The 144,179-nt window shown below is 37.9% G+C and overlaps 1 protein-coding gene and 1 non-coding gene across 3 annotated transcripts; both read right to left on the bottom strand.

Annotated features, from left to right (window-relative positions):
- Positions 1-27,772: 27,772 nt before the first annotated feature.
- Positions 27,773-131,711, bottom strand: LOC149024142 (1,4-alpha-glucan-branching enzyme 2-2, chloroplastic/amyloplastic-like). Of its 2 annotated transcripts, none has more exons than XM_089144468.1 (23): positions 131,401-131,711; positions 129,825-129,979; positions 124,685-124,935; positions 118,565-118,663; positions 107,857-107,899; positions 93,934-93,993; positions 85,743-85,823; positions 84,172-84,288; positions 83,921-84,004; positions 79,020-79,141; positions 78,613-78,732; positions 76,621-76,750; positions 76,397-76,507; positions 70,945-71,073; positions 70,597-70,700; positions 68,959-69,103; positions 56,167-56,314; positions 55,922-56,022; positions 31,363-31,440; positions 30,459-30,614; positions 29,298-29,372; positions 29,122-29,219; positions 27,773-29,025 (listed from the first exon to the last, which is right to left on the bottom strand). In XM_089144468.1, exons 1-22 carry the CDS (start codon positions 131,528-131,530, stop codon positions 29,127-29,129), a joined length of 2,532 nt encoding a protein of 843 aa, XP_089000594.1. In that variant the 5' UTR covers positions 131,531-131,711; the 3' UTR covers positions 27,773-29,025; positions 29,122-29,126. The 2 variants fall into 2 exon arrangements, with proteins under 2 accessions (XP_089000594.1, XP_089000595.1); XM_089144469.1 differs by having other exon boundaries at positions 27,773-28,998.
- On the bottom strand, positions 112,657-112,763 carry LOC149024143 (small nucleolar RNA R71). The gene has a single exon (XR_016171925.1). It is a non-coding gene; the product is annotated as a small nucleolar RNA R71 (small nucleolar RNA).
- Positions 131,712-144,179: the final 12,468 nt, after the last annotated feature.

The following is a 144,179-nucleotide window of genomic DNA, read 5'->3' as shown; positions in this document are numbered from 1 at the left end:
CCTTGGGCATCGGAGGGAATAGTATGGGATGTTCTCCGATGGTGCCTATCGACACTTTCCCGAGTTATTAGATGACATACATAGGAGTGTCTAGTTGTTTGGCTAGGTTCATCCTTGTCGTGTCAGACCCGAATCGGAAGGGCATTGAGACCGAACAACCCGTGGTAGTGTATGGTTGGATGGGCGCTCTAGGCCAGTAGCCAATCCGGTAGGGGATATAAACCATGCTACGGATACCTGAAAGGGGCCATTTATTGGTAGAGTTGCATATGGATAGACTTGGGCTCACGGGCGCTCAAGACCGGTAACCAATCCGTGAGAGGACGTGAGAGCTTCCCGTTTACTATATGTGGATGACCAATAGGGTTGATGAGTCCGAAATCTGGGATTTCGCTGACTCTAGTGTGAAGGATACCGGAAAGGATCGCCGGGGGCGAGGAATGGACGTATCTGAATTTGACTTGACCGACTGAGTAGATGACTTGCATTGGGCTAGGCTTTACTGTGACATGCGCTAGTACTTGACCAAATGGTGATGTGAGAGAGCGGTGACCGATTCCCCTTACCATGGTTTTGATGACTTTACCGATCTTCCCCGGGCATTCCCAATATATGGAAATGGGAGAGTGACTGACGACCCAGAGAAGTACGGTGCTATGACTTAAAGCATGTCTACCTTAGAGACCAGCATTCATAGAGTTAGGCTCATATCTGCATTATATGTTCCATATCACATTGCATTATTATATGTTCTGAATGTGTATGATTTCTAATTAGGGAATAACTTCCTTGCTGAGTTCTTCGAACTCATTCCTTTTGTGCAAATGTTTTAGATTACATTCTAGGTACCGAAGATGACGATGGCACCTCCTATGAGGCGGACTATGATTCCACATACTACCCTCCGGGTAGTGGCGTCGGTGAGGATTCATATATTGGAGCCGAGGAGGATTATTATTCGCACCAGGGTTAGCCCCACAGTTGTGCGGGAGCAGCAGCGCTGGGTTTACTTCATCCGTACTGTTGAGGAGACTACTATTAGTATAGAAGAAACCCTAGCATAGTGCCCCATTCCCCTGGTGTATTTGTGGAACCATTGGTCTTGTAACTAACTTATCTTTGAGTTTATCTTTTGACACTTAGACATGTATTTGACGTTATCACACCTCTTTTCCGCTGTTCTGAGAGAGTGGTTATCATACCTTCTCTCACCCTTATGATTATGCTTTAATGTTATTGCCTTCCGCACTCTGATTTATTTAGTCTTATCTTATTCATGATATTTAGTATTAACTATTTTTACCATTGATTATTACTGTTCATGATTGTGTTACCGTGTATGTGGGAGGCATGGACCTCAGATCATTGATCCTTGGACTGTGGATCACATCCCGGGTATTCCAAATGGGGTACCGGCTGGGTGGATGTGATGATTGGTATCGAGCCCAAGATCAAGTGGAACCCCGACCACGAAACGGTGACGGAACATTCCGAGTCACAGATCCGAAAGTGACTCAAGTGCTCCTAGAAGTGAATAATAGATAACCTGGACTAGAAACCAAAATATGGAAACATAACTTGACTCATGAATAAGACACAATAATATAGACAAAACAACTGAACTTCATTGATTTCATAGGGAAATTTTTACAAGTCTGAAAAAAAGAGAAATACATCCATAATGACATAAAAGAAAATTCCTAGTGATGTCTATGTAGTTGAACGACTCCTGCGATCTGTCTGATCCCTCCTAGATCTGAACTCCTCTTCCAGTCGTGCAAACCTCTCACTGAGGGTGCACATGTGTAACTCCATCCTCTGCTGCCGAGCCTCGATCCTCTCAAGAATAGAGTAAATCGACGACTGATGGGAACCACATCTGGAGCCTCAGAAGTCGTGTGTGATGGGCCTCCGACCTCAGTAATTCGTGGAGCGGGAACCTCCTCATGCCTCGGAGCATCATCATGACCCTGATCATCATCCTCACTATGCTCATCATTGTTACCACCGTCATCATCATCGGTACTATCATCCTCTGAGTCGTCATCTCCTGATGCATCATCGATACCATCCTCATCCTCTGATCTGACTGCATCCTGGAGCCCCATCTTCCTGATCAACCATGCACAAATGGGCTCACCTAAATCTCGACCCTGAATCGTAGGTGTATGCTCCAAGTCCACACCAAAGTACTCAAAGATACGAGTCAAGAGTCGACCGAAAGCCAAGTTCCTATCCCCAGGAAACTCGATCCGATCAATCATAACATTTTGCATGATGTATGCTAAATCGATTTGTACTCCAGTATACATACTATAAATGATCAGTGCCTCCATCGCCGACACTTTGCTATGATGCCCTGCCTTCGGAAGGATGTTTCGCCCGACGATGCGAGCGATAACTCTAGCTGAAGGACGCATCGCGGTACCACACCGGGGCATATAACAGTCAATGTCATTCCATAGAGTCATGCACACCTCGTATACCTCATAAGGAAGAAGCACCTCTGTAATATCTGTACCAGCAGGAATCCACCAACGAGAATCTCGTATGATCGGTACATCTAAGATGCGAGCCAGTGTCCTCGTGGTGAAACTGATCTCTCTACCTCCGACCATGGAATCTGTGACAATCCTAGAACCATCCCTCGGATCATCCTCTATACGGTAAGTCAGATTACTATAGAAGTATCTGATAAGATCTGGGTAGACTGGCTGTGCCGTAGTGTATAAGTGAAGCCAATCCATAGCCTCTAATCTCTCTCGGATGCGAAATACCTCTAAATCATCCACATCCACCAATCGTCCCTGCTCGATCGGTATATCATGGAAATAATGCTCGTATAGAAACTCTGCCATAGGAGTAGTGAAATGCTCCTCGTCTATGACCTCAGCCAGGGGAACAAGTCCTCTACCCCTGTCCACTCGTCTCCCTCTTCTAGGCATGGTGTATCTGTTGAAACAAGGAAAGAAACTCATTTGGATTAGTCTTAGTGTATGATTGTTAGATGAAGGGCATTTTCGTAAATTTTCAGAAAATTCGATTTTTGGTGAAACTTTGGTTTGATCATTCTAACATATGCATAAGACCTATACAAGCATGCTAGAATACTTTATTTGGTGAAAATCCATCTTTTTGGCATATTCAAAGTGAAAATTCAGCAAGTAAGAGAGAGAAAAATCCCTCTTTTGGCTTGCATTTGTGATTTTTGAAAATTTGGAATTTGACCGAATGGAGAGTAACCCTAGTAGATCAGTGTTGTAGAAATTTGTTTCATGTCAAAATTCCTTTTGGGTTGAAAATGAGACAAGTGCTTGTAAAGTTGAGTTTTTGTGAAATGAATAGTGTTTTGGTAACCAAAATGAATGCAATCTTGTGTTTGAAACTTAATCTTATTTGAAAAGTTATGAAAACATGTTTCTAATCATTTATATGTATGATTCTAACCATTAGCTGCAAGTATTACTCAGTTTTATTGAAGAACACAACAATGGTGAACGAAGTTTATAAGAAAAGAGAAAAAGAAAGAGAACTTACTTGTGTAGATGATCAAGTGAGATTATCAAGAATGATTGAAGCCTTGAATCAAGTCCTAGCACTCTTGAAAACCCTAGAAAATCGCTTTCTCTAGAGCTAAACTCGAAATGGTTGAGTGAGAAATGAAAATGAAATGAGAAGTGGGCCCTTTAAATCTGATTTTTCGCGCAGAATTTATTTTGGTCGATCATTTTGGTCGATACCATCGACCAAAAGAATCGACCAAAATCCTTCATTTTTCTGCATTGGGTTATTTTGGGAGTTTTTGATTCTTGGACTCATTTCCTTTGGATTTTGATCAATGCTGATTTATTTTACTGTTATATTGATAATTCTAACCATGATTTGGTTATCCTATTCGTTGGCCAAGTTGTCTTTGTCAAAATTGAAATTTTGGTATCCTTATCTTTGATCCTTGCAGAATGGTCTTACTTAGAAATCGTTTCGTCAGATCCGGAAGCAACGGAAATGAAGAAACCCCTCTGGGGGCTCCGATCAGCGAGACACGGGACGATAGCCACACCACGAATGGCATTCCCTGGTGCCCCCGATATCGGAAGCTTTAGAGATATCGCCAGCGTCATGACCAACATGATGCAACAGCAGGCTGTCCAATTTAATCAAATGATGACTGGTTTTGCTACCCTTCGCAATGAGAACCGTGCCGGAATTGGAACTTCTAGAGCCGCAGCCCCTCTTATGGAAAGATTCATCGGGACACCCCACACCCGTTTGATGGAAAGTTTCCTAAAGTTGCAAGTACCTTCCTTTACTGGTGTAACAAAGGACACCCTCTTTCCAAACAAGTGGCTTCGTGAGTTGGAGAAGGCCTTCAGACATTTGCAATGTTCTGATGCTCAGAAAGTGTTGTTTGCCGAGCGAGAAGCTTCACAAGAAGGCGATGCATGGTGGGCTTCCACTAGGCCTATCCTTGAGACCTTGAATGGTGGTGTCGTTACCTGGGAGAAGTTTAAGGAAGCTTTTTGCAAGAACTACTTTCCGGAAGCTGTAAAGGACGCAAAGGAGGCCGAGTTCATGGCCTTAGTACAAGGTACTTTGTCCGTGCTTGAGTATCAGTGAGAAATTTGAAGAACTTTTCTTCTTCGCCCCGAGTCTATTAAGTCTGAAGAAGCCAAGGCGAAAAAGTTTTTCAAGGGTTTGCGACCTTCTATTAAGGCATACCTCACTGTCTTGCCTCTTGAAGGATATGCTCAAGTGGTTCAAAACTCGAAGAAGCTTGAAGAGAATGAAAAGGAAAATGCTCGAGTTCAGAAACCATGGCAGCCTAGATCTTCTGGATTTGTGGACCGCACTGATCGGCGTTTTGCTAGACCTACTCCTTATCCTGCACCCACCTTTCAGCCAAGGCATGTTGGTCAAAATCCTAATTCCCTTCCTGTGAGCTATTATGGTCAGTCCAGTGGAGCCAGACCTCAGGGAGCTACTTATCCTCCTAGGCCTGGGATGGTGAATCCTAGACCAGCTTATCAGAGACCACCCCCTGCTGCAGCTCCTATTGGACCGAAAGATACTACTTGCTTCCTCTGCAAGCAAGCAGGCCATTATGCTCGTTCTTGCCCCAACAAGTCTGTGCAATCTCAAGCTCCTGTAGTGAAGAGTACTCCTGCTGCTACTTCTGCCCCTCCCTCTGGCAAAGTGTTTAGTATATCTGGTACCGAGCAAGACCCCTGCCACGATGTTGTAACAGGTACTCTGTTAGTAGCTTCTCTTCCCGCATTTGTATTATTTGATACGGGTGCATCACATTCATTCATATCATCTACTTTTGCCTTGAGGACTAACTTGACACCTCGATGTTTATCTAGTCATTTGTCTATTTGTACCCCTGTTGGATCTACTGTTAAACTAGATAAAGTGTTAAAGATTGTTCTATTTTGATTTGTGGAAGAAATCTGAAGGCAAACCTTGTATTATTTGACATGAGAGATTTTGATGTAATCTTGGGAATCGACTGGTTGACCTTCTACAATGCCGTGATCTTATGTTCCTCAAAGATATTTCAGTTCCGTGTAGAAGAGAATTCAGTTTTCGAATTTCAAGGAGAGAAGGGAAGATTTAGCAAAAAGACCTTGTCCACTCTAATGCAAGTCCATGCCTTTTTGGGAAATGCTTCGTCTGGAAGTAAGGTCAGAGAGAAGAAGAGACTTGAAGAAGTCAGAGTTGTTAGTGAATTCCCTGATGTTTTTCCGGATGACTTGTCAGGTTTGCCTCCTGATAGGGAAGTTGAGTTTTCTATAGACTTAATTCCTGGAGCGGCTCCTGTATCCAAGGCCCCTTACAGAATGGCACCTACCGAACTCGAAGAGTTGCAAACTCAATTAAATGAACTCTTAGAGAGAGGTTTCGTGCAGCCAAGTGTGTCACCTTGGGGAGCTCCGGTCTTGTTTGTAAAGAAGAAAGATGGTAGTATGCGTCTGTGCATTGACTACCGGGAATTGAACAAGCTGACAATCAAGAACAGATATCCTTTGCCTCGGATTGATGACCTTTTTGATCAGTTGAAGGGTGCTGCTGTCTTTTCAAAGATTGATTTGAGATCGGGATATCACCAGCTGAAGGTGAAGTCAAGTGACATCCTTAAGACAGTGTTCAGAACAAGGTACGGACATTATGAATTTAAAGTGATGCCTTTCGGCTTGACTAATGCCCCCGCCGTGTTCATGGATCTCATGAACCGAGTATTTCACGATGTACTCGATAAATTTGTAATCGTTTTCATTGATGACATCTTGATTTACTCAAAGAATGAGGAAGAGCATGCGGAGCACCTGAACTGCACGTTGCAAAGGTTGAGAGAAAAGAAACTCTATGCTAAATTTAGCAAGTGTGACTTCTGGCTCTCAAGTGTAGTGTTTCTTGGCCATGTTGTTTCAGCCGAGGGTATTCGTGTTGACCCAGAGAAAGTCCAAACTGTTACTGATTGGGAAAGACCGAAGACCGTGACCGAGATAAGAAGTTTTCTTGGATTAGCAGGATACTACCGGAGATTCATTGAAAACTTTTCTAGGTTGGCTGCCCCTATGACTAAGCTAACTAGAAAAGAGGAGAAGTTTGTCTGGACCGATTCTTGTGAGAAGAACTTCGAAGAGCTGAAAGTTAGATTGACAAGCGCGCCGGTTCTAACTATACCTGATAGTTCCGGTGGATGGACGGTCTACACTGATGCTTCTAAAATCTGTTTGGGTTGCTTGTTGATGCAACACGGAAAGGTAGTGGCTTATGCCTCTCGACAACTAAAGGATTATGAGCGGAACTACCCCACTCATGACTTAGAGCTTGCAGCTGTTGTATTTGCTTTGAAAATTTGGAGACACTATCTATACGGTGAGAAGATCGCCATCTTCACGGATCATAAAAGTTTGAAATACTTCTTCACCCATAAGGAGTTGAATATGAGACAGAGAAGATGGTTGGAGTTGGTCTCTGACTATGATTGTGACATCCAGTACCACCCAGGTAAAGCAAATGTAGTGGCGGATGCTCTTAGTAGAAAGAGTCAAAGAAAAGAGTTGGATTTAAATGCTTTGAGTCGGCCTTTGTTGTCCTCGATGGAAAGATTTGGTTTGGAAGTGGTCCCTAAGGGTTCGGATTGTATTCTCTATGCCATGACTGCAAGATCCTCCCTTAGATATAGAATTGTTGCCTTGCAAAGTTCTGATCAGGAGTTGAAAGAGAAGATTGATAAGATTGCCTCGAATTCAGAAATGGACCCTGCTTTTAGTACATCTACGGATGGTACATTATTGTTTAGAGGTAGACTCTGTGTGCCCGCTGTTGATGAAATCAAGAAAGAAATATTGAAAGAAACACACCAGTCCATCTTTACAGTACACCCTAGAAGTACCAAAATGTACAAGGACTTAAGGGAACATTTTTGGTGGATTGGTTTGAAAGCAGATGTCGAAGACTTTGTTTCCAGGTGTGGAACTTGCCAATGTGTGAAAGCTGTTCGCCAACCCCCATCTGGATTACTTCAGCCCCTTCCTATTCCTAGTTGGAAGTGGGAAGATATCTCAATGGACTTTGTGACTAGCTTGCCGCGGACGAGTAAGGGAAATGACACTGTGTGGGTGATTGTTGATAGGTTGACTAAATCAGCCCATTTCATTCCTATGAAGATCACCTACTCTTTGGATAAGCTAGCTAGACTTTATGTGGACAATGTAGTTCGTCTACACGGAGTACCAGTGAGTACCGTTTCTGACCATGATCCTAGGTTCACCTCAAGGTTTTGGAATGGATTGCAGAAAGCCTTGGGAACCCAATTGAATCTGAGTACAGCTCATCACCCACAGTCTGATGGACAATCTGAGCGGACAATTCACATTCTTGAAGACATGCTTAGGTCCTGTGTGGTTGACATGGGTGGAAATTGGGATGAACACCTAGCCTTAGTCGAGTTTGCCTATAACAACAGTTATCAAGCAACAATAGGCATGGCTCCGTTTAAGGCTTTGTATGGTAACACTTGTAGAACGCCCTTGTATTGGACTGAAACTGGTGAAAGAAAAGTCTTAGGTCCAGAGATGATTGAAGCTACCAGTGATATGGTTGACATGATTCGGGAAAGGATTAAGTCTGCTCAATCTAGACAGAAGTCGTATGCCGACAAGAGAAGAACCGACTTAGAATTTCCAATTGGAGAGAAAGTCTTCCTTAAAGTATCACCTATGAAAGGGGTGACAAGATTCAATGTGAAAGGAAAGCTTAGTCCCCGCTTCATTGGACCTTTTGAGATTCTGGAAAGGGTTGGACCGGTAGCATACCGCTTGGCCTTGCCTCCGTCACTTGCTGGAGTTCACAATGTGTTCCATGTTTCAATGCTTCGGAAATACCTAGAAAACCCGGAACACATACTACAGCAAACACGCGAAGGACTTAGTGCCGATCTTTCTTATGATGAAGGACCAGCCGAGATCCTAGATAGAAAGGACAAGCAGTTGCGGAATCGCACCATCCCTCTGGTGAAGATCCGATGGAAAAACCATACCCCTTAAGAAGCTTCATGGGAGAAAGAAGAAGACATGAAGGAGAAGTCTCCTCATCTTTTTGGAAGCACAGGTACGCTTTCAATTTCGAGGACGAAATTCTTTTAAGGGGGGAGAATGTAATATCCAGCCCTATTCCAACCTTGACCCTGACCTGGATACACTGTTGTATTCAGGTCCGAGGACCTGAAGCGGTGGAAGAAGAGATTTATGGACCATTCTGATTGATGATCTTGATTCGGAGACCGAACCCATGGACATTGACAATGATACCCCTTGCTTAAATGCATTGTCAGTGTTTAGGGAAAATCTGCGCATCGGAGAAGATTAATATGGTTGATGTACCAAATGACCTCCTGTGCACAATCCGAAGGTATTCCCCGAAACTAGACTTCTTGATTGAATTGTGGAAGAAAACCTCACTCAATTTGACCTTGTATAGCCTTTCAAATCCCTACTTGAAGTTGCTGTTCTAAACCTGAGTTTTCTGCTGAAATCATTTTGGTCGATACCATCGACCAAAAGCATCGACCAAAATGTCCCAGTCTGCCAAGTTAATGATTCCATGGAATATTCCTTTTCTATTTAATATGACCTCAAGCCTTGAGCCTTTTGCAATCATTTTTCTCACCTGGGAACGTGGGGAGAGCTTCCCAAAGCAGCTCCTTGGTTAGTGTGAAGGGTATCTCATCAAAGACACTTAGTTTATCATTGATTCTTGCCTTCATCTTCTACACTAAGGTAAGACTCTTCATTCCACTCTCTACCCTACAATTTTCTACTCCTTTCTATTGTCATCTTGCTGATGGGACATTTGGAATGGTGCTGCAACCTTGCAACCACCACTCCAAGTGCCTACTCATGCTCAATCCATGATTCCCTTAGCCATTCATTGATGCTAATGCTTATATCTCATGCCTAGCATATGTATTCCATGCTTTACCTATTAACATCATACCATTTGATATCAAACTGAGCTATAAAGTGTATTATGTTCATGTTTAACATTGCCATATGATTCCAATCGAATTTCTATTAGTTCCTCTAGCTATTGCATGCTATTCCTCATCAATGCAATCAATTCCAACTCATGCCATGATGTTTATCACTTGAACTTGATAGCTCAAATTGGGGCTTTTTAATTAGACCATTGGATTGGGTTAATTCCTTGATTTATAGTGTCCTACTACTGTTGTTAAGTATGCCTCCAAGTTCCAGATTGATCCGAACACCGGAAGACTCATTTCGGACCAAAATCCCCAAAATCCACTATTCTGCCCGAGGACTATTTTGGTCGATCATTTTGGTCGATACCATCGACCAAAACCATCGACCAAAGTTGTTGCTGACAGCAACCTTGGTCAGTTTTGACTCGAATGACACCCGATCTTTCCGACTTCTTTTCTAACTTATTATTGATGTTTGTTTAGGGCCTTAACACTTCTATTGGACTATTCTTGGTATTCTCAATTCATCATCAACTCATCCAAGGTAAGGATGGTTATATCCATAAACATATAAGTCATCAAATATTGAACTATGCTTTATTCAAAGAATGAAGTCCCTAAATTTCTTTCAATCATTATGATACTGATACATATGTGTTGGAACAGTAATATTTAAATCTTTATACATTTGTTGTGTTACTCTATCATTTTGATTTGCTTATGTTTATAATGATTCGTTTCAATATCATGATTCGAGTACTATTATGAATATGCATTGGATGCATGAGAAATGATGAGATTTGATGTGTGATTGCTTACGTATGACTTGGGATTGGAGGGTGTCCTACTAACACTTCTGTCCTTGGGCATCGGAGGGAATAGTATGGGATGTTCTCCGATGGTGCCTATCGACACTTTCCCGAGTTATTAGATGACATACATAGGAGTGTCTAGTTGTTTGGCTAGGTTCATCCTTGTCGTGTCAGACCCGAATCGGAAGGGCATTGAGACCGAACAACCCGTGGTAGTGTATGGTTGGATGGGCTCTCTAGGCCGGTAGCCAATCCGGTAGGGGACATAAACCATGCTACGTATACCTGAAAAGGGCCATTTATTGGTAGAGTTGCATATGGATAGACTTGGGCTCACGGGCGCTCAAGACCGGTAACCAATCCGTGAGAGGACGTGAGAGCTTTCCGTTTACTATATGTGGATGACCAATAGGGTTGATGAGTCCGAAATCCGGGATTTCGCTGACTCTAGTGTGAAGGATACCGGAAAGGATCGCCGGGGGAGAGGAATGGACGTATTTGAATCTGACTTGACCGACTGAGTAGATGACTTGCATTGGGCTAGGCTTTACTGTGACATGCGCCAGTACTTGACCAAATGGTGATGTGAGAGAGCGGTGACCGATTCCCCTTACCATGGTTTTGATGACTTTACCGATCTTCCCCGGGCATTCCCAAGATATGGAAATGGGAGAGTGACTGACGACCCAGAGAAGTACGATGCTATGACTTAAAGCATGTCTACCTTAGAGACCAGCATTCATAGAGTTAGGCTCATATCTGCATCATATGCTCCATATCACATTGCATTATTATATGTTCTGAATGTGTATGATTTCTAATTATGGAATAACTTCCTTGCTGAGTTCTTCGAACTCATTCCTTTTGTGCAAATGTTTTAGATTACATTCAAGGTACCGAAGATTACGATGGCACCTCCTATGAGGCGGACTATGATTCCACATACTACCCTCCGGGTAGTGGCGTCGGTGAGGATTCGTATATTGGAGCCGAGGAGGATTATTATTCGCACCAGGGTTAGCCCCATAGTTGTGCGGGAGCGGCAGCGCTGGGTTTAGTTCATCCGTACTGTTGAGGAGACTACTATTAGTATAGAAGAAACCCTAGCATAGTGCCCCATTCCCCTGGTGTATTTGTGGAACCATTGGTCTTGTAACTAACTTATCTTTGAGTTTATCTTTTGACACTTAGACATGTATTTGACGTTATCACACCTCTTTTCCGCTGTTCTGAGAGAGTGGTTATCATACCTTCTCTCACCCTTATGATTATGCTTTAATGTTATTGCCTTCCGCACTCTGATTTATTTAGTCTTATCTTATTCAAGACATTTAGTATTAACTGTTTTTACCATTGATTATTACTGTTCATGATTGTGTTACCGTGTATGTGGGAGGCATGGACCTCAGATCATTGATCCTTGGACTGTGGATCACATCCCGGGTATTCCAAATGGGGTACCGGCTGAGTGGATGTGACAGTCTCACTCTTCATCAGTGAGCAGATTCTAACTTAACACTGGTAATGTACTCAAGGAAGGAGCAGCATCATCAATGTCCATAAACTGGAGTTCCGACATTACTTCATCAACTAGTAGGGCCCATAAGTCCCTCCTACCACCACTTCGGGTCTTCGGACCTACAAATAAAACAATGACCGGGTCGGGTCAAGGTTAGGTAAAAGCTGGATTTTACATCAGCACTAAGTCCTTCAGGTGCTTGCTGTAGAATGTGTTCCAGATTCTCTATATATTTCCGGAGCATCGAAACATGAAACACATTATGCACAGCAGCGATTGACAGAGGTAATGCCAATTGATACGCAACAAGTCCAACCTTCTCCAAAATCTCAAAAGGTCCAATGAAACGGGGGATAAGTTTTCCTTTAACATTCATCACACCCTTCATTGGTGAAACCTTCAAGAAAACTTTCTCTCTAACTTGAAATTCCAAATCGGTCCTTCTCTTATCAGCATAAGATTTCTGCCTAGACTGGGCAGACTTAATCCTTTCTCTTATCATATCAACCATTGCGCTCGTAGCTTCAATCATCTCAGGACCTAAGACTTTTCTTTCACCAGTCTCAGTCCAGTACAATGGTGTCCTGCAAGTACTACCATACAAAGCCTTAAATGGAGCCATGCTTATTGTTGCTTGATAACAGTTGTTATAGGCAATCTCAACCAAAGCTAAGTGTTCATCCCAATTTCCACCAATATCCACCACACAAGATCTGAGCATATCTTCTAAAGTCTGAACTGTCCGCTCAGATTGTCCATCAGACTGTGGATGATGAGCTGTACTCAAATTCAATTGGGTTCCCAAGGCCTTCTGCAAACTGTTCCAAAACCTTGAGGTGAACCTAGGATCACGATCAGAAACAATACTCATTGGCACACCATGCAGACGAACCACATTATCCACATAAAGCCTAGCTAGCTTATCTAGAGTATGAGTGATCTTCATAGGAACGAAATGGGCTGATTTGGTCAACCTATCAACAATCACCCACACAGTGTCATTGCCTTTACTTGTCCGAGGCAAGCTAGTCACGAAGTCCATAGAGATATCTTCCCACTTCCAATCCAGCCATCAAGTCTTTTACTGAAATGGCCCAAAGATGACTTCTTGCCTTACTTCGGGTTGCTGGACCTACAAACAATAGGGTTTCCGTGTCAGGGTTAGGACTGGGTTTCACACAGATACTTCCATTCCTCGACCCAGGCGATCCTTTCCGGTATCCTTTCCACTAAAGTCCTAATAGTCCCGGATTACGGACTTATCAACCTTATTGGTTATCCACATATGGTAAACGGGAAGCTCTCATGTCCCCTCACGGATCATTTCACCGGTCTTGAGCGCCCATAAGCCCAAGTCTAGCCATATGCAACCCTCCAATAAATGGCCCCCACAATGTGATTCCCGTCCTCTCACGGGTTGGTTATCGGTCTTGAGCGCCCGTGAATCCCCATTGCTGCCACGGGTTGTTCGGTCTCAATACCCTTCCGATTTGGGTCTGATATAACGTGGATATCCTAGCCAAACACTGTTAGACAGCCCTAGGTATGACAATCAATAATTCGGGAAAGCGTCGATGGACAACCCCAGAAACATCCCATACTATTTCTGATAATGTCCAAGGACAGAAGTGTCAAAAGGACACCTCTCATTCCCAAATCATACCTAATCAGATACAATCTCAGATCAGTCATGACATACATAGTCAACAGCTCATCATATACCAAAGAGAATATAAAGTCATGATCTAATCATTAACAACATGATAATAACCAATTCATGTAAGTATGAATAATGAAAAGATAATTTAAACAAGTGCTACTGTTCTCACATAAGTATATCAGAAGTAAAAGTATACAAACAGTAGTTAAACTCATAGTTTCATAAAGATAGAAACCAGAGAGTATGTGATCTATGTAGTTAAGGAGATAACTGTCCTTACCTTCTAACTCGTAAAGGAACTTAGAGAATCAAGTAAGACCTTGACTAAACCTGAGAAAAGAGTCTTAAACAAGTGTATACAATAAGTTAGGAAATATACATAGAAGGAAAAATCACAATTCAATCAAAACAGACTAAGAATGGGGTTGCTGTACCCATTGGTCGACTGATTGGTCTACTGCCCCAATCAACCAATGAGTCGACCAACAGAGACAATAGCCTTCAAGAATCAAAATTTTTAGAATATGAATCCGAATTTGGTGGTTCAAAAGGGTACAAAATAAGGGGGAAACTCTAATGGAAGCATCTAAGTCTATAGAGGACATCAAACCATTAGTCAATTCAAGTTTCCAGGTTACAACTTAGGAACCAAAAGGTTAACCTAATTAGGTTAAACATAGATCATGAAGGGAAAATAGTGTGGATCAAGGATAATGAACTAGAGGATGATAGGTTATGATTCTAGTGAAGAAAACACATTGATTGGATGTTAATAGGGTCAATAACATATATCCAAGAAATTAGGGTTTCACCCTATTTGGCTCCCATGAAAAAGGTTGAGATCACAGGAGGGAGGGAATTAATGATAGGCCAATTATAACAAGAAGAATTATAGAATATTAAATTTAGATCAACCTAAATATTACCCATGAGGTTTCCCTCACATGGGAGGTTACCAAAGGTTCTCCTAATGACCACACAAGGTTAGGGTTTCAAGGATTAGGGTTTCCATGATTCAACTGGCTAGGGTTAAGATCATGATGATGATCATAGATCTCAAAGAATCGAATGAGATCATGGAATAGATGGTTGCAAGGGTACAGCATCTTCTTCCTGATCTCAACCATGAACAGAATAAAGAAAAGAAAAATCAGAGATAGAGAGGAAAGAGATCATAAACATACCTTTGATGCAGGAGGATGAAGATCACTTGAGTTCTTGCGAGATATCAACCAAAGATGCAAGGGAATTGATTAGAAAGGGGTTCTAACTCCTTCCAGAGGCTTAGGAGGCAGATGAGGTGAAGTATTCCCGAGACTAAACTTAAATAGAGTAGCCAGGACCTAATTTTCAAAAACAGAATCAATTGGTCGATTGATTGGTCGACTAGTCCAGTCGACTAATGAGTCGACCAATTAGAACAACAACTTCAAAATAGGGAATTGAAGGCTCAGATCAAGTCCAAACATCAAGGGTTTTGCACACACCTAAAGTGACATACCTAGTAGGTAGAAATGCCTTCGAACCAATTCAGAGAGCACTCCAAGTCCATCAACTAATCCAATCTTCATCAGGGTGTAGTTTCCATAAATGGAACACTGACATCCACACTCAAGGATTCCAATCCAGCCATCAAGTCTTCAACAGAAATGGCCCAAAGATGACTTCTTGCCTTACTTCGGGTTGCTGGACGTACAAACAACAGGGTTTTCGGGTCAGGGTTAGGGCTGGGTTTCACCCTAACCCTTATAAACTCTTCTTGAAACCCTAATTTTTCCCTTCTTGATTCACTTTCTTAACATGATTGGATCTAATTTTCATGATGGATTTGTGAATGACTTCTGATTATCTTCTAGAATTAGATCTAATCTCCTTTAGTCTTCCCATGGATTCATAGTATATTTTTCATCGAATTCTAGAGTTTTCACCAAATTGGGGAAACAATGATTTTGAATTGGAAGGTAGTGTTTTTAATCATTGTTAATGCCTAATCTATACTTCTTTAGTGTTAGAATAATATTCTAAAGGTTTCCTCCAAGTTTTGTAGAGTTTCGAATCTTGTAGATTGAGTTTCGGATCAAAATCCACTGTTTTGCTTCGTACTGACTCAGTTGGTCGACTGGATCAGTAGACCAACCAATCGACCAAGCAAGTTAGTAGCTATGTTTTTTGCTCAGTTTGATTCGTTTGATCTCCAATCTTTTAGGCCTCTTTCCTAATGTTGTATCTATGATTGTTAGGGCTTATTTGCTAGGTTTGGAATCTCTCTCTTTGATCTTTGGATAACCATCAACGCTATTTAAGGTAAGGACAGTTATCTACATAATGACATAGATTGCGTGTATGTTAGTTTCTGATTTCGGAAACTCTTAGATTCACTACTGATATTGTACTTTTTATTTATGATGTACTGTTGTAAGTACAGTAGCACTTTACTTATGTTTTCTCTTTCATTATTCAAGTATATTTATGCATGCTTATTCATGTATTTTTTATTTAATGAATGGATCATGCTTTTACATATTCTTTCATATGATGATATGTCAGTTATGTATGATGTGACTAATCTGAGAATGTGTTTGAATAGGTATGATTTGGGATTGGGAAGTGTCCTTTTGACATTTCTGTCCTTGGACATTAGTGGGAATAGTATGGGATATTTCCAATGGTGCCCCTTGACGCTTTCCCGAGTTATTGGTTGTCATACCTAGGGCTGTCTAGCAGTGTTTGGCTAGGATGTCCCTGTTATATCAGACCTGATTCAGAAGGGTATTGAGACTGAACGACCTGTGGTAGCAATGGGGATTCATGGGCGCTCAAGACTGGTAACCAACCTGTGATAGGACGGGAATCACATTGTGGGGGCCATTTATTGGAGGGTTGCATATGGTTAGACTTGGGCTCATGGGCACTTAAGACCGGTAACCAACCCGTGAGGGGACATGAAAGCTTCCCGTTTACCATATGTGGATAACCAATAGGGTTGATGAGTCCGTAGTCAAGGACTATTAGGACTCTAGTGTGAAGGATACCGGAAAGGATTGCTAGGGGCGAGGAATGGACGTATCTGGATTTGAGTTTATATGACTAAGTAGATGACATGCATTGGGCTAGGCTTAACCTTGACATGCGCTAGTACTTAGACCAATGGTGATGTGAGAGAGCGGTGACCTATACCCTCAGCCATGGATTGTCCTTAGGGATGAACGACCCACTACCAACCGGCGTTGTGTGATGAGACCCTCCTAAAGAAGTATGGTGCTATGACTTAAAGCATGTTTGCCTATAGAGACTAGCATACATAGAGTTAGATTCATACATTCATTGTCCGTTTCAAATCGCATTGCATCAAGATATGTTCTGAAATCATGTTATTTATGTTGTTGTGATTTAACTTGCCTTACTGAGTTCATTCGAACTCACTCCTTTTTGTGCAACCTCTTGTGTTAGATTACTCTACAGGTACTGATTACTATGAAGGCCAATATGAAGAAACACCGGTTGAAGAAGCGTACTACACACAAGGTGCTGGCTACAATGAAGATCACATTGATGATCCCACGAGCAATCATGTTGCGTACTACAATTAGACCTAATGTGGAGTGGGAACGTCTGAGTTGGATTGATGAAGTCCATTATTATGAAGACGTTATCTATAGAGTAGAAGACTCTTAGTCTAGTTGTTTTCCATTTTCTTACTTTCTTTAAGAACAGTTGTATTTATGTTTAGACTTACGTGCTACATCCCGCTGTAATTGTGGAGCGAGATTCCGCCTCACTCTACTCCTTTTTGATGTTTACATCTGGTATCATTTTTCCTCACTCTAGTTATACTGTCATTCTTTTCCTCATTTGGATCTCTTATTTATAATATTATACTTTGATTATATCCATTCATGATTATGTTATTGCTTATGTGGGAGGATGATTTCCTCAATACTTGATCTTTGGGGCTGTGGATCACACACTCGGGTATGCCAGATAGGGTACCGGCTGGGTGGATGTGACAGTAAGTACTTCAAGTGCAATAGTACCTCATTCATGTATTTCTTTATTACTTGAATCATGTATGATTACTTATCCTTGTCATTTACATATGCAATTGATCATGTTTATATGTATCTTTCTATATTTTATGAGATATTGGTTGTGTATGTTGTGACTGAATTGGGAATGTGATTGATTAGGTATGATTTTGGATTGGGGAGTGTCCTTTTGACATTTCTATCCTTGGACATTAGTGGGGATAGTATGGGATATTTCCGATGGTGCCCTTTGACGCTTTCCCGAATTATTGTATGTCATACCTAGGGCTTGTCTAGCAATGTTTGGCTAGGATGTCCCCGTTATATCAGACCTGATTCGGAAGGGTATTGAGACCAAGTAACCCGTGGTAGCAATGGGGATTCATGGGCGCTTGAGACCGGTGAGTTATATCCATGAGAGGACATGATTCACATTGTGGGGACCATTCATTGGTGGGGTTGCAAATAGTAGACTTGGGCTCATGGGCGCTCGAGACCAATGAGTTATATCTGTGAGGGGACATGAGAGCTTCTCGTATATTATTTTTGGATGACCAATAGGGTTGATGAGTCCGTAGTCCAGGATTATGCTGACTCTAGTGAGAAGGATACCAGAAAGGATCGCTCGAGGTGAGGAATGGACGTATTTGACTCTAACTTGATATAACTAAGTAGATGACTTGCATTAGGCTAGGCTTTACCTTGACATGCACCAATACTTAGACCAAACGGTGATGTGAGAGAGCGGTGACCTAAACCCCAGCCATGGATTGTTCGAGAGGGATGCAAGACCCATTACCAACCGAAGATGAGTGATTTGAGACCTTCCCAAAGAAGTATGGTGCTATGATTTAAAGCATGTCTGCCTATAGAGACCAGCATACATAAAGTTAGATTCATACATGCATTGTCTATTTCATATCATTTTGCATCATGCTATGTTTGGCTATCATGTTATTTATGTTGTTATGGAATAACTTGCCTTGCTAAGTTCTTTTGAACTCACTCCTTTTTGTACAAATATCTTTGTTAGATTATTCTGTAGGTACTGAAGAATATGAAATCCAGTACTATGAGACACAAACCGATGAAGCACACTTTGCTTAAGGTGCTAGCAGTTATGAAGATTAAATTGAAGATCCCTCAAGCGATTATGCTGCGTACCAAGATTAGCCCTACTCTGGAGTGGAAGCAACCTTGCTTAGTTTCTTTTGTTTATGTTTATGAAGACATTCTTTATAAGACTGAAGAGACTTTAGTTTAGTTTGATCTTTTCTTTTCTTTCATTCTTTTGAGGATCAGTTGTAATCTTTCCTTTTTAGATTTTGAACTACATTTCCGCTGTATTATGTGGAGTGATTTTCCGCGCACTCTACATTTTGATTATTATATATTGGTATCATTATTTCCGCACTCTGATTATTGTCATTCTCTATTCTTATCTTGATCTCTTGTTTATATTATTATTGCGAGACTCGGCCCTAACCTTAACCCATAAACTCTATTGTTTGTAGGTCTGAAGACCCGAAGTAGAAGTGGAAGTCAACTATGGGCCATATCAGTAGAAGACATGGTGTTCGACTCTGAACCCATGGAGATTGATGATGATGCCCCATACTTGAAGACCTTGATGGATTTAGAAAAGAGACTACACCTTGATGAAAAGAAGTTTGGTTGATGACCTTAGAGCTTGGTTTGACATGATTTGAAGGCATTCCATGCTAGGTGAGTTATAGTTTATGTTGTGAGAAACCCCTTTGATTTTGATAAGAGATAGGCCTTCATTTCCCTGTTTCAGGCTTTGCTGACAGCCTAGGTCGACTGGGCCAATCGACCTAGCCAATTGACCCACAAAGACAGAATCTATGCAAGATCCTCTGTTTAGGTTTATGTTGCTATATTTATATAGGACTTCATATTTTTAGTTTCCCTTGCTTCCAAAACACCTAGAGAACGAAGTGAACTCCTCTCAAAGCCTCCTTTAGTGTGGAAGAGGATCAACTCTTGCAATTCTCAAGTTTCCTCTCTTGTTCATCACTCAAAGGTTAGTATTCACTCTTGTATGTTATTGATCTACTCTTACTATGATCCATTCTCTGTACTGAGATTATGAAGAAGATGCCGCATCCTTGCAAACTTCTCTTCTACAATCTCCATTCATTCATTCATGCTATGATCTTCATATTCAATCCTAATCATAATTCTTATGTTTTCTTCATGAAACTATGATCATACTCTTGTTATGATTTCTCTAGCATTATAGATACATCTTCATGATTATTCATATCCATGAATACTATGTTAATCTACTAGAATGAGATCTCATCATCTGTAGTTCTTCTCTTAGATTCATAGCTTGTTTTCATTGAAAACTATGATTTTTATCAAATTAGAAAGTATGATTCTAAATAAGTAAGTGTTGGTTTTAATTGTGGTTTGATGTCTAATCTATGCTAGTTAGTCTTAGATTACTGTGTTAGAGATTCCCTCCTAATTTCGTAGCATTCCGAATCTTGTAGAATAGGTTTCGGATAAAAAATCAGATTTTGGATGCGAATTGTTCACTGGGTCGACTGCTTGGGTCGACTGGACCAATCAACCTAGCCAGTCTTCCCAGCATGACAGCATGGGATTTCTTGGTCCATTTCAATCCGTTTGATGTCTATTCTTTTAGGACTGCTTCCTATTGATTTTGTAATGCTTGTTTAGCATTTGTTTGCTAACTTTGGATTCATTCTCTTGTCCATTCGGAATATCTTTGAATCTATTTAAGGTAAGGACATTTGTTTCCATATTAATATAGATTGAGTGAAGTTTCTAAATTGGGAAACACCTAGATTTTCTACTGATATTGTAGTTTCTGATTATGATATGACTGCTTTAAGTACAGTAGGATCTTACTTATACATTTCCTTTATGTACTTGATCATGTATGGACTCTTACTCATGTATGTTGCTTATTCAATTGATCTTGTCTTTATGTATTCTTTCATATGATAAGATATTAGTTGTGTATGCTATGACTGAATTGGGAATGTGATTGATTAGGTATGATTTGGGATTAGGGAATGTCCTCTTGACATTTCTATCCTTGGCCATCAGTGGGAATAGTATGAGATATTTCCGATGGTGCCCTTTGACGCCTTCCTGGATTATTGGTTGTCATACCTAGGACTTGTCTAGTAGTGTTGGCTAGGATTCCCTGTTGTATCAGACCCGATTCGAAAGGGTATTGAGACCGAGTAACCCATGGTAGCAATGGGGATTTATGGGCGCTCAAGACCGGTGAGTCATATCCGTGAGAGGACATAAATCACATTGTGGATACTTGTGAGAGGCCATTTATTGGTAGGGTCGCATTTAGTAGACTTGGGCTCATGGGAGTTCAAGACTGGAAGCCAACCCGTGAGAGGACATGAGAGCTTCCCGTCTATTATTTATGGATGACCAATAGGGTTAATGAGTCTATAGTCCGAGTTGGTTGTAGCCATAGGATACACTGACTCTAGTGTGAAGGATACTGGAAAGGATCGCCCGGGGCGAGGAATGGACGTATCTAGATCTGAGTTGATATAACCAAGTAGATGATTGCATTTGGCTAGGCTTTACCTTGACATGCACCAATACTTAGACCAATGGTGATGTGAGAGAGCGGTGACCAAAACCACAGCCATGGAATGTCCAAGAAAGATGCAGGACCCAATTTCCACCGAAGAACCCAAGATACTGAGATAGTTGAGGGTGAGTGATTTCAGACCTACCCAAAGAAGTATGGTGCTATGACTTAAAGCATGTGTGCCTATAGAGACCAGCATACATAGAGTTAGACTCATTCACGCATTGTCTGTCTCATATCATTTTGCATCATGCTATGTTTCTGCCTTCATGTTATATGTTGCTATGGAATAACTTGCCTTGCTGAGTTCTCTTGAACTCACCCCTTTCGTGCAAATATCTTTTGTTAGATTATTCTACAGGTGTTGATGACTATGACGGCCAGTATGAGGAAGCATAAGCTGAAGAGGCGTACTTCACGCAAGGTGTTGGTAGTTATGAAGATCTCGGTGATGATCCCTCGTGTGATCATGGTACGTACCATGATTAGCCCAACCGTGGAGTGGAAGCGGCCGTGCTTAATCTCTAAAGTTTATGTTTATGAAGACATTCTTTATAAAGTAGAATGAACTGTAGCTTAGTATGATTATTTCTCTCTTTCCTTTCTTTCGGAATTGGTTGTAATTTTCTTTTTGACATTCGAACTACATTTCTGTTGTATCCGTGGAGTAAGATTCTGCCTTACTCTACATTTTGGTTATATATATATATTGGTATCATTTCCGCACTCTAATGTTATTTCGTTACATTGCTTTGATCTTCTAAATAATATTAACAACCTTGATTTAGTCTTGTTCTTGATTATATTATTGTGAATGTGGGAGGTTGATTTCCTCGATACTGATCTTTGGGGTTGTGGATCACACACTCGGGTATGCTAGATAGGGTACCGGCAGGGGTGGATGTGACAATTACACATTGATTATATCTTGTTCATGATTATGTTATTGTGCATGTAAGAGGATGATTTTCTCGATACTTGTTCTTTGGGGCTGTGGATCACACACTCGGGTATGCCAGGTAGGGTACCGGCTGAGGGGATGTGACAAAAATGGAGAATAAGAAAATAAGAATATACATATAGAAAGAGAGAAGAAAGAGGATATACCTGGTAAAAGGCCGTGACTGGCCAACCCATCATCGGTTCAGAAATCGCTCACATTAATTTGATCCCTAGTGGGAAGTAAATTTCAGGTATGTTGGTCATATTCCCTAAGGGAAGGTCGTTGATTCAAGGTGTCACACCCCACCCAGCCGGATCTGGTAATACCCGAATACCCGTGGGGGTGATACATCGCAAGATCTAGGTTCAATGACAAATCCATACAAAACATGATATAGCATAATTAAATGGACAAGAATAAATCAAGTTCAAGTAATAAATTACCAAATCTGAAATAATGATTACAATCATCCATTATTTCAAATCAAAACTAAACATCAGAGTCCTAGAAGAGAAAGAATATTTAAAGTTGCAGCGAAAAATCATTTAAGGAAGCTCTAAGGAAAAGAAACTCTATAAGAGCAGTCTTGGCATGAACATGAAGCGTCATGAGCTTCCACTTCTTCTCCGACAACGCCCTCTTGGTAGCCATTCATCAAAGGATCCTCAGCGTAGGAGGGGTCCTCATAACCTGTAGAGTAGTCTAAAGAAACAAACAAAATAAAGGAATGAGTTCATAGAACTTAGTGAGGTAACTAACATTCATGTCAATACATTCATCCATACTCTATATCATAATTCATAAAACAATCATTTATTTAATAATATAAACAACAAATGCATGGTGATGATATGAGGTTCCTAACTCTATAATGTAGTCTCTAAAGTAGACACGCATTAAGTCACACACCAGTCTTCTTTGGGATGTCTCATCATTCTTCCCTCACGGCAATCAAGCACATCTGTTGGGTTCTCCGCGGCAATTGGGTCAAGTCACATCAATCCGTGGCTGGGGTATAAGTCACCACTCTCTCACATCACCATTGGAATAAGATCTGGCGCATGTCAAGGATTACTCTAAGCCCAATGCAAAGTCATACGGTCTCATACTACATATGGTCCGGATACTTCCCGTATGGCACCAACCAACTCAGTTTAGTATCTTTTCCCACCTAGATTCAACAAATCCTATGGCACCAACCAACTTGGACTACATTGACCCCTAACCCTATGGTCATCCACATATAATGGACAGGATGCTCTCCATGTCCTCTCACGGGTCATTTCACCGGTCTTGAGCGCCCATGAGCCCTTGTCTATTATATGCAACCCTACCATCTCATGATGACAGTGGGTCTGCTTGATGCTTACAGGAACCAGCCATTGACATCACGGGTTAACCGGTTTTAATACCCCTACCGGAAGGATAGTAGTACTCATGAGGCTACCTAGCCAAACACTGCTAGACATGCCCTAAGTATGTCAACAGTAATCAGGGAAAGCGCCAAGGGCACCATAGGAATGCATCCCATACTGCCTCCTCTGGTATCCTATGGCAGAAATGCCAAAAGGGCATTCCCCATTCCCCAATGTAACCTAGACAATCACATAAAATCACTAGGGCAATGGGCAAACCCACGACCCTAGTAGAAAATACTAGGTAAATATATTAATATTGTTCTTCATCTTTCATCTCATACAATATCACACCATATTCATATCAATAACATAGGATTCAACAGCAAAGAGAAATAGTCAAGCAATAAATCTTACATTCCATTCGTGCAAAGTCATACACATGCATATCATGGTAAATATAAATTTACAACAATTTATATCAATAAAGAAATTAAAATAGCAACAATTAATTATGTATAACATGGTTAGTTATTCCTCACCTTTTACTTTGCTCCTTTCTCCAAAGTCCAAGAATTCACTCCCACAAGTTTGGTGAGTAAAGACACATAAATGCCTTTCCTAATAATTTTGCGAAGATTCGGATCATAAAAACTTTCGGAAGGATGAGAACCGCTCTTTTTCTTGGTTCCTCCTCTTCCCGCAGCCTCCAACTCGTTCTAGCCTCCAAAAATGTGTTTACGGATGAGATAAAACATAAATAGGGTTTAAAAATCCGAAATTCCATTTTTGCCCCTAAACAAAAATGGGGTGGGGGGTTGGTTCACCCAAATGACCCAATCTTCCGACCCATGGTTGGACCCCCAAACAGACTCCGATTTCAGTGATTTTTGGCTCATTGGAAAGGTCTTTTGACGAGCTTCAATTTGATAACTTATTCACATCAATCGGATTCTCCGACATCAATCTATGGTCATTCAAATATCACCCTATTTACATCATTGTGATTAATCTTCTCTCTTCATATAAACTTTAGGAGAGTTGTTGAGTCATCACGAGGGTCATCCACCAACACTGGGTCCATTTTCAAACCTTAGGGCTCGACTTGAATGGTCCACGGTTGTCGCCGATTCGAGGCTTGAGTTTTTGGTCTTGAAACCACGGGTTAAAGGGTAGAAATCTGGGGGATTTCACACAAGGGGATACAGATTTAGGAGTATGCAAACACCATCGAGAGCGATAGTTCGGAAAATGAATGGCACAGAAGAAGTACTTCTGCCTCCAACCTTTATTGTCATGCGGAATGGATGAGTCAACAAAGATAAAGTAGTCACGCAACTCAATGCTAATGTTGGTTCTCCTTGAAAAATGGAGATAACCGCGCTTGCTTCCAACTTTCAATGTGTGGTAATTCTTGAAAAGAAAAAGAGGGATTGCGTCCCATTTTTTGGACAAAAGAAAAAAAAAATAGTAAACAAGTCTCCAACTATTCAGAGTTAGTTGGTATGGATAAATTCAATAGTAGTCAAGAAGAGATTGGACTAAAGGAATCAGAGGGATTATGAACCCATCTTCAAGGTGATCAAGGTAAACAACAATAACTCCAACAGTCAAGTAAGCATGACCAGAAGGTTCTGGAGTCCAAGCTTTAACCTCAGGGGGAAAGCAACAATCTCGCAGGTAAGAGGACAGTTTGGACTTCTTGATTTTAGAAGGGTACCATTCTGACCCAACAGTTTTTGGGTTCTTTCTTTCGATTTCAACATCTACAGGTTGGTAGGGAACTATCACCTCATCGTGAGCATAGGGGACAGGTTCCCAATATAATGGAGTTTGATCAGAAGAAGGATTGGCTAATATCTTTTTTGAGTCAACCTTTGCGGAAGTCTCTACCCCAGCCGAAGGACTGGGACCAGAAGGATAGGTAGGGTGATCCATGGAAAAGAAGAAAAAAAAAAGATGAAGGTTTGAGTATTATTCAGCAGAATTGTAGAGCGAGTTGCAGACAACTGAGGAAAGAAAAAGGAAGTCGAAGGAAAGATGGAGAAGAAAAGAGGTGACGAAGGATGAGTAAATATAGGAAGTGGGGTGACGTGATTGGAAGCTTTTAAAATTTGGAGGGAAGATATACGATGATTCAAATCAACGGCCATGACTAATCCGAATCGACATCTAAGGTTGATCACTTGATTTTGAAACAATACAACTAAGCACATGGAAGAAGTGGGTAAGTTGAGGAAAAGGCGTTGGAATCGTGCGTTGGAGGATAAATAACATCTGTGAGAAACTAAAAACTTGCATTTATGAAGGAATGGAAAAAGCTGATAAGTGGAGATTTCCATAAGATATTCGAGATGGTTTGGGGGCTGAGCACAGTCTTTGAAATGATTATAGTGGTTAAACATTTTCTCAAGACGAGAAAAGTTCATTTTCGATGGAATTCAAGCCGTAAGCCATAACTCTGGTTTTGGAAATCCAAACCAAAATTATGGTTTTATGGTTTCGGAAATTATTTCTAGTAGTTTTAGAAACTCAAATGTCGACGAATCCGAACTTCACAATGTGGAGGGCAAATTGAGAAACGACATTCAAAAGTAAATACTTAAACAGTAGCAGTTAGCTTCAAAGCAAATATAAAAGAAGAACGGCTCTAATTGAATCTAGTATTCATTGATGAACTCCAGCTCAGGTTGAACTTGACGATACCCGATGAACTCCCAAGATCAGATGATGAGCTCAGGATTTTGGTGAGCTCTATGATTCAATAGAATGAACTTATAATCTTCGATGAACTCAATTGATCGAAGGATGAGCTCGAGAGTTTCTGATGAGCTCTACAGGTTGGCAGATGAGCTTAAAATTCTAATGATTCATAAGTAGAAAGTTCATATTCTTCAGTCATTGATAAACAATTTGTTGGACAATACTCAATGCAGTTACCGCAAAATATACAGATTCCGAAATCAATACTATAATTAAACAATCAGTCGAATATTTGTTTCCAATCTCCAATTTACAATGGGTAGATCTATAGGGCATACAAGAACATATACTTCACAAGCAATCCATTTATCAAATTCAAAATTGATTCGACCATGGAAATGTTCTGATGTGATCAATTTTTCACAAGGATATTGAATAGTTATAGGTAAACGGTTCGCATGGGATAAGGTAATCATGAAACTTTGACCTATGTACCTTGTAGCTCGTACTATTTGTTGACCATAATTCATGAACGCAGTTACCATAGGGAGCATATCGTGAATATCTATGAATAAAATTCAAATAATTTTATGTTTCTTTCTCTTGTTTGAGAGAAGGTATGAATCTAGAATTCTAGTATTCCTTTACAGCGAAAAAAGTTGAGAAGAAGTTGTCAATAATAGATTACCTAGAGAAATAGGTAAAAGAAATTTCCACCCAAGATTTAATAGTTGGTCCATTCTCATCCTAGGTAAAGTCCATCTTGTCGTGATAGGAATGAATAGGAACAAATAAGCTTTAGCTAATGTAATAAAGATATCCATAGCCGTTCCAAAGTCCCCCTTTGCCTTATTTATTTCTAAAAGCTCAGGAATGAATATATATGGAATAGAAAGATTTAAACCCCCCAAATGAAGAACTATTACAAATAAGGAAGAAACAAGTAGATTTAGATAAGAAGCAACATAAAATAAAACAAATTTGATACCTGAATATTCGGTTTGATAACCTGCTACTAATTCTTCCTCGACTTATGGCAAATCAAAGGGTAATTTGCTAGGGAGGAAATAAAAAAAAAAACAACAAATCCTATGTGTTTCCGCCACAAATTCCACCCCCAAAACCATTTGGATTGTGTCTCAATTATATCAACTGTACTTGAACTGTTAGATAATTATAGTCGATGACAATAGGACGGTTCCCATTGCTATTATAGAACTGTACATGAGACTTCAGCTTCATACGGCTCCTCGAAGGCTACAAATAAATCTAAGGATCACTTCAGCATTATCTCAATATTTTAGTATGGTAAATAAAATAAAGATAGATCGGAGAATCCTGAATTTGACTAATAGAATTCTGTCTGCTATAATAAAAAAGTGCTTCCGAATTGATCTTATATTTCATTTTCAAATTCCAATTTTTCTTTGTTTAGTTATAACTTAATCCTTCAATAAAATTTTACCAAAAAAAAAAAAAAATCCTTCAATAAAATACTCGTTCTATTAATATCAATAGAAATTTCGACCCATATTTTCGATTACGAAAAAGAAATCGATTTTAGATTTGTTCATGAATCATAATAAGAATTCTATCTCTATTACTATGGATATGGATAGAATATGGGAAAAAAGGAAAAATAGGTATCTTTTTTTCTATTGCATGCAATTGCATTGCATTTCTTTTATTCCTATTCTTCTTTCTCAGAAAAGGGGACTCTAAAAAAAAATAAAAAATTACTTCGTTTTTTATAGTCATTTCTTTAATCAGTGAATAGGAGGATCCTCTGAATTGGAATCATGGGAAAGTATTTCTTGATCGTTTCTACCAACTTAAAGCCCCATCGGAATTCCTTTTATGTAGTCCCAACTTACACTACCTCTATTACTAATCCTTTCACACAGTACCCAAATGAAGGCTTAAATAGCAATACAAGTTACCTCTTAAAATGCCTAGATCCAAAGACGCAGTGCAACCAAACTTTGATGCTCAGAAGCTCTCTTTTAGGGCCTGTTTGGTTACATGAGTCTAGAGATTTCAAATATCTAGAGATTTCAAATCTATAGATTTCAAATCTGTGGAGTTATAATTTATAAAATTAGATGTTTGGTTGTGGAATGAAATTTGTGGATTCATCCTAAAAAAATTTTTGATCGACGTGATTTTTGTGAATGTACAAATGTATAGCTTTTTTGAAATCTCTGGATTTCACCCCTTACCCATAAATCTATAGATTCACGTTTTTAGTGTAAAAAGGTGAATCTCTAGATTTCATGAATCTATAGATTTTTAAGTTTCCCATCCCTTCGATCTCCACAGTTTTCCCAGAAGTGTCTTTTAAACCCAGCGATCCCCTTTTTAAGAAAAGGGCTTCAACAATCCAGGCCTTCTTTGTGCAGTTTTTCCGTATAGGCAGAAGGCATTCCAAAATGAAAAGCTGATGAAAATACTGGGGTTGGCAGCATTGCATATCTCATATCCCATATTCATTTTCCCTGGTGGGACCAAGGCCTGAAGAACTCGACAAGATGCAGAATGCCAAAAAGCAGCGCAAGAACAAATATTTGATTGAAAAAAAGCCTTTATACAAGTTCAATCTGTGGCATATGTATCAAAAGACAATGGGTGAACCTTATTCCACATGTTATCGTTCATTTCCTGCCATGATTCCATATACCACCAGACACCGGGACCATTGAACAGCTTTTCTTTATATTCTGCGGACTGACACCAAAGATTTACAGAATTCGAATAAGAATGCCTATAACTTCCCCGGTGAAACACCATAATTCCAGATGCTACTCCATTTACAGTGGCTACTCCCTCCTTTCCCTTCACTCCTTCAAGTATGGTGAATCATAGAACTTATGAACTGAGGAACAAAACCAGATACAGCAACCTTCAATTGCACATCCAACGTTAGTTCACTATGTTCCAAAAGAATAAAGCAAGAGTGTTTCACATTATTATATAATAAGGAACTAGTATATCAAACCTCTATTATGCATAATCCTCCATCAGTGCATAGACAACTGCTGTTCTACATGGGGCATACACCAAAAATGAGGAGGGCCTGTTATCATACCACCCATCCTGCAAAAGTAAACCAGCAGAATTAAGATACTGTTCTTGCAGGAATTATTAAAGGGGACCCAGAATTTGATTCCTTACAGAGGTAAAATATTCTGCTTTGTGATCAATTCTCCCAAAGCCACCAAATAATTTATCATCTGAATCCAATATCGCCTGGAAGAAATTGTATAAACACAAAGGAGTCCACATGGATTACTGATTGGAAAGCGTAACGAGGAGAAAAAAAATTAATGCTCTCAACCAGAGGAAGTAACTTCTACTAAGCACAGAAGTTGTCAATTGAGAAAAGGTACATCTTGAAATGATATCTACTGATTGGAAAGCACAAGAAGGAGAAAAACATTAACACTCACGACTATGAGTAACAACCAGGGGAAGTAATTTCTACAAAGCAAAGTTATTGTCAATTGAAAGTGTATCTTGAAATAATGTCGACAGCAACAACGATAATAACAACAGCAATGCAACCCTACATTTAGAGATTCATGATATAAAATGAAGTACTCTATTGGCAAGATGTTTATTTTACTTAATTCTATTCTATTCCCCATCTTTTGTCGAAAAACTTCCACCATGCATTGTTTTTGAATATTTGGTTTCCTTATTCTTTTTTGTTAGTCAATACCTCAGTACATAGAATTTAAATCTTGAAAGAAGTTCTCCAAAAAAATCCATCCTGGTACTTAATAGTTTCTTCTTGCATCAATTGTCAATCCAACTTTTCAGTCATTTAGATTCATTGGTGATTTGTATGATTATTGACAATTGGAACCGTCTCACTTTTCCTGTCAAACAAATCAAAATTGTTGAAAATTTTTCTAAAGCTTAAAGAGAGTGGATTCAGCATTCAACACGACTGACTCTGTCTGCCCCCAAACAAACTTATTGTCATAGGTGATTTTTCTAAAAATTTTCTTGGCGCATAATGAGGATGGAAAATTAAATGAACAGGATAAGAATTCAAATGTACTTTCAGCATTCAACATGACTGACTCTGTCCGCCCCCAAACAAAATTCTCTGTCTGCTTATTTTTCTGCACTCAAAACGTCTAATTATTTCTTTCAAATTACTCTTAGATCCAAATCGTTGAAGGGAATAGTAATGGAAACAAAGAATTGAATCCATAGGGATACTCATTTGATGGTAATAAGGGGACATCAATAAATCAAAACAGCAGAACAGGCATATTCAGGAATCTAATAGAACAGAAAAGAAAGTTAATAGGTAAACAGCAGTACCTTATACTTTCCAGGCTTTAGGCAGCCGATTCGATAGTCTGAATAACTATTATTCCAGTGAAAATTGAAAACAAATACTAAATCCCCTCGCTCAAAAACAATCATCCTATCTCCTTCATCTTTTCGTGATATGTACTGGTGGACTGAAGTCATGAACTGAAACAAGTGGTACGTAGGAATAAAAAATTATACATACGAATATACCGGAGCACAATTTTTATAAAAATATTACAGAAGACTAAGAAATTACAGCAGAAGTGGAAATAATTTCCAAATTTCATATCTTGATTAGGATGTACGTTCAATATTTTATAACCTGTCACAATCTATAGTCCAATGGGAGTCTAATGAGAAGGGTAAATAGTGTCTGAATTAGTGAAGTATCTTTATAGCCAGGAAAACTCCCATGTGGAAGCCAAAAAACGACTCTGGTTTTAATCATGCCAATTTGAGCTAATCTTCTGGACAGTGCACTTTCAATACAGTTGAAGTATCTCTCTTTTCCAGGTGCTTTATAACTGAAAGTTTTAACATTCTGATAACAGCTACTATCTGGAAGACAAGTTAAATGTAGATGATCCAGGTGTATTATGTATATTAGAGTTCAAATAGAATTCTCTAGGCAATGGTAGATCCTTGTCTTTCTCAAATACCTACCTAAAAGTAATTTTATAAAAGAATAGAAGGGTGCTCTTAAAACTGGTAGCCACATAGGTCTGTCTGGTTACAAAGCTTGGTAATAAACAACTGGCCAGATGCTAATTTTCACATCACAAGACATGGGTTCAAGTCTGTCTTCCCTTTTCTAAAACCAACAACTAACTTGTATCCCCAAAACTGCCTGTACATATAAAAAGGGGTGGGGATTGCAAAATTTTTACAAGTTACCAGACAAAATACATACAGTATATTTCTCTTCTACATGTTGCATTGCTTGATCAAACTCTTGCAATCCATGATATCTTAGATATCCTGCATCCCCCTGCAGTGTATTTAAATAAAAATGATAAGAACAAAGAACCAATAATATGAAACTCATTTATTTAAAAACTGAATGTAAAGAAAAAGACTGCCATATTCTGTACAAAATAAAAAATTTTGTCGAGAGAACAAGATGATCTTAACATACTCACTTCCATGGCACCAACACGAAACAAAGGAAGACCGATGTGTCTGCAAGTGTCATATTCCAGGTAAAATGCCTATCTCATGCATGTTTTGAAGATCACATGTATATATCCCCCATAACTTGGCTCTAGATCCCTATATTTCTAAATTCCAAGTATTAATTGATGTGTTCCGCTAACCAGCTAGGAACAGATTAAGGGAACTAATCCGAAGGACAGAACAGTAGAGGAATAGAACTATAAAAGACCAGAAGCTACAAGGGCTTAAACCAACAGAGATAAAAAAAATTGGATCATTTCAGAAAACTGGTCAAAGGTAGCTTGTTTCATACCCAAACTATTTCCAAAATCCAAGCACACTCAAGTGTTGGTTCAATAATAGTAAGGTGGACAGAAAATAGAAACTTAGATGGAAACTAAAATAGCAAGTCAGATAAACTTAGATAGCTTCTAAATGATCCGGTGGGAGACAGAATAGAATCATCAACAACCTCTTCATTTCTATGACATGAACCTGAGGAGAGAAGAAAGGAATGGACTCAAAGAAGCTGGTGTCTTTAGAGAGAAGTTGCCTTTGGAAAGGATGATATCATTTATACCCTTTGGTGCTCAGGGTCAAGCTTTTTATTGAGGTGATTTATTAACATGAAAATAGCAGATACATCCAAACACTTGGGGAGGGAGAGAAAAACCTGAAGCTTTGGGTGGAGGGGCTGCTAGAAGGAATTTGAAGCCAAGGAAGGGGTAGGTATCCAATTGATGAGGATTGCAGAAACAAGGAAGGCATCAGACCAAAAAGTCTGATGGACATGCAAATCAAAAAGAAAACCCCAAGAGAACTCTAACAAGCGACAGTTCTTTCGAGTTTCGACTAGCCACCCCATCTTGTTTAGAGGTGTCTACTCAAGTAACTTGACGAATGATCCCATGATCAATCAAATCTGTCAAGTCTCCCATACATGTACTCAACCCCCTAGTCAGAACAAACAATTTAAATACGAGTACTAAATTGAGTACAAAAGTTTTTGAAAGATCCAAGTGGACCAGAAATAGTCATCTGCAGAAGGAACGAAGTAGTTCTTGTGAGTTTGAGAGTATTGCTTAGAGAAAGATGATTCATTCATAGGCCCCAAGAGGAATTTACAGTTTACAATCTGCGCAAGTCCTACTCTAAGTAGGAAAAGCAATACAAAAAACAATTAGGAATGCAAAAACTTGAACTAGACTGACTAGGAAACTGATATACACAAAATAGGAAACTAGTCTAACAAAAAACCATTCCAACAAGGAGTCTTACAAGCAATAGGAGAGGGAATCGTCCCTCTTGAGTAGAGGGGCTAAACTCCAAAATAGCCCTTAAACAACATTCCCCCTCAAGTTTGGGCATAAATGTCACACATGTCCATCTTGGTCAAAATAGGATAAAACATACGTCATGGCATGGTGCAAATATCGGTTGAAACCTAAGTTTCAACCTAGGAAAAAACTGAAATTTCCAGGTTTTGACCAAAATTTCGGTTGAAACCTAGTACTTTTTTTTTGAAATTTTGACCCTAGGTTTCAGGCCTTGTATGACCTCCATTTCATCTGATTTCTTGTATCCTACCTATTTAAAGCATTATAAACACAATTGAACTATTATTTTGCAAAAAAAAACTAAAAAATTATCATTCAAGTATACTAACAAATGACTGGTACCGACAAGTAAAAAAATTATATGCATACAGGCATTAGAATCAGTAGCATACATGAATTGTTTGATAGAAAATGGTTACACATACAACAAGTCAACAAAATACAATGACTAACTAGATCAAGTGATGGTATCTCACATATATTAAGTTGAAGCCATATATCATGTATACATCTTTTGAATTCGAAATACATAATTTAAAAATAATTTTTAAAATCAGCAAAAAATAAGTTTAACAACACAAGCTTAAAAGGTGTTAGGAGCCAAAAGAGGAGAAAAAGAGGTGTTTGAAGGCAAAGAAGTTGTGAAAAGTAGGTGAAAATGGGATAGAAATCAACAAAAATCAAGGAAAAATAAGTTGGAGTGTTGAAACGTGTGAAGTTTCGGTCGAAACTGTGAAATTTCGGGTCGAAACGTATGATTTCGACAAAGGTGTCGTTTTGATTTCCAAAAATGCAGTGAGTTCGGTTGAAATTTATTCCACACTTCTAGGTTACCCTTTGGTGAAGGCATATGCTACCATGGTACAAAATCTCATTCTCAACAAGATTAAAAAAAAAGAGATTTTGCTCAAGATCTGGTATCTTTTCCCCGCCAACTTGAGTGAACACAAGGGCCCATCTCGAGGGGTTTTAAGGGTTAGGTTGGGCTTAAATTAGGTATTTAGCCTATTTTAGGCCTTCTAAACACACTAGTGGCCTTAGAATTGTGAGAAGATAACCCTAAGTAAGAGTTTTAACTCGACCCTAAGTTTGAAACTTAAATGCTGCAGGAATGAACATGCAAGGTTATATACAACATGAAATATAGAACCACTAGGCATATAAATGAAAAGCAAGTGATAAGATACATCAAATAACTTAAATATCAATAGAAGTCCACCTATATGAGTACGATACAACATCATATTCTCGAGTCTCAAGAGTACATTAATACAACCATCATAAGTTCAATATAAATCATAAGTTCATAATAGAAGTGCCGGGTATGGCTTATGCTTCACATTCTAATGTCGACAACCTTCCTTCGACGCACAAGCGGTCCTACTTCTAGGCCTCTTATATGATTTTGGGCTTCGGAATTTCCTTTGCAATTTGGGCCTGGGCCCACGAATTGCGAATTGTTGTTGTGGCCTTGTTTGAAGAACCTCAAATGGTCTTATTTGATCTTCCTCTCTTGATGTACATGTGCTAAACCTTGTTGCAAGTCAAGAGCCGGCATCAATCCGACAAGAAAAAGGAAAAAAATGGAGTTTTTGGAATGTCTCAGCGAGAGAGAGGCATGTTAAGATCTTGAGCTGTCTCACTCAGAGAGATGGCATTTAAAGTGGTTGAGTGGAGCGAGATCTTGGTCGATATTTACTACAAAGGAGATCTCGCATGAGATTTCGACTTGCTATCTCAAAATATTGAGATCTTGAGTAAAATCTCACGAGATCTCAAACTATGTATGCTACTTGATCTATAGACTTCACGAATGACATACAGATAATGCCACTATACAACTTCTCTTATATAGAATGTCTATCAATCTCCTGATGCTTTATCTTATCATGTTGCACTGGGTTATGAGCAACGTTTATATCTGATTTGTTGTTACAGTAGAGCATCATTGGAAGGGGCACTTACACAACTAGATCATGTAGTAGACTACGTAACCATAATAACTCACAAACCCCTTACACCGAAGCTTAAAACTTTGCTTCAGAACCAGACTTTCCAACAACATCTTCCTTCTTACTTCACCAAGTAATTAGATTCCTGCCCAAAAAAGTACAAGATGGGTGAACCTCCTAGTTTGCACCATGTAGGCTTTAACAAAGAATTATCATGAGGGGATAGGAGGACACCTTTGTTTGTAGCTGATTTTAGATAAAGAAGAACATGGAAAATGGCAAACAGAAGATTGGAATGCTGATCATGCATGAATTGACTTACAATACTAACTGCAACAACAATGTCAAGTTGCATATGAGATAGGTCGATTAGCTTTCCTACCAGTCACTGATAACAATCTTTATCAATAGTTTCCCTCCCTTATCCTCGAGTCACGTATCTAAAATATGCTTTTAGCTAAATGAGGAACTTCAATCCCTAGAAAGTACCTTAGTTTTCCTAGAACCTTATTTCATACTCACGACTCAGGAACTCTTTTCAATTTTAGTATTTCTTCACCACCATTGTTTGCCACAACTATATCATCAACATAGACAATTAGAATGTTAACCTAGGGACCTATTCTTTCAAGAAAGAGTTTGTGATCAACATTACTCTGCTTATATCCAACTAACACCGTCGCCTGATGGAATCTACAAAACCACACCTGTGGAGACTGCATTAACCTATATAGTGCATGTCGTAGTTTGCAAACTTTTCCTTTGGTCTTGTCATTAGAGAAACCAAAAGGAATTTCCATGTAGACTTCTTCTAGTTCTCCATGAAAAAGGCAATCTTCACATATACATGCAAGTAATACTCTGCCAGTATTAAGCTTTGCAACAGGTGCAAATATCTGTTACAGGTTTGGGCGAATCCTTTAGCAACTGGTTTGGCCTTATATCGATATATAGATCCATCACTGTTCTGCTTCACAACAAACGCACACCTACAACCAATAGGCCTTTTTCCCAGAGGAAGAATGGCATGGACCAACATCCCATTTTTGTCAACTGCTTTCATTTCTTCCAACATTGTTGACTTCTTTTTAGGATCTGCATATCCCTCCAGTCACTTCTGTGGGATAGGTATAGAAGAAAGGGAAGACACAAAACTATGATAAGAAGGTGAAAGAGACTTAAGCGAGACAATATGGGATAAGCGCATTTTCAAACACTACCTTTCGAAGGGCTATAGGTTGTTCAAGAGAAAGATCCATCTGCCAGACTATTTCTTTTCCAAATATACTGAAGGAATTGAGTGGAAGAACCATTCATATAATCTGTCGCCCCTGAGTTGATAATGTAAAGGTCACGGTTACTGGAAGTAGCTGAGGTAGTAGTAGTGGCAGTGGTGGTGGTGGGGGTGGGGGGCAGCTTATAGTAACTGATAAAGAGCTTACAGTTCTTTGTCGGAGAGCATGGAGACTGTGTCAGTAACAGGATCACCTTTAGTTGGTTGGCCTGAATCGTTTGCCGATTCTTTCCATGACCAGCCTTTCTTTTGTCTACCATAGTTTACCACAGTGGTCACATTTGATAATTCTTTAGGTGCTTTTGTACTACTTCCAGTTTGAGTCTAGAGGGCTCACTTGTAAGTATGGAGGAAGGGAGCATTGCAGCATGGCGACAATCTTTGGTGCATACAAAGGCATTGATTCCAATATGGTGGGAAAGGGATCTTGGCGGAGAATCTCAAGCCGAATAAGATCACATTTAACTTCAACTCCAGCTAGGAAATCATACACTCAAGTCTCATAAAGGTCCTTGCGGTAGGCTGCAATGTCTTCAGCATTATTTGGCTAAAAGGTATCGTAGTGATCAATCTTTTGCCACAATGCACTAAGAGTACTGTAATATTGAGAGTGTCATCTCCATTTGTTTTGTCATGTGAACTTGCTTGTAGAGTTCATAGACTCGAGCCCTGTTTCCAACTTTACCATAGGTTTTCTGAGCCGCATTCAATACTAGCAATGGTGTCCAACAGTAGAATAGTTTGGTGTAATTCTGGTTTAATAGATCTGGTTAGAAAAGCTATCAACAGAGAGTCATGTGCAAGCCATCGATCCTACAGTGATCCAGGGTGTCTTGGTTTTACAGTAATTACTAGTAATATGTCCTAGAAGCCTTCTGCCAGTGCTAATAAGGTAGGAAAATGTTGACGACATTAGGTAGTTTTAACCCATCTAGGATTGTAAGAGGGAAACTAAGAGGTAAATAGTCATTCTTGTTAGGACTGTCAGCTGTAGAAGTTACAGGTTCTTTTGTTGTTGTAGATTCGGATGTAGCCACCTTCCAACTTTTTAAGGTTTCAGACCAATGGTATCTGGGTAAAAAGTAAGGCACATTTGCGTGGGTAACAACTATGCCCCCCCCCCCCCCAAAAAAAAAAAAAAAAAAGAGAAGAAAAATCATAAACTCTAAGAATCCGAACTGATTACCAATGGCAGTCCTAAAGACAACCCTAAAAGCAATTGCTAAGGTAAAGGGAAAAATAACAATCGAAAATTCTGAACTGCTACTAATTACAGCCCTAAAAAAGAGATTGCAATAGGAGTAACGGCTAGATAAATAGAAGAAAGAAGTATCTCAGATCTGCCCTAGATTTAGGTCTCAATGATAATAATTTTTAGAAAATTTTAGGTATAAGCACTGTCCAGACCTGATGAAATTTTGGTTTCCTAGAAAACTGAGACGAAGTGTATGGTGAGAAAGAGAGAGGAAGAGGGGAAAAAAAAAGAAAAGGAAAGCAAAGAAAGATTTCAACCATTTCAACCAAACTAGTTGAAACATGGTTTCAACTGCAACAGTCCAACCACAGCCCTGTTTCGAGTGAGATCTGCACAGTTCGTAGATCTTGTCTCAATACTGTCAGCCCAGTTTTGTCCATCTTGCCAAGAAATCTCATTTTTTTAATTCAAACTGTCTTTCCCCGTCAAATCCCTGCACTCCTTCGTCAACAGCCTCTATTTGCTGGATCATTGGGGATTAAACATCATTTGAAGCTAGGAATGTGTATTCTTCCCTAATTTTCTATTTCTTTAGAATTGATGTATCAAAACAGTTTTTTTTCTTCTTCTTTTTCTTCCTTCAAATCAATATATGTCCAGATAGAAGCATGATCTACCGTGTGTTGTTAAATTTTTTTTTTTTGAGAAGTCCTAGTATTTTTGTTTCTGGTTTTAAAAATTAATTTCCATATAATATATTTAAAAAAATAGTATTTATACATGATAGATGACATTGAATCTAAGGTATGTGAGCCTGCCACTCAATCTTCATTGTGATGGTGTCGAATTTATTTTTTGTTGTTAATTTTTTATTTAAATTATTTGAAAATTATTAAATAATTCTTGTATTTATCTAGAAATTGATAAAAGAATACCAACTATTTATTGTTTTATACTTAACAATACTGGAATACTAGTAAAAGTATGTATGTAATTATCATGCTGTTAAACATTCAATTTGATTGTATGAAACATTTTAAAGTACTTTTATTACAATTTACAATTCTTTGTATTTGTTGGAACCGACACACATGTCTCTCAATTAGAAGGGTATGAGTACTTGTAATTAATTTTTTTTTATACAAAATACCTCTTCCATTGTGTTAATTATACTTTTAAATAGGGTTTATGTAAAAAACCCAATTAAAAAAACCACCAAAATAGGGCTGAAAACAAGGATCGAAATTCTAGCCATATCTCAGATTCAAGGCTGGTGAAACTGACCTCAAAACTAAGAATCCAAACTTTGGGTACAAGAGGAGAGCAGGTTCCGAGCAGAACTAAATAGGGTTTTATTTCATATTTTAAGTCATGAAAAAGGAATGAACGGGGGTGGTAGTGATCTCAAGCTCTCTATTTATAATTAAGTGGAAAGTACACTATTACAAGGAATAGAATTTTACATGAATACAAACTCTAATTTAACTCCTATACAAACTCTAATTGAACTCCTAATAGAATCTAATATTCCCCCTCAAGTTGAGGCATAGATATTAGTCATGCCCAACTTGCCTACAATAGGAAGGAAATTTCTTTCTTTTAAACCGTTAGTGAAAACATCTGCTACTTGGTCTCCAGATCTTACAAAAGGTATGCAGATAAGCCCTTGTTCCAACTTTCCTTTGACAAAAAACCTGTCAATTTCAATGTGCTTAGTTCGATCATGTTGCACCGGATTATTAGCAATACTAATAGCAGCCCTGTTGTCACAATATAACATCATAGGGTTTGGAGCTTGGACTCCAATATCTTGCAGCAAGCCTTTCAACCATAGTAGCTCACAAACTCCACGAACCATAGCTCTATATTCAGCTTCGGTACTAGATAAAGGTACCACATTCTGTTTCTTCTCTAAGTAACTAGATTACCTCCAACAAAGGTACAGTAACCTGAAATTGACTTCCTGTCTAGAGATCCAGCCCAGTCTGCATCAGTGTATGCTTTTACTTTTAGATTATCAGTGGGTGACAAAAGTATTCCTTTTCCAGGAGTTCCCTTCAAATACTGTAGTATGCTGATAACAGCCTTCATATGAGCTAAATATGGATCATGCATGAATTGGCTCACTATACCTACAACATAAGCGATGTCTGGCCTGGTGTGGGACAAGTAAATAAGCTTCCCTACCAGCCTTTGGTATCTTCCTTTGTCCACTGGTTCCCCCTCTTTTTCTTTAACTTTAGCTCCAGCTTCAATAGGGGTATCAACTGCTTTACACCCCAACATTCCCACTTCTGATAATAGATCTAAGACATACTTTCTTTGGGAATGGAATATACATTTCTTTAATCGAGCCACCTCAATCCCTAAGAAATATTGTAACTTCCCTAGATCTTTAATTTCAAACTCTCTGCCAAGAAAGTCCTTCAACTTTTGAATTTCTTCACCATCATTCCCTGTGATGACAATATCGTCTACATAGACAATAAGAAGTGTGATGTTAGTACCTGACTTCTGAGAAATAGTGTATGATCAGCATTGCTTTGCTTGTACCCAATAGAAGTCATTCACTGTTTTAACTTATAAATTGACCTCTTCAACCGACAAACATTCCCTGCAGTATTGTCATCGGAGAAACCATGTGGGATTTCCATATAGACCTCTTCTGCTAACTTCTCATGTAAGAAGGCATTCTTTACGTCTAGTTGGTGCAAGTTCCAGTCTTTGTTCACAGCTACAGACAACAAGGATTCGACAGTGTTTAGTTTCACAACAGGGGCAAAGGTCTCCTGATAATCAATCCTATAGGTCTGGGTAAACTCCTTTGCAACTAGTCTCGCTTTCAACTTATTGACTGATCCATCCAAATTTTGTTTAACCACAAATACCTATTTGCAGCCCACTGGTTTTTTTCCTGGAGGAAGTGTAACCAACTCCTAAGTGTCATTTTTCTTCATTGCCTGCATTTCCTCTACCATAGCTGCCTTCCATCTCTTATCAACATAGGCTTCCGGCCAACTTTTAGGAACAGATACAGATGATAGAGAGGATATAAAAGCACGGTAGGAGTTAGACAAAGAGTTACAAGAAACATATTTAGCTATGGGATGTTGAGTACAAGACCTGACCCCTTTTCTAACAGAAATAGGAAGATCGGAAGAAGATACCTTATCTGGAGCAGGAGACTGAAGTGGTAACGTATCACCTTTCTCCACTTGCTTTAGCCGGTTGTATTTCTTCCTTTGATAAGTCTGTACCTCCTTATTCTGGTCAATCTGGTTTTAAAAGACCCCAACAATGTGTCTCATAGGAGTGGTCTCCCCCTGGCTAGGTTCTTCACATGGTTCAGAAATCAAAGGGGGAGGATTAGAGTCCTCAGGTATACTGGCCGAAGTCTCCCCCTGGTCAGGATACTCTTCTGGGACTCTTAAGTTGTGTTGGTGTGTGATAGGAAGATCTAGAGTCAGAAAGAACACCTCTCCTCTAGGACTCTCCCATGCAGAGGTGTATAGTAAGGGCAAAACTCATGAAAATTACATCCATGGATACAATGGTTTTCCTGGAAGGAGTATGATAACATTTGTACCCTTTCTGAGTAGCAAAATACCCCAAAAATATGCAGCGTAGGCCGTGGGGAGCCAGCTTACTCTGGTGGGCTGTGATTCTGGCATAACACATGCATCCAAAAACCTTCGGGGGAATAACAAAAGAAGAGGCTCCCTGAAGAGTCTCATTAGGACATTTAAAACCAAGTATCCTACTGGGCATCCTATTCATAAGGTAAGAAGCAGTGAGTATAGCATCACTCCAGTAATGGTCAGGTACTTTCATAGCAATCGTAATAGAACGGGCTATCTCTAAGAGATGCCGATTCTTCCTTTCGGCAACCCCATTTTGGGCAGCCGTATCAACGCAACTGGTCTGATGTATTATGCTAGAGTCAGAGAGATATCTTTGAAATTCACCATCAATATACTCTGTGCTATTGTCACTGCGAAGGATCTTCACAATGGCATTGAACTGAGTGTTAATCATATTATGAAAATCACGAAAACATTGGAAAACCTCATTTTTTTGTTTTAAAAGATAAATCCATGTAAAACGAGAGTGACAATCAATAAAAGTAACAAAGTACCTATGGCTAATAATAGACACATGTCGGTAGGGACCCCACACATCAGTATGAATTAGCATAAAAGGAATAGGTTTTCTATTATAAAGAGAAGGTAAATTAGTAGAACGAGTCTGCTTCACAAAAATGCAAGCTTCACAAAAAAAATTATCCTCATTACAAGAAGAAACCAAATCAGGAAATATTTTCTTAAGAGTTTCTAGAGGGGGTGACCTAGCCTACGGTGCCACTGGTAAAGGTCTAATATTACCCAATAGATCGGATTAGAAGATGTAGTCAAAGCAGACGCAGATTCTCCAATCAGCTTGAGCAAATAAAGTCCATTGTCTAGTTTACCATGTCAAATCTCCTTCCCGTGACCAGATCCTGGAAGACATAGTAAGATAGGAAAAAAGTCACTTTACAATTCAAGTCATGTGTAAGACTACTGATAGAGAGCAAGTTAGTAAAGAAAAAGGGAACATGTAAAACTTTAGACAAAGAAAGTGATGGAGAATGCTGAATGGTTCCTTTTCTAGCAATGGAAGAATAAGAGTCATCAGCAATTCAAACTTTATCATTTCCAGAAGTTGGAGAATATTGTAAGAAAGAGGTGGATAAACCTGTCATATGATATGTGGCTCCTGTATCAATGATCCAAGGAGTAGAAACTGAAGAAGCTTGAAAGCCTATAAAAGTTTTACCTGAAGTAGCAAGGTAGGAGTTGGTATGGGTAGTAGAGGAAGCAGTGGTCGAGGTTGTACCGGCAATAGAAGACTGCAGAATACGTCACAGAGTAGCGAACTCCTCCTGTGAAAAACCAACGTCTGCAGAGGGTGTGGTGGAAATTGTCTCAGAAAGATTAGCCTTTGGATTTCCCTTTCTTTGTGCTCGTTTTTGCTCAACATCAGTAGGCTTCCCATGCAATTTCCAATAATTTGCCTTGGTATGATATGGTTTGTGACAGTGCTCACACTTGACAATCTCCTAGCCGGATCAGATTTAGTGTGAACACACTGTAAAGCTGATTTCTCCATAATAGGAGTATGAAGCATGGCTAATCAACGACTTTCCTCACACTGAACAAGAGCATAAGACTGTTCTAGTGTAGGAAAGGGAGAACGACTTAAGACTTGCACTTTGATCTGATCGTACTTGTGAAACCCAGCCCTAACCTTGACCCGGAAACCCTGTTGTTTGTAGGTCCGACGACCCGAAGTAAAGCAAGAAGTCAGCTATGGGCCATCCCAGTGGAAGACTTGGTGACTGGCTTTGAATCCATGAGTGTTGATGTCAGTGTTCCATTTATGGAAACTGCATCTTGATGAAAATCGGATTAGTTAATGGACTTGGAGTGCTCTCTATCATGGTTCGAAGGCATTTCTACCTACTAGGTAAGTCACTTGGTGTGTGTGCAAAACCCCTTGATGTTTGGATTTGATCTGAGCCTTCATTTCCCTGTTTTGGTCTTGTTGTTCTGATTGGACGACTCATTGGTCGACTGGACCAGTCGACCAATCCAATCGACCAATGGGTTCTGTTTTTGCTAATTAGGTTTTGCTTGCTCTATTTAAGTTCAATCTGGAGTCTACTTCGTATTTGCTGCCTCCAAACTCTTTAGAACGTACCAGAGACCTCTGCAAGACATCTTCCTTGCATCCTTGGTTGATCCCTCGCAAGAACTCAAGTAATCTTCTTCCTCTTGCATCAAAAGGTATGTCTACACTCTCTTTTTCTTCTCTATCTCTGATTTTCTTTCCTTTTTGGGTTGAGACAGTAGAGAAGATGCTGCATTCTTTGTTGCAAACATCTCTTTACTTATCTCTCATGATTTCCTAAGGATTAATGGCTAAAGCAATGATCTTAATCATGATCATTGCAAGCTTTTGAAGGAAACATGGTCTATATCATGATCTTGTCTTCGTTCATCTTTTGATTTAAATTCTGATCTTCTTAGATATATTTTATTGTTCATATTAGTAGTCAATCGCTGTGTTTTCTTTACAAGATCTATAACCTATCAATCTCTAGTTATTTCTCCTCGATCATACCATGTTCTTTCTTCTAAAACCATGATTGATTTAATAATGGTAACTTTTGTTTCCTAATTTGTAACTTGAAAACTTGATTCGATTAGTGTTTTGAAGTCCTCTATATACTAGGATACTACCATTGTAGTTTACCCCTTGTTTAGTACCCTTTTGAACCACCAAATTCGGTTCTTTATTCTCAAAATTCTGATTTTTGAAGGCCACTGTCTCGGTTGGTCGACTAAGGCAGTAGACCAAGTCAATTGACCAATGAGTATAGCAACTCCATATTTGGTCTGTTTTGGATGTTTTGATATCTTTCCTTCTAGGTATCTTTCCTAATATGTTGTATACACTTGTTTAGGACCTTCTTCTTAAGTTTTGTCAAGATCTTACTTGATTCCTTAAGATTCCTTTGCGTGTTATAAAAGGTAAGGATGGTTACTTCCTTAACTACATAAATTGCATATCTTAGTTTCTATATTTGAATCTTGTTAGTTTATTTCTTTAATTAGATTCTTACAATATTATACTACTGTTGTACTATCTTGATTTCAGTAGCATTACTTGTTTATGATTCATGTATGATTTACTTATTAATTATACGCAAGATATACGTTATTATTGATTTCTTTCCATATATGAAGTTACTATATATGTGATGTTATGGATTCATGTTTGTGTATGATTAAGTATGGTTTGGAAAGGAGAGGTGTCCTTTTGACACTTCTGTCCTTGGACTACTACGGGAATATTATGGGATGTTTCCGGAGATGCCCTTTGGACACCTTCCTAAACTGTTGGATGACATATTTAGGACTGTCTAGTAGTGTTTGGCTAGGATGTCCCGTTATGTCAGACCCTAATCGGAGGGGTATTGAGACCGAACGACCCGTGGTAGCAATGGGAATTCATGGGCGCTCAAGACCGGTAACCAATCCGTGAGAGGACAGGAATCACATTGTGGGGGACCATTTATCGGTAGGGTTGCATATGGTTAGACTTGGGCTCACGGGCGCTCGAGATCGGTAACCAACCCTTGAGGGGACGTGAGAGCTTCCCGTTTACCATATGTGAATGACATATAGGGTTGATGAGTCCATAGTCAGGGACTATGAGGACTCTAATGTGAAGGATACCGGAAAGGATCGCCAAGGGCGAGGAATGGACGTATCTGAATCTGACTTGATGTAACTGAGTAGGAGACTTGCATTTGGCTAGGCTTTGACCCTGACATTCGCCGGTACTTAGACCAATGGTGATGTGAGAGAGTGGTGTCCAATACCCCCAGCCATGGAATGTCCCGAGGGATGCCGGACCCACTACCAAAAGGCGTTGTGTGATTAGACCTTCCTAAAGAAGTACGGTGCTATGACTTAAAGCATGTCTACCAATAGAGACCAGCATACATAGAGTTAGAATCATATTGCATCATGTGTTTCATATCATATAGCATTTTACTTTGCTTTGAAATCCTACCATTTATGTTGTTATGGATTAACTGCCTTACTGAGTTTCTTTAAAACTCATTCCTTTTGTGCAATGTTTTGTTAGACTACTCTACAGGTTCTAAGTATCATGACTGCTCGTATGAAGAAGCGCAAGGAGAAGAGGCATATCTCTAGGAAGGTGATTGCGGTTACGACAATTACACTGAAGATTCCGCAGGAGGTTATGCTGCGTACGATGCTTAGTCCGACCATAGAGTGGAAGCGCCCTTGCGCCATTTTTGAGATTTATACTTATAGCGATGTCGTCTATAAGATTGAGAACAATTTAGTTACTTATTGTACCTGCTATTGGGATTAGTTTTCATTCCTTTTCCTTTTCTTTTAGTACTACTTTTCCGCTGGTTGTAGAGTGGGATTCCGCCTCACTTTACTTTATTAATATGACATTCTGATTATCTTTCGTACTCTGATTATATATGATTTACTCTTTCCTTATTTGGATCTTTTGTTTATCTTTTGCACATTAATTATTACTGTTCATGATTATGTTATTGTCTATGTGGGAGGCTGATTACCTCGATACTTGGTCTTCGGGGCTGTGGATCACACACTCGGGTATGCCAGGTAGGGTACCGGCTGGGTGGATGTGACAGTACTCCACATTCAAACCTGCTAAGAAGTCATATACCCAAATCTTATCAATGTGCTTCCTATAAGTAGTCACATCATCTGGGTCAGTGGGATGATAATCCCCATAATGATCTAACTCCTGCCAAAGAGATCGCAACTCAGAATAATATTGGGCCACAGTCAGTTCCTTTTGGGTAGTCTCATGAAGCTTCTTTCGTAGCTTATAAACCTCTACATCATTCCCCAACTGTCCATAGGTTTCAGTAGTAGCCTTCCAGATTTGGATGCAGTATCAAGTAATAGATATCCACGGTCAATATTTGGAATCATGGAATTCAAAAGAAATGACATAATAAGAGAGTAATTCGAAATCCATTTATCCTGTGAAACGCCTGTGGTAGTAGGTTTGATAGTGGTGCCCGTAATGTGTCCAACAAGTCCTCTTCTGGCAATAGTCAGGTAAGCAGATCGGGACCAAATCAAATAATTTGTCCCATCAAAGCTTACCGAAAGAGGATGAAGAGTGGGGTAATGTTCGGAGCCAGTGGGAGTAGGAGTAACCATCAATAGTTGTCATATTGACAAAATTATCTGTAGTTCTTCAGTCTTCACCCTTTCGAAGTAACAGAAATGTCGCAGAATGCAATAGCCGAACAACTTAAACAAACCTCTCTTCTTCTTTTTTCTTTTTTCTCCTCTCTCTAACAGAATAGTAGATTATAAAAAAGAAAAAAATAATAATATGGTTTGACCAAATATGCAATGGTCTAGTTTGGTCTAAATTTGGAGAGAACAACAATATGGTCTAAATTTGGTTTGGTAATTTGGAAAAAACCAAAATATTGTTCGGCCAAAGAGAACCAAAATATGGTCTAAAATTTGGTTTGGTAATTTGGAAAAAACCAAAATCTGGTTCAACCAAAGATGAATTGGTTTTAATGGGATTTTAGGAATGTTACTGCATCGTCGAGTTTTAGGGGGTTAGGTTACCTGGCTTCGATGGCGATGGTGGGTGAAGTAGACTTGGTCGATGACTGATGGCTGAAGACGATGATGGCAGCAATGGCGGCTATGGCTGAAGGCGGCGATGGCTGAAGGCAGCGATGGATGAAGGCAGCGATGGCTGAAGGCAGCGATGGAGGAAGGCAGCAATGGCTGAAGGCAGTGATGGATGAAGGCAGCGATGGAGGAAGGCAGCAATGGCTGAAGGCAGTGATGGATGAAGGCAGCGATGGCTGAAGGTAGCGATGGCTGAAGGCAGTGATGGCGATGGTGAAATAGAGAAGGAAAAAAACTTCTCGGCCTGAAGTTTGATCTTGTGTTTACGCTCTGATCGTCGTCCCTCTTTTACTCTCTTCAACAGTCGCTATCGGTTACTGTCAATGTAGATGAAGGCAGGAGAAGGACTGGAAGCAGATTTGGAAGATGATGGCTTATGTATGGTTCGATGATGAAAATAAAAAGCGATGGCTGCTTGGAGAAACGTCTCGGTAATGGAGGTAGGTTTCCTCACCGAGATTTTTTTTTCCTCTTTTCTTCCCTAATCGAACTTAGGCTTTGATGCCATGTTGTGAAACACAACGTTTGGCAGAATGGCTTATGGATCCATGATCTCAGGCCCTCTATTTATAATTAAGTGGAAAGTACACTATTACAAGGAATAGAATTTTACATGAATACAAACTCTAATTTAACTCCTAATAGAATCCAACAGTACTCGGTAGTTTGGTCCATTGACTTCCCTTGCTGCTGTCCCCAACGTTAGGGTAAGAAAGGAGGTTGCAGCTAGGGTTTTTCAGCAAACTAAAAAACTGCAGTTTTACTTGAATTTTTCTGCAATGAAAAAGCTTTAATCTGCATGAGAAGATCCACCTGATTTGCGAAAAAAATTAGAACCAGCAGCAATGTTTGAAGAGGCTTGTCTAAGAAGGAGATGTAAGACCAATCCCGTGACTGGCTTTATAAAGAGAGGAAGCATTACAAAGGGTCTTATAGAAAGATAGATCGACTGAAAAGCCTTGGGCTCTGATACCATGCCGTAAATTTAAGAGTTAATTGCTCAAAGAAAGATGATTCATTCCATTAGTGTTACAAAAATAGAAACTAAGTTACAAAAAAAGGGACAGTCTTAGACTGTTGGTTGAGTTCTACTAGGAGTTCAACTCCGTTAGTGTTTTTGTTCATGTAATTTTCTATTTTTTGTTACCCAAGTAAGGGTATTTATGTAATAGTGTTCTTTCCACTTTTTTATAAATAAAGGACTTGAGATCAAAGAATGAAAATTTCGGTAGATGGCGAAATCTCACCGAAATTTTGCCCAAAAATCCGCAGATTTCGACCCCCCATTTGGGGGTATCTTTGGTCATTTTAGGTTGAAACTTGGTGTCTACCCTAATTTGATGCCAATATTTGGTAAATTTGAATTATGTCCTATAAATTCTTCCATTTAAATTCTCCTTCCTAGCCATATTTAACAATTTCCTTCTGAGGCCTAAATCATTCGGACATAATTGAAAAGATTACCCGTTGACCTTGAAAATTCCATTATAGAATCCCTTCATAATTTAAATTATTTCCATAAATTCTTTTATGTATATACTCTTCCCTAACCACATTTAGCACGCTGACTTTTGAGGCCTAAATCACTGGAATATAATTGGTAAGATTGCTCATTAATCTTGAAGATTTTGCTATAAAATGTCTCCTAATTTGAATTATTTCCAGAAATTATTCTATGTAGATTCTCCACCCTAATCACATTTGGCATATTGCCTTTTGAATCTTGAATCATTGGGACAGAATAGGTAAGATTATCCATTGACCCTAAAGATTCCGCTATAGAATCGCAAGAGAAATCGCCTAAAAATCGGCAAAATATCAATATTTTGGCAATATATAGTCGATTTGGCGATATGTTGCAGAATATCGCCGAAATTGATATTCTGCAATTTCGAAAAATCGGAGGCCGTTCAGTTCGCCTTTCACCAAAATTTGGCAATTTTTTATTTTGCCGAATTTTGCCGAAAGGTTGTACATTGCTTGAGATCATACTGATCTATTAAAGCCATTTTACCAAAATCGTGTTTCTCAACATGGCATCAGAGCCTAAGTTCGACTAGGGAAGAGAAAGAAGAAAAAGAAAAAGGAGAAAAGAGAAATCTCTATCTCTCTCGCTGACGAAGACCTACCTCCACAGCTGCTGCAACTGCTTTGTCAATGAAACCGAAACTTCCCGCTGCAACCCAACATCATCGCTTAGTCCTAGATCCCATCACAGAAACCTTCCGCCTTCTTCTTCTGATTTCTGAAACGATAGCTCCTTACATCTCCATTGCAAAAACCTTCCGCCGCCTTCTTCTGTTTTTCTTCTTCTTTTGATTTTTGTAACCATCTTTTGATTTCGTCACGATAGCTTCATACATTGTTTTCTTCTTCTGATTTCTGAAATGATGGATCCTTAAAAAACCTATTCAACCCTTGAACCAAAATCATGGACCAAACCAGACTAGGGGTCTAATTGTAAATTCGTATATATTAAGGGGTCTCTTTTGAAAATTCACAGTTTTACAAGGGCCTATATGAAACTATCCATATTTACATGGACTTATATGCAATTATTCAGCTTTATAGGGGCTTATTTGTAATTATTCATATTTATAAGGACCTATATGCAATTAGCCATATTTCCAGGGGTATATTTGTGATTATCCATATTTATAGGGACTTCCATGCAATAATCCATAATTTCAGGGGTCTACTTGCAATTGTCTATATTTCCATGGGTTTATATGTAATTATACATATTTTTAGGGGTCTATCTGCAATTTTGCATATAAACAAGGTCTTTTTTAAAGGAAAAAAAGAAAGGAAATTTAATAGTGTTACTTACACTATGGACCCTATAACTCTCTAGATTTGTTTGGGTGGTTCGGCTATTCCATTCTGCGATTTTTCAATTGTTTTGAAAGAGTGAGGACTGAAGAACTCTAGACATATTTTTGGCATGGCAACCACCGATGGCCCTATTGCCTCCATTGCCTCCGAACATTACCCCACTCTTCATCGTCTTTCGGTAAGATTTGATGGAACAAATTATTTGATCTGGTCTCAATTTGCCTACTTAACTATTACCGGAAGATGACTTGTTAGACACTACGAATGCCACTATCAAACCTACCACCATAGGTGTTTCACAGGATAAATGGATCTCAAATGACTCTCTTATTATGTCATTCCTTTTGAATTCCATGAATCTAAATATTGCCTCTGGATACCTATTACTTGATACTGCAGCCCAAATCTGCAAGGCAACTACTGAAACATATGGACAGCTGGGGAATGATGTACACGTTTATGAGCTACGGAAGAAGCTTTATGAGACTACCCAAAAGGAATTGATTGTGGCCCAATATTATGCTGAGTTGCGATCTCTTTGGCAGGAATTGGATCATTATGGGAATTATCACCCCACTAATCCGAATGATGTGGCTACTTATAGGAAGCATGTTGAAGATTCATGTATAGTATTATCAGATCAAAGTACAAGTATTAAGTCATTCTCCCTTTCCTACACTAAAACAGTCTTATGCCCTTGTTCAATGTGAGGAAAGCCGTCGACTAGCCATGCTTTATGCTCTTATTGTGGAGAAATCAACCTTCAGTCTGTTAGCATTAAATCTGATTCGATTAAAGAGATTGTCAAGTGTGAGCACTATCACAAACCATATCATACTAAGACCAATTGTTGAAGGTCAATGAGAAACCTGCTGATTTTGAGCAAAAAATAGCACAAAGAAGGGGAAAACCGAAGGCTAATCTTTTTTAGATGGTTTCCACAACACCCTCTGTAGACGTTGGTTTTTCATAGGAGAAGTCAACTGCTCTGTGACGTATTCTGCAATCTTCTACTGCCGGTACAACTTCTACTATTGCTTCCTCCACTACCCATACCAACTCGAACTTTGCTACTTCAGGTAAAACTTTTACAGGCTTCCATGTTTGTTCAGTTTTTGCTCCTTGGATCATTGATACAAGAGTCAAAGATCATATGATAGGTTCATCCTCCTTTTTCTTACAATATTCTCCAACTTCCGGAAAAGATAAAGTTCGAATTGCTGATGGCTCCTATTCTTCCAAAAAATTGCTGGAAAAGGGACCATTAACATTCTTCATCACTTTCTTTGTCTAAAGTTTTACACATTCCCTTTTTCTCTACTAACTAGTTCTCTATCAGTAGTCTTACAAATGACTTGAATTGTAAAATGACTTTTTTCCCATTTTATTGTGTCTTCCAAGACCTGGTAACGGGGAAGGAGATTGGAGGTGGTAAACTAGACAATAGACTTTATCTGTTGGAGCCAATTGGAGGATCTACTTATACTTTGATTGCATCTTCTAATCAGGTCCATTCAGCAGTACAAACCTTCATCAATGGCATCGTAAGTTAGGTCACCCCCCCTCTAGGAACTCTTAAGATAATATTTCCTGATTTAGTTTCTTTTTGTAAAAAGGATGAAATTTTTTGTGAAGCTTGCATATTTGCGAAGCAGACTCGTTCTTACTTACCTTCTCTTCATTATAAAAAATCTATTATGTTTGTACTAATTTATACTGATGTGTGGGGGGCCCTTGCCGACGTGTGTTTATTACTGGCCATCGGTACTTTGTTACTTTCATTGATTGTCACTCTCGTTCTACATGTAAATCTTTTAAAACAAAAAAAAATGAGTTTTTTCGATGTTTTCATGATTTTTATAATATGATTAAAACTCAGTTCAATGTCACTGTGAAGATCCTTCGTAGTGACAATGGCATAAAGTATATTGATGGTGAATTTCAGAGATATATCTCTGACTCTAGCATCATACATCAGACTAGTTGTGTTGATACAACTATCCAAAATGGGGTTGCCGAAAGGAAGAATCGGCATCTTTTAAAGATAGCCCATTCACATATGATTGCTATGAATGTCCCCGACCAATACTGGAGGTGATGCTATACTCACTACATCTTACCTTATAAATAGGATGCCCAGTAGAATACTTGGTTTTAAATGTCCTAATAAGCTTCTTCAAGGAGCCTTTTCTTTGTTATTCCCCCAAAGGTTTTTAGATGTGTGTGTTATGCCTGAATTATAGCCCACCAAAGTAAGCTGGCTCCCCGCGGCCTACGCTACATATTTCTGGGGTATTCTGCTACTCATAAAGGGTACAAATGTTATTATCCTCCTTCCAACAAACAATTGTCTCCATGGATGTAATTTTTAATGAGTCTTACCCTTACCATACACCTCTTTAAGGGGAGAGTCCTAAAGAAGAGGTGTTCTTTCCAACTCTATACCTTCTTACACACCACCACAACACAACTTAGGAGTTGAAGAAGTGTTTCCTGACCATAGGGAGACTTCAGCCATTATACCTGAGGACTCTAATTCTCCCCCTCCGTTTTTTGAACCATGTGAAGAACCTGGTCAGGGGAGACCACTCCTGTGAGGCACACTATTGAGGTCTTCTAAACAAGATTGACCAGAAAAAGGAGGTGCAGACTTATCATAGGAAGAATTACAACAGGCCAAAGCAGGTGGAGAAAGGTGACACGTTACCACTTCAGTCTCCTGCTCTAGAATCAGATTCTACTGTTCCCCTTGAGGTATCTTCTTCTGATCTTCCTATTGTTGTTTAAAAATGAGTCAGATCTTGTACTCAACATCCCATAGTTAAATATGTTTCTTATAACTCTTTGTCTGACTCTTACCGTGCTTTTATATCCTCTCTATCATCCATATCTGTTCCTAAAAGTTGGCAGGAAGCCTATGTTGATAAGAGATGGAAGGCAGCTATGGTAGAGGAAATGCAGGCAATGAAGAAAAATGATACTTGGGAGCTGGTTACACTTCCTCCAGGAAAAAACCCGTGGGCTATGGGTGTTTATGGTTAAAAAAAAAATGGATGGATCAGTCAATAGGTTGAAGGCTATATTAGTTGCAAAGGGGTTTACCCAGACCTATGAGATTGATTATCAGGAGACTTTTTCCCTAGTTGCAAAACTAAACACTGTCGAGTTTTGTTGTCTTGCAGCTGTGACCAAAGACTAGAACTTGTACCAACTAGACGTAAAGAATGCCTTTTTACATGGGGAGTTAGAGGAAGAAGTCTTTATGGAAATCCCACATGGTTTCTCCAATGACAATACAGAATTTATAGGTTAAAATAGTCTCCTAAATGCTAGTTTGGACGCCTCCTAAAGGCAATGACTTCTATTGGTTACAAGCAAAGGAATGCTGATCATACACTATTTTTCAAGAAGTCAGGTACTAATATCACAGTTCTCATTGTTCATGTGGACAATATTGTCATCACAAGGAATGATGGTGAGGAAATTCAACGGTTGAAGGATTTTCTTTGCAGAGAGTTTGAGATTAAAGATCTAGGGAAGTTACAGTACTTCTTAGGGATTGAGGTGGCTTGATCAAAGAAGGGTATATTCCTTTCCTAAAGAAAGTATGTCCTAAATTGATTATTAAAAGTGAGAATGTTGGGGTGTAAAGTAGTTGATACCCCTATTGAAGCATTAGCTAAACTTGAGGAAAAAGAGGGAGAACCAGTGGACAGAGGAAGATGCCAAAGGCTGGTAAGGAAGCTTATTTACTTGTCCCACACCAAGCCAGACATCACTTATGCCGTGGGGATAGTGAACCAGTTCATATATGATCCATATTTAGCACATATGAAGGTTGTTACTAGAATACTGTAGTGTTTAGAAGGAACTCTTGGAGAAGAATACTTTTGTCACCCACTGATAATCTAAAAGTAGAACATATACTGATGCAGACTGGGCTGGATCTCCTGACATGAAGTTAATTTCAGATTATTGTACCTTTGTTGGAGGTAATCTAGTTACTTGGAGAAGTAAGAAACAGAATGTGGTAGCTTTATCCAGTATCGAAGTTGAATATAGAGCTATGGTTCATGGAGTTTGTGAACTACTATGGTTCGTGGAGTTTGTGAGCTACTATGGTTGAAAGGCTTGCTAGAAGATATAGGAGTCTAAGTTCCAAACCTAATGATATTATATTGTGACAACAAGGTTGCCATTAGTATTGCCTATAATCCTGTGCAACATGATCGAACTAAGCACATTGAAATTGACAAGTTTTTTGTCAAAGGAAAGTTGGAACAAGGCTCATCTACATGCCTTTTGTGAGGTGTGGAGACCAAGTGGAAGATATTTTCACTAAGGGTTTGAAGGTAGGAGATTTCCTTCCTATTGTAGGCAAATTAGGCATGACTAATATCTATGCCTCAACTTGAGGGGGAGTGTTAGTTGAGTTCTACTAGGAGTTCAACTCCATTAGAGTTTTTGTTCATGTGATCTTCTATTTCTTGTTACCCAAGTAAGGGTATTTATGTAATAGTGTTCTTTCCACTTTATTATAAATAAAGTGCTTTAAATTACACTAATCTATTCAAGCCATTCAACCAAAACCGTGTTTCTCAACATAGACTTCCTAGAAAATTTATCTAGAAAAGGAAAGAACTAGAAAATAGAAATCTGAAAATAGAAAATCACTAAATAGGAAACTTCAGAACTAGCACATCAAGCAACCACTGATTCTGACTTGCACACCAAGGATTCTTCTCTAAGAACAGAAACTCAATTAATTGAGCACCAAGGCTGCTCAATTCTCAACAAAACTTAAACTAGTCCTACATAAAATAGGAAACAAAACTAATCAAAGACCACTTCAACAAGAAGTCCTACGTAGGAGAGGAATCACCCATCTCAATACCTAATGCTAAAGCTAGACTCGAGAGGGGCTAAATTCCCAAAATAGCCCTAAAACAACAGTAATGATATCCTAATAAAGAAATAAAAGAAGCAAGTGCCCAGACATCTAGATGAAAAATATGAGAAGGAACAAAAGATGGAAGGATTAGCGTTTAGCAAGACACATGACGCACACTGAAGAACAAGAGAAGGAGAAAATTGAGTAAACAAATGTGGTAATTGGTCCCTCATCATAGCAGAAGATGAATGCTACAAGCATTGATGCCAATGTATCATGGAATCAACATTAATACCATCACTCCTACCAGAATCATACAACTAAGCAAGACATGAAATAGATGTCCAAGGTTCAAGTACATAGAGCCTTTTCTCCTCAAATCTACTGCCAATTAACCTCATTCATCTCCAAACCCTAACAAAAGGCAGTAGGAAAGAAAAAGGTGATACAATAATTCAAAGACTTGGTCAGATGATTAACAGATAATAGGTAGTCAAGGGCATAGAGAACAAAATCAACTGAAGTAGGGGGCTTTGACACTATCCTTACGAACAACGGAAAAAACGAGCCATCAGCAATCCTAACCTTATCCCTACCCAAGCACATCACAACATCGAGACATACTAATCTTGTGATTTGTGGCACCAGAGTCGACGACCCAAGGAGCACTTGTTTGTGCAGAGGAAGATGCTTGCAGTCCTGCGATTAAGAAGCAGTGAACCATCTTAGGTTTGTCGCTGATTGATCACCAGAGCTGCCGGCTACATGAAGACTTCAAAACAGAATAGGCAATAACATAGGAACTGTATTCTTTTTACATGATAGATTAGATAATCAACAAAGGACAAAACTAACAAGAGCATCCAGAAAGAGAGGAAAAGAGGGAGGGCAAATCAACAATAAGAGACTGCTTGAGAAAGAGAAGAAAAAGGGTTTTCGGGGGGGGGGGGGGCTAAGGAAGGAAACCGAAATGCTTCTAGAGAATGAAATATTTTTTAGGAGAACTTGAGATCACTGGAATATCACACCACAAGCCTGCCCCCAATCTTAGGACTAATAGAATACCAACTTTGTTGGTGAGCTTTCAGCATGCCAGCTCAAGTCCTGAAATTTCTCTCAAACTAGATAGAATAAACTGTAGCACAAAAAGCAAGTTTGAAGATCTATTTGCTATTAAGAAAACAGGGAAGAAACGAAAGTTAGAAACTATTAGATAGACATAAATATAAACTAAGAGAATGTTAGAAATTGCAAACTAAAATAAGAGCAACTCCTAAAGAATATCTGTACAGAATCCATTGTCTTATCTTCGCAGCAGGGCACATACATGTCTTCTAGAAACCAAAACAAAAAACACAAATGGCAAACCAGAACCAGAGGACAGTTTAGGGCCGGCTCTGGCCTGTTTTCTTCTTGAACTGAACATGCATTAATATATAAAACTGAAGCATGTAAACAAATCTCAAGATGGCAACTTATGCATAAGAATACACATTGATCTTAGTCCTATAAATCATGATTTTGACACTTACAAGATCAAATCGACGCCGACATTTATCAAAGCTATTATTATTTCCAGGGATCACTCTCCCATCAGGCAGATGTTGATCTCCCCTTGGAAAATCTATCCACTCTGTAAAAGGGAATTGAGGGGAAGAAAAAAGAAAAAGAAAAATTACTCAAATAATCCAAGAAGACAAATCATTACATTCAATTAACTGAAGCTTTTCAAGAGAAGAAATGAATAGTTGTGTTTATCCACTCGACACATTCTTACCTGGATGCCCAAATTCGTTTCCCATGAAATTCAAATACCCTTCTCCACCTAAGCCCATGGTGATTAGCCTGATCATTTTGTGTAGTGCTATTCCACGATCTATCACTGGAGTCGATGGTTTATCCAGAGCCATGAAATCATACATGTCCTATATATGAAAGCAATAAAGAATGATACGTATGTATTAGAAAAACAAAGTATAAGGTTTATATAACTGTGCATGTTATCTGCATTTTTCCATCTACAGCATAGTGGCCTTAAATACATTAAATTACCTTCCTTTAATATTTTAGTATCCTAGTTCAAGAATTTGATCTTAGATACAAACTTTGTGGTTCATAAATACCAAAATACAGAGTTGGACTCAGATCCTGCCGAACTGGGGTACTGTTTCTTTGTTGAGATCAAAGCTAGATTTGTGTGGGAAGCATAATAGTAAAATTCTGAGGTATAAGAAAAGTTGTCCAAGAACTCAAGATATTACCGAGATTGCAGAGATATGATTAAGGTATTGATACGGAGAAATTATGATCAAACCGGGTTCATACCTGGTTCGACCCTCGACCCCGGTCGAGGCAGAGGGAACCAACTCGCTCCCGAGCGAACCTGATCCAGAAGATGGCTTGCTGAAGAAGAAAACTGATTCAGCTACAAGCACACCCTAATCCTACTTATGGATTAGGGTAATTACCCTAATGATGGCAGACTCGAATTGACGGCTGCGACTAATCATTATCGAAGGGATAATCATCGCATAACCTAAAGAGTTATCTCAAGAGTCCTCTACTAGTCCAAACTAATAGAAGTCTGTTGCTCAACGGACCTATCTGTTAAGATCCAACGACTACCCGAAGAAGGCTCAAGTGCATCCAACGAAGGAGATTCGAAGGTACACTCTATATAAACCTCACTACCATACAAGGTGAGGGGGATAAAAAACACACAATCTGAGACTCAGGTTCAGATACATACTGATAGACTTAAACTATCAGCGGCTTACGATCTAGATCACCTTTCCCAGTTCTTCATTCCTTAGCTCTGTGCTTCTAGCAGAGCCGTTTGTGATTAAGTTCATCAATTGACTTAGCCTTCGGAGGTGGACTCCCGACCCCCGCGGTCGGGCCACATCTGACGCTTTCGTTTTGCAACTCATCACGAGGAGATCTAAGGGCTGAGCAGATTTTGAACGCATCATTTGGCGCTATCTGTGGGAACGACTTGAAAAGCCATGGTGAATAGATCAGCAGTCGCTGCACAGTGCAATTCCGGTGTTCAGATCCCAAGAGCGAATAATCCAGATATTCCCCAGGGAAGCCAAAATCCTATCGAGGTAGATGATGGTCAGAGAGGACGTAATCCTCCTGATACATTCCAAGATCAATTGGATCAGGTAAAGATTCAACTTTTGGAGGTGAGCCAGGCACTCCGCCTGCTCACCAGACGAGTGGTTTTACCACAAGAACCTGATCAACGCGATTCAGGGAGACGTGCGTTACCACGTGATCAAAGATTGGCTGAAGACCGGAATATCGGTCAGAATTTTCGTGAAGGAGACCGAGGAACTAGGAGGATTGATGATCAACCTAGGCGAGACGATCGGTTCGACAGACCGCAAGAGAGTACAACTGATTCAAATACAAGGTTGGATACAGGGGTAAGAACTCACTCACCAACTGTCAGAAGAACCGTTCGCGATGATCGAGCAGTTCGCGACGAGCGGAATGTTCGGGAAGGACGGGCTGTTCGTGATGATCGGATAGCACGGGATGATCGTGTTAATCGAGGTCATGATCATATTGCTGAAGATCACCCGACCCAGATTGGTCAGGAATTGGCCAACATCAATGAGAAATTAGGGCAGTTGGAAAAGGATCATCTTCTTCCCGAGCCTCATATTGAGGGTCAGCTGGAAAAGGATCATCTTCTTCCCGAGCCTCATATTGAGGGTCAGCTGGAAAAGGATCATCTTCTTCCCGAGCCCAGTCCGGGAGATCCATGCCTAATTTCCCGAAGACCTCTTTATGGCACACCTCACTGAAGGGAGCAGTATCGAAATTAGGGATTGATGCGAGAATTCGCTCCCAAACGTCGTTCTGCCCCAAGCGATAAGCTTGAATGTTGTAGGCACCTAGCAGCTCGGAGAAAGGTACGCAGTTCAGGTATTTCCGAACACACTCCTTCCGAAGCTCTGGCTTGATATGATCGGGCTTGCTAGGGACCGCCCACTTCAGATATTCTTCGTTCTTCCTACATTGAAATTCAAGCCTGTCACCGAACAACGTGGCAGCTTCTTTTTGCTTCCTGGCCTCGCGCTCGGCAGCAGTGGCACGAGCCTTCGAAGCATCGAGGGCATCCTTGAGGGAGATCACTTCTTCCTCATGCTTTCTCTGCAGCTCCTCAGCAGCTGCAGTCAGCCGATCTATCTGGCCTTGGCCAAATTCTCTTCACAGGTTTGCAACAAAGAGCTGTTGCGGCCAACACGGCTCAATGCTTCCATGTGTTGATAGAAGCTCAACACAACATTCCTGGGAGGGCGGAAAATATCAGAAGAAGTCATAAGAAATTATGAAAAAATAAGTAAGCAAGAAGACCAAGACCTTGTGGATTGACTAACAAGGGCAACGTCATCTAGGTTTTCAAATTCCTGGCGATCAGAAGGAACAAGACTGAGGGAGCTCCACTCTGCAGCTTTCTCAGGGTCTCGAGTCACCTTGTCGGTCAACTTCAGGGTCCACTGGGGGGTGAAGACCTCCTCACAATCCGTTGAAGCTCTGGATTTTTTATGGGAGGAAGCATCAATTGTATCATGCCTCCTTTTGGTTCGGGCGGAGGAGGAGACATTGGACCTCTCCACCATTGGCTTCTTCCCTTTACCCGAAGCATCAGCCACGGGCCTGATATTCCTGATACCCCTATAAGAGGGGTCGGGAGAGGGAGCAGAAGCCTCTTAATCTACGGTCAAGGCTCTGGGTGATCGTTGCTCGGCTATCGCAACGGCCCTAGCGGCCTTCACTCGCAGGTTCTCGGGGTTCATTCTTAGAGGCACTGCGAAGAAGAACAAGGGTCAAAATTAAAGACATATCACTTCAAGAAATTAAAGGATGATGGTTAGAAGCTCACAATGAGCCAAGCCCCAGTACTGAAGAATGGAGTTATAATCCACCTCAAGTCCATGTATTTCTTGATACCATGGAATGGATTTGATCTTCCTGACGGCCGCCTCGTCTTCTTTGGATAAGGGAGAGCCTCAGTTATTCTCGGAAGAAGTACACCGCCTCCAGGCGGTTGGGAAGTTAAGATCCGATGGAGGCGCTCGACAAAAAAAGTATCATTTGCACCATCTTTTGTGGTTAGAAGGTCAAGTTCCTTTGGCAAGGATGCTGCCCCTCCAATCAAGTTCAGCCTTATTGCGTTTGGACAGAAAAACCCATCCGGGAGGATGAGAGATAGAAAGAACATGAAAATGTACAAAGAGAGAAAGAGATGGCGTAATGCCAAGTTCAAAACACAAACCCAAGAAGCCGACAATGAGATGCCAGCTATTGGGAAGGAGCATTCCGGGACAAATGTCCCAATGATTCAGAACTGCGGAGAACAAAGGATTAAAAAAGGGAAAGCGAACCTCGCTTTCCAGTGCATCTATGTACAGAGATAATTCACTCGAAAGGGTTGAATCAACCCTCTCATCAGAAAGGGAAGCCCTAACCTGATAAAAGGAAGGAAAATCAAAATCTTGGATGGCTGAAAGAAGGGTTTCCTCATTATAAATGGAGGGAACAGAGCCAGGTCCACCATTGGACCTGGAAGTTTGAGGCTGCCTAGAAGACTCAACAATTTAGAAGATCCAGACTCGAGGAAGGCAGGAGGAGTTTCGGTTTTTCTCTCTAAACCTTTTTGAGAAACTTCAGCAAACTTGCGCCAGAGGACAGTTAGGGTTTTGTTATCACTATCCGACTGTTCGGAAGCAGGAGAAGCAAAAGCCTCACTACTATTACCAACACTGGGTACCAGAGAAGCCCCATTGTCCGCCATTACTTGTTTCAGTAAACTACAAAAAGAAAAAGACCAGTAAACTTACCGATTCGGTGGAGGCGAAGCTTGAGAGCAAGAAGGCACGAAGCGGACAACAAAGGTTCAAATTCAGACGGGAAGAATGAAACCTACGAAGACAACGAATCGCTTTTAAAACACCCGCACGAGTGTTCGGGAATCTGAACGATCGAGATTGATTCAAAATCAACGATCGAGATTGAAAGACGTTTTGAAAGTTTGAACTCACGAATCCGAACCTCTTGGATTACGTGAGCCACGACAGATCGACTGTAAGGTGACACGTGGCCTTACCCTCACAACGCTCGAGGAAAAGTGACCACCGCATTAAATGTGATATGACACTTAATGGAACACGCAAAGTCTATCGCCTGATGAAGAACCCAGTTAAAAACCAAGCCCTCGGGATCGACCGGACGCTTGGTCTGGGGGGCTCGTGATACAGAGAAATTATGATCAAACCGGGTTCATACTGTTCGACCCTCGACCCCGGTCGAGGCAGAGGAACCGACTCGCTCCCGAGCGAACCGGATCCAGAAGATGGCTTGCTGAAGAAGAAAACTGATTCAGCTACAAGCACGCCCTAATCCTACTTATGGATTAGGGTAATTACCCTAATGATGGCAGACTCAAATTGACGGCTGCGGCTAATCATTATCGAAGGGATAATCATCGCATAACCTAAAGAGTTATCTCAGGAGTCCTCTACTAGTCCAAACTAGTAGAAGTCTGTTGCTCAACGGATCTATCTGTTAAGATCCAACGACTACCCGAAGAAGGCTCAAGTGCATCCAACGAAGGAGATTCGAAGGTACACTCTATATAAACCTCACTACCATACGAGGTGAGGGGGATAAAAAACACACAATCTGAGACTCAGGTTCAGATACATACTGATAGACTTAAACTATCAGCGGCTTACGATCTAGATCACCTTTCCCAGTTCTTCATTCCTTAGCTCTGTGCTTCTAGCAGAGCCGTTTGTGATTAAGTTCATCAACTGACTTAGCCTTCGGAGGTGGACTCCCGACCCCCGCAGTCGGGCCACATCTGACGTTTCGTTTTGCAAGTCATCACGAGGAGATCTAAGGGCTGAGCAGATTTTGAACGCATCAGGTATAAACTAGTATGCAATGTCATCTCAGCCAGCTAGAAAACAAGAGACTATCAAGATCTTGGTGAGTTCTCATCCTATGTGCTATAACTGGTCCATGTCAAATATATAGAATAGTGCACAAGTTCCGTAAAATTCAATACGAAATAGTATCTATAATATGCACTCAATTTATGCATTGATGAATATGTAGGAAAATAACAGGTTATGATTTCAGAAGAACAGAATCAATATTTTTATGATTTCAATGATGTTACAGCCAAGAGTTTTATGTAATAACAGTACTTTAGGAACTACTTCATTGTTTAGTTATCATATATTAACATCTCTTTTGTTTGCCTTGTCCTTCCTAGGAAAGTGTATGTAGTTCCTTTCATTTTATTGCTGAAATAATATAGATATGGTAAACTCGCAACATACAACACCCTACAACCATCCCTCTTCTCTCAAACATACAACTTTCTATTATCATCTCTCCTCTTGTTCTCTTCTTTAACCTCCAACTTTCATCTCTTTTCTTCTCTCGCAATCTGTAAAAATCCATTCCTTGAACCCATCAGCAAAACCGGTCTAATGTAAACTACATTCATTCCAGGTACCAGTTCCATGCCAGCATCAGGTCTAGTAATGCACCATCATCCTTGACAATGCAGATTGGCTTGACTTCCCGCTTGTATGGGAACCCAGGTCTGCAGTTATGCACCATCATCCTTGACGATGCAGATAGGCCTGACTCCCACTTGTACGGGAACCTGGAGACTCATTTGGAGTGGCAGTGGTGGAGTTTGCTAGGCATGGAATGCTTTCCAACCTATGTATTAGATGCCAAGATGGTCAAGGTTTGAATCCTTGCAATGCCTCACTACCACCACTGCATCCTCTACCACCGCTGCTCTCACATCACCACCACCACCGTTGCCCTTCCTCTATCATAGCAACCTAATCGCAGTTATCCGTTATCGCCATCAATTGTCTTCTTCATTCTTCTCAACTCTTAAAACAATGAGTTATTATGAACCATTATACCTCCGCCTTCCTCTCTTTTTTTTTTTTCTCGTTCTTCATCTAAGACTAGAAGCTCCTGAGAAGACTAGACTTTAGCTAGTCAATGTCACTCCGGTGATTGGATATAAGAAGTGCATGTTCTCTTTACCCTTTAATCGAACCATACTCAGTCTTTTTCCTCCCACCCTGCGATTCGATTTGCCCAAAAATAGAAAAAACAAATATTGATGTTTGAGGGGTTAGTCTAAATTTGCATTCTTTCAGGAATTTATTGGTAAATTTGCATATTTTCAGGGACTTATGTATAAATTTACATATTTTCAGGGACCTATTTGTAAAGTAGCATAGTTTTAGGGACTTAAGTGTAAATCTACATATTTTCAGGGACCTATTTGTACATTTACATAGTTTTAGGACTTAATTGAAAATTCAAAATTTTCAGGGGCTTACTTGTAATTTCTCATATTTTCAAGAAAAAGGAAAAAAAGAAAAAAATGGTATTCCTTGTAAGCACTTTTTGAATCCTATCATTTGTTTGGGTGGTTTGGCTATTGCATTCTGCGATGTTTCAGTTACTCTGAAAGGGTGAAGACTGAAGAAATGCAAACAATGTTTTCAACAAGGCAACTACTGATGGTACTACTGCTCCAACTGGATCCGAACATTACCCCACTCTTCATCCTCTATCGGTAAGTTTTGATGGAACAAATTATTTGATCTGGTCTCAATATGCTTACCTGACTATTACCGGAAGAGGACTAGTTGGACACATTACGACCACACTATCAAACCGACTACCATAGGTGTTCCAAAGGATAAATGGATCTCAAATGACTCTCTTATTACGTCATTCCATTTTAATTCCATGAATCCAAATATTGCCCGGGCATACCTATTACTTGATATTGCAGGCCAAATCTAGACTACTACTAAAACTTATGGACAGTTGGGGAATGATGCACAAGTTTATGAGCTACGAAAGAAGCTTTATAAGACTACCCAAAAGGAACTAACTATGGCCAATATTATGCTGACTTCTGATCTCTTTGGCAGGAGTTGGATCATTATGGGGATTATGAACCCAGAGAATGAGATGATGTGACTACTTATAGGAAGCACGTTGATAAGATTTGGGTATACTTCTTGGCAGGTTTGAATGTGGAATACGATCAGATCAGAGTGCAAGTATTAAGTCGTTCTCCCTTTCCGACACTAGAACAGTCTTATGCCCTTGTTCAGTGTGAGGAAAGCCGTCGATTAGCCATGCTTCATGCTCCTATTGTGGAGAAATCAGCCTTACAGTCTGTTAGCACTAAATCTAATTCGGTTATGAAGATTGCCAAGTGTGAGCACTATCACAAACCACATCATACCAAGGCTAATTGTTGGAAGCTCCATGGGAAACTTGCTGATTTTGAGCAAAAAATAGCACAAAGAAGGGGAAAATCGAAGGCTAATCTTTCTGAGACAGTTTCCACAACACCCTTTGTAGACATTGGTTTTTCATAGGAGGAGTTAGCTACTCTGCGATGTATTTTGCAATCATCTACTGCCGGCACAACCTATACTACTGCTTCCTCCACTATCCATACCAACTCCTACCATGCTACTTCAGGTAAAACTTCTATTGGCTACCATATTTCTTTAGTTTCTGCACCTTGGATCATTGATACAGGAGCCACAAATCATATGACAGGTTCCTCCTTTTTCTTACATTATGTTTCAACCGAAAAAGATAAAGTTCGCATTGCTGATGGCTCTTATTCTTCCATTGCTGGAAAAGGGACCATTCAGCATTCTCCATCACATTCTTTGTCTAAAGTTTTACACGGTCCCTCTTTCTCTACTATGTTGCTCTCTATCCGTAGTCTTACACATGACTTGAATTGTAAAGTGATTTTTTCCCCATCTTACTGTGTCATCCAGAATTTGGTAACGGGGAAGGAGAATGGAGGTGGTAAATTAGATAATAAACTTTATCTGTTGAAGCCAATTGGAGGATCTACTTCTACTCTGATTGCATCTCCTAATTAGGTTCATTTGGTAATATCAAACCTTCAGCAATGGCACCGTAGGCTAGTTCACCCCCCTTTAAGAACTCTTAAGATAGTATTTCTTGATTTAGTTTCTTCTTGTAAAATGGATGAATTTTTTTGTGAAGCCTGCATTTTTGTGAAACAAACTTGTTCTACTTATTTACCTTCTCTTCATAATAGAAAATATATTCATTTTTTAACTAATTTATACTAATGTGTGGGCCCTTGCCGACGTTTGTCTATTACTGGCCATAGGTACTTTGTTACTTTTATTGATTGTCACTCTTGTTCTACATGAATTTATCTTTTAAAACAAAAAAAAAATGAGGTTTTTCAATTTTTTCATGGTTTTCATAATATGATTAAAACTCAGTTCAATGCCACTGTGAAGATCCTTCGCAATGACAATGGCACAAAGTATATTGATGGTGAATTTCAGAGATATATCTTTGACTTTGGCATAATAAACCAAACCAGTTGTGTTGATACAGTTGCCCGAAATTAGGTTGCTGAAAGGAAGAATCGGCATCTTTTAGAGATAGCTCGCTCACTTATGATTGCTATGAATGTCCCTGAACAATATTTGAGTGATGCTATACTTACTGTCCTTTACCTTATGAATAGGATGCCTAGTAAGATACTTGATGTTAAATGTCTTAATGAGCTTATCTAAGGAATTCCTTCTTTTGTCATTCTCCCAAAGGTTTTTGGATGTGTATGTTATGCCAGAATCACAACCCATCAAAGTAAGCTAGCTCCCCGAGGCCTACGCTGCATTTTTCTAGGGTATTCTGCTCTTCAGAAAGGGTACAAATGTTATCATCCTCTTTCCAAGAAAACCATTGTCTATATGGATGTACTTTTTAATGAGTCTTGCTCTTACTATATAGCCTCCCAGGGGAAGAGTCTTAGAGGAGAGGTGTTTTTTCCAACTCTAGACCTTTCTATCACCCCACCACAACACAACTTAGGAGTTCAGGAAGTGTTTCCTGACCAGGTGGAAACTTCAGCCAGTATACATGAGGACTCTAATTCTCCCCCTTTGTTTTCTGAATCATTGAAGAAGCTGGTCAAGGGGAGACCACTCCTGTGAGGCACACCATTGAGGTCTTTCAAAACAAGATTGACTAGAATAAGGAGGTGCTGACTTATTAGAGGAAGAATTATGACCGGCTAAAGCAGGTGGAGAAAGGTGACACGTTACCACTTCAGTCTCCTACTCTAGAATTAGATTCTACTGTTCCCCTTGAGGTATCTTCTTCTGATCTTCCTATTGCTGTTAGAAAAAGAGCCAGATCTTGTACTCAACATCCCATAGCTAAATATGTTTCTTATGACTCTTTGTCTGACTCTTACTGTGCTTTTATATCTTCTCTATCATCTATATTTATTCCTAAAAGTTGGCAGGAAGCCTATGCTAATAAGAAATGGAAGGCAGCTATGATAGAGGAAATGCAAGCAATGAAGAAAAATGATACTTGGGAGCTGGTTACACTTCCTCCAATGGACAAATGAAGATACCAAGGGCTGGTAGTGAAGCTTATTTACTTGTCCCACACCAGGCCAGACATCTTTTATGCCATGGGGATAGTGAGTCAATTCATGCATGATCCATATTTAGCTCATATGAAGGTTATTATCAAAATGCTGCAGTATTTGAAGGAAACTCTTGAAAAAGGAAGAATTTTGTCACCCACTAATAATCTAAGTAGAAACATACACTGGTGCAGACTGAGCTAGATCTCCAGACAGGAAGCCAATTTCAAGTTACTGTACTTTTGTTGGAGGTAATCTAGTTACTTGGAGAAGTAAGAAACAAAATGTGGTAGCTTTATCTAGTACCGAACTGAATATAGAGCTATGGTTCGTGGAGTTTGTGAGCTATTATGGTTGAAAGGCTTGCTTCAAGATATTGGAGTCCAAGTTCCAAGCCCTATGATGTTATACTGTGACAACAAGGCTGCTATCAGTATTGTTAATAATCTTGTGCAACATAATCAAACTAAGCACATTGAAATTGATAGGTTTTTAATCAAAGGAAAGCTGGAACAAGGGCTTATCCGCATGCCTTTTGTGAGGTCTGGAGACCAAATGGCAGATGTTTTCACTGAGGGTTTGAAAGAGGAGATTTACTTCCTATTGTATGCAAGTTGGGCATGACTAATATCTATGCCTCAACTTGAGGGGGAGTGTTGGATGAGTTCTACTAAGGTTCAACTCTATTAGAGTTTTTGTTCATGTAAATTTCTATTTCTTGTTACCCAAGTAAGGGTATTTATGTAATAGTGTTATTTCTACTTTACTATAAATAGAGGGCTTGAGATCACACTGATCTAATTAAGTCATTCTACCATAATCGGCTTTCTCAACAAGTTGGGAAACATGTATAAAAAATATTAAGTTCTACTTGAGTCTATTTGGAAATCCTTGCTAAAATTGAAGGTCTTATGACTTTCGCATGTGAGATCCACACACCCCTAAAAGTCAGAACCTGCATATTAGGATGATAACCTATTTTAGGAGTGTGAATGGTTCAGTTTAGGGCTGTTTTGGTTTGGACTTAATAGTTTCAGCCAAAAAAAAAAAAAAACCAAGCCCAAACACAGCCCATTAGAAAAATAATGGTTTCAGTTTCAGTTTCGGTTTGTGTTGGCTAACAATTTGGTTTTGGGTTGGGGCGCTTTTGAGACCATTACCAACCCCTTATCAAACCATTATAGCCCATTTCGAATTAAAATTCATATAGGTCTTAAATCTTACCTCTAGGGCTTAAGGTCCAAACAAAGACTTTTTTATGAGAACAAAAATTACATTAATAGAAGTGGGAAATACATCCTAGATCTATCTGTCATATAAGTTGTATTGGCATATCTCACTCAATTAAAGATTGGGTTACTTGTGCAGGGAGTGTCTTTACTTGCGGCCAGCCTTATATTGTTGATTAGCCATCTAAAACACTAGGAGCACATGTGAATTGCAGAGATGGAATTGGGAAATCATGTTTTATCTTCTAATCATGTTTACTTTTTTAATTAGTTTAGTTAGCAAATACGATAATGGATAACAAGCTTGAGTAGATAAACCCTATGGCATACATAGGAATAAACTGTTCGGTTTTTTATCCCTCAGCCCACAGCCAGCCCCGTTAAGCTTCGGTTTGGATTGGTTTGGGCTATAACTAGCCAGTTCCGTTCATTCTTAACAGTTTGGTCTACAAATTGACACCCCTATCCTATCTAATATTGCATGGGCCAAGAAAAATAAATTTCAACCCTATACATATGGAATCCAAAATCAAATTAACTATTCAGTCACAATTAGGAAAAACCCAAGTCCTAAGCAAGGAAGAAGAGAGGAAGGTCTAGGGAAGGGAATTCACCTGCATGCACCATGACTTCTCAGAATCACTCAAGTCTCCATGCCTCTGATGCTAATTCTTCTCTCATCAGCTCCTACCATGAGCTATTTATCAATTTTACCAACTGAAAATCCTAGACTATTATGACCCATCAATTAGGATCTAGCTATCTATATCCCAAAAATTTTGAAGCTATTGAATCATTTGGATTCACGAAACCAGGGATTTCTGGGTTCTGTTTGAATATAGCCTGAGATGACCTATACATGTAGGTTCCCTCCCAAAAACCTTCTTTCTAAAAGTTCAGTAAATCCACCAGTTGCAGTGGACGGGGTGGTGGAACCAAATGGAGGGTTCCCTGTACTCTTTTACCCTGTTTCCAAATATGGCTGTGTTATGGCCTTGATGTACCCCTAATACCCATGCATTAGATAAATAATATAGCAATGAAGCTTGGAAGTTTATAACCACATTTTTTGGTCACCAATCAAGGTTAAAGACAGCCAAAGGTTGAAGGTAGGTCTTGAATCTTGAGGCAAGAGACTTGGTTGGGACTACAAGTTTAGTTGAGTGGTCTAGTTTAATTTTTAGGTTTCATATTTTGAAATGATTCTTTTATGCTGCACTTACCAGTTACCATTACAAGCTTAGTTTATCAAGATCTCAAACACTCTTTCACTGGTTTTAGAACTAAACCTTAAGTTGATACGTGTGAACTGAAAGCTTGCAATGAAGTTATTTTTAAAATTTGGCAACAAAAATATTCTTGAGGGCCTTATGTGCAGGCAAGCTCTACTTTTAAATGTCTTGAATTTGAGATTTTATGAGGTCCTTCAAGTAAGGTTTCTGACATAGGAATGGTTCAGGACAAAACTTTAATCTAGTTTCTATCATGAAAGAGGAGATATAGCTAATTACAAGCAGCTTGATAAGGTTTACAGTTTAAATGAGTTGTGTATGGCAATAAATTCCATTTGTTAACGACTGATGTTTTTGTATCAGTTCTAGTTGCCCAATACTTTGTTGTTCAGCCAGTCTTTGCCTTGTTCACTATTGCTCCTATGCTGCCCTATCTATTCAGTCATTTCATTGTTTTTTGATGTTCCTATTTGCCTAAACTCATCTTCTTCTCCCGTAAATTCACAGAGCATAAAGATGAGAATACAAAAAATTAAATAAATAAATAAAGAAAACATATCCAAATAATTAACAGTTGTGACTAAAATAACCTTGTCCATTAACCAGAACGCTATTGTTTTGTCACCAACTAAAGCTTGATCATGACTTTCAGCATAAGCAATGCATTTTTCTGACCATCTTCTGTTAATAAGTGTGAAAACAATGTCACCCATTTTCCAATCCTCATCCCTTTTCCTGTGCCAGTAACAAGATGACTAGAAATAAATATGTAAAATAGGTAAAACTCCACCAATGCTACAAATCCATAGTAACTGAACTTGCAAAAGAATGCAACTTGTAAGGCCTCCTAAACTATGGCTTAAATCAATACGCCACCTTCTAAAGAGAAAAATGCATCCAAAAGAATAAGCTACTAGTGGCAATTGCCAATGAAAATATTTTCTTGAGAAAACTAATCATCACCCATTTCATTATTTGTATGAGAAAACTCTACTGACAAAAAAAAAAAGAGAAATCTGGGGAGAAAACTAATCATCACCCATTTCATTATTTGTATGAGAAAACTCTACTGACAAAAAGAAAGAGAAATCTGGGGCAGAAACTTCATCAAATAGTCAAGAAAGCTACTTATTAGCACATTTCAAAATCTTGCCAAATTTCAGCCAGAGAAGGCCAAAACGAGATGCTATTTTGAAATGGAAAAAAATGCAACATTTTGGAATTTCAGTATTTGGTCATCCTATTTTGAAATTTCAAAAATTTCAGTCTAAGATACACTGTTTCGTCAGTATTTTGGTTATTTTTGCATTTTCGACAGGCCAAGCAAAGAACTCCTAGACAAAAGTACAATGTTTAGGCAAAATTTCAATACATAACAAAATACAATGCTTTGGCAAAATTTCACCATCTTCCACAGGTACTATGTACACTTTTCTGTGATCTAATTCACCAAAAGGTACCTATGGTTGCTGCATTTGAATTTTATCACTTTTGCTAGGACATGCAAGTCTAAGAAACTGAAGGAACTACAAGAGCTATGGGCAGCTAAAATATTATAGGAGAAGTGGTGACAAAAGATATGCATGGCTTCCGCCTTGTTTTCAGTATGACCTTGAATAGAACTTATTGGAAGGCAAGGTTCCATGTAATGACCTCATTTAGTTGGGATAAGGCTAAGTTTTCTTTGTTGTTTGTTATGCATGTCTAGGGAATCCATTCATTGGATTTGAATTCCAACTTTTGATAAACTATTCTGTATCACCATGAACGACACTTGTTAGGGAGACATGTTGATCAGATGTGTGGATTTTGACATTTAGTTTCATTTTAATCTGGTCTGTTCTTGCCCAATATTCAGTTCTACTAACTGATACTGGTATTTATTGACCAAGAGAATGTTACCCTTTTTTTCTGTCTATGTTTCATGTCATGAGACCTTGTTGTATACTAAGCAAACAATAAATATATGCATTTCAAAACACTTTTCCGACTCATCTGTAAATGATTTTAGACAAATTTCTGATCCTGTTCTGCATTTTCAAGTCCAAATTTTTTGTATGTCCCAAAGTGTAAATTGTGAGACTCCATAGGAACTGCCCTTTCATTCAAGTCATCAGTTGAAAATTTTACCGATGTGGTTGATGCACACAAAAAATATCAATTATATCCTTTGAAAGGAAATCTTTAGAAACAAGAATCAAGATTGCAGTTGAGAGTTTAGGACTTACTGAAGAACTTCAATCCATTTATCAGCAATGGCCATATGCAGTCGGTAATCAAATCCTACACCACCATCTTGGACAGGAATACAAACTGTTGGCATTCCACTAACCTATAAACATAAATAACGGACGAGCTTAAGAAAACAAATTAGAGTAGAAAATGAATTTACAAGATAAAACAAAAAATAGAGAGGGAAGCCTCATCCCTTTAGGTATAAGTGAATACTTCCAAATAACCCAGGACAAAAGAAAAGGATAAGAAAGAGTAATAAAATAAGATATCTAAACTTGGAATTACTAATGTTAAATAATATATAGTAGAGCTTCAGCATAATTGAAAAGGAATCCACTTACATCTTCACCGACAGTGACAGCTTCAGGAAATAGCCCATGAATTAGATCATTTACCAGCATCAAATAAACCATAGCATCTACATCAGTGGCAAGCCCAAAATATTCATTATAATTTCCAGTAAATGCTACCTGCCACCAAGAATAAAACATAGTAAGGAAAGCATGAAGAACAAGTACAATGGGAAAAAGAAAATTGTACCAAACCATGAAACAGTATATGTAAGACAAAAGATGGGGAGTAACAGGAAGGGGAAAAGAAGCAGGGAACCCAGAACCAACCCTCACTAGCATGCCATGTATCAATGTAAATACCACTGAAAAACTAAGACTTCAGCAAGAAAATCAGAATCTAAGCAAATCTGCCTAGCCACATTTTGACTTCTTAAAATGTTGAACCAAACCAGATTTTCAATCTAATCTGGAATATCTAATCTGGATTAGGTGTAGCTAGATCCAGCTAAATTCAGTTCATCTTATGGGCTGCTGCTAAGGATTGCAACTTCAGTAGCAATTATTTGATATCTTTAGATGTGTCATCCAAACGCATGCCTTTTTGTTGGGATGCTTTTAAGCTAGTCTCACAACACTTAATCCATTGCTGCACTTTTACTTTTGAAGTGTGGTTCTCTCTATAACAAACCCATTTTTTCTGATTTTATCTCTGGTTACCTCACGGTAAATTGATTTGGCACAAGAGACAACGTGCCATGTACCATATAAAGAGTGTTAGAAAACAAGCATTAAATAATCAAAACAGCAGCTGAACTTGAACAAAGAAAAGAGAGAATAAGAAGAAGAGAAGAGAGATGAAGAACTAGTAGAAGAGGCTCGTGATTCTTGCTTAAGAGTCTAGAATCACAGAGCCCTTTTATTTATAGCTTCTAATGAATCTAATACAACTTGAGAGACAAGTAATTGTCCTCTAGAAAAAGGAAACAAAAAATTACAACTTTAGTAACTTCCTAGCTCCTAAAATAGAAAATTCTGAAAATAGAAACTATGCTTTCTAAAAACTCCCAAAACTTATGTAGCAAGACTCCAACATTAGAAATAGAAAGTAGAGTAGCATCATTAGCATATACTGTTCACGTGAACAGTAACACAGATTTTACTGTTCACGTGAACAGTATCGTGAACAGTAAAAACAGATTTTTTACTGTTCACGTGAATAGTGTCGTGAACTGTAAATAGCCCAAGTGTATATACTTCAACACTCCCCTTCAAGCTGGAGTGTACACAAAGAAAACTTCAGCTTGCACAATAAGAATAAACTTGAAAAGTAGCACCAATCTTGAATCGTGTAGCAATGGCAGATGTTGATAAACACTGAGAAAACTTCACTTAGGAGATAATCAACACCAACTTAAAAAAAAATAACTTTAATTCTTCGTGTCAATAGAACCATCCAATATTGAGAACAATCGATGATGTTGAAGACGAACGAAGTCCATAAGTATAGCAGGATCAAAGACACTATCAATATAATGCCGGTAGTAAGGAGAATTATCCACACTAAATCTTCAAAATTGTAACTCCAAAGTTCATATAAATGCTTCACAAGAACGCAAGTAGTAGGTAGGCAAAATGTATTATCCACATATTGCCGGTAGTAGGGAGAAATATCCACGCTAAATCTTCAAAATTGCAACTCCAATGTCCATATAAATGCTTCACAAGAAGGCAAGTAACAGGTAAAGTATGGGTAGGTAAAAGACAATATGGATTACTGTGGACCAAGTTGGTAAGGAAGTATGGGATACTACGGACCAAATAGGTAGGTAAAGGACAGTATGAGTTACTGTGAACCAAGTAGGTAAGGTAAAAGACAATATTGGTTACTACGAACCAAGTAGGTAAGGTAAAAGACAGTATGGGTTACTGCGGACCAATTAAGTAAGGTAAAAGACAGTATGGGTTACTGCGGACCAAGTAGGTAAGGTAGTATGGGTTACTATGGACCAAGTAGGTAGGTAAAATACAGTATGGGTTACTGCGGATCAAGTAGGTAAGGTAAAAGATAATATGGGTTACTGCGGACCAAGTAGGTGAGTTAAAAGACAGTATAGGTTACTGCGGACCAAGTAGGTAAGGTAGTATGGGTTACTACGGACCAAGTAGTTAGGCAAAGAACAATATACGTAAAGATAGGTAATGATATTGTTGTAGAATGCCATAAGTTGAGAACAATGATCTTCACAAATAATATCCATCAGCACATCTTAAGTAGATATAGAATAAGGTACCATTCTCCCCCTCACGTGTAGCATTCCACGTGGACAATTAATGATGACCAATGACAAGCATCTTAAAGTATGAACACAAAAGAAACCCAAGAAGGAAAAGTAGCAACCACAGAGCAGTGTATTATTCACCAATAAAGTTGATCAAGCAGCAGAAAATCGTCTCACGGGACAAAGTCTTGTGCACCAAGCATAGTTGTCAAGGCGTCGCCTAGGCGTCGCTTAATCGTCGCCTCGGCGTCTGGGCTCCTTCGGAGCGCCTCAAATTGGCGTCACCTTATTTTTAGGCAATAAGGCGTCCGCTTTTTTTCTTTCTTTTTTAAATCACGAGAGATGCCTAATCGAAGGCATATATTGAAATGCTTATTAGATTCCGATTGTAAAGTATCTATTGTTTGAACCTATATGCATATGTATAATGACGCTACATGTGATCAAATGTTAAAATAAAAACAAACAAAATTGAAAGAGAATAAGTTCTTAACTCAAGTCTCACACTCTCAATCTCACTCTAATCCCTAATCTCTTTCTCTCTTCTTCTCTTCCATTCCCGCAGCGACACTCCGGCAAGCAGTGGCCAGTGACAAGCAACTTCTTCTCTTCCTTTCTTCTTGCGACTTTTTATTTAGGACCTATTATGTGTGGTTTGTAGTATGTTGGATGACTTGAGGTAGTCTGATATTAGTTTTTTTATTATATAAGATATGATAGATTTAGAGTGAATGAGATGTACACTAAAAACTTCACTTAAAACGCCTCAACCGCCTCAAAAGCGCCTCGTCGACTCATCGCCTCAATTAGCCTAAACCGCTTTGCATCGCCTCGTCGCCGTGACAACTATGGCACCAAGGGGAATTATGGACCACCGCTAACCCTTAGGCAGGAGCAAATTAGATCAGGAAAGAAAATATATTGAACCAACTTGGAATCTCAAAATTGCAGTAGTCGTTGTAGCAATCCACTCGGAAGAAGTGCAATAACAATTTGCTGCAGAGCAGATAATATCAGATCTCGGACCATAGCAGCAAACTTCAGCTAGATTTGAAACTCTAACAGATCTCGATATGAAGGAAAAATAGTCCTCTAGGTCTTTGTGGAAGTATTAGATAAAAAGAAGGCTAAACTTGATTCTAAAATAAACAACGGAAGAAGTAGTAAAGCAAGAAGGTAGCAGCAGAATTTTTCAGAAGAGAGAAATTCAATGAAACAGGGGTACTAGTATACGACTTGCAACTAAACTTATAGCACAAACAATGGAAGACAATACTTAGGTCTTGCAATCCGAATTATGGGCATATCTTTGCAAGAATCAATAGGAATCCCAAGACATCAGTATAGTGCAAATTGAACTTCAGATTTGCACACAAAAAAAGGGTAGTAGCAGCCTCAGTTGAATCAAATAGGTAGACATATCCCCAGAAAGCTTAGGGCCTTTTTGTAGTATTAATACATAAATACTTGGTGCTTCAAAAGTTAAAGAAGAAGGACAGCCATGCACAATTACTGCAGCGAAGGTTGGGGCTGCCCTAGATAAGAAAAAGGAAAAAAACTAGGCAGCCAAGAGAGAGAAAACAGTCCCTAAGTTGATTAAACTTGCTCTGATGCCATGTTAGAAAACAAGCATTAAATAATCAAAACAGCAGCTAAACTTGAACAAAGAAAAGAGAGAATAAGAAGAAGAGAGAGATGAAGAACTAGTAGAAGAGGCTTGTGATTCTTGCTTAAGAGTCTAGAATCACAAAGCCCTTTTATTTATAGCTTCTAATGAATCTAATACAACTTGAGAGACAAGTAATTGTCCTCTAGAAAAAGGAAACAAAAAATTACAACTTTAGTAACTTCCTAGCTCCTGAAATAGAAAATTCTGAAAATAGAAACTACTACCAAAATAGAAACTATGCTTTCTAAAAACTCCCAAAACTTATGTAGCAAGACTCCAACATTAGAAATAGAAAGTAGAGTAGCATCATTAGCATATACTGTTCACGTGAACAGTAACACAGATTTTACTGTTCACGTGAACAGTATCGTGAACAGTAAAAACAAATTTTTTACTGTTCGCGTGAATAGTGTCGTGAACAGTAAATAGCCCAAGTGTATATACTTCAACAAAGAGCATCTATGAAAGTAAAACTCAACACCCACAACAGCACACCCATCCCACTCATAGTTATCAAGGTGGCAAGGCATTGTCCGAAGTGCCTTGGCTACTGTGCAACTGCAAGGTGTTCTATTGTTCTTTAGTACACCCATTTTATTTGGCATAAATAGCATACTAAAAATTATATAGTTCTATTTATGAACAAACGGAATTATAGAATCATACCAGTTCAAGATATTCATCAGAAAAATAAATAAGAACCTATGTTTATTATGCTCCTTAGCAATAAAGCATCTAAGTAGGTTAATCTGTAACAGTTTACAGGTCAAATGATTATAATTTTCAAGACTTCAGTATTTAGATAGGACACAAAATCTGCTTTCCAAGATATTTAAGATTGCTTCAGTCTGCAATTTATATTGAAGGGATAATATTCCGTTCAAACCTTATTTGTCAGTACAAATAGCATAGAAAAGCTCCGAATTGAATCTTGGCTTTGGTCTTCTATTTCGGTGGATATACTCCATCTAAGGACTCCCTCACTCATCATTCATCTCTTCTCAAGGTAAAACTCATCTAAAGAACTACATTTTTTATACTTCTTAAAGTTTTTTAATCATACTTTTTCACTACACTGGAAGAGTGAGATTAGCTCAAACCACGTAAATACAAAAATTCAAGCCTCGCATGACTAGCCTCTCTCACTATGATCTGCCCATGTCTACCAAAATTTGAGATGATGATTCAGACTTTTGATCTCATCAATGCATTTCTAATAAAAAAATAAAACATGACCTGATAAAAGTGTAGTCAAGTATACAAAACAATAATAATGATCCAAAGTTACTAAGCTGATAACAATATGAATCAGAATGCGTGGGGCAGGGATAACATTTGGAAGGAATTTCATAACAGAACATTCGTACCCATCACCAAGAAAAATAAATGACAATGCCCAGATTAGTGGGAGAAAGAGGGGGAGGGGGAAGGGCATTCACGCAACGGGCCAACAGCACTAGCATTTGATGTCAAGAGATATCCATAAATGTGTGACAGTCCTCCACACAACCAAAAGCCACCGGCTTAGCGAAAGAAGTTAATTTCCTTTTACCTGCAGTCCATGATGAGTGTACATCATAGAGGTCACACCATCAAATCTGAAACCGTCAAATTTGTATTCTTCTAACCACCATCTTGCATTTGAAAGAAGATACCTCAGCACCTGAACATGATATGGGACAAACAATTTAGTCTATTACATTGATACACATCAAAACTAGAAGAAGCAACATTTGTCAAAAAAAATTATGGTGAGAAAAGCACAAGACTACATACTTCCCAGTGACCATAGTTGAAAAGACGAGAATCCCACATCCAATGGTAACCTCGTGCGCCAGAGTGGAAGTAATGACTATCGGTCCCATCAAACATGTTTAAGCCATCCAGCACATTGTTTGATGCATGGCTGAATAAAATGCATATTTTGAAGTCATAAACAGTAGGTAAACAATTCACAATGAATGCTAACTAGATGGGTCTGTGATTTTGCCATTTTTTTCAATATATAAACCAAGCTGGATGGGGGATCCAGATGAAGGAAACAAGAAGCAGAGAAACCAGGTATTATATAGGAAAATCAGTCCTGTACATAAAACAATAGGTCATTGGCCAATAGAGTTGCCATGGCAACTAGGGGACTCAACAGTGTCAAGACTCATAGGGGTGCCAAGGCAAGGGTACTCTACGCGGAAGTATATAACTATATGTATGATGGCAATAATAAATTTACATAACTAGAGCAACTTACATGTAGAACACCCAGGTTTGCAATTAATTACATCTACTACCCCAGGAAAAAATCAATTACAAATGCACCCTTAAAAGTGAACACCATTAAGTCTGAATTTAAAAGACCACAATACCACTACTTACCCATCTTAATATTAGTTAAAATGAGCTAACTACCCTTATTAACCAACCTACTTATTGTCTGAAATGACCTAATTACCCTTACTAACACTTTATGAAGGGTAAGCTTGGTATTCTAAATATTTGTTTGGTGATGACATCATCACTTAACCCAAATCCTTAACAGTAGGGGTGTGTTTGCAATTGATTTTTTACAGGGATAGTAGATATTGATTGCAAATCCAGGGGGTCGATACATAATTTTCTCATATAATTATCTTAATACAACATAGAAAAAGAAGATTATCATGGAAAATATAATTTTCCAGACAAGAAATTTTGATGGACCAAAAGCCAGTTTTGTGTTGGAAGTATGATTAAGGTTTCCTAATTGGAGTAGACTCCTCTTTTAATTATGCTTCTATTCTATTTGCTTTGTATTTCCTTATCCTACTCAGAGTAGGATTTACTCAGATTGTAACTATAAATACCCCATTGGGGCCTATGAATGAAAATAACCTTCTGAGCAATTATTTCTTCAAATTCTAACATTTTGCTTTATAGAAAAATATAGTTTTCCAACCACCTAAATTACATTGTCATGAAAACTCTGGTCTCACTAAAATGGCCTTCCAAAGGAAAATGCAATACCATGCTATAAACTGATAATTGCTTAAATTATCTCCCAATCGTTCAACATCAGGACATTAAGCTTTGTATAATACGGGGAAGAATTCCACATCTGGCTCTAATTCTCAATAGGAAATTGTTGAGATAAAATAGGAACTCTTATTTTAAGTAAAATAGGAATCCCTAGGCTATTGAAGGACTTCGAGTCGTTGATTACAGTTATTTTTCATTTTTTTTTTCTTTCAGGTATAGATAAAGCTGTTGGGACTAGAGACTTTGCAAGTTCTGTGAAGCTCCAAGACAGATCAAGCATTCTGTTTCATGTTTCAATTTACAGTATCTATCCCTGATAAGATTTTTGGCCTTTCTTTGTTTCTTCTTCTAAGGTTTCCTCCAGAGTTTCTTCATCATTTAAGGAAGAACATTCTGGGCAATCACCTATTCCGAACCATTTGTAACCTGGTCAACTCTTCCAAGTTCTACAAAACATTCTGTTGGTGCTTAGGATAGGAATATCATCTATGATGGAAGTCTAAGTTTGCTGCAGTCTCCCCTGTGTCTTACATTTGTTCTGGTGCTCGTGGATAAGACAGGTGTTTTATATTAGTAGACTGTCAACAGTATTCATTCCCTCTCCAATCAATAAAACTTGTAATATAACAGGAAGAACAAGCACCGTTTCTTTTCCATTTTCACTTTTTTTTTGGGGCGGTTTGGGGGCAGGGAGGACAATGCTTGATAAGTAAGCTAGAAGGAAAATACATTTTATAGCCATGAAATCTGATTCACCTGTGAACAATGTCCATAAGAACAAGCAGACCAAGCTCATGAGCTTTGTCTATCAAAGACTTGAGATCATCTGGAGTTCCAAAACGGCTACTAGGGGCAAAAAAGTTGGTGACGTGGTACCTACAGCACATATAGCATATAAGAATCTACAGACAAGGAAAATTGCCAGTCATTCAGGCACTAGATAAAAGTTAGTAAGCAGCCACCACTTGGTCAAAAAATACAACCAGAAAGAAGTAAACCCACAGAATACAAAGGTATGTGAAATACAAAATGAGGCCAGAAAAGAGTGTGAACCTTGATTACATGCTGGGGTGGGATTTTTTTTGTATATTTTATTTGGGGGAGATGGGGTTGGAGAGGGTGGAATTATATCCCCAAACACAAAGCATATTAAGAAACAATACCCAAAGCTAGCATAATATGAATGCTCTTGAATGGCCATAATCTGAACCGCATTGTATCCAAGCCTTTTAATGCGAGGAAGTACATCATCTCTAAAATTGGCATATGTGTTGATCATAGGCTCCTGCGTATCAAAATTGATGGTAGTGAAGAGTGAAGAGAAGACAAGGATATTATGAAGAGAAAGTAAAAAAAACAAGACTAAAATGATACATACAAGGATATTACGAAAAGAAAGTAAAACAAGATTAAAATGATACATCCAAGGATATTACAAAAAGAAAGTAACATAAGACTAAAATGATACATCTTGGTTAGAAGTTAAAACCACAAAGAATCTTCCTGAGAATGCAAAATGGGCTGTCTTTAATCATAAAACAGGTGTCTGTTCATTGAATGAGGTAATAGTATGCAGAAAGGTTGACAAGAACAAAATATTTTTCTATTTACATTTTTCTCCACCTGCATCACATTAACCTAATCACTACAAGTTATTTACCATTCACTTATTGGATGATAGAAGTCAGGTTACAAAGGGATCTTTCTGGTAAGTAGATTATAAAGGCATCTTTGCCATTTCCTATCTCCATTTAGCTCAACATTGTGGGGGAAATTGAGAAGAGGTTCAACATTGAAGAATGGGTATGCTGTACTTACAGAAATAAATTGAAAATACGCATGTTCATCATTACATATGAAACTACAACAACAACAAATAAACCTTATCCCAACTAAATGAGGTCAGCTACATTTATTCTTGCACTCTGTTCAGTTCTATTTGAGGTCATACTTGATAACAGGTCTGTGGTATGCATGCCTATCCTCCCTAAGTCTCCAAGGGTCTTTTAGGCCTGCCCTGGGTATTTGAGTTCCTTCAATTTGAACCAAATCATTCCAGACTGAAGCATCCAAAGGTTTCCATTAAACATCGCCATGCCACCTCACTTTCTCATACATAACCATTAATTGGAGCTACTACCAAATTAGCTCTACCATTGATCATTCATAAGTTTATTGTTCCTAATTTTGCCAACAATCCCATTTTAATATCCTCATCTCAACTACATTTCATTTATAAACACTATGCTTCTTAAGTGCCCAACATTCTGCAGCACATATCACAGCCACTTATATAGGTGTCCTATAAAATTTTCCTTTTAGTTTTAAAAGAATTCATATATCACACAACATTCTAGACTCACCCCTCCACTTCACTAATCGTACTAATTGTATATGAACCAGCATCTATGTCACCTTTTTTATTTATTATTGAAGCCAAATTCCATAATAATCAGTTAATCACTTTATCATTTCTTGTCAATTTCACCACCTCATTATTCATCATAATGTAACTAGAGTTGTACACCATACATTGCCCTACCTTTTGATTCCAAGGTTCATCTCATTAACTCTAACTTGGAGCAGATCTCCTCTATTTTGTCATTCACTAAAAAAATACCATTAACAACACATACACTGTATGAACGAGGAACCTGATCCAGAATATCTCTAGCACAATTACCAAGGAGGCAAGGTGGGCACATAACCACTATCTGACGCTCTTTTAACACACTAATGTGAGGGTGTACACCATAGGAATAGAGGGGCTAATGGGGATCAAAACCAAACAGCCATGAGGGGACAGAATCAGTTAAAGGGACAAGTGGCGAGGACTGATTGGCGAGCAGCCACTCAAATGCTGGCATTCCACAGGCCAATGTGGAAAGTTGTTAGTTAGGAATGTGTATGGGGGTTATTTTATGGGGAGGGAGGGAGTGAGATGGGCGAAGAATTTTGTGAGGGAAAGGGAACGAGCTGTGCTCATAGGGTAAGGGGAAGCCGTTGGGCATTCAAGTTTTTGTAATGGCAGCAGTGAAGGTGAGGGTGTCTGATGTAGTTCACGTCTGGTCCTTTGTTGTTAATGCTAGTAGGAGTCCAATTCCATTTAACTCATGTTATTCCTGCCATTCTTATTCAATGAAGTTCATATTATTTTTTGTTGATGTTAATCCAAAAAGAACCCATTTCAGTTGTTCCTTGTAATTCCCCATTACCCACAGTTGATTGCTTCCACTGTATTTGAACAAACAAGTCGAAGAGGAATGATTTGCAACCGAAAGAATTGAGATCTTATCAATGTGCTAACAGAGCTGTTCTCCTCCCAGAGAATGGTCAGGAGTAGAATGAAGAGAAGAACAAGAGAACTTGAGGCTATCATGGAGGAGCTTCAGGGCCAGCTGGCCAGATGTTTGTGCTCAATTCAAAGCGAGGGTCCTTAGCACAATATATGAAGAAAGAGGAGCAAAGTAACCAAGAATTCAGGAATGAGCTTAGGGCCTACATGATGAGAAAAAACAGTGGAAGTAGAGCCCCAACCCCTAGAGTTCACCATCGGGCGAGCCCCAGAGACCCTACAGCCAATATTTGGAATAATGTAACCAAGGTTCAAAATGTCGGCCAAAAATTGCATGTCGGTGGCTGGCAACACCACCGGCAGGGTGACATTTTGGCGACATTTCGGCAACTTTTGGCGGTGGAACCTCCATAAAATCATCTCCTCCATTTTCTATTCTGCAGAGAGATTTTGCAGAGGTCAGATCTGACAAGCAACCGACATAAAGAAACGATTTTGAAAGATACTGCAAAGATCAGATCGAGCTTCAAAGGACTCCATTTTCTGTTTTGCAGAGAGGTTTTGCAGAGTTGCAGCAGTGAGGGTTGTGACCTGTGAGGCGTTTCTATTGTCGAAGTTGGAGAGGGTGAAGGAGAAAGCTTCGAACCATGGCTCTCTTCCTCTCTTCGGGCATCCAACAGCACCTGCTGTGGTAGAACTTATCACCGGCAGCTTTTGATTTTTGCCGATATTTTTCCGGTTCGGCGATTTTCCAACAACTTTTCAGCAATTTCCAGTTGACTTTTGGAGGGTGTTTGTGTCATTATCCACCCCTAATTCGAGAAAATTAGTGATCTATTGACTCCAAGTACTTTGGATAATCTTTATCTACTTTTATTTTGTTGTTTGGAGTCCTAGTAGTCAAGTTATTCAAGAATCTTAGTCCAAGCGGGAGTCCTAGTTGGAAATTACTTTCCCTCTAGATAATTATTATTTTATTTGTTGATTTTTGTCGTCCTTAAGAGACCCACCTTTTTTTGGTTGTTGGTGAGTTAGTAAGTTGTTATTAGTTGGTAGTTGTTAAGGGATTTCCTATCCAAATTGGATTACCAATTTGAGTCCAAGTTTCATAGACAAGCAGTTTGAATCAAAGTGTCTTTCCTTCTCTATAATTGGCTATAAATGAGTCACCCATCATGTAAAGACTAGACTGGATTAATAAAGCAAAGCACTGAAGGAAACTGTTGTGGGTTCCAAGGAGGATCCCCATGGCTGAGAGCAATCAAAATTCATCCCTCTTCTTCTATCTCCTGCAGCATCTTGTGAGAAATTTTACAGCAGTTCAAGAGTGTTCCAGCCACTCCCAATAGCAAGTGAACCCTAGCCCCCTATCCCTACCCTGCGCAACCCTCCCCCACGCCTCTTCTCCTTTTAGGCAGCAGCCGCTCCGCTCCTCCCTTGCAGCCGCAACCCCCCTTCCAGGGCCTCCCCATCTCCCTTCCTTCTTTCTTGCCCTTTCTTGCTCTTGCGCAGCATTAGAGAAGAAAGAAAAGGAGAAGGCAAGAGAAAGGTCAAGATTCTCAAAGAATTTCAAGAACCCATCCGATACCTAACTGAAAGTCCTGAAGGGTTGGCAATAGTCTTCAATTGTGTCTTCTTCAGTAGTTGCAACAGATCTCAAGCTCCAGGAAAGGTCAATCAACAAGAGAAGAAGAAAATAAAGTGTTAAAGAGTATATTAAGTGTGGAGAAGAAGGTGTTTTAGATCTCTCAGCAAGGTTCTTCAACTCTTGGTGTATGGATCTCACGGAAGACCCTATTCCCCCTTATTACTGAAACATGGACAACAGAATAGTACTGGCAAAGCAATGCAAATTCATTAACTTCATAAAATTGTTGGTGAGGCTCTTACAGAAACCAACTTTGCTAATAAACAAAAACTGGTTCTCTCAACACTAAAATAGAAACTAAGCCTATATCGAAAGTAAAAACTAAATAATTCCTAACCACCCCCACATAATCATTCTAAAAAAAGAATCTTCACATGACCTGATCTTAGGTCCCAACAGATATTCTAGTATATCATTCACACAGGTAAAATAAGTGTCTTAACAATGTCCACGTCAAAAGTGTTTTGGCCTCCATGTCTTCATGTTTTATCCTATATCATTTCATAAGTATACTGTAAAACTTAGAGCCTTCCAACTTACCTTTTGCAATCCCATGCCTCTTCCTATCCCTCTTTGTATTAGTTGAGTTTGTTTTATTAATTATTCTCCTTTCTCCACTTGGTAATTCTCTCCTTTTGTCTATTCTATTTTTATTTCTTTTCATTTGTAAATAAAAAATAAAAAATAAAAAAGAGAGAGAGAAAAGAATCCGTTGGCACTTAATGACAAGTTAAGATCATCATTTTACTACTATCATACTGCATAAGTTCCAATAAGTCCAGAAGGTAGTGAAGTGAGTAAACAAAGAAAGATGATTAATTTACAAGGAATATGGAAGGTGGACCTCCAAGTCTAGATCCCTTCAGAAGATTTGGAACTTATCTTTGAAGTTAAATTCAAGATCCTGGGTCTCCAGGATGCAATGTTGAGTCCCCCACAGGAGATTTATTCTATACCTTTGGGCCTTACTATCTATTTTCTAACCCAAGCCTCTCCTTCTTTGTGAAGGCTAAGCTTTGCATTTTTGTATATTGATTATTCTCTTCTTTGGTAATAATTTTTTATTCACCTATAAAAAGTTTAAAAGGAAAAAGAAATGTTCAATGAGGAAAAAGACTCACCATGCTGCTCATTCCAACATGTGACTCATATATCCGAAGTGATTTAGGTCTCTTCGGTTGGGAATGCTTAAAGACATACTTTTCCTGTCAAAATCTGAAAGTAAGCCTCAATATGAAAATAAGGAAACAGAAGACAAGAGGGAAAGACCAGCAAATAAAAGGGGGTCACTTATAAAATAATTTAACATAACATTTCAGATGATTTCCATTTTTCCTGAAGAGTGATGGAAGTACAGAGTACAAGAATATACCTCTTCTGGAGGATCATAATATATGCCATTGTACGGAATTTCACCTGGTGCTTGTACAGAGAACTTAATCCAAGCAGGAATTGAGTCTTTGATTCCAGAAGGTGTATCCATACGAATCTACCATCATAAAGATTACAAAAGGATTAATGCAGGAAGCAAAATCTGTTGAAATCCCAGTTGTCAGTAACTAGCATGATGCTAAGATTGGATGGGCTCGAATATACAGATATAGACATTTTTTAAATCAAGGACATGTCCTAAACAAGATTCCACAGATACCTTCACAGGAGCATGACAAATGCATCAAGGGGCCAGAAGTTCTAACATTACATAATTCCTAAGAATTACATGTTTTCTGGCAGATATATGCAAAAGGAAGCAAGGAATTTCATAGCGATATGGTGCATGATACAAGGTCATTAAATCAGACAATATACAAACAGCAGTAGGAAGAGACAATAGTTGTGCGGGGGGGGGGGGGGGAATGAAAAAACCAACAGGAAAAAAAAAGATCCCACCCTCTTTAAACTTAAATATAAGTATAATCTCATAAATAATTACTAACATACCCTGCACACAAGTAATTCGCGGAAATATCTCTCCTGAACATCTCAACAGTGTTACACATCCACCAACGGTAATTCAGTCCGCCGCTTAAATTCAAATTCATTAGGATCAGTTATATATTGTCAGGATGCAGGCATTACAAAAGTGATGGTTAATCATGGCCTTAGTTACAAAAATCCAGCTCCTGTCCACCACTATTCTGGAATACAAAGACCAATGAGTAGCAGCAATTTCAGCATTTCTAATTATTGAGCAACAACCCCCACTGGATAAGTATGCACACACAGACGATAAATACTGAAAAGATGTAGACAGAGTAATTACGGTACACATGGCTAAAGCACTGAAGCTACCTGGGTGTACTAGAAACTGATAATCGGCTTAAATAATGCTATTACATAAGAAAATGTGCTCAGTTTGCCCATGGAAACAAAATTATGATACAGTAACAGTTATTAGGGTGCCTAGGTGACAAGGTTTTGGATGGCGGCTTAGAGACCCAGGAACCCTAATAGATATCTTTATCATATACCTATTGTTTCTAATATAACAATGATATCAGTACATAACTAAGCTTACAGCATTACAGTAACAACAAAACAGATTGAGTTTATGTAATAATTTGCAACTGAATCAAGCAACTGCTCTATGTTTGAAGCAACAATATTTAGAGGTGGGGGGGTCGAAATAGGTAAACAAGATCAGTAAATAGTGAAGTTCTATCAGGGTTAAACTGACTTTTCTTCTTCTACTAAATTTATGTAACTATCAAACGATGAGAACTTTTAAGTGATTACCATAAGTCAGATGCATCATGCATGCATACCACCAATCAAGTTTACTAAGTGATAAAACTGGCTACTAAACAATTTATATATAGATTATAGAACAATTAAAAAGAATGAATTCAATGATCAATAAAGAACAGATATTAAAGATCTAAAATTTAGAAAGGATATACACAAACCAGAAGCCAATTCTTTTAGACATCGGTAAACCATTACCTTTACTCTAGAGCCATGAGGAATTGGTGGTGAACCATCCGCATTATTTGGCAAAAAGATCTCCCAGACTCCAAATTCATTCTGAAAACAGGTTACAATTGGACATCATGCTGTGAAAACCAGTGATTATCATTCTATTGAATTATAATTGGCCGTCTAATAGACGAAGCTCCACAACTCAACATGAATAAAAAGACAACAAGTTGAAGATGTAAGAGAGTACTGCAAACATTTGCTGAAAATGTTATTAGCTAATTGGACAAAGATCATGAAAAGGTGCCGTGCAATCTCTGCAACGTAAGGTGTGAGATCAGATATACAGATCATCACTAACCTTTGAATATGATGGTTCATTGCAATAAACAGAGTACGTCACTGTTAAAACCACCCACACAGTCATGGATAATAATATCAATGTTTAACTCAGATGATATGCTGCACCATTTCATTTATTAGTGTCAAATTTAACTCTCACTTTGTATGCATAAATACTAATAACTGAAACCATGCTAAATTGCTGTGATGCAAATTTCTTCCAGGAGTTTCATAGGGCCTAGGGTTGTTTCCCCAAACCCTAGGACCCTATTTCGACAAGGGTTATTTTGGTAATTTTGCCAATTTCGTGGTGTCCTGAGTCTAGATCTACTTTTTTTTTCCCCATTCAGATTAGTATTTTGTGAGTTATTGCAGAGTCCTTGTCTAGGTGTGATTCCTAAGTTGGGATCCCCTAGTTTGTATCTACTTTTTACTAGGACTCCAAATCTACTCTTAGAATCCTAATTGGGTCTCTCTATAGAGTCCTTGTCTATGTGCAGTGGCGGAGCCACGTTGGGACCGGAGGGGGCCATGGCCCCCCCCCCGGATTTTTTGAAATTGGAAATATGCTTGTTTTTTTTTTTTATTTCTCTATCTTTAAATGTGAAATACCACTATTTGGCCCCCTCTAAAAATTAAAAATAAAAATTTAACATAAAGATGATGGGTACAAATGTCATTCATAATCTCTATCTAATGATAAATCCCTAGTTTTAAGCAATAAAAGGTTAAATTCTACTTAAAAACTAACTCACGATCCATGAATTTCTCCTTATATATTCTCTCCTATTTTCATTTCTATTTATTCTCTCATGGATTTCCTCTTTTACTTCTATTTTTTATCTTTTTTTTCTTCACACGTCTCACAAAATATTGAAGTAGTTAGCAAACTTTGGAATTTTCCTAAATCTTCTCCGCATCTGGTATTCACTCTCTCTTTCTCAAATTTTTCATTTCTCTCTCTTACACTCACGAATTTTCTATTAATTTACCTAATTTTTAATGTAGACTCTACATTATAATATAATAAGATATTCTGGGATGGAACCTATAATGGGTCCCACATTGGCCCACATATATTCGGCCCCCCTCCATGTTCAATCCTGGCTCCGCCCCTGTCTATGAGAGGCTGATAGTCAGGTCAGAGTCCTAATTAGATTAGAAAGTCAGTTTGAATTCAATCAGGTTCCTAGTTTGTTTTTTATTTTGTTTCCAAAGACTCCTTACTCTGTAATTGACAAGTTGAATCAAATAACAAATTGAGAGTTTGGAGACAGTTAAAGTCGTGGCTTTTAGGAGGGCTACACCAGTTTGAGAGCTCATCTTCTTCAGTTTCAACAATCTTCTACAGGTGCTATGGCCAATATTCATCTCTAAGCAAATGATCATCAAACCTGGCCCCTTTCGGACCTTCTTCGCCCTGTCCTAACCTACCCACAATTCTCCCCCACCCTTCCCCTCTATTGTAGACCTTCCCCAATCCCTACCCAACCCTGCGGCTCCCTTAGAATCCCTCACCTTCCAATCCCAGTTCATTCCCTACCCTCCCCTAACCTTAACCCCTAGATACAGCCCTTCCCCCTTCCCCTTTTCTTCTTCTCTAACCTGCAGCAGCTTAGGAAACCCAAAAAACCTAAAATCAGAATTATCCTGAAGCCTAGAACACCTGTATCTCCTAAACCCTAACTCCAGCTCCCTCATCCTTTAAATTAGCTTCCCCCTCCATTACTCACACTTGACCCCAACCCCAGCCCATTCCAAGAATCCTAACCCCCCCTATAGGACTCTTCAAACCAATCCCAAACCAACTAGGACTGACCTAAACATATTAGAACTAACCCAAATTTATAAATCTCCAACACCAGCCCTCTCCCTAGCCCATTCAAATTTAAACCCAAAACTTCACTTCCTAGTTCTGGAAATCCATTAAAGCAGCAGCCGACCTTAGCAACATTCATCCCAACTCCTGAAACTTCCACCTAAACTCACTACCAGCCCTGAAACCTAAGTTACAGCATCGTTACAAGCTTCAAAATCCAAATCCCTTCACATCCGAGCCTGGCTGAAACTTCCAATACCTAACCCTAACCTTTGCCATCCCTAATTCCTCCAAGAAATCTCCTGTTACAAGCATATATAGCCTCAAAAACTGCTGGTTCCCTGAGAGAGGATCCCAGAGTGAGCCTAAATCTCGGGCAACATATCTACAAGTTAAACCCTAGAATTTGGTTCACATCATGCTGATTAGCAGTTGTCCCACCTTCAATACTGGCATAATTTCTTACACACAAGCCTTTATAGTCGTTTGCAGATGATGTCCACCTCTTTTTACTTTAGCTTTTAATGATATGTAGTAAACCTTTGTGCTGATACCACCCACAAAGGCTAATTCAAGGCTTAATTAGTTAAGTTTCTTTTCTAATAGATAACTGAAAATTATTGTGGAATATACAAGAAAAGATTAAATAAAGCTCCGTCTTCTATTGGGTCCCTGAACAGAAGAAGTAAGGATAAAGATGTCAAGTAATAAAAGGTGCACCAATGCAATTATAGAATATTCAGATAACGTTAATTGTTTAGAAAAAGAAAATTAGCACCATCCACTCTCATAGATTGGTGGATCTTGAATTTCAACAGATGTAAAGAGGTGCTAATAAAGTCACTGGGTGAGTAGGCAAAGCAGGAGGTGATGCGACCCAGACAAAATTCATGAAATAAGGAGCACATTGAGCATATCAGCCTATCTGTACTGGGCTCAGCGGTCATTGATCGGGAGGATCAAGCCCATACTAACTGATACTTTTCAGAGATCAGCTGATGTACTGCCAGATCAGCCGAGCCATAATAGGAACACCAGACATGGTTTTCTTTACCATCCCCTGAATCCGTTATTCAAGGCTTTGTTCAGTGGATCAGATCCAATTGTGAGGCAGACTGTTTTTGTTGTTATTGAGCTAGATCACTGAGTTGTTATCCACATGGAGAGGACATATTGATAAGTGCATGTGGAATGAAACGTACTGCATTAATGTTATGGATCATGGCATCATTGTGAGGATGCATATGCATTTGGTTCCGAGCATGCACTGAGTACTAGCGTACTACAAGGCTTAGGTTTTGGATAACCCTACAAGTGCCAAAGCACCCGCCCTGTAGTAAGATGCTGAGTTCTACTAAAAACAGGAAGCCCGTTGTTTGTATGTAGTGATTAAGGGCGATGGAGCAGGATTCTACAGAGTATACCGAGTATTTATGATTGGTGGATTCCAAAGGCAACCAGGGTATACATCTCCAGGTCTCTTACGCATGAGAAGGTTAAAATGGTTAGCGTTTCCAGGCGCTCCTGCATGTGGGACACTAGGATCTATCCAGTCTGTTAGGAGTAGCACTACAACAGTTGAGACCTAGAGATGATTTTCTAGGTTTTATTTTCTAGTAACTGGAAGCATGGATTGCATAGACCATATATCATTGTTTAACTGCTTGCTTGCAAGGTTATTCCTTATCAGTGATTTATCCTTGCACTTTAGAGAGGATTTAAAGGTTGCAACTCACTTGCAGCTCTGCTCACAATGCTTGTGTTGAAAAGTTAATCCCTCAGGGAATGTTTCTTTTGATATTCTGCTGCAGCCTGCAGGTGTACTCCAGTTTGGAGAAGTAAGCTTGGTTGGTTCAAGAGATTGCAACATGATTCCCATGTGTATGCGATGATTACGGCATTGGATCTTGAAGATATTATGTCTTTACTTATTTAGAGACACTTTGAACATTACTTATTTTATTTGATTTGATACCATGTAAATTAGCACTCTGATAATTAGCATTGAGAACCTTAATCATTTATTTAATAAAATTTAATTTCTTCCCCACTTCTAAAGATAAATGGATTCTCTTTGTGCCATTGATATTGAGATCTACGATCTGGCCTTTAAACTATGTGATCTTGGATACTGTGGTGTACAGGTGTAGCATACCAGCCACTCCTTGAATGAAGTGGTACGGGTGGGGTGTGAGACCTCCCTGATGGAATAGAGCTGTTGTGTTGGTTCAATGGATTTCAGAACATTATCCTCCTAAGATTCACCAAGCAGCATGGTGGCTTAAGGATTAAGGTTTGAAGGGAATTTTACAAATTAGCAGGATGCTTGATCATATCTTCTCTTCTTTCTCCTCTTCCATATCACATACCTATCAGGTCAGTTTCTGAATTTTCTTCATTCTGCACATGCTAATTTCACTCTTTTCGTTGATTCTGCTTTGCTCTGTCAAACATAGTTGTCACGTCATCTAGGTGATCCAAAACGTGGAAGGGAACTAGAAGCAAGGCAACCAAGGCTGGCACAACTATGCTTTGAATGTGATATGACGAATTATTGTTCATCCCTTAAAGTTTGGAAGCTAACTATGTCCATTTTCTCAGTAAAACATCATACTGTTGAAAGAAACGATTGTAGTAGAATGGCTTATTGATTCATGATCTCAAGCCCTCTATTTATAATTAAGTGGAAAGTAGACTATTACAAGGAATAGACGTTTACATGAATGCAAACTCTAATTTAACTCCTATACAAACTCTTATTAGACTCCTAATAGAATCCAACACTCCCCCTCAAGTTGAGGCATGGATATCACACATGCCCAACTTGACCAAAAAAGTATAAAACATCTGTCCAGGTAAACATTTGCAATTTGATCTTCAAACTTATAGATTACGTCTGCCTCATAGACTTCCATTTGTTTTGTCCTCATCTTTACTACAACTTTATGTTCCAAGGAAGAACGCCCAAGAAAAAAGGTAGAATCTTCAAATGTTGAGAAGACTAAATTTCTGTGCAAATCTGAGGGAAAATATATTTTTGGGGTAACAATTGCTAGGGTAAAACAGCCAAAGTGAAACTTTTGATTTGTAGCAATGTTAGATCTTTAAAGGGAAAGTTTGCCAAGGGACAATCTTCAAAGGTAGGGGAAAATTTGTCAAGATAAGTGACAATCTCCAAAGGTAATAGAGATCAAGTTCTGCAAAGGTCAAATGACAAATCTTTTGCAAGGTTAGATCTCCGAAGGGAAGATGTCAAGTTAAGGGGCAATTCTCTAGAGTTAACAAAGATCAAATTCTACATAAGGAAGTCTACATGAAAGGCATTGAATTGTAAACATCTTCAATCTCCCCCTCACGTGTAGCTTTACACGTGGGAAAACAATAACAAAGGAAATCCCAATGGGGATACTTGGAAAGGAAGAAATTGTAATGGTACGATAAAACTATCAGGAAAACAAATCTAGAGAAAGTGACAAAATTTGAAAGGGGGTTGACCGAGCCTACGGTGCCACTGATGAAGGTCTAATATTACCTAATGGACCGGATTAGAAGATGTAGTCAAAGCAGAAGTAGATCCTCCAATCGGCTCGAGCAAATAAAGTCCATTTACCACATCCAATCTCCTTCCCCAGATCCTAAAGTAGCTAGGTAGGAGTTGGTAGGGGTAGTAGAGGAAGCATTGGTCGAGGCTGTACCGGCAGTAGAAGACTGCAGAATACATCGCAGAATAGCGAACTCCTCCTGTGAAAAACCAACATCTGCAGAGGGTGTGGTGGAAACTGTCTCAGAAAGATTAGCCTTTTGGTTTTCCCTGTCTTTGTGCTCCTTTTTGCTCAAAATCAGCAGGCTTCCCATGCAGTTTCCAACAATTTTCCTTGGTATGATATGGTTTGTGACAGTGCTCACACTTGACAATCTCCTTAGCCGGATCAGATTTAGTGCGAACAGACTATAAAGCTGATTTTTCTATAATAGGAGTATGAAGCATGACTAATCGACAACTTTCCTCACACTAAACAAGAGCATAAGACTGTTCTAGTGTAGGAAAGGGAGAACGACTTAAGACTTGCACTCTGATCTGATCGTATTCCACGTTCAAACCTGCCAAGAAGTCATATACTCAGATCTTATCAATGTACTTCTTATACTCGAGTCATTTGATATCCATTTATCCTGTAAAACACCTGCGGTAGTGGGTTTGATAGTGGTGCCCGTAATGTATCCAACTAGTCCTCTTCCAGCAATAGTCAGGTAAGCAGATCGAGACCAAATCAAGTAATTTGTGCCGTCAAATCTTACCGAAAGAGAATGAAAAGTGGAAAAATATTCGGATCCAGTGGGAGCAGTAGTATCATCAATAGTTGTCATGTTGACAAAATTATCTGCAGTTCTTCAGTCTTCACCCTTTCGAAGTAACTGAAACGTTGCAGAATGCAATAGCCGAACAACCCAAACAAGTCTAAGTAATGACAAGTCTAGGTAATGATATGATATGAGCCAATTCTGTTTTTTTTTTTTTTTTCCTTCTGATTCCTGATTCCGATTCTGATTCGATTATGGAAAATCGCAAACAGGTCCCTAAAGACATGAAATCACAAACATGTCCCTAAAGATATGAAAATTTACAAACAAGCCCTTGGAAATTTATAAAATTACAACTAAACCCCTAAAATTATGGGAATTTGCATGTAGGTCCCTGGGAAAAAGTAAATTTACCAAAGAAGTTCCTCAACCATCGTATTCTGTTTCTTCCTTTTTTTCTTTTTTTTCTTGGGCAAATAGAATGGTAGCTAAGGGAGAAAAGAAACTAGGTATGATTCGATACAAGTTGGGGCTTGATTCGATACAAGTTAGGACTTGACTCAAGGTTCGAAAGAAAGAATCTGATGAAAAAATTTGACGGAGACGAAGAGTTCCAGAAGAGAAAAAAACCAGAAAAAAACTCACTGTGATTACGATCGATATTCTGCGATTTGGGTGTGATTAGACGATCGATATGCTGCGATTCAGACAAGCGATGGGCCAGAACTGGTTGTATTCTGCGGTGCAGAACAGCCCCTGAAAAATCTCAGATGAAGAATCGATCCTCAATCGCAGGCTTAAGAAGACTAATCGAAGAACCTCAATAGCAGAACCCCGATCGAAGAACCTCAATCGCAGGTTTCAGATGAGGAATCAGAGAGAAAAAAAGTTGCAGGAGCAGCGGAAGCTGTTGCAGTTGCAGAAACAGCGGAAGTTGCTGATTTCTTCTTCTCTTCTTCTTTCCTCTGTTTTCTGTTTCAGTTGGCGACCAAGACTGTTGCAAATTCCTGCGACTGTTGTAGAAAAATTCTGCGCAGAAAATTCTGCAACAATTGGAGAAAATCTGAGATGGGTTTTGCAGAGAAAAAAAGGTCCTAATCGAGGCTGGATTTCGATGGATTTTGACACTCTGGATTTCGAGGCAGCTAGAAAGAAAGGGCGATGGATTGCTTTTTTTTTCTTCTTTTTCTCTCACTTCCCTAATCGTATTTAGGCTCTGATGCCATGTTGAAAGAAACGATTGTAGTAGAATGGCTTATTGATCCATGATCTGAAGCCCTCTATTTATAATTAAGTGGAAAGTAGACTATTACAAGGAATAGAAGTTTACATGAATGCAAACTCTAATTTAACTCCTATACAAACTCTTATTAGACTCCTAATAGAATCCAACACATACTGAAACCAAAAACAAGAAAAGGCTGACAAAATCACAGAGATCTCGGCCATCTTAATTTGTCGAGACAAGTTTTTGAACCTTGGATTCAATACGTATGATGACACCGTCAAATGAATAACATGAGAAGCTGAGTGCAGTCAGAATATTAAGGAGGAAAGAGAGAACAAACAAGTCTGGCTTAATATGGAGAAAAGTTCAAGACACCATACAGCCAGGCAAATCTTTAAAATAAAAGTACAATATGGAAAAGCCAGCAAACAAGTTTAACAATTCTTAAAACCACAGAAAATTTGTGCTACAAAGGATTATGAAATTCTTAGCCTGTCAAGAAATAAAACTACGCATGCTTTACATACCCGGGTCATAACATCTGCATTTGGATTCCAATTATTAAAGTCTCCTATCAATGCTGCCCACTGATAAACAGATAAAGCAGAAAAATAAGTAATACACAACAGTAGAGCAGTTTTGAGATACAATGATCAAAAAATTAAAATGAAGCATCCAAAATAAGTTACCTATGATAAAATAAAGGGGGGGGGGGGGAGTTAATGATTTTGCATGCAAACAATTGCAGAAAGTAATAGTCCTTATATAAAATAACATGCATTGGAGGTACCTGTTAGTATCAAGTCGAATCTGTACACTCCCCCAACCCCCCCCCCCCCAAAAAAAATTTGTTTTGGATAATAAAATCTCAATTACAAAACCCCCAGGGGAGAGGGGAAAAAGAGAGCAGGAGGGGAAAAAGCAAGCAAACTCCAAGGGCAAGATGAGGTAACAAAAAGGAAGCATCTAAACATCAAAAAACAACAAGCATAAGCATGTTCCTTGGGGAATCTACAAAAGATTTAGGGGAAGCAGAGAGAGCTTAAGACTAACATCATTAAGGATGGCCTTCTAACAGATTGGGAGAATGGGATTCTGAAGTCCATCTTCTAGGATTCCACTCCAGCCAAGCATGAGAGATGGAGCCCAAAAAGCAGGAGGCTAGACAGTGCGTTCATGATCAAAGGGAAGGGAATGTCTACTATGGGGTCAAATGGAAGTTAAAATTTTATACCAAATGGAGCAGCTAAAGGTACAGGGACAATTCATGTCAGGAACACCTTTCTTACAAAGGGGTGGAAGAAAGTTAAACCAGGATATGATGGTGAACAAGAAAGCTTTGGGAAGGACCCAAAGGTTCAATGTTCTCCAAGCAATCGAGTGGTGATGGATGGGACTTTTGAACCATAATTCAAAGGATGAAAGCGGTGCATAGTTTGATAAAATGCCAAGCAGACAAACTAGGCAAGGCTCCAAGATGGGAAAGAAGCCAAACCACTTTAAACATGTAGAATGAAGGAGGTCCAAAGTCAAAAACAAGAGAGGACCAGGGGAAGGGAAGGAAGGGAACTGAGAACCCAGAGAGATGAAGGTGGAAAAAGGGGCAAACTTGGGGATACCAAATGAGTAAATGGCACAGGCCCCAAACAGGTTGACACTTGACAAGAATGGCTAGAGGGTGCCAGGAACCAAGCTAGTAGAAGATATCATTTCCACCAATAACCACAGAAGAGGTGATAGAGGTGGCAAGGGGATGGAGAAGCATGAGTTTCCTCCAAAACCAAAGGGAATTGTCGGTAAGGGACTGTCCAAATAGAGACTGATTTAAGGAGTAAAGAGAAGATCCAGTTGACTCAGAAAGGCATAGGGTCCTGTCTGAAAGAAAATTTCCAGATTAGCCTGAGGCGGCAAGCAATATTGCAATTACAAATTCTACTGATTCCCAGGCTTCCTACGGAATCAGTTTACAAACAAAGTTCCAACTGGTAGATGGAGAAGCTTCTTGGCTTCTTGCCTAGTTGCCCTTTCCAAAGAAACCTACAAAAAAGGGATTCCAGATTTTGACACTGGACTTTGGGAAAAGCACATATTTCCCCAGTAAATGAAGACTAAGGAATGGATTTGATCAGCACATTCTTTCGGCATAGGAAAGGAGTTTGCTGTTTAAACAATTGGAACATTTTGCAGATAACCTCATAGGGGTAAAACAGCAACCAGTCAACCTAGCAGGAACAAGAATAAGCCAAGATCTTTCCCTGGGTGCCTAAGCAAGGCAGACAAGCACCACAATCCTCTGAAAATAGAACCAAACCTGCTTATGGCCTTATTTGAAGGGGTTAGGGGGGCCTATTTGAAACATGGTTTTAGTAGGACTGATATGGATGGGAAAAGGACTGACTTGATTTTCAGTTGCAGTGGAAGACTCCTAAAAATAAGGGGCTAGTTCAGTAAAAAAAGGAGTCTAAGATCAATGGCATTCTAGGGTTCCGGGTGGGTGACATTTTAAGGGATTTGAAGGGAATATGTAGGGTTGAGTTCCCCTAACAGAGGCCCTAAACCGGTCACCTATACCATAAAATCTGCAGTTTCAGGTTTCCAGGTTTAGCAAGATTAGTGGCCTTATCCCCCCCCCCCTTCCAGGGATTGTGGTCTGGAATGGCATAGAACTTCAACCTAAGTTAACAGACCATGGGGAATGGATGTCAATAACCTTCAGCAACTTTCTTGAGGGAAAACTACACTTTCAAAATGAATCACGGGTTTAATGATAGATTTGTTTCAAATCTAAAAATAAGAAAGAAAATACAAGGGGAGAAGAAAGATCCAAGACATGGAAAGGTTCCTGCCTCAGTGACCACAAGGACTCACCTGCTTGGCCAACTGGTTGATTCACTGCCCAGCATGTCGATGGTCTGGGACCTTAGATAATGGAGTCCAACTCTAAGGCATTGATCTTCTCCCAGAGAAGATATCACGTGCAGCCAGTCAGCTCTTAAAATGAACTTTATTTTATTAATTCTCTAACTTATTTTACATCTCACCATGTGTCATTCTATAATGGTTGTAGAAGCCTAAATTTTAGAAGCAATCAAGAAAAAGAGTCCTAAACCGACTCTGACTAATGTAACTACCCCTAGTTGACTTAGGGAACTGACCCCCACGGCCCCAACAACTCCTAATTACTTTAGAACTCCTGTTACAGTTGCTGCAGTTTCAGAACACCAAAACCTCAAGAAGAACAGAAGAGAAGAGTGGAAGAAAAAGAGACTGAAGAAGAGGGGAGAGAGGTTGCACACAATTCACTTCCCCTCATACAGCATTTTATTAATAGCAAAGTAAATAATCCCAGTCTAGGATTTATTTCCTAAACTGAGTTGCACAGAAAATAGAAGCTAGATATAACTTGACAGGAAATAGAAACCAAGGCTAAAATAGAAAAACTAAGACTACGCTAGGTTCTCTTGTCAACCAACCTACACCAAAAAAAAAAAAAATCCTAATCTAATAAGTGGAAGCTAAAGAAATAAAATAAAATCTTCGCAGAATAAAATCAATCTTATACAATCTAGGGTGGACCCCACACAGTGTGTTTACCACTGAAATCGTAAATCACACATATCTTAACAATTCTTAAAACAAACCTTTACCCTAAAAACACTAGCTCTCATGAGTGGAGGCTCTGATATCCCTAATCATAACTTTTAGATAGAATAACTGTAATACCATAACTTAAATTGAACCTGAAATAAAAACAACTAAACCAACAGGTTGAATCAACCAGATTAAAGCACAAGGCTTAAAATAAGACTATGGGAATTTTCTAAGAAAAGAAAGGCTTTGTTGTCCTAAGAAATATCTCCTATCAATTGGGGAACTAGCCCAATCTGCATTAGAAATTCCCTCAACTCTCTTGTTGCCATGATTTGTCTAGAGGAGCCCACTGCCAGGAGCTCTCTTAAGATACCTCAATATGTGTATAACTGCATCTCAATGAGTGGTTCAAGGACTAGACAAAAACTGACTCACAACATTGACTACAAAGGCAATATCAGGTCAAGTCACAACCAAATAGTTCAGTTTTCCAACTGACCTTTGATACTTCTCTAGATCATCAAGAGCTTCTCCATCTTCAAGCATAAGTTTTACACTTGGATCCATTTCAAATAGTATATCAACCACATATTTATGTTGGGATAAAACGATTTCTTTCCTGAACTGAGCCAATTCTATCGCTGTGAAATACTTAGGCCTTCCCAAGTCTTCAATGCATCAATACCAGCTAAATCATCTCCATTAATGATAATGCTTTCCACATATGTAACCAGAAATATCCTTGCACTAGACTAATAGAAGAACACTGAGTGATCACTCTTATATCAAGTCAAACCAGAATCAGCACAATTGAAGTAAACTGACCAAACCATGCATGCAGAGACTCTTTCAGGCTTTCAACCCATACAGTGACTTTTGAGGCAACACACCAAACCATACTCCCTCTTAGCAACAACCCTGAAGGTTGCTCCATACAGACTTTCTTATGGATATCCCAATTGAGGAAAACATTCTTTACATCTAGCTGAAATAGAGGCCAATGATAGGTAACTGCTAAGGAAATAAAAATCTGAATAGAAGTGCGCATCCCCACAGGAAAGAAGGTATCCAGATAGCTCACACCATATACTTGTGCATATCACTTTGGGACAAGTCTAGCATTCAATCTAGCAAGACTATCATCAGGATTTAATTTCACTAAAAATCCCAGTGACATCCAACAGCAGCTTTACTAGGAGGCAAGGAAACAAGTTCCAATCTGCTTTGCATTTCAACCACATCCGATGTAATATGTAAAATAGCATTAAACTCCTCGCACATTTTTGGGGTTAAAGGTCCGGCTTTCCTATCAATGCTATAAAACTCCTATGGTACCTCATAAACGCGGGAAAGATTGTTCTCTCCAAAGTACAAAATATTTAGGTAATTCGGTAACTCTTTTGCTGTGTCAATGTGTGTTACTAAGTCAAGAATATTTCTTTCCGTAGAGTTCAGCATCTATCCTAAGATTTGGGCATCTATAGTTTTCAATGTACCATTCCTAGTTGACACAATGAAATGGTGTTGCTTCTTACAACCCTGATATCTTTTTCCACTGGTGGAAATTGAAATTCCCTTCAAGATTTTATTCATTAATACCTTCAAGATTTTATTTAGAAATACAGTGAGATGTGGACGTCATAATTTCAGTTATAGTAGTTTTACCTTCAAGTTTAGGTTCAAATGTAGACATAGCAACCTCATCCTTCTTCAATCTAGGCAAGTAATAGGACACTCCAATCAGAAACAAGTAGGCAGCAATAAAGGACAAAGGGTAGTACTCAACAAAACTTCAATTCCAACAACCGAAAGTGCTCAGTCAAATACACATCAAATCTGAAACACTACGGCAGCAACCAGAATGTCTCCAGAAATGATTTTGTTGATAAACACAGAATTGGTACAATGGCTTATCGATCCATGATCTCAAGCCCTCTATTTATAATTAAGTGGAAAGTACACTATTACAAGGAATAGAATTTTACATGAATACAAACTCTAATTTAACTCATATACAAACTCTAATTGAACTCCTAATAGAATCCAACACTCCCCCTCAAGTTGAGGCATAGATATTAGTCATCCCCAACTTGCCTACAATAGGAAGGAAATCTCTTTCTTTCAAACCCTTAGTGAAAACATCTGCTACTTGGTCTCCAGATCTTACAAAAGGCATGCAGATAAGCCCTTGTTCCAACTTTCCTTTGACAAAAAACCTGTCAATTTCAATGTGCTTAGTTCGATCATGTTACACCGGATTATTAGCAATACTAATAGTAGCCTTGTTGTCACAATATAACATCATAGGGTTTGGAACTTGGACTCCAATATCTTGCAGCAAGCCTTTCAACCATAGTAGCTCACAAACTCCATGAACCATAGCTCTATATTCAGCTTCGATACTAAATAAAGCTACCACATTCTGTTTCTTACTTCTCCAAGTAACTAGATTACCTCCAACAAAGGTACAGTAACCTGAAATTGACTTCCTGTCTGGAGATCCAGCCCAGTTTGCATCAGTGTATGCTTCTACTTTTAGATTATCAATGGGTGACAAAAGTATTCCTTTTCCAGGAGTTCCCTTCAAATACTGTAGTATTCTGATAACAACCTTCATATGAGCTAAATATGGATCATGCATGAATTGGCTCACTATACCTACAGCATAAGCGATGTCTGGCTTGGTGTGGGACCAATAAATAAACTTCCCTACCAGCCTTTGGTATCTTTCTTTGTCCACTAGTTCCCCCTCCTTTTCTTTAAGTTTAGCTCCAGCTTCAATAGGGGTATCTACTGCTTTACACCCCAACATTCCCACTTCTGATAATAGATCTAGGACATACTTTCTTTTGGATAGGAATATACATTTCTTTGATCAAGCCACCTCAATCCCTAAGAAATATTGTAACTTCCCTAGATCTATAATTTCAAACTCTTTGCCAAGAAAGTCCTTCAACTTTTGAATTTCTTCACCATCATTCCCTGCGATGATAATATCGTCTACATAGACAATGAGAAGTGTGATGTTAGTACCTGACTTCTTGACAAATAGTGTATGATCAGCATTGCGTTGCTTGTACCCAATAGAAGTCATTGCCTTCAGGAGGCGTCCAAACCAGCATCTAGGAGACTGTTTTAACCCATAAATTGACCTCTTCAACCGACAAACTTTCCCTGCAGTATTGTCATCAGAGAAACCATGTGGGATTTCTATATAGACCTCTTCTGCTAACTCCTCATGTAAGAAGGCATTCTTTACGTCTAGTTGGTGTAAGTTCCAGTCTTTGTTCACAGCTACAGACAACAGAACTCTGACAGTGTTTAGTTTCGCAACAGGGGCAAAAGCCTCCTGATAATCAATCCCATAGGTCTGGGAAAACCCCTTTGCAACTAGTCTAGCTTTCAACTTGTTGACTGATCCATCCATATTTTGTTTAACCACAAATACCCATTTGCAGCCCATTGGTTTTTTTCTTGGAGGAAGTGTAACCAACTCTTAAGTGTCATTTTTCTTCATTGCTTGCATTTCCTCTACCATGGCTACCTTCCATCTCTTATCAGCATAGGCTTCCTGCCAACTTTTAGGAACAGATACATATGATAGAGAGGATATAAAAGCACGGTAGGAGTCAGACAAAGAGTTATAAGAAACATATTTAGCTATGGGATGTTGAGTACAAGATCTGACCCCTTTTCTAACAAAAACAGGAAGATCAGAAAAAGATACCTTAAGGAGAACAGTAGAATCTGATTCTGGAACAGGAGACTGAAGTGGTAACGTATCACCTTTCTCCACTTGCTTTAGCCGGTTGTATTTCTTCCTTTGATAAGTCTGTACCTCCTTATTCTGGTCAATCTGGTTTTAAAAGACCCCAACAGTGTGTGTCTCAAGAGTGGTCTCCCCCTGGCTAAGTTCTTCACATGGTTCAGAAATCGAAGGGGGAGGATTAGAGTCCTCAGGTATACTGGCCGAAGTCTCCCCCTAGTCAGGAAACTCTTCTGAGACTCTTAAGTTGTGTTGGTGTGTGATAGGAAGATCTAGAGTCGGAAAGAACACCTCTCCTCTAGGACTCTCCCCTGGAGAGGTGTATAGTAAGGGCAAAACTCATGAAAAATTACATCCATGGATACAATGGTTTTCCTGGAAGGAGTATGATAACATTTATACCCTTTCTGAGTAGCAAAATACCCCAAAAATATGCAACGTAGGCCGCAGGGAGCCAGCTTACTCTGGTGGGCTGTGATTCTGGCATAACACACGCATCCAAAAACCTTTGGGGGAATAACAAAAGAAGAGGCTCCCTGAAGAATCTCATTAGGACATTTAAAACCAAGTATCCTACTGGGCATCCTATTCATAAGGTAAGAAGCAATGAGTATAGCATCACTCCAGTAATGGTCAGGTACATTCATAGCAATCATAATGGAACGGGCTATCTCTAAGAGATGCCGATTCTTCCTTTCGGCAACCCCGTTTTGGGCAGCCGTATCAACGCAACTGGTCTGATGGAGAATGCTGAATGGTCCCTTTTCCAACAATGGAAGAATAGGAGCCATCAGCAATTCGAACTTTATCCTTTCCAGAAGTTGGAGAATATTGTAAGAAAGAGGTGGATAAACCTGTCATATGATCTGTGGCTCCTGTATCAATGATCCAAGGAGTAGAAACTGAAGAAGCTTGAAAGCCTATAAAAGTTTTACCTGAAGTAGCAAGGTAGGAGTTGGTATGGGTAGTGGAGGAAGCATTGGTCGAGGCTGTACCGGCAGTAGAAGACTATAGAATACGTCGCAGAGTAGCGAACTCCTCCTGTGAAAAACCAACGTCCGCAGAGGGTGTGGTGGAAACTGTCTCAAAAAGATTAGCCTTTGGTTTTCCCTTTCTTTGTGCTTGTTTTTGCTCAAAATCAGCAGGCTTCCCATGCAGTTTCCAACAATTTGCCTTGGTATGATATGGTTTGTGACAGTGCTCACACTTGACAATCTCCTTAGCTGGATCAGATTTAGTGCGAACAGACTGTAAAGCTGATTTCTCCATAATAGGAGTATGAAGCATAGCTAATCGACGACTTTCCTCACACTGAACAAGAACATAAGACTGTTCTAGTGTAGGAAAGGGAGAACAACTTAAGACTTGCACTCTGATCTGATCGTACTCCACATTCAAACTTGCTAAGAAGTCATATACCCGAATCTTATCAATGTGCTTCCTATAAGTAGTCACATCATCTGGGTTAGTGGGATGATAATCCCTATAATGATCCAACTCCTGCCAAAGAGATCGCAACTCAGCATAATATTGGGCCACAGGCAGTTCCTTTTGGGTAGTCTCATGAAGCTTCTTTCGTAGCTCATAAACATGTGCATCATTCCCCAACTGTCCATAGGTTTCAGTAGTAGCCTTCTAGATTTGGGCTGCAGTATCAAGTAATAGATATCCACGGGAAATATTTGGAATCATGGAATTCAAAAGAAATGACATAATAAGAGAGTCATTCGAAATCCATTTATCCTGTGGAACGCCTGTAATAGTAGGTTTGATAGTGGTGCCCATAATGTGTCCAACAAGTCATCTTCCGGCAATAGTCAGGTAAGCAGATCGGGACCAAATCAAATAATTTGTCCCATTAAAGCTTACCGAAAGAGGATGAAGAGTGGAGTAATGTTCGGAGCCAGTGGGAGCAGGAGTACCATCAATAGTTGTCATGTTGACAAAATTATCTGCAGTTCTTCAGTCTTCACCCTTTCGAAGTAACAGAAATGTCGCAGAATGCAATAGCCGAACAACTCAAACAAATCTACTCTTTTTTCTTTTTTCTTTTTTTTAATCAAAACAGTAGAAAAGGGGGGGGGAAACAATGGAACCAAACATATGGTTCGGCCAAAGAGCAATGAGTCTGGTTGGGTCTGGTCTAAATGTAAAGAGAACCAAATATAGTTTGGTTTGGTCCAAATATGGTTTGGTTTGGTTTAAATATAAAGACTTTTAGGCAAAGGCTGTAAATATTTGGTTTGGTTTGGTTTAAAGACAAAGGGTGTAAAGAGAACCAGAAGGGTTTAAGGGTTGAAGGTCGTGTTTCAGACGAAGGGTACCTAGCTTCGTGGCGATGGCGATGGCGATGTTCTTCTTCTTCTTTCCCTTTTTTCTGTTCTTGGTTGAATCCAACTCACAGATTGCAGCGGTACTGAAGAGAGAAGGCGCTGGAAGAAGTGTCAATGGTCGATGGCTGAAGACGCAGGTGATGGGCAGAAGAAGAGTCGATGAATTGCAGCGATTCTGTTCGTCTTACTCTTCTAAGCACGAGAAGCAGCAGAAAGCACAAGAAGCAGCAGGAAGCACTCTTCTAATTACAAGAACAGGAAGCAGCGGAGCAGCACAAGCATGCGATTCTGTTTGGCTTTTCTTGAAGTAGCAGAAAACAGCGGTGACAAACAGCAACAGGCAGCGGTAAGTGGTTCTCGTCCTCTCTCTCCTTTCCATCTGGTTTTGTTGTTCTTTCAGTGGCAGAAAAATTGAAGAACGATAGATCTATGATGGATTAGGAAAGACAAAAAAAATATAAGAAGATCCTAATCAAACTTAGACTCTGATGCCATGTTGATAAACACATAATTGGTAGAATGGCTTATCGATCCATGATCTCAAGCCCTCTATTTATAATTAAGTGGAAAGTACACTATTACAAGGAATAGAATTTTACATGAATACAAACTCTAATTTAACTCATATACAAACTCTAATTGAACTCCTAATAGAATCCAACAGATTTTTCATAAAAGAGCTAGGTCTGAAACACTACTGCAGCAACAAATAATTGTCGAAAATAGGATCCTGAACTAACCTCAACATAGAATAAATCTTCACAGCAGCAGTTGTTGACCAAAAATAGACCCTCATGGCAGCAGTTCTTAACATACAATAAACACTCACAGCACTAAACTAACTCCTCGAAAAAAAAATTGATCAGACCTAGAATGTTATTGATACCCAGAGAGCAGAATAGCAGCCGCAGAAAAAAGATAAACCTTTTTCTCAGTCAAATGATAAGTTGATTTCATGCATGTTATTTTAGATGATTAATTTGCTATATCTCCATATGTTATAATTGTTTTATATCAATTTACCTAATATTATATGAAAATGAATATGTTGCACCCTTTCCTTTAATTTCTATAATTTTGGTGATTTTATATATTTCCTAGAAAATCCTAATTAAGATTTATTACTTTTGTTTGTAGGAAATTATCAATCAAATTTGCAGGGGTATAATTGGAAAATTCTGTGAAGAGAATCCTTATGGAACCAAGCTGGATTTTATTCCACTCCAGATAGGAAAGTCTTGTTCATCAAGTTGTAGCGCACTCTAAAAGCTTCCTCAAGTCAAAAACATGGAGAGAAGGATTCCTTGCATGCTTCAAGATTTTATTTCCTATTTGGGACTGGATTAAAGAAGGAAAAAGAGGAAAATGAATCCTATTCAGAGAAAGAAGAGGGAAAAATCTTGTTTTTGAGTGTCTCTGTCTAGTTTCGATCAAGCCCTTCATCGGATGGTCATCCGGTGTCCGATCAAGTTTATTTTTGGAGGAGAGCTTTATGACTTCTTGATCTTCAAATCCAACGGTGAAATTGTTCATTTGAGCTCTCTAAGTAAGTCCGATTCATACAACAAAACCCTCCTTGGATGAGTCAGATTAGGAAACTAGAATGGTATTAAATAGAGACTAGCCTATAAATAGGGAAAGGGACTCTAGGAAAAACGTTTTTTGGGGAGCTTTGGAGAAGAGTGGAGGACGAATTTTGAAGATTTTCTACTTCTTCTTCCTCTAGATTGATGTTTCCCTTAACTTCTTCTTCTTCTTCTTCGTCTTCTTCTTCTTCTTCTTCTTCTAGATTGATGTTTCCCTTAACGCATAACAGGTTAGATGGTTTATTCGACATTATTAGTGATTTTATGTTTCATGCAATGCATTGAATTGATCCTCTAAGCGTAACTGGTAGGGGGGATTTAATGTGTTAGGGACCCTCAAGCGTAACAAGTGGGGTGATCTAATTTAGTAATCCTGTCAGATAAGGTAAAGAGTAAATTGATTGTATGAAGGGGAGGGATTGATAATTTATGACATGTTTGATGAAATTGAAACTCTAGTATTTTTTTTTTTTCTTCCACTTGATTTGTTAATTAAATTGCTTCAATTAGAAATAGGTTGATTTACATCTCATTAAGTAAATAAAAATCAGTATTGATTGGCTAAATAACTATAAGAGAAGTGAATATTAGTATGTAATTTGGGTTTCAAATTGGTTTTCGAGGGAACGGTCTCTACTCATTCTATATTACTCGGTTTGATTCCGTGCACTTGCAGATTTTGTCGAACAGTCAACCAAATCAAGGACAATCCAATAATACCAGTGAAGGATTGCAAACACAGTCTCCAACAACTAAGTCTGAAAAATTAGGGCTGTTTCAACAAAACAAAGCAGTCTAGGTCTGATCTGAATAGGGAATCATAAACCAAACTTCAAACAGCACAAATTCAGGGCAAAATTTCTTCAGAAGTAGCTCTTGAACTAAGTAAACATTCCCACAATTCACTAACCTTCAATGGAAATTTAAGAGACCAGGTTCCTTTCATTGTAATGTGAACCAGTTTCATATCCAAACTTCATAAATTGGGTGCTATCCCCAACTACCAAAAGCTCTGTAGAAGACCTTCAAACCAAATTGCAGAAGACACCAGCAGTTTGTAATGTGGAAACAGAACAGGCTGTGGTACAAAGGTTTGTAGATCCCTTGGTACGTCAGCTCTCATACCATGTAATGGAAACCCAATTTTAGGGTTAGGGTTTCTAGGTTGATTTCCCTAAATTTAAGGGTTTGCCCAAAATCTTCCAACAGATAGGTCTAAAAGATCATAGGATCTTTGTGAATCTCTAAAGAAGTTGTGGGAAGCTCTTAGGATTGATACGTGTTGTTCTGATCTAGATGGGGATTGTAAGGAAAAGGAGATAAAATTGGGTACCTATGGGTTGATACGGAAAGTTAGGGTTTTAACAACTCCCCATGGGATGATCTTGATTCTTGAGAGATGAGATTGATCCTAGGGTTGGTAGGCAAAAGGGAAGGGATAATTTGGTTTAATTTTGGTAGGATTTAGCAAAGATTTTAGGGATACAGGAAACCATTTAGGATGAAAAATTGATGGGTTCTTGGATGGATCTTGGGAAATCTTTTTGGATGAAAAACCTTTTCTTTTCTTTTCTTTTCTTTTCTTTTCTTTTCTTTTCTTTTCTTTTCTTTCTTTTCTTTTCTTTTCTTTCTTTTTGTCTTTCTTTTTCTTTCTTTTTGTCTTTATTTTTCTTTCTTGACTTTTTCTTTCTTGTTTCAGATCTCCCACAAGTCAGAGAAAGGTTGGGAGGATAGCCAAATAGGGGAGAGAGGGGAAAAGGGACGCCGCAAGGAAAGGGGGCTGGTGAGGAAGGGTACAGGTAAGTTGAACGGGACAGGGGAGAGGTTCTAGAGTATCAGGCAGGGGTGGGGGAGGGTGCTGCCAAGGGTATGACAGCAAGGGGAGGGGGTTTCTGGGTTGCACAAGCAGGGGAAGGGGCAAGGAGGGTTGTGTGATGGGTTTGAGAGGTGAGGGAGGGGACTGGGGTTGCTGTGATTGAAAGGGAAGGGGTGGCGAGGTGATGTTACTTACTTGTGTGCAGAAATTAGGAGGAGATTGCTGGACTTTGCTGGAAACACGGGACAGAATTGATGAAGATAACAGAGCTCTTGGTAACCACAAGGTCCCTCTCAAAAGGACCCGACCGCACCTTCTTGGCTGCATTTCTTCAATAATTTTATTAATCTAGACTTAAGGTTACAATGAAAAGACTAGGCTACATATAGCCTACACTAAAAGACTTTGATCTACTTGGAAATCCTTTATAATTTAGGATCTCCCTCACATTTAATTTCAGCCACATAATTAAAAGACTTCAACTTAAACTGAACAACTAATAAAATCTTCTAGAAAATATATTCCCTAAGACACTAAGACTCAAACATAAAGAGAAGGATCTCTTCATGAAATAAAAGACTTGTAAGAATCCTACTCCAAAGAAAGAATCCTAAGGACTCAAGAACTCAACTCAGAAATCAAACCAAGACTTCTAAACAAAAAATGACAATGAAATTAAGAAAAAAATTCTGAAAACTAATTCCAGCAGATAATTAGGGCTGAAATTGACAAAATACCCCTCTTGGAATGAGAACCACAGCCTCTAATTTTGGATATTCAAGGTCATGTGAGACTAAATGCCCCTATTACAGAATTCTTAACATAGTTTTGTATCAAAATCCTACCTCAAACCTTCTTGCTTACTGCTGCTGACATGATGTCTCCCCATTTATCCCATAAAGGAGTCCCTCCTGGACTAATCCTTCCCAACAATGAGAACCACAGAACTAATTTTGGATATTGAAGGTCATGTATCTTGCCATGACAACTAGTTAGAGTTGGTGGCGACAGCCCAATATGTCAGACTTTTAATAGGCCTTTGCAAGCTTGGGCCACCACCCAGGGTGCTGACTTACTGTTTTGGTCAGTGGTATCTATGGGTTCATCTCATTTTCTATTTATAGGTCCTGGCTCCCCTGCAAAGGCAGGATCATGGAATTTTTTTAGTTGCAAATTGACCATTGACCATTGACCATCCATGCAGTAGTATGAGCCTCCTGCACTGGGAAGTGGGAATGCCCTTTTCAAAATTTGTTCTTCCACCACTCTCTCCTTCCTTCGGTAAAAAATTATTTATTCACTGGAAAAAATAAAAGAAGCAATTAAAGGATCTCATTCTGACAATCAAGAAAACAAACCTTAGCTGCAGGTGCCCACTCCCTATAAGTTACTCCGGTGGCACTGAAAAGAACAAGAAGAGATGGAATAAGAACATGAAATTCAAAATGTGACAAAAATTGGAAACAATAAAGATCACAAATGAAATACAATTCAACTGCACAATAAATGCCACTATAGTAGTGTCATAAAGTAGTAATAGTTCCACCAATAGGAGCAGTAAAAATGGTCAATCCAAGATAATTTGAATATATGGTACAGTAAGCAAGTTGATCTTGCATGAAGACCAAAAAAGTGGTGGCAAAGATGGAACTGGATACATTAAAATTGTTCCTCAATCAGAACCTCTAATTTATGTGTGGCATAGACCATAGTTATCAATGCGACACCAAGGCATCCTGACTTTTTCTGGAGGACTGAGCAGTTGGTAGCTTTATTTCAAGGCACATTGCATTGTTTAAATTGTGGCCAAGTTCATTTACCTATAAACCCCCCCCCCCACCCTCAGGCACCAAAAATAGAACAATGAAACAAAATTTTCAATAAATCTTAATATGATAAAACATTACTAAAACCAAAAATACATTAAAATAGTCATCTGTTTTGACGTCAAAAGATATGCTTTTGTCCAAAGTGGTAACCGAACGTTACTCCTTTTATGTAAATAAGACTTCAGTGATCTTGGATTTGTTGGAAAGCTAAAGCTATTTTGGTGATCAACCTATACAAAAAAGTCTTCGAAAAAAATAAAATAATTTGACAAATCAAATTCCTAGGAGATGAACATATTGATACACCATATTGATGTGATAGTATGATAAACGTAGCTTGTTTCTCATCCAGGTATTTCTGCACTGGTAGTGTGAAGTGAGAAGTATGATGAGTCACACAACAATGCACCACTGCACAAATTCATCCAAAAAAACTTTTGCTTTTATTGAATAAATATCTTAAATTGGTATGATTCTTTAATATATATTTACCATATAATCATTGATATACTATTTGTGCCAAATAAAAGGTTATATTAAGAAAAGAAAACAAGCATGCTTAGTTTGCCATGCTCATGCTATCTAATTAATGGAAAGTCTGCTTTGGAATCGTTCGCCCTACACCCACCCCCCAAGTATATGCTTCAACAGGAATCAAACAAGGGTAGATTGATACAATAGAAACTTATGGTAAAAGAATCAATTAAAAGAGATCCCCTAATTTCAATTAAAAATTCGTTGGGTCCTTTAGGGACCGTCTCTAAAATTGCGAATTTTATTCATCTTATTACTATTTAATAACTCATAATCATATTTTGGTAAATAAAATATTTGCTATTTGACAATTTAAAACATACTTTCCAAGTATTTAAATATTATTTAATGGATGAAAATGAAAAAAATTATAATCCCGATCCATGCATTAACATCATTTTGAATTCATTCAATTTGAATTGGTATTTTCTCCATCACGATTATTGTGAAGAAACATCCACAATAATTAGCTTGGGACGATTTATTTGTGAGAATTGATGTCTATCCAAAAAAGGACCACATTCAAAATCCGGCCAAGTTCTAATTGTTCATGTTGACTCTTTAGTAATAAGATCGGGTAAGTCCTATTTGGCAGCCCTATCACCAAGGTGCTTAGGACCACTAAATCATACCAAAAAAAAAAAAAAGGACCACTAAACACAATGGTTGCCTCACCAAATCATAACAATGACTACGTTGACAGATTCTTCACTTAGGTACCATCGACGCAATAGATACATTATGGGTCTTTGTGGAGGAGGTGTGGTTATTGTCACTAACACAATAACACATGGGGTGACACAACCCAATCTCCATTTGGCTTCAGAATAACATTTTCGAAGGCATGCCAGGGCAAAAATAATGGAGACTTTGAAACGCCAGATTCCATGAGTTACATATTATTGATGCAAGTGACGCTTCTACTAAGCTCAATAGTTAATAAGACAATTTTGCAATCTCAATCACAAAGAAAGGAGTTGGCAAAGAATCACAATTTTGCTGAATAAGTTGATTGAAGAATATGTGCTTGATGCAGTTCAATGGAACTGCTTCAATTAAACAAATTCTTAAAGAGGCATCTGCATGAAACATGGATAGTCATTGATGAACACATTTATGTGGGAAATCTTAGGGCATAAAGCATGCATTCTACACACTTATGGGCCAACTCCAAGAATATCTTAGAAGTAAAGAAGCCAATTTTGATCTATGCCTGAGATTAGTTAGGATTTTTAATTTACTTTATTGTAATTTAAAAATGTATGGGGCCCCCACAAGTTGTCAAAGATTAGGATTTTCCATAAATTTCTAGAAGATTTTATTTATTTCCCTAATTATTTTTCTCTCTCCCCACTTTCTATTTCTTTCACTTTATTATTTTTTTACTTCCTTAATTAACCCACATTACTTTTCTAAATTTTTTTTCTCTTTCCTTCCTCTCCAATTTCTTCTCCACATCTAACTCAAAATAAAGTTTTTTTTTTTTCTTTCCGGCAAGTGGAAGTGGACTTCGTGCCTGAGCATCCGTAAGGAGTGTCTTCGTCTGATACTGCTTCTGATCATAGACCACAGTAAGCTAGTAGCAACTTGGCCTTAGAAACCTTCATTCCGAAAACGTTTTCTTCCACTCATTCTCTCTCTCTCTCTCTCTCTCTCTCTCTCTCTCTCTCTCTCTCTCTCTCTCTCTCTCTCTCTCTCTCTCTCTCTCTCTCTCTCTCTCTCTCTCTCTCTCTCTTCTTTAGATTTTCCAACAAAATTAGGTTTTTCTTTTTCTTTTTTTTTTTCATTTCCTTATTTGTAAGTCATTCACCATCTCCTATAAATTTACACTCTCCTCTTAGACTTAGGAAACTTCTTTTCTTTTTCATTTATTTAGGCCTTTAACCTTCTTTCTCTTTAGCTTGTTTAGGTTTTCTCTACTCTTTGATTGCTTTGAAGGGTTCTAGTTTCTAGATTGAATGTTTAAGGTCAATTTTTCTATGTAATGCAATGAATATTCAAGTTATTTAGTTTACTATATGCAAGTGTATTTTCTTTCTTTTGATCAATGCAATTTCAATTTCGAGCTCAAGCTTCAAGTTTCAAGTTTCAAGTTTCAAGTTTCAATTTTCAATTTTCAAGAGGATTTGTTTTTCTCTGGGTCTAACAATTGCAGATTTGGATCATTCCAGATCTAGTTGTTAGGGTTGGTTGAGATTCAAATCGATCATTCAAGGTTTTTTTATTGTTTAAGATTCGAGGATGCAAGTAAGTAGCCTTCGTCAGTAATCTCTCTCCCCCCCCCTTCATTCCTGCTTCTGTCTACCCCTCCATATTCTTAACTTTTCAATATTTATTTATTGTTTTCCTTTCCCCTGGGTCCTTAATCAAAGATGCCTACAGTCGTGCCTCTCTTCGGTTAAGGTTTCATTTTTCCATTTATTGCTTTGTTATTTAATCTATTATTTATTTTCTGCATTTTCTTTTTCTTTAATATCCATCCCTCCGATCAGTGGACTGTAAGCTACGGCAAAGGGTCCACGGTGAAAGTCATCCTAGTTATACTCCCCTTCCCTCGATCCAGAGCTGACACTCAGATCACTTCCCTTTTATTTGATTATATATTTATTGTTTGCATATTTTATTCCTACTTTTTATTTATGCATTTTTATTTATTTATTAAATGATGAATGGTTAGGTTATGTCTATTTAATTTTTATCCTCAATTTGATCGCATTAGATTTATGTGTTAGGACCGCTTATTTTGATATACTAATTTAGTTTAATTAATTAGTTAAAATTTTTGAATTCTTGCACTCTCACGTTACCATTAAGAGGTTAAATTCTAAAGTGGTATATCTCCTTGAGATTGACCCGTTAGCTACACGATACCGTACGTTTGTCATTACTTTTACTTCACAAACAAGTTTTTGGCGCTGTTGCTGGGGAGGTATAGTCCATTTTATTTTTCTCATTTTTAGGTAAATCGAAGTGTTTTTTTTTATAATAAAAAATTCAAATATATTACTCTTTAACTAGAGTATACACAAAAATGTATAGTAGTCCCTAGGATTTGATTGTAGATGGCTCCGAAGACTATATAAATTCCCTTGCTGTCAAACCTATACAACGCTAAGCTATAAGTCAACCTTACGGCTTTGGAATCATTGTTTCAATCTTTATGGTGGGAAAATTCACTACTTACTACTTCCCCTTTTGTTTTTGTTTTTATTGTATTCTGTTTTTTTCTTCTTTAGTTACTTTATTTTTATTTTTTTAAAATTCATTCTTTCATAAAAGCCCTTAATTGCATTAGGTGGTTTGTGCATGCGTGTCTGGACTCGTGATTCCACCAATCAACTTGTCTGAGTATCTACCTTGACCATGAGAGACATACTTCCACCTAAAAGTTTTAAAGATAGATTTTATCCAACCTGATCTGCACAACCCTAATGTATACATTTACCTAACGTGAGGGGTAATAATTTTGAACTTAAACCTCATTATTTTGTCTATGTTACCACATATTCGATCAAGGTTGTCACTGTGAAGCTATAGTCAAGGTGCACGGGGTCCCCAATTTAATGGGTTACCTGATCAAGATGAGTATTTGTTCCTTAAGGAGTTTGAGGAGGTTTGTGTCCTTATGAAAGTGCAACAACTCACTGGTGATGCCATAAGACTACGGTTTATAACATTTGTATTAAAGGACCAAGCCAAAAAGTGGCTTATAGCTTACCTCTGGATAGCATTACCACATGGGAACAATTCACTATCCTATTTTTTAAGAAATTCTTTCCTTTTTCAAAGACGAATAAAATAAGAAATGACATTCTTCAACTTCGTCAAAAACCTAATGAGTCCTTTGGTAAGGTAATGGAGAGGTTCCAAAGCCTACTCTAAGAATGCCCTCACCATGGTTTAGAATTATGGCATTTATGCCAAATAATTTATGAGGGTATTGATTATCAAACTAAGTAATTTTTGAATCTATGTGTCCCACAAGATTTACATCGTTCACTGATGATTCCAAAGCTTGGGAATTTTTTTTAGACTTAGCAGATAGAACTAGAGAATGGGAGTCAACCCAAAAATCTAAAAGGACTAGTAGGGGATATTTTGTTGATAGCCAAGTTCATAAGGATGCACAAATAGATAGTCTTTTGAAAAAGTTGGAGACTTTAGTAGTAAAAGTTATACCACCACTACAAAGTCAATCACATTTTATTGACAAATCTATTGCTATGTGTGATTGGTGTTAGTATCATACACATGTAATTGAAGAATGCCCTAACTATTCTGGAGGCCAACATGAAAATGTCAATGTGATGTTTCCAAACCTATACAGTAACACGTACAATCCTTGGTGGAAAAATATCCTAACTTTTCATGGTCTCACAATGGATTAAGTAATTATTCCACACAAAATCAATTTGGTGCCCCTTAAAAATAAAGTGCACAATTTTCTCATAATCAAAATGTCCAGTTCCCTCAAGCCCCAAATTTTTAAAATACAAATTTAGCTAGGTCTATCAATCCACCTATTGTTACTTGTATGCCTCTCATTACACAAAATCAATCATCACCTAGTTTTAACAGAGGTAATAATCTGGAGTTTTCTCGTCTCTCTACATTAAAGAAGAATATGGAAGTACTTTCTAGTTTCTAACATCTTCATAACTTTTATACATAATATGGAAAAACAAATTTTCACTCTTGCAAGTGTTTTGTCTGAGAGAGAAAAATGTAAAATGCCTAGCCAACCTAAGTTAAATCATAGGATTTAGATTCAACAAAGACCATCAAATTTACCAAATCAAGTAATCAAGTTGAATCCTCCCCTTCTTCTTTAGCGTCAATTAATTTTGTGTATGCATTGAGAAGTGGGAAACGGAATTTAATAGGTGAGTCACATATTAACAAAAAGAGCAAGATTAGTAACCAATGTGATGAGGAGAATGTTCAAGTATCTCCTAATGAGAGTTTGTCTGAGGAACCCACAGAAGTTAGAGGATGGGCTAATTGCTTTAGCGATACCTAAGTTTGTTGAACCACTATCTGAAACTATGAGAAAAGAGAAAATTCCAAATTAGAGTTCTTATGTACCTAAGGCCCCTTATCCCAACCATCTAGTTAATAAAAAGAACAATGCAACTATGAAGAAAATTTTAAATGTCTTCAAGAATGTAGAGGTGAACATCCCTATTTTGGATACCATATACCAAATCCCTGCCTATGCAAAAGTTTTGAAATATTTATGCACTCAAAAAAAGAATTACTAGTGTTCCCCAAAAGGTAAGTTCTATAATTACTCAACATGTGGCAGCCAAGTACAAGGATCCAGGAAGCCCTACCATAGCTTATGTCATAGGCAATACATACATTGAGCATACTTTACTTGATCTTGATGCAAGTGTGAATCTTTTGCCTTACCATGTTTATAAGCAATAGGATTATGAGAATTGAAAGCAACTAGAACTACACTTCAGTTGGCAGACAAGTCAGTTAAGATTCCTAAAGAGATGGTTGAAGATGTTTTATTGAAGGTGGAAAATTTTATTTTTCTAGTTGATTTCATTGTGTTAGATACTAAGCCTTTTTCGATCAAAGATGAAATTCCAATAATTCTAAGAAGACCATATTTGGCTACTAGTAATGCATTAATCAATTGTTAGAATGGCCCCTTACGGTTGTCTTTCGAAAATCGAATGTTCAAGATAGGGTTGCAACCACATATAGAAAAAGAGATCAATATGCTTATGGAGTCTTTGGATTTTCCTAATGATTTGATTACCAACTTTGAGATTGATTTTGATTATGAATTTTAAGAATGTATGGATATGTTAGATGATGATACTGCAACCTTCTTTTCTGAAGTCTCAAGTCTTCACATACATTTGGAGCCCATTAGACCCTTATCCATCTCCATCTCCATTCCCAAGCCCTCAATAATTGAAACCCCCCCCCCCCCCCCCAAAGCTAGAATTGAAAGAGTTGCCTTATAATTTGAAGTATGCTTTCTTTGGGACAAGATAACACTCTTCATGTCATTGTTGTCTTTGATTTAACTTCTGACCAAGTAGTAAAGTTGATCACATTGCTGAATGATAATAAAAAAGCATTGGGTTGGTCTATGACTTATATCAAATGTATAAGTCCTTCCATTGTACAATACCATATTCATCTTATGGAAGATGCCAAACATTTTAAAGAACCTCAACGTAAGATGAATATTTTCTCTGACATTGTGAAGGTTTATCTTGAGATCTTTAGAGAAAACATTTTTTATTCATGGTTTTTCTTATTTGGAGTGCCTTCTACATTTTAAATTGATATTAAAGATTTCTAAAGAAAATACCAAAGCTTTCCATGATAAACACATCCTTTGGAAAGGTACAACCCTCATTTGTCTTCCTTGTTTATCTTTTCATGCATGCATTGAGGACATTGCATTACTTAAGTGTGGAGGGGAATAGCTTCTTTGTAGATTTTAATTTTGGCTTATGTGTACATACCCTTTCAATTGCTATGATGTGTGAAATGAGAGTGATTTTGGTACCCATCATGAACAAATAAAAACCCTGTTGAGAGGAAGGTAATTTGTATGTATATTGAGATGGGACTTTCCTTAGAAAAATAAGACTTAGCTTAAGGCGTTGGACTATTTATGGGTTTTATAGGTCCTTGTTCCTTTGGCTAGGAGTTGAGATCAATTTTTTATATGGCATGACACAAAGTTCAAAAAAAAAAAAAAAAAAGAAGAAGAAGAAGAAGAAGAAGAAGAAGAGAGCAAAAAGTAAAAGTTTGAATTCCTTGGAACTAGACAAGGCACTCCGACTCAGGAATCGAGGTGACTTGATTGAAACTCTTAAGAATGAGATTATTGAAAAGAACTCTAGCACCACTGTCTATATGGGCATACGCACAAAAGCGAAGCTACAAAGTAACTTGGGTTTCTGGTGTTTGCTCCACCATGTCATTCAAGCCAACTATAGTGGAGTAGAGTGGAGTTCACTACTCAAAGAAAAGAAGAAAAAAATTAAATAAATAAATGCAAGTGTCATAACTATTGATTGTGTATGTGTGCTTTCCAATTGTTAGAGTTGGAATTTGCAATGTTTTATTTTGAACTGAATTGAATTTTTAGGTGTATATTCTTTGCAAACACCCATGAGACAAAACTTGTCCTCTAGGGGTAACTTAGTGGTTTAAAGGCTTGTTGCACATGCTAAGTGTAACCGTGATTCCTACAAAAGTGAGTTAGGATTTTATTTTGTTGCGTTAGTTTCTTTCTCACATTTGTCTTTTTTTATTCTTGCTTGAGGACAAGCTTAGTCTAAGTGTGGGGGACTTCTGATGAACACATTTATGTTTGAAATCTTAGGGCATAAAGCAAACATTTTACACACTTAGAGTGGAGCTACCTTGAGTTTTATGATGTTTTTGCAGATTTTAGTATTTTTCAAGATTTGAGCAAATATTTGGAGTTTTGGGTATGAAACATACAATTTTATATGTAAAGAGGTCCATTCAAATTCTCAAATGCAAAAAGCGCCAAATTTAGAGCATAATGGACTAAAGATGCAATTATGGGCCAACTCCAAGAATATCTTAAAAATAAAAAAAGCCAATTTTGATCTATAGCTATAGTTAGGATTTTTAATTTACTTTATTGTAATTTTAAAATGTATAGGGCCCACAAGTAGTCAAAGATTAGGATTTTCTTTTCTTTTTTTCCATAAATTTCCTAGAAGATTTTATTTTATTAGATTTTATTTATTTCCCTAATTATTTTTCTCTCTCCCCACTTTCTATTTCTTTTACTTTATTATTTTTTTCCCTAATTAACCCACATTGCTTTTCTAAATTTTTCTTTTCTTTCCGTCCTCTCCACTTTCTTCTCCACGTCTAACTTAAAATAAAGTTTTTTTTCCTCCACTCATTCTCTCTCTCTCTCTCTCTCTCTCTCTCTCTCTCTCTCTCTCTCTCTCTATTCCTTAGATTTTCCACCGAAATTAGTTTTTTTCTTTATTTAATTTTTTTCTTTTTCCTATTTCACTATTTGTAAATCATTCACCATCTCCTATAAATATACCCTCTCCTCTTAGACTTAGAAGACTTCTTTTCTTTTTAGTTTATTTAGGCCTTTGACCTTCTTTCTCTTTAGCTTGTTTAGGTTTTCTCTAGTTCCTTGATAGCTCTATGGGGTCTTAGTTTCTAGATTGAATGTTTAGGGTTAACTTTTCTATGTAATGAAATGAATATTTAAGTTATTTTGTTTATTTTATGCAAGTGTATTTTCATTTCGAGTTCAAGCTTCAAGATTCAATTTTCAAGAGGATTTTTTTTTTCTCTGGGTCTAGCAATTGCAGATTTGGATCATTCCAGATATGGTTGTTAGGGTTGGTTGAGATTTGAATCAATCATTCAAGGTTTTTGGGTTATTTAAGATTTGAGGATGCAAGTAAGTAGCCTTTGTCAGTAATCTTCTCTCCCCCCTCCATCCCCTCTTCTGTCTACCCCTCCATATTCTTAACTTAGGATATACTTTTCAGTATTTATTTATTGTTTTCCTTTCTACTGGGTCCTTAATCAAAGCTGCCTACAGTCGTGCCTCTCTTTGGTTAAGGTATCCTTTTTCTATTTATTGCTTTGTTATTTTTTTGTTATTTACATTATGCATTTTCTTTTTCTTTAATATCCGTTCCCCCGATCAGTGGACTATAAGCTACGGCAAAGGGTCCACGGTGAAAGTCATCCTAGTTATACTCCCCTTCCCTCAATCCAAAGCTGACACTCGGATCACTTCCTTTTTATTTGTTTTTATATTTATTGTTTGCATATTTTATTCCTACTTTTTATATATGCATTTTTTATTTATTTATTAGATAATGAATGGTTAGGTTATGTCTGTTTAATTTTTATTCTCAATTCGATCGCATTAGATGTATGTGTTAGGACCGCTTATTTTGATCTACTAATTTAATTTAATTAATTAGTTAAAAATTTTGAATCCTTGCATTCTCGCATTACCATTAAAAGGTAAATTCTAAAGTGGTATATCTCCTTGAGATCGACCCGTTAGCTACACGATACCGTGTGCTAGTGGTTACTTTTATCTCAAGAAGAGTCATGTACTTAAGTTATAGGTTGAGACTTTCTTTTCTAAGATTTTATATATTTTAATAAACTAACTTATAAGCTCATAAATTGTGGATGAAAATTAGTATATAGGATTAGTAGTTGCATGTTTTGAGTCAAAATTGTATAGTTGATGGCTTTTAAGGGCCCATTTTGAGTCTACTAAGTTGAGGCGGTATAAGAGTGATTGTATTCAATTTACGAAAGTCAAAAGGTTAACATATTACACCCTATCAATTGGACATAACACAAATAATTGAGTTGAAGCTTTTCCACACTCAAATCCACAGCTTCCAGATATCAAGGTTTGGGGCATACTCAATGCCAAGAATTAGTGCCGAAAACTAATCCATCAAAAAGTAAAAAGCAACTAGCCATGGCAAGAAGTAAATTAGAAGCCGCATTACCACTAGAAACAAAAACTACAGCTTCCTAACAATGATATACTCATATATATTAGAGAGAAGTTAAATTAACACGTCAAAAGATTCTTCCTAGTATAGAGAAAAGCAATTACATTATAAATAATATATCAACTGTTTTAGTCAAATCAGGTGACATTACTCGAACAATTTTCACATACCTTCGGTTGAATCCAAACTTTTCATACCCACGAGAAAATGCTTCCAATCCACCCTCGTGCTCGTCAATCAACGTTCGCATTTTCTTGTAATGCCCATAGCTGCAATTCAACAAGAGTATATAATGGTTAATGTCATTATGCACCACCAGAAGACAGCAAAAGCCACAATAAGAACAATGAAAAGTTAGTCTCCCTAAAGGAGAAACCATATGGGAACATGAATAAAACATTGATAGGGTAAAATCTAACATGTTTGCAGGATAAACAATAGATAACTCTTTAAAGTCCAACACTATTAGGTTGTGTTGCAGCAGATAACCAAAGACAGACAAAGAACTATGGAAATAAAACCTTATAAGGGCAGTCAAATAAAAAATAAAAATAAAAAGAGTTTTTTGCAGGGCTCCCACTTAAGTGGGCCTGTAATTTCTGACTACCCATTTAAATGGGCTAAATTGCACAACGTCCACTTTGATCAAATTGGAAAATTGCAAATTACCCACCTTACTGGTCAAACCTCTTAACCGTTATAGATGTTGGTAAAATGATTGATATACCCTTCTGAGTGTAAAAATACCAAAATAACCTCACATAAGTTTCCTCCCATTTTGCTCCCTGGGTGGGAGGGATTCCCCCTTAACCCATCTTCTTCCTATATCTCGTCAAAAACCCCGCCACCGCCCCCTCCCCTGGCAGAGACCACCACCCCTCCCCTGCCGGTGACCACCGTCCCTCCTCTGGTGATGAGAAGAAGGTCGGATCAAAGCTGCCAGAGCTTATTTTCTTAAAACCCTATGATTCAGCTTAAAAAAAAGGCTAATTAGGATGCAATTTCTTCCATTTTTCCTGCCAAAAATAGAAGACCAATAAGCAAATCCTCGATTCATTTAAACGAAAATTTTTCAGTTGGGAACTTGATGAATGCAGTGCCTTGATATCTACCATCTAATTTTCAGATAGAGATATAAAGGTGAAATAAGAAATATTTTCCATAACTGAGAGATGGGATTCTAGGGTTTTGAATTAAAGACTAGAAATTTGAGTGCAAATACATGTTGTGGATTTGCTTAGGGTTTGAGGTTCTAAGATTAAATGAGCGATCAAGAAATGCACAAACAAAGATGGCAAAGGAAAGAGAAACTCGAACTTGCAGACATGAAAGCAGTTGATAAAGACGAAGTACGAAACCTTCCACACGGTTCAGAAACTTGTGAAACTAACCCACTAGATCTAGTTCTAGTTCTAGATGCAGCCATTATTTGTTCCATCAAACCTTACCGAAAGAGGATGAAGAGTGGGGTAATGTTTGGAGCCAGTGGAGGCAGTAGTACCATCAATGGTTGCCATACCTAAAATAGGTCTGCAATTCTTCAGTCTTCACCCTTTCAAAATAACTGAAACTTGGCAGAATGGAATAGGTGGACCACCCTAACAAATTTAGGAAGTTATAGGGTCTATAGTATAAGTAACACCATTAATTCAAAAGAGAGCCTTGAATATATGAGAAAGCACAAATAGATACATGAAAAATTGCAATTAGACCCCTAAAGATATGTATAATTGCATATAGACCCCTAGAAATATATAATTGCAAATAGCCCCCTGAAAATATGGATAATTCCATATAAACCCCTATAAATCTTTGAATTCTCAAAAGAGACCCCTTCATATATATGGAATTACAATTAGATCCCTGGTCTGGTTTGGTCCATAATTTCAGTTCAATGGTTCATGGTTCAATGGTTTCAATGGTTCAAGAGTTATAAAGGTTTTGCGCTCTCATTTCAGAAGAAGAAAAGAGAGAGAAAAAAGAAAAAAAAAACTGAAGTATAAGGCGGAAGGATGAGAAGAGCAAAGACGGATCAAGAGATGGGTTTCTGCGATGGTTTCAGAAGAAGAAAGAAAGAAAAAAATCAGAAGAAGAAGATTTTGGTTGATGGGTTTGCGATGCGTTTCTGCAATGAAGCAGAAGGGTTTGCGATGGAACAGTAAAAAAATCAGAAGAAGAAGATTTTGGTTGATGGGTTTGCGATGGGTTTCTGCGATGGAGCAGTTGCAGCGGTGGTGGAGGTAGGTCTTCAAGAGAGATTTTTGCTTTTTTCCCTTGTTTTCTTTCTCTTCCCTAGTCGAACTTAGGCTCTAATGCTATGTTGAGAAACACAATGTTGGTAGAATGGCTTGAATTGATCAATGTGATCTCAAGCCCTCTCTTAATAATAAAGTGGAAAGAATACAATTACATAAATACCCTTAGTTGGGTAACAAAAAAATAGAAAATGACATGAACAAAAACTCTAATAGAGTTGGACTCCTCCTAGTAGGACTCAACCAACATTCATCCTTACCAGAATTTTCTTTCTTTATTTCTGTTCCTGGAAAGCTTTCTAACCTCTGTTTTGCAGCCAGTCAACAGCAGTTAATTATATTTAGCCCTAAGTATTTCTCTTTATTTCTCTTCCTTTGCAGTAGTTCACTGCAATTTAAAAAATAAAATTCCAAGGTCTTCTTGCATTGTTAAATTGCTGAATTTCTCATTAGAAGTTTGAAATTGACTAGGAAAGCATTGATCTCTTTAGACTTCTTGATATGCTCACATGTAATTTAGAGTTACGGCGCTATAAACCCGACCCCTTGTTTCTTTGTCTATTCTTGTTTAGTTGTATTCGTTAGCTAGGCTTTATTGTTCTTCCTGTGCATTAATTGTTTTATCTGCATGTTAATCAGATTTCAGCTGCTGCCATTACTTCTCCTTTATACTTTTAACTAGTTACCAAGAATAGGTGACTCCCCTAAGAGTCTAGTAGCCAACTTTGTAGATCCCCTAGTCTCTAGGGTTTTCCCTGCATCAGTAGGCTTCCCTGCCCTATTCCCTCTTGCCCAGACCTAGAAACCCACCCCAATCCCATCGCACCTACCCCCTCTCCCTTTCCCTTCTGTTGCAGCAGAACCTCCCCTATCCCCTTCCCTCCTGCGACAGTAGCAGCCCTTATCCCCTGTTAATCCATCTTCCCCAACTCCTTTAGGTCTCTTTTCTGTTCCCTAAGGATTGCACATAGCCCTAGATTGAAGTCCTAAAGTTATCTTCCCAAAACAGCCTAGTTTCCTTGACCTAGAAAAATCCTGCACTTCATCTTCTTCCTTGAGAAATTCTGCAGAACTTTAAACTTAAAAAAAAAAAAAAAAAAAAAAAAAACCTAGTTTAGATAAAAAAAAAAAATCAGACCTTCTTAAACCTCTGAATCACTGAAACCTAGTTCTGAACATTACAGAACCATCAAGGACAGACCTTAATTCACCCTGGCCAAACTTTCCCCCTAATTTCTGATTTCTGCAAAAAGCCAGAATCCTGTACACACTGTAGCAGAGTTTGAGAGTCTGAAAGCACCCCCTAAACCCAATTCTTCTTTTCTGGAATTCCCTGGGTAACCTCTAGATCTAGGGAAATCCCAATTCTACCCTTAGCCCCAGACCTGGTTTACATCAGTGAGTTGAAAGTTATTAATTAGTCTACGTTATCACTTATTATGTTTTTGCATGGTTTCTTACCATCTCATCTGTTTGTTTGTTTGGTAGCCTATTATTTAGATCCAGTACAATAAAGAACATGGGATGAGGCAAGACTTAATCAAGCAATCCATCAAGTAGTGGAGGGGTTGGAACCGGATCCGACAAAACAAACGTTGATCAATCATGAGGTAAGATTGTGACTTGTGAGAACATTAGTACTTGGGTTAATTACTTATTCTTTATACTAACATAGTTATTGTTTATTACAGTTGAAGGCTCTTAGAGATGCCATTGGGAGTTTCGGTCGCGCAATGGCTAACCACCACTCCTGGTTAGTCTGAATCTTATATAGTCTATTTTACATTTTAGTTTTTACTACTACAATTATTTTTAGCCTTAATAATTGGGTTGGGTATGTTTCTTGCAGCTGAGTGGTGGCTGCAATATGGGGGAGACTCGGAGCACTTGGTACTGATTGCAGCTAAAGTGCTCTCCCAGACATCTTCTGCCACCAAGTGTGAGTGTAACAAGGCCACATTCAACCTAATCCACTCTAAGAGGCATTACCAATTAGGGGTGAAGCGGACGGAAGACTTTGTATACATGCTCTGAGGTTCAGAGAGAAGCACATCAAGAGAGGAATAGAAGGGCCAGAAGGGGACAAGATCGAGTTGGCTGACACCTTTGGCAATTGATGAGGAGGAGGAGAACCCCCTATTCAATTGGATCAGAGAGCCACTGTTGGATGAAGTAGGAGGTTGACCCACAACCATATTGCACAGAAGATGGGAGCTGATGTGGATGAGTTCTTGGCCACAGATGGGAGAGTGTAGACTAAGCCTAACCATACCTTAGTGCCACACCTCGATACATCTACCCCCAGTGAGAATTATATTGTGTGGCCGGACACCGATGATGATGCCACTCAGGTATAGGATGATGTTGACTGACCTAGTAATGGAGATGATAGTATGGATGATGATGATGGTGGACCTGCTAAACACGAGTCAGCTAATCATAAGGAGAGAGCACCACCAGCACCAATTGATGAGTCAAGGGCAAGGAGGGGCACCAATATTCACAGGGGAGAGTGAGTTCACCCATACCATAAAGAATGCACATCATGCTTGAGCAGCATCTCGTGGTCACACTACGACCTACAGCCGGAAGGGGAGGGGAAAACAGCACGGACATGGATATGAGGATGACACCTCATCATATAAGTCTTACCATCCTACGGATGTGGCCAGATTAAAAGGTTCAATGGGATCTATGAGATTGGATGAATCCAGAGGCTCCACAGCTAGAGGATTCGGATACTGAGGACCCATTGATTCCCAGTCCAAGGACAGTGGTATGGAGAGCGTTGGATCTACTTCAAGGCCTTATAGTTATGGACCTTATGGTACCCCTTACAGCTATCAAACACTAATGGGTCAGACTTACGCATATTTTCTAGACCTTGATGGTGTAGTAAATCAGCACACCGGTTCTACTGATGGGATGGCATGGGGTCAGAGACATCTTTCGAGTCCATCTTCGGCTAGCAAGCACCAGCACCCCCAAAGCCATCTTCAGTTCAGCATCTGTACTGTACATTCCCTCCAACAGGACATCTAGCATCTATGGATGACTAGACCTACAGAGCTGTAGTGGTCGACTTCCTCGATAACCATAAGAGGAACATGTCATGGAACGTGTATGTCCAGTGGACGAAGGAGAGATTAAGACAAAACCAGTACTATACAGCTCATCGGATGGATTCACCGAGGCACTTATCTTGGCATTGAGTAAGTGAGTAGTGATTTTTGTACTTCCCTTTTTTTGTTAGTTACTTTGTATTAAGGTTTTAAACTTTGAAGTTATATAACAAATTTTCATTATTTTTATAGTGTATTTGTCAGAAACCTCTTTATGTATGTTATGAGTTTGAATGACATATCTACATTGATTCTTTTAGCAATATGCATGCGCCAATGTGTTCTTTATGCTTTAATTAACTTATATGCAGAGTCCCACCTCAAAATACTCCCTAAAGCCCTCCAAAACATGTTGGACTTGCAAAAAAATGTCCCAAGTTTCAACAAAATTTAGGTCATTTCAACGGAAATTTCGGATTTCCATAGGGTACCTAGGTTTTGACCGAAACATTAATCCATGCTATCAACCCAGGAACCATCATTGCATTTATAAATCTCTAAAATAGTCAAAGTCTACTTAACAAAAAATAAAAATAATAATAAAACACTCCATAAACACCAATAATAAAAGAAAACCCAAAAAGCCCATACATAACAATAAGCACTTAACAGATAGACTACAAACTCAAGATAAAATTGTACAAAGTTTGACAAGGGAGAAAAATGCATAACATGATGCACAACAATACCATGGAATGGAACTTCCCTCAAATAAACATATTTCAATAAATAAGCTAAAGTAGTAAATAATCTAATTATTGCACATTTTGCCAATCATTTTGGTGTTATGCATTTGCTTAAATCTTGGGTGCATGAGCACCTTCATACAATGTCACAAATTTGCTAAGACATTTCCTTCTTTCAATAAAAGCACTGAGAAAACAGAAAGAAAACCAGAGAGGCAGCATCTCACCGATAATCAAGATGGTTTCGAAAATTATTCAGCATCGGATCAATTTCATATATTTTCTGGCCAGCGCCAGGTGGAGGAATAGATCTAGGTTTAGACTCCATACTGGCAGCTTCTGTAGCTTGTATAGGAACTGAATGCAGTTCATCATCAACCTCACTATCATGACTGACAAGTTCTGAAGAAAAATCATTTTGTTCACCAGGAGTCCTACTATCCTCTTCCATGGTTGTGCCGGTTACCTCTTGGAATACCTACCACAGGTCCACAAGTATAATAAGAACGTATGACCATGAAGGGAACAGTATGAGATTATATAACGCCCGTCCAGTTGCACATCAACAAAATTCATTTCACCTGAAGCTCGAGAGTATTGATAAAAAGATGGTCAAACCTGAATGGTACTTCTCTTTTTTTCTTAAATATGCCAATTCCCCCCCCCCCCCATAAAATAAGCTTCAACGTTTTACAGAAGAATAAAATAGAAAAAGAAGCCACAAATCCAATACAAATTCATGCTAGATTAAAAGATTTCATTTAGAAGTAAATGAGATTTACTGGTATGGTTCAAAATGAAACAACAATCCTGTCCTTTAAGTTGCAAAAGAAGAAAAAAAGTGGTCAGCCACATAGGAAAAAAGAGTCTCTACCTTGCCAATGAAGGTCAGCACTCAGAAAATTGACCTGCCAATTTCTTTCACCATAGTTCAGAGAAGAATCAATATTGGAATTCTAAACATTAATTGGCAATCTACCCTCCCCATTCATTCTCCTAAATTTCTTCCCAACACCACAACATTGCCATCACCTTACACCGACACTACCACCTCTCTGCGTCTCAGCCTCTCTCAGCATCTACGCCCCCCCCCCCCCCCCCCCTCTCTTTCTAGTATGACCAAGAGGAAGTGGCACTGCCACCCTCGGTTCTGAATTCCCACTCCAATAAGGGTCCTTTTTGTCCCTCTTTCTTCACCCAGTCATTTCTCATGTTTTGAAGGATTTATCTGCACCAACGGATATATAAGCGATAGGTTGATGTTTTAGCATCTCTTCTTCAATTTCCTGACTTTCTTAGCCCATGGTGTACTACTTTTACGATGACAGCAAACTCAGATCTTTGTTCTGCCAAGTCTAGAACTGAAGGGCAAGCTCATGGTTGTCATCATGGCTTCCCTACCTTTGCTGTATGCTCCACTCATTTAGATGGAAGCAATTATTTGGTATGGTCGTGATCCCACTATCATGCCATTGAACCTCACAGATATTAGGTTACCTAACTAGTTCAAAGGGAAAACCCACCACTGAAGTGTTCTGACCATGAAAAGTGTTCTTTTGCCAACCCTTTTGGTTATATCATATCTCCTCAATAGCATAGTTGTCAAGGTACCAAGGCGATCCAAGGTGTTTTAGGGCAGCCAAGGCACTTATGCGGTGAGGCACCCAATGTGGCAGTGTTGAGGCAAATATGGTCACCTTTCCCCACTTGGGGAGTTAACTTTTTTTTTTTTAAATCTTTTTGGAATTTTATTTTTTAACTATTTTTATTGGATTCAAACAAGAGGCATTTTCTTATTTTATGATTTATATCTTAAGTAAATGAAACATAAAATATAACATTAACTTCTTATATGGTATTTGGCATAACTAAGTCCTAGAACCTGATCTGATACGAATTAAACTAGTGAAAGACATCCTATAGTAAGGCGTCAATCCCCTAACCCCCTACAAATCAGCCTAGACCATGGTGGGAGATCTAGCGAGATATCTCGATTTTTCAAGGAAGCGAGACAAGATGGAGATCGAGAGCAGAGAGTTGGGATATCTCACTCGAGATCTAGCCAGATCTCGCCATATCTCGCTTTATCTCGCTAGAACTCTCAAATTTTGCCCCTTTTTTTGTGGATTTCGGCTGGATTTTCACTCAACTACTCTTAGCACATCTACAACATCAAAGGAAACTAAGGAAGATCAATCATTCTCTGCTTGTCTTATGAATTTATGATTTAATGACTTATCCGGAACTTCTGATGGTTGTATAATTTTATTAATCTATTCTTGAGAAAATTGAGATTGTGATACTCATATGGATGGAATTTTGATAACATTTAGGTTATTTGATGCATTTGATACGCTTTCTTTTCATTTATATTCCTTAAAGGTTCTATATTACATATTGTATAACTTTGCATTCCCCAATCCTACAATATTTCAGCTTCACACTATGGGTAGACTTAGAAATCATACTTAAGATTGTTTTCTAACAAATCCAAGGCCTCTAATGTGTTCAACAGGCCTTAAATAGGCTAAAGACCAAGATTCAACCCAATTGGGAGCCTGAAACCCACCGAGATGGGCCACCAAGTTGACGCCAAAAAATTGCATATCTTGATCGAGATCTCGATTTTTCAACGTGGCGAGATCTCACTCTCGAGCAAGATCTTCTACCATGGCCTGGACGTCTAAGCGGTGCCTTGGCAACGCCTTGACAACCATGCTCAATAGTGCACAACCTCAACCTGACTAGGGTTATCTCTTGTTGGACACGTTGTATGGTAAGCTTCTTAGGAAACTTATTCAGACATTGGTATGAGACGAAGGTTATTTCCGATTTGATCATATCTATCGGGGATCCGTTTCAGCGTCACAAACTTTTTTGTTTTTTTGTTTTCACACCAGAAGCCTCTTTCCAATATTTATGTTATGAAAGAGTATGGGCGAAAAAATTAACCACCAAAAGAGATTTAGTCAATATCTTTCTAGTTTGAATAATTAACCAAAAAATGATCCCTTTTTTTTTCTTTCTCTTTTATTATTTCAAACTAGAAAGATACTTTGGGATTACTTGCACAGTTCTATAAACTGCACAAGAAACTTCATGAGACCAAGCAGAAAGAACTTAGTCTATCCCAGTACTACTGTGAGCTGTACAATTAGTGGCAGGAATTGGACTAGTTATGATGTATCCCAGGCCTTAAACCCTGCCAGTGTTATTAAATTTTGGAAAAGGAAGATAAATTCTGGGTCAATGTTTTCCTTACTGGCCTAACTGTGGAGCCTTGAGAAAGATCATATTTCTACTTATGGCTGTTTCTGTACTAGTGCTGAGTTGTTTCCTTCAATTTCTATTTCTGGTTTATTTTTATTTACAAGATTCTAATTCCTTATAGGATTTAGGAATTCATTGGCTGTAATTTTAACTCAGTGTTACATAAATCTATATATATATATATATATATATATATATATATATATATATATATATATATATAAAGTGTTGTGGGGAGGGATTGATTACTGCTACAGTATCAAAGCACGACTATTAGGGTTTCTGCTACCTGCAATTCTGGCACAACAGTATTCCAAGACTCATCATCTTTGAAAATGCAGTACCCCAAGCTGCATATTGTTCAGAAATAAAACTTCAGTAAAGTTCTTATTCATAAGTAGGGTTCTATAACTGCTACATGATGTATTAGATCGATTGTAAGAATTTCAAGTTGAGGCCGCTAGTTCCTGACTGAAAATTACTTCTACTATTATCTCTGACCCAATTAGTGGATCCATTGTTTTTTGTAAGACAGCAGACTTAATCTACTTTGTTCTTGAAAGTTTTTTCCCTCTTACTTCTTGCAGCACCTGTTGGGTGGATTCATATCAGGTTATTACACCAATTAATTCTTCAGCTGTAGTTGTACATTTTTTTATTCCCTGCTTCAGTCACTACACTTGATTCATTCCTTCGGTAGCTCTTTGAAATTTGGGTAAATTTGGGTTGTTAGCAAACCGTAATCCTGTCATTTTTTTTTTTTTACTGATGCTTTTGCTTGGGTTTTCAAACACTAATTTTTCTGGTTGTGCTAATTCTGATATTATCAGATTTATTGACCCTAATCTAATTCTGATTAATACCAATTGTTTGCAACTTATTTTGGGTGGGTTTTAAAAATCTAACGATACTAGTTATTGTTCTATAGTTATTGTTGGGTGTTATCAAACCTAATTGGCCCTGACTGAGGACAGAATCGATTACTTACTGCTGCTGTTGCTGCTGCAGACTACTGCTACTACAGTTTCTTCTTTTCAGTTGCTAAACTATACTGATCCTAAGCCACTAACAGAAAATTTCCAGTTCAGAAAATGTTCCCCTCTCTAGCAAAACGACTGATCCTGTGGACAAAAAGCAGTATAAAGGGTTGGTCAGAAGTTGATCTATGGGTCCATGCTCGACCAGACATCACCTTCACTACTAGTGTGGCTAGCTAATACATGCATGACCCTTGTACATCATATTGGGGAGCTGAGGTTCATATGCCACAATGCTTAAAGCCTGCCCCAGAAGGAGATTCTTTTATCTTATCATGATCACTTGCATTTGGAAGCCTTTACCACGCTCTGTCTGGGCCAGCTTACTTGATGGTCGACAGTTTTACAGGCCCCTGGGGGGGAAGCCTGGTCACTTAGCAGAGCAGGATATAGACTGTTGTTGTCAAGTCAGGAGCTGAAGCCATCTTTCATACCATGTCCGTTGGCATTTGAACTAATGTAGCTCCAGGAACAGTTGAAAGACTTGGCAATTCCTACATCTCTACCTTTGATGCTTTATTGCGACAACAAATCTATTATCAGTCACTTAAAATCCATTCCAGCATCATCACAATAAGCATGTGGAGATTAATCTTCATTTCATCCTAGACAAGCTGGAACAGTACTGTTTGCATTCCATTTGTCAATCCTGCAGACCAGCTAGCTGATGCATTTACCAAGGACTTTAGTAATAAAGTGTTTTTTCTCCTGTTCGCAAGTTGGGCATGTGTGACACTTACGCACCAACTTGAAGGGGAGCATTGTAATGGGTTCAGGGATTTCATTGTCCTTAGGTTTATTAAGTGTTGCCTCAGGGGCCTTCTTTTCCTTGCACTAATATCTCATTGATTACAATTTAAGGTACATGTGCTGTATCTCAATTGAAAGAAGTTACAATTCCCCAAATATCATCAAGGGCTTCCCTGAAATTTTTAAAGCAAAATAACAGATCCTACTGCTATTTTACAGTTGAAGCTTCAATAAAAATTTAACACCAGAAGACCAAGTTTTTAAAGTAGAAAAGGAAATGAACAACAAAAGATTAGCATTTTAAATGAACCTGGGAATCTTCTGAAACAGACTCCGGAGTTTCCACCAAATCTGCAGCAGATGAAGAGAAAACAGCCTCACCACCAGGGACGAGGACTTTCTCTGTAGCAGTAGCCATTGAAGAAGCATCAGAGTCATGAGATGACTTTCCAGCATACATCTTCCCTACAAATGAGAAACCAGTAAGCTCAATTGAACCAACAGGAAAATTAATTTATAAATTAAGTTTTATAAAAATCACAGCAGTATATGCACAGATACATGTTGGCACCCCCTAGGTCTAAAAAATTTGGATTATCATCCCATTGGATATCTTGAATCCAGAAAAAGCTGCTCCATTACAATCTCTCCTTTTTCTTTTACTTTCTTCTTTCTTTCTTTCTTTTTTTTTTTTTTTTTTTTTTTTTTTTTTTTGCAGTAATCCGTTCCATCATCATTCATCCTAATGAAGTACTGTTATAACCCTTCAGCTCCTATATCCCTTATTTTATGAGAAGGTTTTTTTGGGCTACAAAGGGTGAGGGATTGGGGAACAGTTAACATCTCAGACTATATGTGTGTGGGACATGCAAAACATGCATGCTGAAAGAGGGAGAAGAAAGGAGAAACAAATCTCTCCTTGATCTTGCAGAGGGATCTAAGCTAAGCTGCAAGGACTGAAGTCATCCCTTGCAATCTCTCTGAAACATTGATCACTTATTACAATATACATGATATGGGCTCCTTCCACATTGGAGGCATAAAATGTGTTTGAGAAATCTTCCCAAATCCTGGAATGAGTAAAGTATCCACACTCCTTTTTCTAACTTCACTTTTATTGCTCTTGAATATTCTATTTTGGACTTCAGAAAAGCTTTATTTTGTAATTATATCGCATCATTACCACTACAATCATTATTATTTTGAGAAAATCTATCACTCTGCCTTTCAGCAATAGGTGATCATTCACACGCACTCAACTGCTGAGCCTCTACTGAGAAACAAGCAAAAGAGAATCAGGTCCTCGCAGCTATCTTTTAACTTAGCTTAATTATGAACACTGACACAGTGCCCTCTAAGTAAACCAATTCAAAGTTGCACCTCATACACCGAAAACATTTTACCGTCAAATACCATCTAAAGTCAGCCAACTACACAAGGTGAATGCTATCAAGCCAAAAGGGACTGATTCCAAAAAGAAAAGAATGGAATCAATCCAAAAAGGAAAAAGAAGAATGGAATCAATCCCTTTATGACGCAAATATTTCAAATCAAAGCAAGCAGACAGGAGGCAAAAAGCATGCGAATCCCACTCCCGCACCCAGAATAAAAATGTAGGAAATTCAGAAATACATATGCAACTCCAGCTCATAAACTACCAGAAAAACCCTTTTTTCTGGCGGGTGGAGGTAAAGGAGGAATTCTGAGACACAACATTCAGTATCAGAGCAGAATAAAAAACTACAGTCCAGCCTTTGGGAAAGCACTGTCCAAACAATTAACCAAACCAGAAGAGCCAAAAAACTGGGGCTTCAATTAATCAGTAACCAAATTAATGAATCAAGAAAAAGATTATTCACAAGGAGATAATCACATTAAGAACTTACAAAGAGAGGAATCTTTGCTGAGTAAGAGAGGGAAATTCACATTCTTGCGTTCGCTATGGCTGTTCAATCGATTGGAAATACAAGCTGAAGGGACAGTAGGAAGATTGATTCTTGAGAAAGCGTAAGCCATGTCTATGGTTTTGCAGATAGAGAGAGAAGCAGAGAGAATCAGAGATCGAAGCTGATGTAGCAGGGAGAAAGGACAAATATCAGGGCCGGAAAAACTAATTCTCCGAGATTTATGACTGTGGACTGGGAAGTGTGAAGTTTGTCTGTTGCAACTTGCAGCGGCTGGAGTGGTCTATCTACGTGTACACGCCGGGTTGCATGGGATGGGAGATAGTTCCAGTAGGACCCACAACATAAGCACTCGGAACAGCTACTCAGCGACTCAGCAGTGAACCGTCGCCACGTGTTCCTGGATTAGAAATGAATGGCTTTGGACCAGTGGACTAGTGGAGCCCTTTTTTGCCCTTTCCGGAAAACAATTATAATTTCTTTGGTTGTTTTTCCACTTTTACCCTTTTCTCTTTCTCTTTTTACATTTTGAAACCTTTGTCCTTCCCTTTCGTGCCCATAACCCCAATTCCACATCGTATTACTAGTCCACTATCAAAAAATACAAAATAAATAAAATAAAATAATGTATATATATATATTACTCAGTGTCTTCACTTACCTAATAAGGATTGAAATCGTTAGGAATTGTGTGTCTTATAAGTCTGTTCTAGACCTCTTCTTCTTCTACCAGTCTCTTGAACTTCTTTAAGCCAGACTCATGTTAAGGACTGATAGGAATGAAACCTGGTTTCATATTTTCTAATAGGTCCTGCCAAGGGGAAACCTTTGAACAACAGAAATACACCAGCTAGCATATGCTATATGGAGTGTAACACTATAAGTGGTCCTTCCAGGAAGAGTTTCGACTATTCAGTTACAAAGTCTGTGACTTGATTGTATTCTTGGTGACGGAACAGGAAGGTTGGTAATTTGGACAGCCGATTCACAAAAGCCCTGACCTTCAAAATATCTTGAGGGTAAAAAAAAAGAAAAATCACGTGATCAACGGTGAGGAGATTAAACGATTTGTTCGCTCCCACCCGTGTGTGGCTCTCGCATACGCGCTATGTCACTGACTCACTTATGATAGTATCAGAGCGTGGTTCATGCATCCATCTTGCATCCGGATATTATGTAAGGAACGTTTTCTCTTAAAATCAAACTCGTTATGGTTAAATTTCTATGGAATGCATCCCCTAACCCAAAAGGAAAGTCTATTATCTGAACTTCGTAGAGCGAGCTTGTCTATAAGTCTCAATTCTGATAAATAGATGGAGCCCTGTAGGCTTTGTGTTTTGCGCCAAACGAAATTTACCATACAATGCCAGTAATGACCACGAGAAAACCACTCCTTCAATATCTTTACATTCATATAATATAACTTTGCATCAAGCTAAGATATATAAGTCTTAACTAAGAAGGTAGTACTGAGTAGGATATACAACTTTATTGATCACTAGCTGTATCCAGTTTCAATATTCACTGTTCACTATTCACAAGTACTATTCATTTTACTATTCACCTGCCACTAGTAAGTTTACTTTTCTGAATTCTAGTTAATTTTCTTTACCGTCTTTATAAACTTTATATAATAAAGGAAATAGTAGATAAATTTATTGTTTATATTCATCTTTTGCATAATTGTAATAATTTTTCACAAATAAAATAAGTATTTTGCAGTTTACTTGAATATTACAAAACAATTGTGAATATTATAGAACTTCCACAACCATATGTTGAACAAGGATTAACTCTTCCAATAGAAATCTGCGAACTTATCTTTGATAAGTTAGCATCTTCTATTAAACCAACCAATACTATAGTACAAAAAGAACAATTAAGAAATAAATTTAAAAATCAAAGACAAATATATGTGATATATTTAACAGTAAATCATTTTGACAAAAAAGAAACAGAATTATCTTGGTATAATCTTTTAAAAGGAATAAAGTATAAAAGTCACACATCAATAGGATTTGAACCTTATACATATGAATTACTCATGTCTGAAACTCTAGAAATAAAAACATGAACTTAAAATAGAAATTTTACACCAAAGAAATATTGGTGATATGCCAATGATGGGTTACTAAAGCGGTTAAAGACTCAACTTCCCTAGGGGAGGTCTTGGGTTCGCACCCGTTCGGCGGCATTAATTATATATATATAAAATCTCCCTTGAGGATGTAATCGTGGTGCGCGTAAGCTGGCCCGGATGAACCTCATCCAAAAAAAAAAAAAAAAAAAATATTGGTGATGAACTTGTTTATATAAGAACAAAAATTCAACAAAATTATAACAGAATCCATAATATTATAAATAAAGATCAAGTATTAATAGGTAAAAAAGATAGAAAACATATGAATAAAATTGAAAAAAATAATCATAGATTATTTGAACAAATTAAGAATTTAATAAAAATTTATGGAAATATTAAACAATATATGGAGTCTAAACAAAATGAATTAAATACAACAATTTATAATGAAGATAGTGATAATTACGAATTAGAATAATTATGCAAAAACTAGTAGAAACATACACAGTATATATAGCTGCTTTACAAAATAGTCATACAAATAACGGAAAGAAAATAGTTTTTTGTATCTTATTAGAATATTTTAAACATGCAGTAAATATTATTGAACTCCCTGAAGAAACTATTATTCAAGGAATAACTTTACCCAGTGAAATAAGAGAACTCATATTTGATAAATTAGCGTCATCCATAAAATCCACAAATTCAAAATTATTATCACAATTAAAAGAAGACACAATATCAAAAAGACAAAAATATTGTATACATAGGTTTTCGAGTTATTTCGATCAACCTGACGAAGAACTCCCTTGGTATAAAAATATAGAAAATATGAAAATGAAATTAGCTATATCTTACGGATATGAACCATTTGATAGAAGTTTAACTTTAATCGAAACAATAAATATAAAAACTCAATAAATTAAAATAGAAATTAAAAAAAAAAGATATAAGTGATGAGATAGTAATATTGAAACAACAAATAAAAAATAATTATGATAGTATACATAGATTAACTGCTCCAAGATATTTAGGCCACAAGGCCCTACCCTAGAAGAAAGAGAACTTCTAAAAAAAATTAGGCAACAAAATAATGAATTATTTGAAAAAATTGGAATATTATTAAAACAATTTGAACAAATAATTAAATTAAATGAAGAAAATGACAGCTTATTTGAAGATTATCATAATTCAGAAGAATACTACTAAATGGACAAAAAAAATATATATATAAAAATAAACTAATAATACTTAGACAAAATCAAGATTACATAAAAAGTGAATTAGAACAAATTATGTCTGTAACAAACCAATTAAAATTATAATAATTACCAACAAGTGAAGATATACATAAACTAATCTTTTTCATTGAACAATAACAAAAGAGACATATAAATTATAAAGAAATATTTAATTTATTAAACTAAAGATGTGATAAAGTAAATATTAGATGTGATCAAATAATGGAAAAATTAGAATATTTAGAAAAAATAATTAAACAAATAGGATATTAAGCTATGGAAGGCATCCTTATATATAAACAAATTTTACAACAAGCAAAAGAATATCACCCAGAAACAGAAGGCTTATCAAAATATGATCCAAGACAACCCACTGATAAAATTCTCCTTAAACAAAATAATGTAATTATACTATTACATTTAAAACTCCTAAATAACATAGAACAATTACACAAAGATTTACTTTTATTACAAGATTCAATACCAAAGAAAACTACAGTAAATGATATATTATCTCAAATGGAAAATCTAAATATTAACAAGACAACAGGAATAGATAGACTCGAACAACCAAAACCCTTAGCTAAATTTTACGTGCAAAAATCATGAGTAAAATGATAAGAAAATTTTCTAATAGACAGCTAGTAGGACAGTCCTCTAAAACTTCAAAAAGCCTATAAGAAAATAAAATAACAGAAATTGTAGATATAAATGAAAAAATATAAATATTTAGGAATAATTCTTTAAATCTATTAAACCCTAAAACATTATATAATACAGCAAACTTCCCAAGAGATACCGTATTTATAAGATATAAAAACGAAAAAATTGTAAGTTGTTTAGAAGGACAAACCATCAGATTACCAATGGTGGACAAAGAATTAAAAATATTATTAAAACCAAAACATATTAAATAATACACACTGGAATATTTGTAGTTGGAATAAAAACCCTTACTCGAAAATATTTAGGCACTAAAGCCCTGGTAACAATATATGATTCTAGATGGAAAAACACAAATTCAATAATACAATTAATGGAAATAGATATGAACAATAATGTAGGATTAGTATTCTTCACCCCTGATATGTTAATTGATAAAGAAGCTTTCATAAATAATATACAAATAGGAATACAAACTAAATGATATGAAGGATTTACAGGAAACAATCTTATAATTTGTACAGGATTTTTAGGAGCCGGAATACAAAATTCAACCACTAATTATAAAATAAATATAAAAGATATAGTAGAAAGTATGGCTAGTAAAAGTGTAAAAGCCATAACACTCCCTAAAATAGACTTTTTTGAATATGCAGGATTACCATGGAACACTTCTCAAATAGTGCAAAACGATACACAAACGACAATAACTCCATCTGATCACTCAATGTATCAGACAGCTAAAGGAGAGACATTAATAAAATTCACAAATTATACAACCCTAACCCAACCTAAGACAAGCACTGATACTGAATCAATTAGTGATTAAACAAAACAAAATGAATATCAAAAATACTTTAAAAGAAATGCACCAATCAATAGATAAATTAACAAATAATATAACAATAATTACCAAATTAGTAGAAGAACAATGTAAAAAAGATAAGTTAGAACAAGAAAACAAATTAAAGGTTATAGAAAAACAGAAAGAATTTGTTATAACACCCGATACAAATACTACCTATGAATCTGACATAGAATTCGAATCAGAAATATCAAATATTATTAATACGGAATATGTTATAGATCCAGAACGTGAGTTTATACAAGAAATTATAGATAATATAAATAATGAATATTTGGAACCACAAGAATCTAGAGCTAGTGTTTCAAATCCACCTCAAAATACTCACATACGAGATACAACAATGAATACTGAAAATGGATCATCAGGAATGAATATACCTAGACCATCTGCACAACATAGAGATATATTTTGGTTACCGAAAAATACCAACAATTTTAATCATAATACACAATGGAAATCTAGAGGACAAAGATACTCTACAGATGAACCGATAATACTCCAGAATCATGAACAATGAGCTATATTAAATATAACACATCATGATCCACAAAAATGGAATACTGTTATATCTATTTGGAAACAAAGAGTTACTAATGATATTTATAAAAATTTTAATGTAGAAAATTTTAACAACAGAAGAATTATTTACTAGATTAGAAACATATTTAGGTGACTCAGTTAAAGTTATATGGGAAAAATTTAAACAAGAATATCAACCCACATATAAATATTTAATAAATCAAGGAAATAATCCATTCAATTTTTTAAATTATGTAGGACAATTAGTCACTGGAAAAGACCCAAATTTAGAAAACACTACAGAACAGGCTGATGCCCTAAAAACATTAGAACAAATGTCTTTAACAGATTATCGATATATTAAACAATTTTGTAATGATTACATGTATTATGGAATAAAATCTAGATTATACTTTAATAAAGAAATAAGTGACAAACTATTTTTAAAATTACCCGGAATATTAGGACAACAAATACTCGAAGTTTTGAATAATTTTTTAAAAGACAAGGCTGAGCTTATAAATAAAGCAGATATGCACGGCCTCGGTATAAAAGTACAATTTATAATGGAAATACTCAAAGCTAAATGTGCATACCAATTAGCACAAAAACAATTTAAGGGTGACAATAGCTATTGCGATATAATGTATGTTCCACAACAATACAATAGAAATATAACCTTTATAGAAAACAAGCTAAACAAAATAGAAATTATCAGAATCCGAAATATAATACAAATTCCACTACAAGCCAAAATAGCTATACTAGTAAACCTCGAAAAACAAATTCAAATTACTCTATCCGAAAATCTACAGCTAGAAAACCATTTTTATCTCAAGAAAAACATGTTAGAAGATGTGATCTTAGAAGGACATATAACAACAATTAAAATGTTATATATGCGGCAATACAAGACACTTTAGTAATAATTGCCCAAATTTACAAAATACATATACTCAGAATGCTTATTTAGTACAAAATACAAATTAAGCGTTATTAGAAATTGACAAAGATGTTTCAGTTACAGAAAGCATTTATAGTATAATTACTATACATGATAGGGAAGATATAGAATAAGAAGATTTTGAACGGAAACCAATAGAAGAATTATTCCATACTATCAATTTAAACCATATTTATTAAATGACGAGTTGTTCTCATAATTGGATAAACAACAAAGGCAACCTACAAATAGGATGTCTTTACTGTGGCTTTTGGCCATCTTTACTAAATAGGTACCAATGTAACAAATGTTATAAAGAAGCCTGTAAATCTTGCCTTACTGGCAAAACCTCTCCATTTTTACGAACACCAGAATATTCAAATATAACTCTTATCTCACTTACCTCAACCCAAAACACACCTGTTATACAAACTACAATTGCACCTTTTGATTTTAGATTAACACAAATTGAATCAAATTCTCGCCAACATAATGCACAACTTCAAACTTGCATTTCAGCCCTCGAATCTGATATAGTCACTATTAAATCTGATATTCAAACTATGCATACAACCCTACATACCTTAACATCACAGGTCCAATATATTACTGAATTATTACAATTAAAACAACAGGCTCAATCACTGCCTAACGAGCTATATAACACTGAATATTCCACAAACTCTGACCCCATTCCATTTCCTACTTTACAATGTTCACCTCAACCAACTTTAAATATTCTTTTGGTCAAAGTCAAACTAACAATTCTTTCCACTAACAAAGAGATATTTCTTATCGCCCATGTTGACACAGGATGTACAAAAAACCTCATTTCTTCCCATTTTATCTCCGAACATGATACTCAACTCATATCTGACCCACAAACCACGATCAGTTATGGTATTGATAATATTCCACATATATATACTCATCAACTCAAACCTTCCACAATTTCGCAACCATTGTAAACAGTACTCTCTTTCCTATCTCCTTGACACCGTTTATATCAAAACCGACATGTCCCCTTCTATCGATAGGCTTTTAGGCTTAAATTTCATTTTAAATAACAATGCGGGTCTTCTTATCACCAAAGAGGCCCTTATTTTCTTTGATGGTTCTACCCTTACACCAACGGTTTCTACTAATGAATATCCAGCGTCACGTCGTCGCATCACCCAATCAGAGTCGGCAACTTCGCGTGGTGGCATCATTAAGATGACTTCCAAAACTCAAAAAACAAAACCTATTAACATTTCTTCAAACACATGCGCATGTACACGAAATCAATATGTACCTCCACTTCCACTTCAATTACAATATAATAAACATATTGCAAGAAACTTCGAAAAAGGAACAATGAATGACTTCTGCATAATAGAACCTGAACATTTTGAACATCTGATTACAAGAAAATCTTTATATTATAGTCTTGACTCAAACAATGAAATCCAACAGATAATTAGAAATTTAGAAAAACTAGAAATCATAGCAAATGATAATCCACTCAAACATTGGAATGTTACAAAACCAATTTGTAAATTAGAAATAATTAATTCTGAAATGCGAATAGATACAAGACAAGCGAAATATACACCTAAAGATAATGAAGAATTTCTATTACACATGAAAGAATTATTAGAATATAAATTAATACAAAAATCAAATTCTAGACATTCTAGTGCAGCCTTCATTGTAAATAATCATGCTGAACAAATTAGAGGAAAAACTAGAATGGTAATAAATTATAAAAGATTAAATGATAATACACATGAAGATTCTTACAAAATACCTGAAAGAGATTATTTGCTAAGCTATATGCAAGATTGTACAATATTTAGCAAATTTGATTGTAAATCAGGTTTCCACCAAATAAAAATGCATAAAGACTCGATAGAATAGACAGCCTTTTCTACAACCTTAGGACATTTCAAGTGGTTAGTAATGCCTTTTGGATTAAAAAATGCTCCATCTATCTTTCAAAGACGAATGGATGATATATTTTTAAAATACAAGCAATTTGCTATAGTCTATATAGATGATATTTTAGTCTATAGTAAAACACCTCAAGAACATATAAGTCATTTGAAAATAATATTTTTTGTAGAATTTATGAATAATGGTATAATTATTTATAAAAAGAAAATGGAAATTGGTAAACAATACATTAAATTCTTAGGAATGGAATTATGCAATGGTACTATTAAGTTACAGCCCCATATTGCCACAAAAATAAAAGACTTTCCTGATAAATTAACATCAATAACACAAATTCGATCATTTTTAGGCTTAGCTAATCAAGCTAGACCTTTTATACAAAACTTAGGAAAATATTTAGGACCTTTATACCATAAAATTTCACCGAATTGAGAACATAGATGGAATAATCAAGATATTCTTCTTGTACAAAAAATTAAAAATCTTTTCTTAAATATTCGCTCATTAAGATTACCTACATATAAGGATTATCGAATAATAGAAACTGACGGTTGTGAAGATGGCTGGGGAGCTATTTTAAAAATTAAACCATCAGAATAACACCCTAAATCAACTGAAGAAATCAGTAGGTACAACTCAAGAAAGTTTAGTATAAAAACATTGACCTCTGTTGAATACAAAATTGAGGCCTTATTAAAAGAACTTGATTGTATGGAAATATTCCTAACAAATCGACCATTTACAATTCGAACTGACTGTGAAGCCATAGTCAAAGCATATAATAATTTAAATGAAAGGAAAATACAACATAGGAGATGGGTTCTTTTAAGAAACCATTTTTATAATAGAGGATATAAAATTACAATAGAACATATAAAAGGTGTAGATAACAAAACTGCTGATTTACTATCCTGGATACACCAAATTTTACAGGACCCTGGTTAACTTCCTCTATTTTATGATTGATTACACAGAAAGATGATATGCTCCGATACCTCATACAAAGGAGTAATACAAGTCCAGAACAAAGCTCTTCAGCTTCTCCTCTGATAACCCCCTCACATTTATTGAATAATACATTCTCACCACGAACACGACGTTTACCTGCCAGCATAATGGGAACAGTCGGTAATTCAAATACCAGTGCAGCTCGCACATTCCCTTCTTTCTCACCACACAGAAATCCCTCTCCCTCGGAAACTATAAACTTCGGAAAACATATTTTGTTCAAAAATTCTCACATGAAGTTTGAAATAGTAATGGATATATGATCAGTGATGAAGAGCAAATATGTTTGGACAACATATGGTACAATGCAAGCAAGTGCATCTTTCAACATAAAGTTATCTCAGGATTAGCAAATGCCATACATGCTGTTGCTTTCCTATACGGACAACTGAGAACAAAGAAAGGCAAGGCGAAGTTCTACGTCGTCTACCAAGGACACAATACTGGCATTTTTCTTGATTGGGAAGATGTTGCAGAAGCTACAAAGGGTCATCCCAATCCTCTCTTCAAGGGATATGAGACCCTCGAACAAGCACAGATCTTTGCCAAGTCAATGATTGGCCCAACATATTACGTAGATCCAAAACTACGTAATGCTCCTCCTCAACAACCCTCTTTCTTCAACATGGCTCAGAGAAACACAACTTGTATACAATGCGAACCAATCAAGAACAAAAACAGGGAACTCTTGGATCAAGTAGCCAATTGTTCTATGAGGATAAGCAAGTTACAAATAGAAAATGCTACAAAAGAAAGACTAATTCAGCGTTTAGAAGCTTCGAACAAAAGCCTCTTAGCTGATTTACAACTTTACAAAGCACAAGATACTCCATCAGCAAACGATGCTCAACAAGTTGAACAAATATCACCAGGCTCTAGCTCACAATCACCAATGGAGGCCTTTAGAACAGAAATACCTGGAGAAATAGAAGCTCTCCTCCAACAAAAATTCACACAATACAGCGGAAGCTATCGTGGGCCCATAAACCCACAGGACGAACAAGAAAGAACATTGACCCCACAAGAAGACACTGAATATGAAATAGTACGACGAAGACACAACAAAGGAAAGTCTCCGTCAGCATCACAAAATCTACTAGAAATGTAGATTGAACAAAGGGGTGATTCCCTAACCATCCGTCTCACACCCAAACGACGTTAAACTTAGGGATGGTTTTTGTGGACCTTAACAAAACCACAAGGATTTTGGCCCAATCCATAAAGGACCACATGGTTCATAGGACAACCATGTAAAACTACATAATTGTCCTTAACCCTCGATCCAGGCTACAACAGGATCCATGCTAGTACCAAGTATGAAAAACATTGGGTAAACTAGGCCAGGCTAGTATAAAACCGGCTAACCCCGAACACGGGTTACAAAACATAGTGTTTATCTCACTTGAGCATGCTAAGGATAAAAGTATGCCAGGCAATAATCCTGTCTGTAAAATATGGGTTACCTACCTGAACCAAACCAATGTGGAAAACAGTAGTTTTATACTACATGGAATGCCACGGGTTGGTTCTTGAAGAAATACCAAATCTACGGTCCCCAGCAGATTACACAGCTGCATGCGTAGAGGGTGTTGCATGGAATCATTCCTTTAATCATTAAAGTGACACCTCAGTGGACAAAGTTGTAAATAGCAAAAAAAAGCTAAGGGTATTCTAGTACCCTGAAAAATGTACCTTAGTCCATTTACTTCTATCTTTGTTATAACTTGACAAGTGTAATAGTACATTGTATCTTAGTTTGTAATGGTGACATGTGTACTTAGGAATAGTACTCTCCCTTTGCCTATAAATAGAAGTATCTAGTGTGAGATGAAGAAAAAAAAGGATAGCAATAGATGAGTGTGAAGGTGTGAAGTTTCTTTCTCTTCTTGGCTCTCCAAGTGTAATGGTGCTCACTCTTGTAACAAGTTCTTACTTTGTAACATGCTCTTGAAGAAATAAAGACAAGCTTTCGTAATGATATGTTTTGATCTTTTCTCTACTTAGTATTTAGTTAACATTTCGGGGATCCCGAAAGGGAACCCTAAGTGGTTAAGATGTAGTTTATCTTGTGCCTCTGTTTGTATTATTTTTTCTATTAATTTCTTAGAGGAAGGATTTGAGGATGAAAGCCTACAGTCGTGCTTCTATCATCTCTCCTAGGCCCCTCTAAATTTTGACATCATGCATCATCTGCACTTTATATGTATATTCACTTCTTTCATTTCTTTCTTTAATTTCTTCGAGGAAGGATTTGGGATGAATAGCCTACAGTCGTGCTTCCTTCATGTCCTAGGCCCCTCGATAATTTTTCATGCATCTCATTAGACCACATAACCAGAAATGGTCGGCTCTGCCGCTATATTTGGTGACAGGTGGTATGCATTTCATCTGTAAATTCATACTCTTGTAAATATTTGGTATTCATTTTTTTAATCTTTCAAACAAAGTTTTAATTACTGTTACAAGGATGAATCTGGCATAAATTCCTCCTGTAAGACCAGTTTAATTTTAGAAAACTATTAAGATCTGATGTGCTAGTCCTAAATTCCAGCATAAGTCCCGCTTGCTGTGTGCGTCAAGGCAATTGGTTGTGGCTGGACATTAGCTCTGATAGAATTCTGAAAGCTAGGCATGTGATGGTGCACCGAAGGATTCAGAGTAACAACCATTTAAAATTGTTAAAAAAAGATTAAAGTTTTATGTGTTTTACTTACTGTCTTCACTTACCTAATAAGGATTTAGATCGTTAGGAATTGTGTGTCTTATAAGTCTGTTCTAGACCTCTTCTTCTTCTACGAGTCTCTTGAACTTCTTCAAGCCAGACTCATGTTAAGGACTGATAGGAACGAAACCTGGTTTCATACTTTCTAATAGGTCCCGCCAAGGGAAAACCTTTGGACAACAGAAATACACTAGATGGTGTAGTTGTAGTTTGTATAACAGGTGTGTTTTGGGTTGAGGTAGGTGAGATAAGAGTTATATTTGAATATTCTGGTGTTCATAAAAATGGAGAGGTTTTGCCAGTAAGGTAAGATTTACAGGCTTCTTTATAACATTTGTTACATTGATACCTTATTAGTAAAGATAGCCAAAAGCCACAGTAGAGACATCCTATTTGTAGGTTGCCTTTGTTGTTTATCCAATTATGAGAACAACTCGTCATTTAATAAATATGGTTTAAATTGATAGTATGGAATAATTCTTCTATTGGTTTTTGTTCAAAATCTTCTTGTTCTATATCTTCCCTATCATGTATAGTAATTATACTATAAATGCTTTCTGTATCTGAAACATCTTTGTCAATTTCTAATAACGCTTGATTTGTATTTTGTACTAAATAAGCATTCTGAGTATATGTATTTTGTAAATTTGGGCAATTATTACTAAAGTGTCTTGTATTGCCGCATGTATAACCTTTTAATTGTTGTTTATATGTCCTTCTAAGATCACATCTTCTAACATGTTTTTCTTGAGATAAAAATGGTTTTCTAGCTGTAGATTTTC

Source organism: Hakea prostrata, chromosome 2 (genome assembly GCF_041222555.1).
Source record: "Hakea prostrata isolate BN-2017 chromosome 2, UWA_Hpros_2, whole genome shotgun sequence".
In the NCBI taxonomy this organism is placed as follows: Eukaryota; Viridiplantae; Streptophyta; class Magnoliopsida; order Proteales; family Proteaceae; genus Hakea; species Hakea prostrata.
The sequence above is the reverse complement of the archived record's forward strand: the minus strand, read 5'-3'. Positions and strand labels throughout refer to the sequence as shown.

What these genes read in the sequence shown, in the direction of transcription:
- LOC149024142 (XM_089144468.1), bottom strand. Translation starts at nt 131,530, where the DNA reads ATGGCTTACGCTTTCTCAAGAATCAATCTTCCTACTGTCCCTTCAGCT. An exon ending in CGAAACCATCTTGATTATCG is followed by an intron (nt 118,664 to 124,684) that starts GTGAGATGCTGC and finishes GTTGAATTGCAG; the next exon opens with CTATGGGCATTACAAGAAAA. An exon ending in TAAAGCCTGGAAAGTATAAG is followed by an intron (nt 29,373 to 30,458) that starts GTACTGCTGTTT and finishes AATTTCTTCCAG; the next exon opens with GCGATATTGGATTCAGATGA.